At 34.8% G+C, this 113,792-nt stretch overlaps 10 protein-coding genes and 1 non-coding gene across 20 annotated transcripts; 4 read left to right on the forward strand and 7 right to left on the reverse strand.

Moving 5' to 3' along the window:
- The first annotated feature begins 11,477 nt into the window (after positions 1–11,477).
- Positions 11,478–16,677, forward strand: LOC102622350 (quinolinate phosphoribosyltransferase [decarboxylating] 1a). 5 transcript variants are annotated; one of them, XM_006494978.4, is made up of 11 exons: positions 11,478–11,628; positions 12,349–12,485; positions 12,570–12,706; positions 12,857–12,990; positions 13,077–13,140; positions 13,220–13,302; positions 13,844–13,927; positions 14,030–14,182; positions 14,453–14,629; positions 15,214–15,281; positions 16,265–16,677. In XM_006494978.4, exons 2-11 carry the CDS (start codon positions 12,427–12,429, stop codon positions 16,359–16,361), a joined length of 1,056 nt encoding a protein of 351 aa, XP_006495041.1. In that variant the 5' UTR covers positions 11,478–11,628; positions 12,349–12,426; the 3' UTR covers positions 16,362–16,677. The 5 variants fall into 5 exon arrangements, with proteins under 5 accessions (XP_006495041.1, XP_006495040.1, XP_006495042.1 ...); XM_006494977.4 differs by having other exon boundaries at positions 11,480–11,628; positions 12,354–12,485; XM_006494979.4 differs by having other exon boundaries at positions 11,507–11,628; positions 12,370–12,485.
- A 10,000-nt stretch (positions 16,678–26,677) lies between these two features.
- LOC102623423 (putative 1-phosphatidylinositol-3-phosphate 5-kinase FAB1C) lies at positions 26,678–34,576 on the forward strand. Of its 2 annotated transcripts, none has more exons than XM_006494981.4 (11): positions 26,678–28,189; positions 28,349–29,146; positions 29,258–29,411; positions 29,521–29,865; positions 30,159–30,911; positions 31,009–31,340; positions 31,431–31,557; positions 31,720–31,884; positions 32,054–33,544; positions 33,665–33,931; positions 34,039–34,576. In XM_006494981.4, exons 1-11 carry the CDS (start codon positions 27,657–27,659, stop codon positions 34,291–34,293), a joined length of 5,220 nt encoding a protein of 1,739 aa, XP_006495044.2. In that variant the 5' UTR covers positions 26,678–27,656; the 3' UTR covers positions 34,294–34,576. The 2 variants fall into 2 exon arrangements, with proteins under 2 accessions (XP_006495044.2, XP_052291544.1); XM_052435584.1 differs by lacking the exon at positions 26,678–28,189 and having other exon boundaries at positions 28,349–28,401; positions 28,551–29,146.
- Positions 34,577–40,586: 6,010 nt separating this feature from the next.
- On the reverse strand, positions 40,587–42,942 carry LOC102624974 (uncharacterized protein At1g66480-like). Its single transcript, XM_006494987.4, has 2 exons — positions 42,277–42,942; positions 40,587–40,900 (listed from the first exon to the last, which is right to left on the reverse strand). The coding sequence occupies exons 1-2, from the start codon at positions 42,853–42,855 to the stop codon at positions 40,841–40,843; spliced, it is 639 nt and encodes a 212-aa protein (XP_006495050.1). The 5' UTR covers positions 42,856–42,942; the 3' UTR covers positions 40,587–40,840.
- Positions 42,943–45,557: 2,615 nt separating this feature from the next.
- LOC102625259 (U-box domain-containing protein 11-like) lies at positions 45,558–48,964 on the reverse strand. Its single transcript, XM_006494988.4, has 4 exons — positions 48,354–48,964; positions 47,444–47,560; positions 46,973–47,365; positions 45,558–46,843 (listed from the first exon to the last, which is right to left on the reverse strand). The coding sequence occupies exons 1-4, from the start codon at positions 48,672–48,674 to the stop codon at positions 45,764–45,766; spliced, it is 1,911 nt and encodes a 636-aa protein (XP_006495051.3). The 5' UTR covers positions 48,675–48,964; the 3' UTR covers positions 45,558–45,763.
- A 10,662-nt stretch (positions 48,965–59,626) lies between these two features.
- On the reverse strand, positions 59,627–61,107 carry LOC102625526 (MYB-like transcription factor 4). Its single transcript, XM_006494989.4, has 3 exons — positions 60,953–61,107; positions 60,697–60,826; positions 59,627–60,464 (listed from the first exon to the last, which is right to left on the reverse strand). Exons 1-3 carry the CDS (start codon positions 61,080–61,082, stop codon positions 60,080–60,082), a joined length of 645 nt encoding a protein of 214 aa, XP_006495052.1. The 5' UTR covers positions 61,083–61,107; the 3' UTR covers positions 59,627–60,079.
- A 7,158-nt stretch (positions 61,108–68,265) lies between these two features.
- Positions 68,266–68,339, forward strand: TRNAN-GUU (transfer RNA asparagine (anticodon GUU)). Its single transcript has one exon. It is a non-coding gene; the product is annotated as a tRNA-Asn (tRNA).
- A 756-nt stretch (positions 68,340–69,095) lies between these two features.
- LOC102623723 (multicopper oxidase LPR1-like) lies at positions 69,096–72,652 on the reverse strand. The gene is made up of 3 exons (XM_006494982.4): positions 72,093–72,652; positions 69,594–71,051; positions 69,096–69,500 (listed from the first exon to the last, which is right to left on the reverse strand). The coding sequence occupies exons 1-3, from the start codon at positions 72,318–72,320 to the stop codon at positions 69,447–69,449; spliced, it is 1,740 nt and encodes a 579-aa protein (XP_006495045.1). The 5' UTR covers positions 72,321–72,652; the 3' UTR covers positions 69,096–69,446.
- A 2,298-nt stretch (positions 72,653–74,950) lies between these two features.
- Positions 74,951–80,744, forward strand: LOC102624015 (actin-interacting protein 1-1). 4 transcript variants are annotated; one of them, XR_003063441.2, is made up of 8 exons: positions 74,951–75,629; positions 76,044–76,205; positions 76,432–76,618; positions 76,808–77,233; positions 77,568–77,975; positions 78,170–78,463; positions 79,515–79,893; positions 80,380–80,744. XR_003063441.2 is itself a non-coding variant. In XM_006494983.4 (7 exons), the coding sequence occupies exons 1-6, from the start codon at positions 75,232–75,234 to the stop codon at positions 78,425–78,427; spliced, it is 1,839 nt and encodes a 612-aa protein (XP_006495046.1). In that variant the 5' UTR covers positions 74,951–75,231; the 3' UTR covers positions 78,428–78,463; positions 79,515–80,117. The 4 variants fall into 4 exon arrangements, 2 of the variants coding, with proteins under 2 accessions (XP_006495046.1, XP_052291267.1); XR_008052463.1 differs by lacking the exon at positions 80,380–80,744 and having other exon boundaries at positions 79,515–79,581; positions 79,648–80,117; XM_006494983.4 differs by lacking the exon at positions 80,380–80,744 and having other exon boundaries at positions 79,515–80,117.
- Positions 80,733–83,458, reverse strand: LOC102624490 (heavy metal-associated isoprenylated plant protein 37). Its single transcript, XM_006494986.4, has 4 exons — positions 83,110–83,458; positions 82,929–83,011; positions 82,692–82,767; positions 80,733–82,037 (listed from the first exon to the last, which is right to left on the reverse strand). The coding sequence occupies exons 2-4, from the start codon at positions 82,965–82,967 to the stop codon at positions 80,956–80,958; spliced, it is 1,197 nt and encodes a 398-aa protein (XP_006495049.1). The 5' UTR covers positions 82,968–83,011; positions 83,110–83,458; the 3' UTR covers positions 80,733–80,955.
- A 14,452-nt stretch (positions 83,459–97,910) lies between these two features.
- On the reverse strand, positions 97,911–99,983 carry LOC127900338 (uncharacterized). The gene is made up of 2 exons (XM_052434980.1): positions 99,308–99,983; positions 97,911–99,049 (listed from the first exon to the last, which is right to left on the reverse strand). Exons 1-2 carry the CDS (start codon positions 99,981–99,983, stop codon positions 97,911–97,913), a joined length of 1,815 nt encoding a protein of 604 aa, XP_052290940.1.
- An 8,292-nt stretch (positions 99,984–108,275) lies between these two features.
- Positions 108,276–109,701, reverse strand: LOC102630198 (heavy metal-associated isoprenylated plant protein 20). 2 transcript variants are annotated; one of them, XM_052435222.1, is made up of 3 exons: positions 109,524–109,701; positions 109,341–109,412; positions 108,276–108,786 (listed from the first exon to the last, which is right to left on the reverse strand). In XM_052435222.1, exons 1-3 carry the CDS (start codon positions 109,597–109,599, stop codon positions 108,494–108,496), a joined length of 441 nt encoding a protein of 146 aa, XP_052291182.1. In that variant the 5' UTR covers positions 109,600–109,701; the 3' UTR covers positions 108,276–108,493. The 2 variants fall into 2 exon arrangements, with proteins under 2 accessions (XP_052291182.1, XP_006468830.1); XM_006468767.4 differs by having other exon boundaries at positions 109,341–109,416; positions 109,528–109,699.
- Between the last annotated feature and the right edge of the window lie 4,091 nt (positions 109,702–113,792).

Genomic DNA, 113,792 nt, shown 5'->3' on the forward strand with positions numbered 1-113,792 from the left:
TTACTTTCACATTATATTATATACAGAACCCCCCCCCCCCCTTTTGTTTTATCTACTGTTACACAAACACAATATATGGAAGCTCTCGACCTCACGTGCATGATTCATACTTAAAATTTAAGTTATGCATTGAGGGTCACCTCTAACTTAAATTCTTTGTTCATGAACTATTCTTAACGGACGTGAGATATTTTCAACTTACACATAAATATGATTCAATCCTATATGGAAGAAGTTGTCCGAAATCGGAAGTTCCTAATTAATTAATTGAGGGTTAACTCAAACTTCTATTTTTTGTCTATAAATTATTTTTTATCTAGAATACTTTTCATATGACACATTGCCGCATGGGGATCAGGGTGCTCCTAACCAACCACAATCCTCTCCTGAATTTCCTCAAGATACACGCTTTTAAATACAATTTTAAACCAAAATTTTCAACCATTAGGTTAGATCGAAATGAAGAGTTAAGATTAGATGACATGAGTTATTAATCTCATTAATATTTTTCTCTTTACTCTCTTTAATGTTTAAAATTCTCTTTCTTTTTTATTTAAAATTTTCTCTTTTCTCTCTCCTATAAATTTATAAATGAAATAATTAAAACCATCAAAATTAGTTTATTTACATAATCTTTGGATGCAAAGAGAATGTGGTTGATGCATGTGAGTCGCCGTAGGATAATAATGAGTTTTGTTCACTTCTAGTTTTCAAGGACATGAATAAGTTTCATCAAACAAAAAATTATACGTTCAGGTGCCTGTGCATTTCTCTTACATAATGACGAAATGGAACCATTATTAAGCTTGCTTGAAAGAAGAAATTGGGTTTCTGAATAATGAGCAATCTTACTGAAAGTCTGAATGAATTAAACGAGTGTTTTGAGACTCTTTTATAACAAGTCTAAATATCATGAATTTATTAAAATAGACAAATCCAAAACATAATATGATAATCAAATTTTCCTAATCAAAATAAGAAAAGAAAAACAAACGGTACTCAAATCCGAATTAAAAAAAAAACACTAAAAGAGTCAGGAAAAATAGAAAAAAAAATCTTAAAACTAAGAAACAACCAGGAAAGAAGCAGAATTTCTGTCTCAACCATAGGACAGAACAACTTAAGTGGTTTTGAATTTTGTTCATCTCGTCGTGAGATTCGATACGATATATTTTATGCCAAAAACGGTCACTTGTAGCTCGAGTTATGGTAGGGATGTCAAATAAATCCAAATCTGGCCTGGATCCGCAAAGATCCAAATCCGGATGCAAGTGCATCCGGAAAACCGAATATCCGGATCCGGATAAATTTTATTTTAAATTATAAATTAAATTTAAAAAATTAATAAAAATAAATGTTATTTGTGGATTTATTATGTTGTTGTATATTATTCATGTTGAATTATTAATTGGTGGATTATGATTGAATTTTATTTGATATTATTAAGTAAATTATTGAATTTTATTTTAAATTAAAAATTAAATAAAAAATCAAAAATTAAATTTTATTTTTGGATTTATGATGTTGTTGTACCTTATTCATGTTGAATTATTAATTGTTGGATTGTGATTGAATTTTATTTGATATTATGAGGTAAATTATTGAATTTTATTTTAAATTAAAAATGAAATAAAAAAATGAAAATTAAATTTTATTTGTAGATTTATGAGATTATTTGTATGTTATTTATGTTGAATTATTTATTGTTAAATTATGATTGGACTTTATTTGATATTATTAAGTAAATTATTGAATTTTTAAATTATAAATTATAAATTTAATGTTTAATTTTTAATTTTTGAGGATCCAGATATCGGGAATATCCGCCCGCATCTGGATCCGCATCTTTTTTTACGGATCCGGATGCGGATTTGGATGTAAAATTATTAATCCTGATACTGATCCGGATGCATCTACGTTCGGATCCGGATCCGGATTTTGCCAACTCTAAGTTATGGCCTCCGAAAGGTACCTTACTCGCGACACACATACCTTACACCACATAAACATGATAATTTCAACTTTTTATCTGAATAAATACCAACATTTAAATTGATAAATAGAGGTTGAAATTCATCGTAAATGTATAACAATAATATACGTAATTTTAGATTTTTACCTGAACAAATACTGGCAACACAAAATTTGTTAATTATTTAATTTTGATGGTTTTCATTTCACTAATATATAGGAGAGAGAAAATTATAAGAAAATTTTAAATAAAAAAGGAGAATTAAATATAAAAAAGAGAAGAAAGAAAAATGTTAATGAAATTAATAAGTCATGTCATCTAATATTGACCTTTATTTCAATTTAATCTAGTGGTTGAAAAATTATATTTAAACTTATGTTCAAAAGTATATGTATGCATATGTGTGTGTATTGATTTAAATTATTTTTATATTCTCTACTCCTTTTTTTTTTCCCGGTCAAGGTCATACCACCTACAGTACCAACAACAGCAAACTATATGACAAGTATAGAGATCTCACTATTGCGACCAGTGGCTATCCGAGGCACATACAAGTAGAAATTGCTCGTTGGCTATTTGTTTCCATCTTTAATATTTTAATTTATAAATTCTTATAAATCTATGTGAATATCACGTAGAGCTCATGAGTCCTTTTTAATATGTCAAATCACAGGAACAAAATGTTAATTTACTATGGCTCCTAATTGTTAATAATTTTGAGACAAACTAAAATACACAATGCGACAAGACAACGGCAAAAACGATCGATCGATTGTGCATTATGCTAAAGACAAACAACAAGCGTCCAAGTGTGATGTGAATTCTGCCTTTAGCTTGACATGTGTTGTCTATCAACCTTAGGATTAAAATATGTGGTTTCCATGCCGTGATATCTTGATTATCAAATATCAACCTCCTATTACATGTGTTTCTATTCAATGGTCTGGAATATGATTTTCATGTTGGACCTTTAATTAGTTAAATTAATTAATTGATGTTACCATTGCTACTTAAAGACTCCTAGTCTTACATTAATTTCTAATTCAAGAAAAAGGACAAATAGTGCGTGCAATAATTAATAATCACATGAAAAAGCATAAATATAAAAGTCTTCTTTAGTTGCGGTTCTAGACCTCCGTGTAACAAATGGATAGGAATTTTTCTTCTTTATTGGAAATTATATGAGTAAATAAAATCCCACAGATAAGAGCAGATTTTTCTGAGCCGCAAAACTGCAAAAGCAAACAAGAAGGAGATGCTAATTAATTCTCAGCATCGACTCGACATTCGTGGAAACATAAGTTGTCGTTTTTAGTTGGAGATGACGGGTTGTGGATTGAAGACGTGCACCAACCTCGGCTGATAATCTCAACTACCACACCCCCATTATATTATATTTTTTCGCTAACCACTTTTGATGTATTGTACTTTATTCTGCCGACTCTGTAATCTTTTGATTGGATTAATCGGTACCTTTCTTTTTTTTTTTCCCCCTTAATTTTAAAAAAATGGAGATGTCTAGTCTTCCAAATAATTGTGGAATTAATTTCTTATTGTAGGCTTAATTCAGTGGGCCTCATTTATATACTTTCAATTTGAGCTTTGTTGGCATATTTATACTGCTTTGAAATTGGTTGCTACTATATATAATATTAAAAAAAAAATTAATCCTCAGAAAACTAATCATGATTATTCAATATGCAGGCAAAAATTTCCTAAGTTTTAGAAGTTGTTTATAGTAAACAAGACGTTCGTGTGGTCTTTTTTTAAATATATTTTTAATTTGATACTAAGTTTTCAAGAACGTTTCTTGCATTTTCCGTACCTGGTTTATTGGAATAGTACGAACATCCTAAAAATAGTATTTTGAAATTTATGTTATGTATTATATATATGATGCAATATTCATTAAGTGAATAGTATGATAATATAGTATAACTTTGTTAAATTAGTACTTTATGAGAGACCAAAGTCTAGTTCCAGTAGTTAGAGTGGTTTTCTTAAGACTCAAGTACAAGGTTCAAACTTCACTAATGTGCGTGTGTGAATTAAAAGTTTAATACTTGATAAAGCAATAATCTCTATTAAATAATTGTTTTTGTTGGTCTCCGCTTGAGACCAACATAGTAAATTAATAATTTGATAAATTTATTAGATAATAAAATTTTAAAAAATCTTATTTTTGCATAGAACCAATTAATACATAAATTAATAACTGACTAATTTGAAACTAAATACATAAGATACGTTTATGATTTTCTTTGTTGCATTGTCATAATGTTTTACGCATTTCATCGATTACTGTTGCTTTCTTTATACTTTCAAATAAAAAGCCATTGTTATATTTTATGTGTTATTTAAGAGAAATAGAGCTAGATCGGCTTAATATATTGCATCCAAAAAGTCTTCTCTAATAAGTTATCATGTGCTAGATTGAGGTGCTTCCTGCAATCTCCTATCAGGTCACCAATGGTTGAATTTTGCTACCTTCAGCATGTTTAACTATAGAGTATTGAAGTAAAGCTTCGATATTCATCTAAAAACCAATTGGTGGTTGATGCTTAGAGAATGACATTAAAATCATTTAATCACATCCCTCTATAGTCTTAAGCTTTCAACTCATCATATGGCTATGCTTATGCGCGAGAACTTGTGTACATACAATCATGAAAGAGCATTTCGAGATGGAAGCAAATACTTACAATGAAATCACAGACTCAGTAACCGGGGAAGCTCTCAAGGCAAGGTAGAAGGTAGCCCAACTTCTTTCGCACTGCTTTCACAGCCCAAGAGAGAGCTCAGCGAGGCGTATCATCTAAAGTAGGACTTTCATGCTAATTTGAATATTCCGTGGACAAGGCCTCTGTCTAAGCAGGAAAATCTATAGCCCTTTGTTTGCTTCTTGGCTTGCTCTGCTCTTCGAGCTCTTCCTTCGAGCCGTGTTCTCCCCTCAGCGATACCCTAGGACTTAATTTATACTGCACCCATGTTTGGATAGAGCTACTACTTGATACAATGCTGCCAACTCTACTAATTGACTTGCCTGCACATAAGTCTCTACCACTTTGACTTGACCACACCTAGCCCCCGCCATCCGCGATGCTAGCATAGTATTGACTGGTTAATATGGTGCTAGCCCACTGATCATTGAATTTCTCTATTTTCAACACACTTAAATACGGAGTTTCGAAGTAAAGGTTACCATATTCCTTAGCAAAATAATTGAAGCTTAGAGAATGGACATTAATTCATTTGACTTTACCCCTCCATAGTCCTAAGGATGGTTGTTGGCCACTCATAAGGCTAATACTATCTAATTGTGATCCAACCAAATGATTATCAAGTAATTGATTCGCTTAATCGAAATCAAATTAGAATTGGATCATACAACTTAATGAAATCACTACATTCTCTAATTATATTACCTTTGCACTTTATAGAATTTCTATTATGACCGTGATATTATATTTATAAAATAATAAATTATCAAATTTTGATATACAATAAAGCTCTTTATGGTCATAATGTTGGCATTATACTAATTTTATTATTATGAAGAAGTTATAACTTTATAGAGGTGTGTAAAGTTAAAGTATATACTATATGAATAATTAATTAATGGAGCATATCATATCAATTTTTTTTTAAAAAATGACAAAGAGATAGACATGGTTTCAAAAAGCTAGTATATATATCTTAGTATATGTATCTTAAAAATCTAAATATTTGCATCCTCTTTAATATTTTTTTCTCAATATAAACTATAAATATTGTATAATGATTGGTAAAAACGCTAAAGAATAGATCATAGTCATAAGCAATTTTAAAAAATATGTTAATGATATAGAGAGATTTTAAAACTCTAGTATAACATATATAGCATATATTTTGCAATTTACAAATAATTATTACTAAGTAGAGACAAGTTCCTTAAGATGGGATATAGAAAAATTATAACTTATTACAATGTGGAGTTCATTTTTATTTATAATTGACTCAAATTTTTATGACTAAATAGATGTTATTCCTAAATAAAGTATCACAGTAGAGAGATTTTATTGCATGAACAGTCACTAAATTAATAGAATTTTCATGATCTCAAGGCTATTAATTTAGTGAGGTTCTACTATAGAATTAATTCAATTTAAAATTATGAAAATACGTCAATCATTTGATAGATAACGTATCACATATCACATCATTTGAAATAATTTTTTTTATATCTTTTCTTTTATCATTATGTAAAATATCAAACTTGATTTTTTTTTTGTATTTTTTTGAGTTTTTTTTAATGTTATAGTACAAAGACATATGCATGACTCATAACTCACTAGTAAAGACTAATATAGAAATCTATTAAAAGTTCGATCCCATGAATTTATAATTTAACATACATCCCATACCATATGAGAAGACTGAAATAGTTGAAAATTAATAAATTAAGGAGTTAAAATTCACCACTTAACTTAAGACAATTAACTTTTGAAATTGATATCAAATATAATTTCAATGTCATTCGCTATCTTTTGTAACCGTCCATAAGTTTTTTTTAAATATATATTACAACAAAGAAAATATTCTCACAATCATTAAAGGAGAGGAAGAGGAGGTTCCGACCAACCCAATCAAAATTATTGACAACCGTCTATAAAGTTAGGTGCTAAAAATGTAATTTCTCCAACTTTTTCAACATAATGCACAACTACCTACCCCATCAATATACGTCGCACCCAAATTGCATTAACTATTCTCTCAATTTCAAGAGTTCTAGCCTTCTAGGGTACTAGAAGGGTATCAATAATAGTAGAAGTGGTAATAGTCCTCGTGTATATATATTAATCCTTTGTCAAATTGCACTCAGAGAGTAAATATAAAGTGAAATTGTGATTTCTGAACATTCTTCTTTAAGATATAATGCAAGAGTATCGAATATCGATCGAGTTTGTCACATGATCATATATGCTATTCTGGAATCACATAAATTAATTAAAGATTATAACAATGATAAATATCAAGAAGTTAATTTATGTTTTTAAAAATTAACCTCCACGAAATAAGGAAGTTTATTAGAACGAAAAGTGAATAACGCCCTGGTCAAAAGGAGAGACAAAGAGTCCTACTCATTACCAACAAACTTAATGTTTATTACAACAGGAATGTGAATACTCTGAATGCCAAATTAAAAACAAATCTACAACTATGGATTGCGTGGACATCATTGGAAAGGTCGTTTGTAGTTGGAGGAGGCCAGTCCCCCAAGTAAAGTAGGTGGCACAACGGACACCCTAGATTGGATAACAAGTCAGGAACTCATTATTTTTATCTATATGTGGGGTTGAATTTGAAACTCATGGAATCCAGCAAATGACAATAATTTAATCAAACGATTCTAAAGAGACAAAGGAGGTCTAAGAGAGGGGTTTGAAAGGAGATGAACAACAGGCATAGAATCACTATCAAGTATCCAATCACCGATTAATTAAAATAAACAAGACAAGTGAACTTGGTTTCTAGGAGTTGTACAATATATAAACATCTTTTTGTTCAGTTTCGTCGATGACTGAATAATGGAAGAAGAAAAGAGAACGTGCGTATGGTCATCAAAAAAACAAGCAGACAGTATATGTTTTCTCTATTCAGGATTACATCAACATCCACAGATCTCTTCACAAAATAAAAGAATATATATATTAATGCCCTAAAAAATAAATAAATGAAAAGTAATTAAAACAACAAAATTTTTGAACTTTGAATTCTGAGTTTCTCCTGTGTGACATATAAAGAAACTAAACTTAAGCTACTCGTGATGAGATGGAACAAATGAAATACAACATGTTAATCAAGGGCAACCAATATAATCATCAACTTTGCTGGCAGTGGAAGAGAACTTATCGGCCGTTTGATAGTAAGGACTAAGGGCGTTGTGGCACTGAGAGGGCCCTGAAGGCGGCACTGGTTCTTTTGGTAGCCTGTTTTCAAAACCATTGAACAGCTGCCTCATTGGCCGGCCGCTGCATCCACCAATATTCGAAGCCGTACCCACAATAATTAACAAGAAAATAACGACAATAGAAACCCTAATAAAACACATCATCAAAGATGACACAGTTTAATTATTTCTTCTTTCTTCTGTTATTCGTTAATAACCGATCAATTTGTTACTACATTGAGAAAGCGTGAAATATATATATAGCTGCAGAATCAATGATACATAAAGAGGTAGCGTTTTCCTTTGGGTGCCGAATGTTTTGGACTAATGAATTAAAGCTAGTTTGAATTGATGGTTTTTCCTTTTAGTGTGATAAATTAATTTTAGTGCCCAGAATTCCGGGTGGATTTACTTGACAGTGGGCTATCATTTATCTTTTTGAATTTCTGTATGTGTTCTGAATGTCTTGCGTGGAAAATTGCAGTAGCAGCCCATCTAGAAAAACACAATGGTAACATCGGGCTGCTATCTTTCGTATCAACGGCGGACCCTACTTTTTTATAACCGGGCTAATTTATTAATTTATAAATTTATGAGAAATATTTTTGTGAATATCGCCCACATGAAAAGAAGCAAGTAACACCATATCAAAACTCTTAGTATGTGTGTGTATATATATATATATTAACTCATAATTTAAATTATTAAAATTGTATATTAAAATGTTATTAAATGAAAAGAAAGACAGATGTGACTGTTAAGAAAATAAACCATGAAATTATAAAAATGTTGTTAATTATTATCATATTATTGTTAGGTTATTGCTAGGGATATCAATATTTGAGTTCCAATTTGAGTCTCAACTATTATCGATTTATCAATTGAATGGTAGACTAGAATAATAAGTAATTTTATATTTATCATCTAATAGATGAATGATACACAGTAGTTATTACTTTAATTAAAGTAAGAGATTCTCTTATTATAAAATTACTCCTAGTGGTAATGTGTGTGCGGTTGTGTATGTGTATTACCAAACAGGCCAAACCATAACATACGTCATATGTTATAGTAAATTAAAGTAGTACTATATTTTAGCCTCCAAATGATTTTAATTTATTCTATAAATATATAATTGAATCATTTTATAAAATAAGTCTTCTAACTCTAATTGAAAAAAAAAATTATCGAATTGGGACATATTTAAAAATAAAATAAAAATTATAAAAAAAATTAAGGGGTATAAGTGAAACTTTCTCCACAAACTAATATTCTTTAATTGAGATAGAGCGTGACATTTTTCTTTTAGAATTAATAAACGTTTTTTCATAGTTACAACAAAGAGAGATGCAATGATTCTCGCACGTCCCTAAAAAAAACGTGTCATAGTTCAAAAAATAAGAACGGAATGTTTTGCAACAAATTATAAAGTACAAAAAAATGCATGAATTCAACATTTAACCATTAATCAATCCCAAAAATGTGACAGGTAATTTCACTAATTATCGTTTCTTTAATTTATCTAAGTTAGTGGCGTAACTTGCTCTCCATGAGCCATGTAAAATTAACATGAGCTGTCCATTTTCCCATCCTCTCAAAGCAGGTTTAAATTTATTTACTTTCTGTATAAATTCATGTTCTCCATGTTTGTACCTCTTAAGTTCATCAAGTGCTATCTCATATGTGTTAGAAACTAGAAAGCAAAAGTAATTGAGTGCTAAACTTGTATCATGACAAATGTACACATGCAACACGAAATTATTTTTAAAAGCTCAGCACAAGCTGCCCCACCCTCATATCTATGATCCATATTCTCTTGTTGAGTCTCCATCAAAATGTTTTAGGTGCACGTTAATTTATGGCTGTGCATGATTGTACCCCACTTAAAGTCAAGCTTTCCCTTGCGTAACGATTAGTCTTCCAATTTTTTCCACAAGCATGCTCATAAAGTTTTGTTAAGTTTTATTATTTGATCATCATATAGTTAGAAGACTGTGATTGAATATTTGAATTACCGTGTTATTGACTAACATTATCTTTTAACTGTAAAAAGTAAATGCCCTCATAATTCACACTGTTTGAGTCAATTATCCAATTAATTAATGTGAATACTCCAATCTCCTGAGCTTCTTTTCGATCAGAATCGAACTACGTGTGTAAGTTCCGATAAGTACAATTGTGGGCCTCCCAATTTTGTACCAAGGCTACACCGAATATTCTTAATGCAGCCTCTATCGCGCAATTACTCTTCTTGTCCCTTGAACTTTTGTAGCATTTATATTTTTTGAACTTTGGTGTTGGTTGTGTTTTTTTTTTTTGAATTTTATGAGATTATTACTTGGATTATAACTCATATTTCATAAGATTAATACATTAATATTTATAATTAGATAATTATTAGAACTAATTTATAAATCTTATATTCGAGGGACTATCTTTACTCAAGTTGAGGAAGGAAATTGAATCTCTACAATGCGTTGTGGGGGACTCAAACCCATGACCTCATAATAGTGATAAATGGGTTCTGACCACTAGGCTTTAGCCTAGTGGCTGTCTGGTCATGTATTCGGATTTTAAGAAAAGATTTTCACTTAATTTAATTTGATAACTTGAGCTGTCATATGGTATAAATATTCCACGTGGAATGAGTTAAGTTTATGGGTTTTTAGACGGAAAAATATTATCTAAAATTAATTTTCACCATTACCCAAAATTCTTCCAAATAACTTTTTTTTTTCATTTATCTTCTTCTGAAAAAGGAAAACATAACAAAATAAAGACTTAGTTTTAGATCACTCCCACTTAAATTGACTATATTCAAGTAATCATCTCACTTTTTAAAATCTCAATTTATTATGTTTTTGTTAAGAAGACAAAAAAAAAATTATCTCTACAACACATTTATTTTGTTATATGTACATTTAACCACCACAAAACTTCGACATACTTTTTACACCATCTTTATTTATAAACTTGTATCAATCAGCCACTTTGAACTAAAAATAACCATTTCATCCCTAAACGAATTAAAAGCCTATTTTATTCTATAAAATTTTAGAAAAATTATAATTACAAGAATATCCCTAAATTTAATAAAACAAACAAATCTCAAAATCTAAGATGATAATTTTTTAATGAAATTATAATTATAAAAAAAATAACACCTTTTAATTATAATTTCATTTAATTTTTATAATTAAATTAAATATAAGGAAGTTTGTAAAAATTAACATGAAGAGAAAAACCCTATAAGGCCTAGGAAAGCCTGAACTTTTTAATTTATAAATAAAAAATAAAATAAATTTAAATAAAAAAGAAAAAGAAAAACTGAAAATAGTATATTAGTATTTATATTTATTATGTTGTGTTACTAATATTTTGTGTATAAAACTATTATTATATTATGTATTGGAGAATTATCTTTAATGTAAAAAAAAAATTATTAAAAATTTATTTCATATTAACAAAAAAAAGTTCAGACCCGGCCCAAGTTCGGCCCGTTCAAACTTTAAAAGGACCTAAGCTAGTAATCAATAGTATAGGCTTGAGCTGGGCTCGAAAACCCGCCCACCAATCCTATTCTTTAACAATGAATTACGATGCTTCAGTAATGTTACCAGCCCCGTTTGTTTTGTTTTGTTTTGTTTGCTAATGCTGGATTTCTAAGAAACCACCCCCGCTCAGTCCTCTACAAAAAAAATTCTCAACTTCCCGATTAAATTCTCTGGTGAGGCAAATTATTCACCTCTACTCTTCTTTGCTATTGTTTGTATCTAAAATGATGACCCTTTTGTGCTTTAACCATTTCGTTTTATCTTATGCATTTGAGCATAATTTTTTCGGCAGCAGAATTTCTCCTATACATAATTAGTTCTACTCGTTTAAAGAATAAATCTTTGGGGCTTCTTTTGCTTTCTCGCGAATAAGATGTTCTCGGGGGGGCAAAGTCAGATTGCTAGATTAATTTACTTGTGGATTCTGTTGTCAGTGTACTGAGTTCTGCTTTTAGTAGCTATGTGTTATTAAACTTTTATGCTGCTGATAGAATGTATAATTATGAGCGTTTAACTGCGGTCTGGTTTCAAAGACTGGACACCTAGAAGTATACTACTGGATAGAATGTATAATTATGTACTATCCATATGTAATATGTTTTGGAATAATTAAAATGATGTAGAATTTAGCTGTTTATGATGTAATGTACACTGAGGCTAGCTACTACTTGTTGATGCCAAGTTTAAAACTCTATTCCTCTATGTTTCATTTTGGACAGTCGCTACTATTTGGTTGTTGATCTAATTTCATGGAATGTAAACATTTGCTGTATATTTGTCCAATATATATGTATTAAATTCTATCTGTCAAGGCATGAATGATTTTACTTTTATTGCTTTGGTTAAAGGTAACATTTTTTTTCCCTTTATTTCCTGGTTTATTGATTTGGCAGAGCAGTCATTCCTGTGGACAGGTTATAATTGAAGCTCTGTTGTCTGCACACTTGATAGGAGCTTCAGAGAGAGCATTAATGCCAGGCATTCTTTCTATTTCTACATTGGTTTGGCCTCACCTTTGTACTAATTCAAGGTTTGTTTGAGATTTTTGCTTCCAAAAACCACTTTTGACTAGTTTGTTGATTGATCCTAATTTGAATTGTTTCGATGTTTGCAGGCAGGTTGTTAAAATGTCGGCTACTGGAATCAGAAAACCTGGATTTGAGTCCCCGGCAATAAAGCTTCCTTCACATCCTACCTATGATTTAAAGGGTGTTGTCAAACTAGCCCTTGCAGAAGATGCTGGGGATCGAGGTTCAATTCAATCATTTTCATGTTTCTAAGTTCAAACTTATATTTATTTTATGATCTATATGCTTTCCATGTAAATATAAAGGTATAAAGTCTTCTATAGTGAGGCATTGTTATTCTGTCATATTAGCAAGATGTGTGGTACTAGTGCAGGGGATGTAACTTGTATGGCTACCATTCCACTTGACATGGAAGTGGAAGCCCATTTCCTGGCAAAGGAAGATGGTATCATTGCTGGGATTGCACTGGCAGAGATGATATTTCACGAGGTTGATCCTTCTCTGAAGGTATTAATACGCATGATTTTTGTGGCCAGTTTATTTGTGTGATACCCATTTTCTATCATTCTTAATGTACTACATTTTCTTATCAGGTGGAATGGTCTCTAAAGGATGGAGATCATGTTCATAAGGGATTGCAGTTTGGCAAAGTTTCAGGTAAACCAAGAAAAATAAATTCATTTTGGTAGGTTTCATTGATAAGTTATGATTGACTATCTCTCTTCCCTCTATGCAGGGCGGGCACACAGCATTGTTATTGCTGAAAGAGTAGTGCTAAACTTTATGCAGCGGATGAGTGGAATAGCAACTCTAACTAGGGTCTTCGTTTTCCCTTGAACTTTTCAATAAAATCAAGAAAATGTTGCAGATGACAATATTTGGCTGTTAGAATGAATACTCATTTCTTTTTATCTGGATTGTTGCTGTTCAGATATGGAAGAGGACAAAGTTGTTTAAGTCTATGTTTTGAAGTGGTGTGCATGAATTTTTTTTTTTTTTTTGTTTTGGGGGGGGGGGTTGGTTTGCTATTAAAAACCCCGAAAACCCAAAAGTAGGGTAGTCGAATTCTAGCATTTTTGCTATCACTCCTTTATATCTCAGTCTCATTTGTGTTATGAATTGGCATTAAGACAATTTTAGCCCTATGCACCTCAATTTAAGATTTAACACACTATGGATGACATAGGATGAGGAACTAACACTAAAAAAGATTCTCAGACTGAATTTCATTATTAGACATGCAAATTAGATTTTGGTGATGTAGTATACTGAATGAAGGCATGGACCTGGTAGATGTTGATTGTTATGTTATCCTTGTTGGATAGATGAGATATAATAAACAATGTGCTGCTTCCTGCAGGCAATGGCAGATCTTGCACATCCAGCAACCATTTTAGAGACGAGAAAGACTGCTCCAACTTTGCGTTTGGTGGATAAATGGGCGGTGTAGATCATAAACCGTTGCTTTCTTACCAATGTTTTGAGTTTATTAATTTAGTTTGGATATAAGTTTTTTGGTTTACCTGGCAGATTTTTCTCATTATAGGTACTAATTGGTGGGGGGAAGAATCACAGAATGGGTTTATTTGATATGGTTATGATAAAAGATAATCATATATCAGCAGCTGGAGGTATCATAAATGCCATTAGATCTGTTGATGAGTATCTAGGGCAAAAGAATCTTCAAATGGAGGTTGAGGTAATTTTGAAATATTTTATAGTCTTCTGTAGATTATAAAGCCTCTATAGAGTAGAATTATAAGCAAAAGTTTAAATTAAATTAATCTGAAAAACTTGATATGGTTCATGGTCTACCTTTTTCCTTTTTCTTTTTTTCTTTTTTTTTCCCAGTTTTCCCTCAGAATTCCATTATCTACCTTTCTTTTTGAATTTTGGTTTTGAAATAGGCACTTATGAGATATTCATATTGTTATCGGAGTTGTGTTTCTTTTTTCTGTTAATTATTCAGGTTGAGACCAGGACACTTGAGGAAGTAAACGAAGTATTACAGTATGCATCTCAAATGAAGACTTCCTTGACCAGGATAATGCTGGATAATATGGTTGTCCCACTACCAAATGGGGATGTTGATGTATCAATGCTTAAAGAAGCTGTTCAATTGATTAATGGGAGATTTGAGACTGAGGTACTTCTTAGTTTAGTTAAAGCTTTTATTTTCTTATTAACTTTTTGGTGTATTTAGGTTTTTGCCTATCAATATATGTCAGCGTATGTGCACTCTGCTGTGCTGTTTCTTGTTACATTATACCTCCGTTAGCTAAATCTATCTGCTTATGGTTGATTGATCGTGCCATCTTTTAGGGAGAGGTGATTAGTTTGCTCGGTTTGCTGATCTTTTAAATAGTGGAACACTTTAAGTGGTAGATTAGTAGCATCTTGATCAAAACTTGAATTTCATTTAGTATTGGCTCATACATGTTCTGCAAGGTTCTTTATTATTAGCATAAAGCATGTATAAAGATGTATTGTGAGAAAGGTTGTTGTTCATCTGATAGCTGCTTCACTTTTCTGAAAATTCTTGTACAAGCCTTTTTCAATTTAAGCTTGTTACATTTGCAGCTCTATTCTTCTTTTCTGAAGTGTCTCTTCAGATTTTATGTGCTTACCAGATATCATGAATGTCAAATTGGTAGACAACTGCTACTTGCAATGAGTCTAGCTTGCAATATTTTGACGACGAATAATGATTAATCTGTTCCATGGTAGCAGGCATCAGGAAATGTTACTATTGAAACTGTCCACAAAATTGGACAAACTGGGGTGACCTACATTTCCAGGTAAATTAGTTCAACTCTTCTTTTGGTGTTTTGATGTGAATGCTGTTCAACATATCTGGTTTACACTTTTCTAGTGATATTTTATACCAGTTCATTGTATTTAATCTTGCATTATGAGAAATGGTATTTGCTATCTGTACGAGAATAGCTGTATCTTTACTTTCCATGTTTACATGAAACAATTGTGATGAGAATATGGCAAAAATATTTTATGCGTTTACATTACGCTCGATATTTGAAAAACTATGTTTCTAATTGATAGGACTATGTACCCGATTCAGCATTTTCTTTCTTGGAGTGAAAGGAAAGAGCTCTAGGAAGACCTTTCATCTACTAAAACAGTTTCTCTCTTCTCTCTCTGTTGTAATATAATAAATATATAAATAACACGCACCGTATAAATTTAGTCAATGAGTTCTTGATAAGAATTTTTCTAATAATTGATTGAAAATTAGTTGAAATCACCATTTCCCTCCTGATGCTGTTTATAGAATTGTGGGGAGCATATTTATGATGGGAGTGTCATGTATATACACCTTTGAAACGGTAACTTTAGTTTAGGATAACTGTTATAGGGATGTGTGCCCCATGTGATTGGAATATAAAACTCAAAAATGGAATCAAACTGGTCAGCTGCTTCACTCTGTCCCTAATTGGATTACGGAGGTTGAATTCAAGGCTCTTCAATGATCTATAAATCACGTGTCAAGGAATTTAGAATATATTCCCAACACTATTATCAAATGGTACAAATGAGAAAAAATTGAATCCAAAGCTGAAAGACCGAGACAAAGACACAAAGCACACACAAATAAATGAATAATTGGCATTTAGTGACTGTGATTGCTTCTACTTGTTATTCACAAGTCTTGCATCTTCCGTAGTTAAAAATTTATAACTTGTATGCTGGCCTTAATTATTGACCAAATAGTTACTGTAATTTTTTTAATGCTTTACATTTTATGTCGCATTGATGTTTGCAGTGGTGCACTGACTCATTCTGTTAAAGCGCTTGATATCTCCCTCAAAATCGATATGGAGTTGGCTCTTCAAGTTGGAAGGCGCACAAAACGGGCATGATTGTTCTGTATTACAATTTTGTGTTGCATAAATCAGTTAGTTCACTCAAGTGAAGTGAATCCTCAATTTGTCTGAAATAAAGGGAGAGAAAGCAAAAATCACTATGGGATTCTTTATTAATCGATTTCTATTTCCTTTTTTTTTCATTCTGCCTGATGGATTGGAAATGTTGTACCCATCGGGGACCTTTTTGCATTGCATGTGGACACAATTGTGATGAATTATGTGACTCAATAATCACAATTATTGTATACAGAACAGCCTAGATGCTGAAAGCAAATTTCTGCCGAAATCCAGTGTGAAAGATGATGTACAACTTGCTTGTCTTGTTGGTTGAATGTGTTTCCTTTGATCTGAGACATGCCACTTGGATTGACTTTTAAACTCAAGTTAGCTTTTAGGAAATGTATTTTGGCACCTACTTTTTCGCAGAAACTCAAATAACTTGTGATTTGTTGTTAGATTTAGCTTTCACTGTGGTTAGATTTAGTTTAAAAGTTTGACCTGAAGACAAATCTAATGTTGAAAAGGTTGTACAATACGAACACTTTCTTCGTAGGATTTGCTTGTTTCCAAAGCTAGGCCTCATGTTGGTGATGACTACACGAGCGCTTTCTTTGAGGCCTTTTTGAAACCCAAACGCAACTTCAAGAATGCTTCTTCTTCCCAATTCCCAAGTGCGCGTGTAAAATTAACATTGAGATTGCGTACGAAGCTCACCAAAGCTAAAAGATTTACTAGTCAAACACTTTGGGGGTGAAATTCATTTTCTAAGGAAGACATATCTAACTTTTGTTCTTTTTAGCTTTGTTTTCCACCAATTTGAAATGGGTTTTTCTTTCCTTTCCAATTAGTGCAGCTGAAAATGTCAATTCTCATAACTTTCTATACGTTTCAACAATTCATAATTTGATTTTGTCAAGTGGGGTAATGCTTCAGATTAGGCATGTTTCTTCAGTGAGAGGATTAGTCCATTTAAGATCAATATTGGGCAAAATCTCTGTCATCTCAAAAAGTGATGATACACACGCCCATTAGAACATTCGAGTGAAAAGGATTTCATTAACATGGAGTTGAAATATTATATATATATATATACACACACGCACACTCAAACTCAAAAATCTTCTATTAATCTCATCGAATCCGCATTCTACATAAGGGTTTTATTTTCATGGTCCATGCCTTGTGTACAAATTGTTGCAATGTACTGTACATTATAAATTATACTATTTGTGGGAATATCCTAAAGGATGGTACAAGACGTTTGAAAATTTGAATGCGTTCACATAGATCTATGAGGAAATCAGGTTGTCATCATATAATACTTCTTAAAAAATAAATTAAATTAGAAAACAATTATGAAATTTAATAAGCAAAACTTCCAAAATGATTTCTTTTTTTCTTTTTCTAAAAAAGAAGTAATTTTATAAAGTGAGAAGTTGATATTATGGACAAATACGAGAAATTTAAAAAATTTTGAACTTAAAAGATTAAAAATGATGATGTGGAGATTCGTCATTGTGATTTGTTTAAATGTCATGTTGGCAATAAAATAGAACATTCAAAGGGAAATGTGAGCTTTAATTCAATTTAATTTAATTATAAGATAAGCTTTCGGTTGGGCGCATAGAGAGAGAATCAAAACTAAGCGATAGTAGAAAATAACCACATAGTGGGGCTTGAATAAGACATTGAAACCGTCATATATAATCCATAAAGCAATTAGATTACACGATACAAACTGCACGCACGCACGCACTTAGCTTTAATATATATTTTGTCACACTTCTTTTTATTTTTATATGCCAGATAATCTCTTACCAAATTAATTAAAAATAGTTTTAGCATGCTATCTTTTAACATTTTTATATTTATTTTATCCATTGTAGATTCCGGCGCCCATACTTCTACATGATTCCACGGCTAGTCCAAGAAATATATATATGCGACATATACATTAATTCAAAGATTTCTATGCAGCATGCTCTTTGATATTTTTTTCAAAAGTGTAGATATACATACATACATACACTTTTTTCATTCTTCTTCAATAGACAAGTCAATAAATTATTTTATACCATGGTCCAGATGTTTCTTTAAATCTGCCCATTTTGAAAATAGGTAACGATGATAATAATAGTAATTAGATGATGTTTAATTTCGATATATTACTCCAAAACTAAATACAATTTGAAAGCAAAAGTTTATCTTAGATAATGAAGCTTGCATTCATAAGTATCCAGGAGTTTATAAATAACCGTTAATTATTTATGTTTATGGAAAAGAATAGTACTAGATTCTTCAATTATAATTTAACTAGCTTATTGTAACAAAACGGAGTACAAGAAGCAAAACAATGTACATAGAAGCCGACGGCTTGGCCTGCCTTTAATTCTAAGTTAAGGAAGGCCAAAGGAGGGCAGTAAAGGTGTAATAGTAGTGCAATCTGACTTGGTCTTTTAAAAATGAGGCTACTTTGTCGACTTTATATATGGTAAAGAAATGAGTAAAAGTAGTGCAATATTCTTTACCATTTGTTGCAAAATCTTTTTGCACAGAAAAAAATGATACGGAATTGGGGCTCACAGTTTAGGATCAAGATATTCTCATGATCTGAGTACTAATGAGTTTTTAAGAATTTTTTGTCATGCGTCTTTTAATGGTAGTGTATGGGTAAGATTGAAATTTTTTTTTTATTTTGTTATTTATTGACAACTAATCAATAATTGAGTTATTTGCTCAAAACATGTTCAGATCATGCGAGAATTTTGATTCCACAGTTTAACCTAGGATCGGAGTTCATAGACGACCAACTTTGGGGAATTTACTCATAGTAGACTGCTAGAAAGTGATTCTTATTATGTTAAACTCATGGTTATTTTAGTGGGGTTAAGGTTACAAGGACACATGCGAAATGTGCATTGACAAGAGCTGACCTAACTTCAATATATTGTACAGGGAAGGTGTCCCAATCACTTGGGGCAATCCATCTAAATCAAGGGCACTAAAAGGATCAAAATCAGAAGTTGATGGGCAGAATTTAGTGTGTTTATTTATAAAAGTTGAAATTTCATTTTCAGTCCTAAACTAATTTGTTCACAGCTCGGAAGTGTTTCTGCTAAGCATTTGTTGTGACAACATATGATGCTAGCTCCAGTTTTAAATTTTTAACCAAAATTATGCTTGCTAAATAAATGGTGCCAGAGTACTATGCTACATGTATATGTATATTAATTAGTACCTGTGCTAACCTATCTAATTTTTGAAAGATTTTCAAGAACATATAAATGTCTATAGGTCACGATTATGAACAAAATTATTATAAAATATTGATATCCACGAGGTTACTAATCTCACCCTCCCTTCATTTCGAAAGAAATCTCGAAAAAATATTTAGAATGCGGAAGAATTGAATCATAAATTGTGATAAAAATACAAGCATGATAAAATGAATAGCAAAGATCAAACCCTTTTGAGAAATCTTCCCTTTAAGGTCAAATTGGTAATGTTGTAGTTTTTAAAATAATTCTTTTTAATTGTACAATAAAAATAATTAGTTATGAAAATAATCAGTTAAACGTTTGATAAAATTTATTTTTAAAAGTACTATACCTTTTAAAAGCAGTTGTATGTGTTTAGTAAATCTTACTATTAAATTTTTATAAGAATATAAATGACTGAATTAAACATAATATTGAATAAAATTTATCTACACATTTATAAATATGTATATAAAATATTTTTATCGTGTATATATAACACAATAAATTTTTTATATTATCAATTTCATTTTTTATTTTGTTATCTAAATATAATTGGCAATAGTTAATAATCTCTTTAAAATTAATGATTTTTATTTCCTAATTAATAGGGATAATTTTAAATTTTTATAATATACACATATATGAAGCAATATATGAAATTGTGTTAAGTATAAAACTGATTTTCAAAATTAAATTTTAAAAATAGGGTGATTTAGCTAAAAGTAACTTCTAAAAAAAATTATCAAGTATCAAAATTAACTTTTTAACTTTTAAAACTCACTTTTAAACTTCTTAAAAGAGATTCCAAGACGACCCTTAATCTAATTATTCAACACATAAAGTGATTTAACATCCTGCAAACTGACGAGGACAAACAAAAATGTTAATATGTGCTTGAAAGAAATCTATCATCTTATAAGTAATTATTGTAATAAAAAAAATCGTGAAAAAGAGTATTCTTTAAATGAGGCAAACTTTCTCTTCTTCTTTCCCTGCTTTTTCAAACTTGTCTTAAACGGGTAATTTGAATTTGCCGACCACATCAATCAAATTTCATACTGTCGAATTAGGGTTAATTTGAATTAAGTTAAAAAAAAAACTTTTTTCAATTAAATATTACTTATGTATTCCCGAAAAACAGTAAAAAGATTAATAAACAATAGGGCAAAGCTATGATACCACAATTGTATGGTACCACAGATGGATCCAACCATTGGATCTAGCCCACAGTTGTCATCAGAATTGGATCCAAAGGCTGGATCCAGCTGTGGTACCATATAACTGTGGCACCATAGTTGGACCTTAAACAATAATAGCACAAAAACTTTTGGTGGGTGGTAGTTGATTAAGATGAAACTCTTTGAAAATCCAGTTTAATAATCAAACCTTAACATCACTTAATCCAATACAAGAAGTCTAAACATCGCCATTAGGACCAACAGAATTGTCATTAATCATTATTATTAGCGGACAAGTGAATATCAACCGATGAATGAAATGGGCAGTATCCTTATCAGAATTAAAGTGCACGCCCTCATTGGCTTGGCCTATAGCTTTTTACCCCCACTTTGAAATTAATCACCAGGATTATGATATTTACCGATTAATTAGTGCTAAAAAATTGAAATCTTGATTAGACATCATATCTTAGTGGGATTTCACGTTCCATCCCTCCTCTTTTTCATTGACTGGATAGTTTAGTTTGATTATTGTAGAAATGCACCAATGATTCTGCGAAAAGAATAATGAAATGAAGTCACAGATTCGTTTCGTAATTCGATGATATTATATAAAATGACTTTTAGAAGTATTTCAAAGCAGCTTTTGAAGAGTGAAAGCAATGAAATTACATTAGATACAAATATACTGCACACAAGTATTATTGTCTTAAATATCTATAATTAACTTGTTTTAAAAAATAATATCCAAAAGATAACTCATTAGGGAGAATTATTATTTTTTTAAAATCTAATTAAAAGGTATGTGATGACAACATGGCATCATACATGAGTGTTCTTACACTTCAAACATGCCTAAAGAGAAATGGATTTCATTGGTCCGATCAAGAGTTAATTGTTTTTGGTTGCCTTCAAGTGGGATTTTCTAATTCATGGATTAACCTAATGACATATTGACCACGACTACTAGTTAGGGGGCAATATTTGAGAATTTTTCTAAAACTTTTTAGTGGCGATTGCACCTCAACTACTTAAATGCTCAGTTTAATTATGTAACATAAATGCAAACTTAATTTTATTCCAATCCCGATATGAATGACCAGGGTTTGAAGCTTTATTATATGGGAAATACTAATGACCATAAACAAACTATTTATTTCTAAAGATAATTCATTCACTTTTGTGAAACCTCATCCACAAGTGAAAATAATTGAATACTTTTTAGAGACGTTCAAGATAATTTTGAGGATTTTGAAAATTTTAGCCAAATTTTAAGATTAATAATTCTCCTTTTTTTTTTCTTTTTTTAAAGTTTGATGTATCCAGGATAAGAGAAAAGAGAGGTGGGGCGGCGGGGCGCCTTGCAATGTGGTTGTCTACAATAGGACAATTTCAGTGAACTTTTTTAATTGAAGGGCAAGAGAAATGCAAAGTGGGGTCATTCGTGTTGTGCCCATAATTTGACAAGGCTACGCATTATTATACTGAAGTGGCGTTGTATGGAGACTGTAGATGATTCTCCATGCACCAACCAAAAGAGAAAGTTGATAAAAATTGAAGAAAAATAAAATAAAACAAAATCCCACATGGAAATGAGTCATGGACGACGACGACGATGATGATGAAGAAGAAGAAAGTTTTGTCTAGGGGCGGTTCCCTCTACTCTATACTCTCGTATCGTTTCTGGTTACTATACTCGTAAAACAATGACGTAACCTTACACAAAATTAGTTGGGTGCATCACACGACAAGAATTCAATTTAGTTTGATCACATTGGAGAAGAATTGCAACGAAGCATGCATCGAAAATGCCAAGAAGAAAAAGTATGTATAGAAAGTTTTTTAAAAAAAAAAAACATAAAAAAAAAATGAAATAAAAGCTTGCATGCATCTTTCGGCACATCCTTGGCAGCGCACAAAAAATTTGCAGATGTTGTCTTCTTACCAAACCAAAATGCCAAACTAGTGCCACCAAACAATTTGTTACCTGTAAAATCTGTATGAGACATGCCATCTTACTCCACTTTTCTTTTATTCTTCTTCTTCTTCTTGTGCTGTTTTTCTTTTTTCTTTTTTAATAACAAATATATATATATATATATATAATTCGGCTGGATGGCTTGGAACCTAATTAGATCCGAAAACAAAATTAAAAAGAAGAAAAATCAGATACTTATTAAAATCGAGTTTTGCTACATTAATTCATAGATCAAGATAGTAGTCCTTCATAATCAGTTGTGATTAAAGTTTGCCATCTTAAACTTACGAGATTGACTGCCTTCGGTTTAAAATCTATTTTGATTATAGCTAATTTAAATATGAACTTGATTTAATGTTGACAAAGTTTACTGAATTTTGTACATATTGAACAATTGTTTTGATTATTCTTAGTGAAAATATGGTTAAGAACAATAATTTGTGTAGTTATATAGACAAGTGTTACCAAACACCTTAGTAGCTGGACTTTGGCAGCCCAGCTACCTCACCACACTCTCAAACGGGCTCTAAAAAAACTACTTAAAAACTAACTCGACAAAAGCCTCCAAGCACTCATTAGGTCTAATTAATTTAAGCTTAAGAATTATAAAATTAAGTTATTAGTAATTTTTATATGATTTATACGTGCTTTGGCAGCACTGCTTTTGTCTCAAATTCTAAATCAGTCACATGCTAAGCATACAAGTAAAAAAATATGGAGGTTTATTTAATAGCAAAACTAAGGTAGCTTTTGATTCCTTCTAAGGGACAATATTATTTTTTTATCCACAATTTATTTATTTTCTAAAAATCACTTGGATTAGCACCTGACTGGCTAACCCGTCACTCACGGGGCCCGGAGGCAGGAGATTTCACACCCGTATTTGCTTTTTCGTCAACCCGATTGACCCGTTAACCTTACGCACGGCACCAACCCAGATTCTGGACACCGCCAGTGGAGCGTGTGTTCCACGCCCGTCAGAGGTTGCGTGTTAATTAGTTTTTGCTAATTAAAGTCAAATTATCTCAAATAATATATCCTTTCACAAAAAATAACAAACCAAAATAATCTAATATTTCAGTTGATTGCATATTTTGAGAAATTTTTATTTATTTTTTTCCAGAAAAACATAAAATAATTAAAACAATTAATTACTTGAAACATAAACTCATAACTATTAATTGTACACCTTTTTCTATTCTCTTTTAAATACTGCATAAATAATCTACAAACTAAATTTCTTTTCAAGTTTGACACCACCGTAATTTCACACGATCTCATTAATTAAAAACTATTTGTATTTGCTGGAGTGATGGGCCTTTAATGCAAAAGATGAAGGTTCGAGACTTCGAGTCCACTTGTGGGGCCCTATAAATTTCCTCCCCAATTGTAATAGATGATGATAGATAATTTTTATTAGTATAATAAATATTCATATATTTTTAGTGAGGGTAAAATTTTGAATTCCGTTATAATAGATTTGATCTATGTAATCTCATAAATTTTAATTGAAATTCTTAATAAGAATTCCTAATTTTTTTTATTTCATAATATTCTACTGGTGTTCTTTTTTTTTTTAACAATTATATTCCCTATTATTCACATGAATCATATCTCTTGACTTCTTCTTTCATATACTATCAATTAATAAGCCAATATTATAAAATAAGAAACCCAAATAATCATTAGATTTACAATTAAACTGTATTTTTTTATTTCACAACATTTATTAACGAAGAATTATATAAAAAGCTTTATGAAAGAATATCTTTCAACAATTATTATTTTATTAAGAAATATCATTTATTAGGATAATATTATCGAATAAGAAAAATAAAAAAAGGCTAATTGACACCATCTTATCCTTGAAACAAAATCCATGAGCTGAAAAATAATGTCTTACAATCAAGAAGGGGGGGGGGGGGGGGGGGGGGGGACATCTACACCTCAAGAGTTGGAGAAATGTTCACAACATCTCAAGTTTTCAAAAAGGTACACTAAGACCCCATTTTGGTTATTATACTCTTTACCTCCATTATCCTAAAAAAATTAACTTAATTTTTTTAATAAACATAGATATTTTATAAATAAGGTAATCTATGCAGTAGATTAATAGTATTAAAATATTTTAATAAATTTAAATATGTAAATTATTATATTTATTTTAATATTATATTTTTTTATCATATATATTTTAAATAAATATTTGCATTAAATACATTTTACAATTAAAAAAAATCTCACATACTAATAATGTTAAAATTATTATTTTACGTAATATTCAAAATCATTTAAATTTTAGTACATTCATTTTAATATTATGATTCTATTTATTATAAAATTTACTTTATATAATAAAATATATCTAATAAATTGTAAAATATTAAAATATTTTAAATATTTCAATTATTTTAGAGTATATATATTATTACATTTATTTTAATATTATATTTATATTTATTATAGAATATTAGAGTTAATATTTACTAAGATAATAGAGATAAAAGATATTATGTTCAAAAGGGGTGCTAGTGATCATTTCCCTAAATTTTGGATGTATATTTTTTTTCCAGAAAAAAACAAAAAATAATGTAGCTGACTTAACAGCCACTAATTAAAAGAAAATAAGTAATAATATCAACAAAACTAAAATTATGCTGACACACTGATGCTGATCACACCATTAAACACCATTGCTTACAAAAATTCACATTAAATCCAAAACATTAAATAGTAAATAAATAAAGACATAAGCCCTAAACAAGCATCAACCAATCAGGATAAGAGAGAGCCACACTTGCAACTAAAATAATAACTAGCCTAGAAACCTTTAGTTAATTTGTCGGGCTTTAAGAATACGATATTTTTACCATTTAAACAGGGCTAGTAATTAATTAGAAAAAGTAAGTTACTATTTAAATTCACATATATACCAAAAATTCACATATTTATATATTTATAAGAATCATTGTTACTGCTGAAAGTTAAATTCAAATTGATAAAAAAAATTAATTAAAAGTAAGTTTACTATTTAAATAAGGATGATTTTAGTATTTTACTTTCACCCTCGTTAAAATGGTCAAATTACTCATATAATTGTCATTTTTTGAATGAGTGACGCTATTGGCACCCTTCATTATCCTATAAAACCCCACTTCAAATAAAAATAAATTTAAGAACAAATAAGAATTAAGTACATAATTTTTTTCCAACAAATTACTTTGTTTCGTAACCATCCCTTTTTTTTAAAAAAATAATTCTACCTGTTACTTCCTATTTATCTAAAATAAACCGTACAAATTTGAAATAATCTATTATTCCTTTCATATTTCTTATTGATTAAATATTTTTGTACTTAAGATTATTTTAAATTATGTGCAATTTAAGGCAATGATTAACATTTGAAAATTCATCACCCAAAAAACTCTTTAATTTGTGGGTATGGTAATAATAAGATTGCAAAAAAAATGAAAAATAGTAAAATACTACTTTGAGTTTTATCAATAACAAGATGTAGTTAAAAAATAAAAAGGATATTTTCTGATATAAAATAATTATAACTGAAGAAGAAGTTTCATGAGGAAATTAGAGAGGTGCCAAATTGCTAATAGTCCAACCATTTTTGCATTCAATAATATTTTAAAATTCCCTTGACCATCAAATATGGACCTCCTTAATACAGAGAGAGAAATTGTATTAAAAAATTAAAAGTTAGGGACCCGTTTGTTATTAATCTTTTTAAAGGTCACGAGTAACAGTATCCCATAAGCAAAACCCTAAACCGTAATCAATAAACAGTTAAAAGAAAGATACGTATGCTGCTACTGTACGAGTAGAAAAAGAATCTTAATTTATCATGCAATCAAAAGAAAGGAAAAGTAAGAGAGAGAGAGGAGAGAAATAAATAAAGAAAGAGAAAGTGTGCTTTTCTTGAAAATGATTTTTTTTTTTTTGTATTTAAATAAACAAAGGTGGTGAAGAACAAGAAAGGGAAATAAATGAAAGCATTAACAGCAGCAATAACAAGAAGAAGAAGAAGAAGACTGGGGGAATAAGAAGAGCTAATAAATATTAAGAGGGATTAATAAAAAAAATAGTATGTTGGTTTTGTTCGAGATGCGAGCTGATTCTTCCGCTAGAAAGGGAACCTTCTCCGTACTTCTTCTTTTTCTTCTTTTAATTCTCATTTTGCCTCGCATTTAATAATTTACTCTTCTTTATATAGTTTTTTTCTTTTTGTAATTATTGACACTTTTAACTTTCTTGTTTTCTTGATTTTGTCAACTGGGTTTATTTATAAGGGAAGAAAGATTTAAGTTTTAGGGTTTTACTGGATCTTGGTGTTGCCTTTGTGATGATAGAATCGATTTTTGGATGCATTATTGATGAATCTGGAATCGGTTGAGGATTTTATAACTGGGTCATTTAGGGTTAATCTTTATAATCATTTAATTGCTGTTGTTTGAAAAATCCTGTTGTTGTGAGGTTTAGTGTAAATAATATCTGATTTGTGAATCTTTGTTTAATTTATAGCGTTGTTGATTTCTTCCTCCTTTGATTAATTTTGGTAATCCTCGGAGGATTTTTATTTCCTTTTTACAGAAATTTTAGTTTGAAAAAAAGGGAAACTGAAAAAAAAAGTCAAAATCGATAGTAACCCCATGGAAACGTACCCAAATCACCCACTGTTTTAGTTGTGGGATTTGTTAAGTTTTAATTTGTTTGACTTTTATATCAAATTCGAGCCTGAAAAGGGTAGATTTTTTGTTTTGCCTTTTGAAAGTAAAAAAAAAAAAGTGAAATACTCTATATAGAAAGAGGAGGAGGAGCAGAAGAGCTGGTTATACAAATTTTGTTGGGTTTTTTTTGTTCTATGGGAATACCTGATAGTTCACTATTAGATCTGATAGAAAAGGTTAGGTCTTGGATTTCTTGGGGAGCAAGTGATTTATCGTGTGTGCCTGGGGAATTTGAGATGCCTGAGAACAGTTGCAAAATGTGTTGTGAGTGTGAGGCAAAGTTCAGTCAATCTTGTAATGGTTACTGTTGCCAAGGTTGTGGCCGTTGGTTGTGTGGGAAGTGCAATCACAGCAATGTGGAGTCTAAGGAGAATTTCAAGGCTTGCAAGTTTTGTAATGGGATTATTGTGAGGCAAGGATGCGGGAGGAAGTATAGTGAGAAAGTGCACCCTTCTGTTTCTCCCCAAGAAGGCCCTGAGCCACCATCTCCGAGTTTTAGTACTGAGAAAACTGACTGTTCTCAGAGAAGTGAATTGGTTCAGAGTGATCGTCTTGCTCACTATCTTGAATCTCGATACTCTCCCGATGCCCTGACCAGCCAGAGCCAGAGTATGACATCATTCAGTGCTCACCCGCCTCCAGTATCTGTTCGTCGCTCTCCCAGCAGGTAAACTTCTATTTGGATGGTGGTAGCAATGCATTTGTATGGCCAACCAATAAGTTTTAATGCATAATAATGGAAGACAGCCTCTAGTATTTTTGAATTTTCATTTATTTTCATTTTTTGCTGATGAATGTTTTATCATGTATTTATTTATTAATGCAGGAGTGATGAAGAAGAGGCAGAGGATTCTGGGAAGCACTTCTTAAGTCCATCCAGTGAGTATTATCATGATATGTCAGATATAGATTCAAGTAGTATTAGTGCTAGACATGAGTTTTACGCTTTTAAGTCAGTGGAATCAAGTCCCTCTGACAGCCTCTGTAGGAATAATTTTACTTCTTATAGAGCTGGACATGATGTACAGCGTGGGCAAGGGGGTAGCCCATTGTCTCAGAATGACTGTCCCTTCGATCGCGGAAGCATGGCTGTTTTAAAAGGGCCTGTGATGGGGACTGAGGATACAGAGAATACTGATGATTTCTCTGATGACCAATCAGTTGTTCAGAAACAAGATGATCAGTCACAAAAGCCATTAGATTTTGAAAATAATGGTCTGATCTGGTATCCTCCACCACCTGATGATGAAAATGATGAGGCGGAAAGTAACTTTTTCTCATATGATGACGAAGATGATGATGTTGGGGACTCAAGTGCCATGTTCTCTTCCAGTAGTAGTCTCTCGAGTATGTTTCCAGCAAGGGAGAAGCAGAATGAGGGTAATAAGGAGCCTCTTAGAGCTGTGGTACAGGGGCATTTTAGGGCACTTGTCTCAGAGCTGTTACGAGCTGAGGGTATCAAACTGGGGAAAGAGGACGGTGAGGAGGATTGGCTTGGCATAATTACAACTATAGCATGGCAGGCTGCAAATTTTGTGAAACCAGATACTAGCAGAGGAGGCAGTATGGATCCCGGTGATTATGTAAAGGTTAAATGTATAGCAAAAGGAAGTCCAAACGAGAGGTATAATATGTTTTGTTTCTTTCAGATATTTCTTTTCCTGGTTCTGCGGATCCTCTGCTTATATGAGTTCATGCCACCTCTGAATTGCTTTTCCAATTTTTTCATTTGCAGCACGTTCATTAAGGGAGTAGTTTGTACAAAAAATATAAAGCACAAGCGCATGACGTCACAGTACAGAAATCCTAGATTACTTATTTTAGGAGGAGCGCTCGAATATCAGAGAGTTCCAAATCAGTTGGCATCTTTTAATACATTACTGCAGCAGGTTTTTTCCTGAGCTTATGTTAGTTTTGCAAATAGACAAAATTTATCCAGTAAAGTTTTGAACTTATTTTTTAATAATTTTAAGCTTATTTTTTCCTTTCCTGGGGCAGGAGAATGATCATCTCAAGATGGTAATTTCAAAGATAGAGGCCCTTCGCCCAAATGTTCTGCTGGTGGAAAAAAGTGTTTCATCATATGCCCAGGATTTACTTCTAGCAAAGGAGATTTCATTAGTGCTCAATGTGAAAAGGCCATTACTGGAGCGGATAGCCCGTTGCACGGGTGCTCTTATTACTCCATCGATTGATAATATTTCAACAACACGACTGGGACACTGTGAACTGTTCAAGTTAGAAAAAGTTTCTGAAGAACATGAGACATCTAACCAGTTTAACAAGAAGCCATCAAAAACATTGATGTATTTTGAAGGGTGTCCAAGGCGTTTAGGTTGCATGGTAGTGTTTCTATTCAAATTTACCCTCATTTTTTTGGTTTTGGATTTTGGAGGTGGTACAGTATTGCATCCTCTTTTAAAACATTTATCATCACTGACAAATATTCATCTTCTTTGCTGCTTTAAGATTGAGCTTTATTCCCTCCTTGTCCAATACAAGTGTAGCATGTGTTAGCCTTTTATTTAATGCAAAGTGTTTTGATTCTTGTGTGAGCATAAGATTTTTTTGGTTCAATGTAGAATGAATTTTCAGAATTTGGTTGTCATATGAGATTGTTGTGGTTCTCTTTGTAGGTCCTTCTGAGGGGTAAATGTCGGGAAGAATTGAAGAAAGTTAAACATGTTGTTCAATATGCTGTATTTGCAGCCTATCACTTATCTCTTGAGACCTCTTTCCTTGCTGATGAGGGTGCTACTCTGCCTAAAATGAGGTTAAAGCATTCAATTTCTAAACCAGAGAGGATGATGGCTGATAATGCCATTTCTGCTATCCCCAGTTCCAAGGTTGCCGCCAATTACCAAGAGGTAGCTGATGACTCTACCCGAGATGATAGATCTGTGAGTCTCAGACTGGAGCACGGAGGATTGGAATCATTGTCTGAGCAACTTAATCATAGTTCTGTCTCTTCTGTTCCTCTTTTCTTGGATCGTAGGTATGGAGATGGACCCACTGATGCCTGCAACGATAATTTAGAACATGATGTGGGTTTGGATTTTCGTTCTTTTAACGAATGTAAGGACTTAAAGGTGCCAATTGTCAATTCTTTTGATGCTTTGCAACAAGAATTGCAAGAAATCATGGGTCAAGAGGAGAGGCAACTTGCGGAGAGTCATGAGTTGATGAAATTTGAAGGGGTTAACGAAGATGAAGTATCTGGTGAATACTTTTCAGCTGCTGACACTAACCAGAGCATATTGGTGTCATTTTCAAGCCGTTGTGTGCTCAAAGGAACTGTATGCGAACGTTCTCGGCTCCTGCGCATAAAGTTCTATGGTTCATTTGATAAGCCACTTGGAAGGTACCTGCATGGCGACCTGTTTAATCAGGTAACCTATTTTAGGCTCTCTTTTTATCTTCTGATTTATTTCCTTATTTATTGCGGGATCTTAATGAACTGATAGGATTTTTTTGTTTGTTTTCCAGACATCTTGTTGTCGATCTTGTAATGAGTCAGCTGAAGCTCATGTCCTGTGTTATACCCATCAGCAGGGGAATCTGACAATCAGCGTTAAATGTCTTTCCTCTGTAAGGCTACCTGGGGAACGAGATGGCAAGATATGGATGTGGCACCGATGCCTAAGGTGTGCTCATGCAGATGGAGTCCCTCCAGCAACCCGTAGAGTGGTCATGTCAGATGCTGCCTGGGGACTTTCTTTTGGAAAGTTCTTGGAACTTAGCTTTTCAAACCATGCAACTGCCAACCGCATTGCTAGCTGTGGTCATTCCTTGCAGAGGGACTGCCTACGTTACTATGGGTAAATGCCGCTAAGCTAAAAGATTTTTTTTTTTTTTTGGCCAATTATTTAGTAACATGTTGGTGGTTACTGAAATATTTTAATTGACAGGTTTGGGAGCATGATTGCAATCTTTCGCTACTCCCCTATAGATATTCTCTCTGTCCATTTACCCCCATCAGTACTCGAATTCAATGGCCTTCTGCAACAGGAGTGGATAAGAAAAGAGGCAGAAGAAGTAATTGTCTGAATTTGGGATTGTCTTTTCATAACTACATTAGACTGATGCTAGATGTTGGACTAAATGCTAAATACAGAAAATAACTATTAATTAATTAATTTTAGCATGCTTTATAGTGTTTGGCTTGTTAGTTAATTAACATCCTTTCATTTTCAACAGCTTAAGGTTAAGATGGAAACCTTTTATGCGGAGATATCTAATGTACTTGAAGTCATGGAACAGAGAAGTAATTCCATTGGATGTGAAATGTCAGATTCAACTGATTTGAAGAGCCATATCTTGGAACTGAAAGTTCAGCTAGAAAGCGAGAGGAATGATTACATAGTAAGTATACTCCCTGCATTAGTCCTGCTATCAAAATATAATTGCTGTTCCAAACTTCCATACCAGAGAACCTTGGAAAGTGTATGCAGAAAATCAAAATTTAATTAATATTTTTACACAATTAACTAATGAGTTTGTCTATTTCTAATTACTCTCCTTGCAAACATAGGGTTTGCTTCAACCGGTAGTCATGGAAACTTCAGAACCGTGTCAGACAGCTGTGGACATTCTAGAGCTTAACCGTTTGAGGCGTGCCCTTCTCATTGGTTCACATGCCTGGGATCGCCAGCTTTATTCATTGAACTCTCTTCTGAAAAAGGGTTCTATTGCCAAAGCAAAACAGGGAAATGCATCTTATGCCCAACTGAAAGAGTTGAGAACTGATTTGTTTTGTAAGGACAGTAAGCTTGACCATGATAATGAGGAAAATGTGTCTGGATCCTTAGATTCACTGGAGTCTCCTGCAAATGATTTACACTTGCAGCAGAAAGAGGAGCTTAATTTACCTACCTTGGAACCTTTTGGTTCGGAGAACTCCAAGTTAACCTCATTCCTTCATAACAGAGAGGAGGATGTGCATTCTGATGGGGAAATTACATCAACTCTGTCTGAGAAAATAGATTCTGCATGGACAGGTACTGATCAAGTAGTTCCACTTGCGTCTCAAACAGATCGCCCTCAAGCAGGTTTTGTTGGGCAGATAAGTAAAATCGATAATTCTCCATTTAAAAGGCTGGCTTCACCGGTGAGAGTTCATTCTTTTGATTCCGCATTAAGATTCCAGGAAAGAATTGCGAGGGGGTTGCCCCACTCTTTGTTGCATTTGTCATCGATTAGATCGTTTCATGCTTCTGGAGATTACAGGAGTATGGTAAGAGATCCTGTTTCCAATGTTATGAGGACTTACTCCCAAATATTGCCATTGGAGGCACAGAAGCTAAATTTGATTTTAAGCTCCACACCCTCATTTATTTCCTCTGCTTCTCGTATGGTTGAAGGGGCTCGGTTGTTACTCCCTCAAAGGGGTGATAATGATGTAGTTATAGCCGTTTTTGATGATGATCCTACCAGCATAATATCTTATGCTCTTAGTTCTAAGGAGTATGAGGACTGGGTTGCTGATAGGTTGTACGATAATGATGGAAGCTGGAGTGCCGGTGAAATTCACAAAGAAGGGTCTGCAGTTTCCACCTTTTCAGCCTGGCAGTCATTTGGCTCTCTGGACTTGGATTATATCCACTATGGTAGTTATGGGTCTGAAGATGCTTCATCATCTGTGGGTACCTTGTTTACAGACCCCAAAAAGTCACCGCATCTAACAATTTCTTTTGGCGATGAGTCTTCAAGTGCTGGTGGCAAAGTGAAGTTTTCAGTCACCTCTTATTTTGCGAAGCAGTTTGACTCCCTTAGAAAGAAATGCTGCCCTAGCGGAGTAGATTTTGTGCGTTCCTTGAGCCGCAGTCGGAAGTGGAGTGCACAAGGAGGGAAAAGCAATGTCTTTTTTGCCAAGTCATTGGATGAGAGATTTATTATAAAACAAGTTAAAAAGACTGAGTTGGAGTCCTTTGAGGAATTTGCACCAGAATACTTCAAATATTTGACCGATTCCCTTAATTCCCGCAGTCCAACTTGCCTTGCTAAAATTCTTGGTATTTATCAGGTTAGGTCTCTTCTTCACTTTTGTCTATTATGTCCATGCACGCACAATATGTGGTGGTGGGTGCTGGGGTGAAATATATAAGATCTTACATATTATGACTCTTACTTAATTTGATGGCAGGTCTCTGTAAAACACTTGAAAGGTGGCAAGGAAACAAAAATAGACTTAATGGTAATGGAGAACCTCTTTTTCAGGAGAAGCATCTCAAGGGTCTATGATCTTAAGGGCTCCGCAAGGTCCCGGTACAATACAGATACCACAGGAACGAACAAGGTACTGCTTGATATGAATCTTTTAGAAAATTTACGTACAGAACCCTTATTTCTTGGAAGCAAGGCAAAGAGAAGCCTAGAGAGAGCTATTTGGAATGACACATCGTTTTTGGCGGTAAGTTTTCCTTTTAGCATCTCATCAATTGAATCCATGCATATGGTTCCATAATTCAGCCTGAAGTTCACTTTGTTTTTTGTTTCTCTGTCTCCTATGCCCTGCAGTCTGTTGATGTGATGGACTACTCACTGCTTGTTGGAGTGGATGAGGAGCGGAAGGAGCTGGTATTAGGGATCATTGATTTCATGAGACAATACACATGGGACAAGCATTTGGAGACATGGGTGAAGGCAAGTGGTATCCTTGGTGGTCCGAAGAATGCTTCCCCAACAATCATTTCCCCCAAACAATACAAGAAAAGATTCCGGAAAGCAATGACTAGCTATTTTCTTACAGTACCAGATCAATGGTCTTCATGAACTGCAGCAATGCATTCTTTTTCAATTACAAAGCATTAATTCATCAATAACGGCTTACCCATTATAATTGCAGATAATTGAAGAGGAGAGAGAGCTCCCTGCTTACCCCTTTCTTACATTTTTTTTTCTGTTATTTTTTTTTTCATTGTAGAATGAAATACATAGATTTTGTGTATAAGTAGCCCAAAGAAAAGGGCTAATATCTTGAGGGAATAGAAATTTCTTGTGAAGAGCTCTTTGTACATCTTTTTATCTAATGTGCAAAAGTCACGTCTTTTTGTAACTTGAGTTTCCTCCACATGAACTGGGTGTGGACAATACGATTCCCTTTTATAACACTTGAATGAAGGTCAGGTTTCCAGTGAGGTCGCATCAGAAAGCAAACATCTCTGCATTAACTTGGATCTGAATGTCATTTTTCCGATCAATTTACATCATATTCTGAATAGAATTATCTTATTCATTAGCAGATCGGTACAAAATTTAAAGTTATCACTTAGTGTTCATGAACAAGTCATTATTTAGTAAGGATTCTTTTATTTTGCTTATCAACTTGCTGCATTTCGAGTTATGAAATGGTTTTGATTCATGAGTAGCGTAAAAAGGAGAAGTCGAAGTTTTCTTTTGATATAGTAAGGGATAAGTTAAATAAATAAATAAATAAACACAAATTTTAACGTCTTAGGGTGCGTTTGACACATTGTATTGTATTAATTTTAATGTTGATGTATTTTATTATGTTGTATTACATTAGCACTGTATTATAACAATGTTATACAATGTTTGGTGTTACATTGTACTGTATTATATTTTAATTATATTATATTTAGTGTTGCACTGTATTGTACTAATTTTTTTGTGATTAATTTAAATTACATATTTAGAAAATAATATTTATTAGTACTTAAAAAAAATACTAAATATAGAAGTACTAAATTTTAGAAATTTAACAAAATTTTTTAGTGTAAATGTTTAAAAATATCATAATTCTTCATAAAAATTGAAACTTACAGCTTTAAATTTTCAGAAGCATAGCATTTATTTTTCAATATCTTCTAAATATATAATTTGCGAAATAAAGATCGAAGCGAATAATTTAATCAAATAATTTTTAAATAATATAATAACATAAATAAATAGTTAAAACCTACAAGATTAGTTAAAAATTTATCTTAGAATGATAGAATAAAAGTTTATACATACCAAAAGATAATCACAAAATAATAAAGTAATACAATTGTTATAACATAAGCACTATCAAAATAAATTGTACTAAATAATTCAAGTAAAAGTTTTGTAGTATATGTAATAATATTATTAATATTATTTTTTAAATTAATATTATTCATATTTAAATATGTATTATTAGTTTATTAAATTATTTAAAAATATTTAATTTATATATATATTAATTATTGTAACTTAATTAAATAATGTAATGTTGAATTATATTTTTATATTCATTATTAATTATATTCAATTATAAATTCATTAATAAATTATGATGTAAAATAAAAAAAATAAAAACTAATATTATATAATATTATATTAAATTAAAGTTGTATTTATTTATTACTATTATTATAAAGTTAAAAAAAAAGGGCAAGCTACTGACTTTTGTGTTTCAAAAGTCAATAATGGGGCCCGAGTTTTGATAATGCGGCAAAAGCTGCATATGCAATCCATTTGATCACCATAGATATATTTTAATTAATGCTGGGCCCATAAGATAATACCATGCAATACCACATGTTAAACATACCATTAGGGCACGTTTGGTATGTCGGATTGGATTGGATTGAATTAGATTGAATTGGATAAAATTGGATTGGATTAGATTGGATAATATTGGATTATATATAATATTATGTTGTGTTTGGTGTAATATTGGATTGGACTATAAATAATCATGTTTTATATTATAATATTATAATATTACAATTTACAAGTTATTATTATTATTAATATTATTATAAACTAAAATTTTATATTATTAATTATACAAATCAACCTCAATGACATTAATTAATATAAATCATAATTTAAATAATTTTTATTTTGTTAAATATATATATATATGATATTTTTATTATTTTTATTCAATAATCTATTATTTTATAAAAAATTATCTTTTGAATATTAATTTAATAATTAATTTATAATGTAAATTTGAAATAATAAAAATATTTAATAATTAAATAAATTAAAATCGAATTTTAATTTAATGTGAAATTAATAATGATTTTTAGTATAATTTATTATTTACATTATTAAAATCAATAATTTTTATTACATTTATCACATATTACTATAATTTAATATTTATACATTATTATATTTAATTGAGTTATCAATATAATCCAATACCAACTAATCCCATAATCCCCCTTGGGATAATTTCCTTTACAAAATTGAGATTAGCTTGTGGGCCAAGATTACTAAATTCCAATACCATTGACAACACCAAACATGAGACAAGGATAAAATTTTAAAAAATAGTCCAATCCCCACTTTTAATCCTCCAACCAAACACACCCTTATAGAATAAATGTAAGAAAAATGATGTTTGCCCCGGGTCAAACCCCGAAACGACTCAAAACGACGTCGTTTCAGCGTTTTTATTTTTTGTCCTGATTTTCTGTGAAACGATGTCGTTTTGGCTTGCATAAAATTTTTTTTTTTTTTAAAAAAAGAACCCTGCTTCTTCCTTCCTCTTCGTTCGCTTTGCTGTAGAACCCTTAATCGTGCAAACATCAGCGGCTTCAACTTGGACGAGTAATCAATAAATTAGTTAAACTTTGCTAATAATAGCCATTAATTTCCTCAAATTCAATATTTAACAAATCAGGAATCATCTAATTAACTTGTATATGTACATAGTAAGAGAGGACAGAAGATCAAACTCTGTGCAACAACAATATTCTCTTAAAGCAAAATTTCTCAAGATTCTTTGCTGACAGTTGTAATAATTGACACAAACCACCCTTTTGGAAGGGAAAAAAAATGGGTGGCATCGTGGAGCCAAAAAAAAAAAAAATGCCTGGCAGTTTTCAACGCTGATAGTGGGTCAGATTCCAAGGCATGGTAATAATGCACAGGCTGCTGCAACATTGTTAACACTAATTAAAGTGAAATCTTCAATTTTTCTATACAAATAAAAGAAACCAAACCAAATTAAATCATCAAAAGAAAAAATAGAAAATTAAAAAATAAGCTTATAAGTGATAATTACCTCGAGGGCGCCGATGATTGACGGCGTTGAAGTCGAGTGAGAATTGAGAAGAGAGCTAAGCAGCCTTTGAGACTTGCTCCAATCGAGAAACCTTTAGTTGAAGCAGTGATTACTCTTCGAAGCTTCTCAGAGTCCTTAAAAGGAGCAAGGTCTAGCCAGAGCGATGAGCAGGAATAACACGAAGATGAAGAAGAAGGATCAGATCTTTTGCAATGCATGCAACCTCGATTGTCGAATCCATTGATATAGTCATCGTAAGAACTGCCATTCTCGATGGAGAAGCAGGAGCAGAAGCCGATAGATCTAGCAGTCGCGTCTCCAGTAGGAAGACAATCTGCAGTTGGGTTGTGGTTGTGTAGTTGAGTTGCGGTTGTCGGGTGAAAGGTGGTTGTCTCATGAAATGAGGAGAACGAAGACAAGGAAGCAACTAAGTTATGTTGATGCTTTTGCAATTTATCCAAACCAAACGTCGTCATTCATAGCAAATGAAAACAAAAACAAAAATTAATAGACAAAACGGCGTCGTTTCAGCCAGTTTCGGGGTTTGACCCAGGGCAAATATCAGCACTGTAAATATAATGCATTAGAATGTACGTTTTTCTTATCTTTTAACTTATTTCTTATTTTAAAGTAAAAGATTTTTTTATTGAAAAAGTACTCATTCATGAATGTGATAGAAACCGATAAAATATTTTTAAAGGGGAAAACAAGACCCTGCACTCACAACTGTGAGGGCAGTGGTTTGAGCCCCGCGACGCATGTAGAGCTTATTTCTTTTCTTAATTATAGTATATAATTAAGTGAATGCATTTTTCTTCCTTTCGAAATATGAGTAGAGTAGACACTTCTCGAATATTTGAGAGGGTTCGAAACGTGAGTGGAGTATATACCCCTCGAATATTTGAGAGGGTAAAATTTAGACATTGCTATATACGAATTAATGTAAACTAGTTTCAGTAATTGTATGATTGTAAATATCAGTTGTAAATTAGGGATGACAACTTGTGGGCTTTGGATCGGGCTTTTCGAAGCCCAGACCCAAGCCCACATCATTCAAACAAAGTCCAGGCCCTTCAAAAGCCCATCCAATTTTAGAAGGGCCGGGCTCAGGCCGGGCCTAGACGGGGCCTGAGCTTTTTTTAATTAATTATAAAATATTTTTTAATTAAGAAAAAATATTTAAATTAAAGATAATCATCTAATATATAATAGAATAATAGTCTAATACATAAAACATTAGTAATATAACCTAATAAAATAACAAATATTAATAAAAAAAATTAAACTACATTAATATTTTGAGTTTTTTCTTTTTCATTTAAATTAAATTTATTTTTTATTCATAAATTAAAAAAGGTCCGGGTTTTTTTGCTAAGCTCTTGTCCAGGCTTAACATATGTGGCTTTGCAATTTTTAGGCTCATATATAGGCCAACCCCTTGCGAGCCGAACTTGGGCCGGCCTGGGTTTTTTTGCCGCCCCTGTTGTAAATCTCATATAATATGAGTTGTAATCTGAGTATTAATCTCATATAATTAAAAAATGGGGAAAAAAGTGGTACCAAAAAATTCATAAGTTGTTTCAGCTGTTGAATATAATTTTTGTACTGTGCAGCCATGCCCAGGAGAAAACAGTAGCTTTTCCACTGGCATAATCAATAGCAATCATGTTGTCAGGAATTAGGTTTTTTTTTTTTTTTTTGGGTAATCAAAGGTTTGTTATTTGAAAAATTATTAGATGCTCCTCGAGTACAGTCCCTTTTTCATTTACTTCTTGATTATGTGTATGCTGTAACTGATCATAGAAATGTTTATACACGTCGCAGATACTTCTCTTGGTATTTATACTCTTTGCTAATTATTCCACAAATTTAAGGCTATGTTTCCGAGACGTATGGGGAAAAATTAAGAGTAATCATAATGATAAGAGAAAAAGAAAAGAAGAGAATGATTTAAGCCAGCATATTTGGTTCATTCATTTCACTGTAGCATGTTATTGCATCAATCGTTTAACATGGCAACAACTTTGATTAAACTCAGGCACAAGCATCATTCATATTTTTTAGTTGATTTCGAACCCTGTTAAGTCCGGAGGAAATTTACTTCAAAGTTAAAGAAATAAATCCACCTAGCATTAGCTATTGAAGTTTCTTTTTCTTTTTTCTTTTTTCTTTTTTCCTTCCAGAAGAACAGCTCTCTTCAAAGAGAGAATAGTTTATTCTCCTCGTTCAAGAGAAACTTCTTTGTAAACCAAGATCACTAAATCCATTCCATTTTAAATACATACCAAGCATTTCTTTTCAAAGAAAGCATTTACAAGGGCAGAATCCCAGTTGTTATTGCAAATGGGAATAATCCCATTTACATAACAAAGCATTTTTCCCCTTTTAAAGACAGATTAATTTCTCTTCATGAAATTCAATTTAGGCTTATGCATAGTTCTGCTTTTGTCATGCAAATTCAGTTTTGATTCCAATTTTAAGACACATTGATCTGCTGAAATTGAATGACAAGACAAATATATATGTACATATAGTAGTTATCTGGTAAAAGATTTTAAAGTATGAGAAAGTACATAAAAGATTTAAAATCGTGTGATTTTAAAGTATTATGAAATTAACATTATAAAACTGTAGGGTAGTAAAATTTTACCGCACTTTCAAATCTTGAATTGGAAAATTTACACACACACACATATGTATGTACGTGTGTGTGTGTATAAGTCATTCTCTTATAACACTCTCATTTTTTTTTTCATGCAAGCATACTTTTAAACTGTAGCGTTTAAGAGAGTTAATTTTTTACTCTCTTAAACCGCACCTCTTAAACCACACAATTTAAGCGTGTGTCCGTATTAAAAAATAAGCGGACGTCCGCACCTGAGAGCGATTAAGCAAATGATTATTACAAAAGTTATTGCATAAAATCTCTGTAGCTATGGGAATGATTATTACAAAAGTTATTGCATAAAATCTCTGTAGCAATGGGAATGATTATTACAAAAGTCTGCTGCATAAAATCTCAGAAGCTATAACAAGGTTACATATATATCTCTAGCAAACATGACCACAAGTCGCTGCATAAAATCTCTAGCAGGGAGATATAAATATATATATCTCTCTAGCTAACTCTCAGCTCTTAAAAAATTTCTTTGATCAAACATCACATTGCTTTCTCAATATTTGTTCTATGTACATGAACATGAACACATACAACAAAATCAGAAATCTGCAGGCTGGAGTGCATATAGACTAGAGGCTAGAGATGTGACCACAACAAATCATCTTCCTTCTTCTTTGTTTTATTTATTAGAAAAGCTACGAAGCAACTGTTATTTGGTTTCCTCCTTCACTGATGGGCATGAAACTCACACGCTTCTGCAATCATTTCACGAACAGAAACAAGATAAAATATTGATCAGATTTTTTTTTTCCCCCAGACTAATAAGGATAAATTATGAGTACTGGAAACAACAACAATAGTACAATTAATTATTACTGTCTCTATAATTAATTTTTCTTCCTCTGATGACTTTGTGTTTACAACAATTAATTAATGGTTTTGGAACTGGTGATATACGACACAGACACTACACCTAACTTTGACATTTGTTTTTGTTAGCAACAATAATATGTAGTCAAAAATATTCGTGCATGTTTGAAAGAAGACAACAATTTCGTAGAAAAAGGAGAATTGCATATACCTCAATACAACAAATAGTTAAAAGAAAAGGCATTAATGTATGATGTAACGTAAAAAAAATAAAATAAAACTCTTATGTAATTCATTGCTTGCCCAAATATAAACTCTATTAAAGACTCTGTTCATCTTTAATCTGTCTCTCAACTTCTCTGTCTCCTTAACGTAATTCTAAACTGACTTTCTTCCTATTGCATGTGATCAGAGGCACCTGGGAAGAAATCTTAACAAGCTGCGGTAGTTGAGATTGGACTTTTAGAATAAGCCACATGGTAGTTTAGATTTATCCATGCAGAATAACCCATCAGAGCCATAAATCAGCTTTATTCCTTCTTTTATTTTTTTTTTTGAAATCGTGAATCAGCTTTGATTAGAAGTAATAATACGTGGAGTTTGAAAGGTAGCGAATGGGAAACTTAATAAAAGAAAGTAGCTTAAGTTCGATTGCTGAGACACGAATTACTTTAGCAGATGACTCAGCTTATTTGCTTGGACATACTGCAGATGAGAGATTAAATGCAATTAATACTCAAGCCAATAATTTATTAAATTTTGGATTTGAAGTTCAATGTCATTAGAAAGAGCTCGATTGAAATTCGAGAACAATTAATGCGTTTGACTTAATACAAGAGGAAATTAATCGAAGAATCTTTACTGATTAATTAATCGATGTTTGATTAGGTCCTCAACTTAAAACCGATCTTCCCCAACTACATGTTGTCACATAATTTAAGTCAATACTGTTGGTCTTCCGATCCTTGAGTGTTAGGTCCACCTACCTAGCAAAGATGTCTCCTAATCTCTAGTAAACTAATTCAATTTCCCATATCCGAAAACTAACACACTTTAATAAACAAACAAACAAAGAGTTAATTATAAATTAATCAAAATGTCAACCCCAAATGTACGTTCTTGAGGAATATAACCTTCGCTCGTTATTACCCTCAAAAAGTGAACCAAAAACAAATAAATAAATAGATAATACCGAAAATTAAGAACATGCATATGGCATGAAAATAGGATCAGTGTCTAAGGAAAGGAAAATTAAACATACCTCACGTGCCTTGAATCCTTGATTTCCACCACCATTATTATTATTATTATTATTGTTCCAATGAATTTGTTTGGCCATGCAAAGCTCCCTAATCTTCTCAGCAATCTCAGCATCATTGTTACTCTCTCTCATCAACTTTTCAACTTCTGCTTTGGGAAGCTTCAGCTTCAACCTCATTGCTCCGTCCTCGGGCAAGCTGCTGCTGCTGCTGCTTACGGGTTTCAGGATGGAAAGATCAGACACCGATCTCCGAGACAGCTTGAGGCTCTCGAGCCTGTCTTTGGCACTCATGTTAATCCCCGACCGAACCCTCCTCGGAACTATCTCTTTTCTCGCAACATCAGGCAACTCTACCAAGAAGTAAAGCCTCTTTGCCTCCAAGTTTTGCTCCGCCCCCAATGGCTTTGCCCGTACCCCATAGTGCTTCACTGATTCTGATTCTAGCAACACGTGCCCTGGATAATCTTTCACTACTTCCCCAGCTTTCACCGGCGTCTTTATCTTGAATGTCTCCCCCGTTATCTTCATAACCTTTGTGGTCTTTCTGTTTTTGCCGCCCAGCCCCATGCTGTTACCCATTTTAACTTCTGGCTTCTGCAATAAGCGCTTTTAGGGTAGGGTAGGGTATCTTATCTCGTTCTGGCTGGGGCTTACAGAAACAAATTAATTACAAAGTGAAGGTCGTTATATATAGTTGATGTGAAGGGGGTCATTGGTCAACAAAGAAGGCAAATTTTGAAATTGGCATATGTTTGACAAAGTGCTACAAATAATAGTAATAAAAGTACGTACGCTTTCGCTATCAATCTAATTAATAACTAAAATTGTTATTTTACTTCGTTTTTTAATGTGAAAATTGCTGTCAGCTTGCTTTAGAATTATGCAACTTAACAATCGCGTTCACATTCTGAATATATTGCGTCATTTGCAATTCTAAGCATTACAACTCCGTAGTGAGGAGGGGAATTAAGGAATTCGTAATGATTAGATTACATAATCATTTTAATTTTTTAATTAATGCTCACTGATATTGTTTATAGAATTACCTTCAAATATGTTCTTTTTCTGGTGTGAGCATTCGGTTTGTCCATAATTCGATGAAAAATTAATTATATAAGCACGTCCTAACTTTGAGATTTATCATACGTGAAAAGTAAAACTTATAACCTTAAGCAGCAAATTGTGACAATGTTAATTAGATGTGAAAGTACGGACAAATTAATTTCTATATTGTGACTACATTTTTTGTGGCGAAGGAGCTGATATTTGACTAGTAGTATATTCCCAATTAATTAAATGCACCGTTCACGCCGATTAACCACTGTGTATTTGATATTCAACAGGAAGGACAAATTTCTTAATCTTAATTACTTACCCCGTAACATCTGGAGGAAGCTGGTTGCATATATAATTAAATTTTATTATCTTATTAATTTAACAAAGGGTAACGGTAATCACGGGGACTCCTGTTGAGATTCTATTGAAATTTTGACAAAGCTAGGCTGTGAAATTTGACTTGAGTGTTGCATTCTGGAATTATTTTCGAAGCACCAAGTCATCAACCCCCTTTTTTTTGTTTTTCATATTCTTTCACAATTCCTGTAACAATATAATAACATACGAGCTTCCTAAAATTCTCCATGTTCAAATTTGATGGCACAACTGATTTTTTTTTAAGATTTTTTTTTACGTACCTTTGAATTTGAAATTGAATGGTAAGATTAGTCCAAATTGATAGTCTGCTCAATAATCGACTTGTAAGGGTTGATTTTTCTATAGTTCTGGCCTCGAGACTCAAATCCACGTATTAATTAACCAGCTTAAATTATTGTTTTAAAAAATGTATTTTAGGTGAACAGAACCTTCGGTAGGTTCCAATATTATCTTGTGAAATTATAAAAACAGAAATTATAAAAACAGTTTATTGCTAGTTATTTTATTTTATTTCTTATTTTAATAAAAACTTTGCTAACGGTTCTATTTTCAATTCCTAGACTCCAAATTCACTATAATCATTATTTTATTTTAAAGTTAAGAGTATTTCTCCTCTATAATCATTTCGTCTTATCGTCATGTTTTATCCATGTCAAGTTTTATTAGTTTCCATATATACCAAGCTACAAATTCAACAAATTAGGCAAAAGAGATAATGTGTCCGGAAAAGAAATTGAATCAAACGTTTTTTTTTTTTTAATTTTCAGTATGATCACTAATTTCCCTGAGTAGTAGCGGCATGGCAAATGTGAGAAAACTGTGAAAACATATTTCAAGATTCAAGAGTCCAAATAACAAATTAAAAGGTCGTTTTCCAAAAGGAGAATGACAAAGAATTGCTTACAACACGTGGACAATACAAATCAAACTAAGTACCTTCAAAATTCAAAAGCTTACTATATCACCGTAATGCAAAATAATTATACGTACGTACTTGAATCCACCTCGTCCTCATCAAATTTGACGGTCTTATTTTCTCTATTCAACCATATAAAAATTATGAAAATTTGACTGGAAAACCAATTGATTACAATTCTATTTACTACTAGATAGAGTATACTTTCGTCTTTTAACTTTTAATGGAACCTCAATTGTTGATATTCTGTTTTAATTTTGTTCAATGTTCACATATAATCATGCCAAAGCAGTATGGAGAAAAGACGGCATATATATCTATACAAATAAAAGGATTCCTATCCTACTACTTTTTCAGCTCACTTTGTGCCAATGTAAAGGCTTAAGTTCGTACTTTATCTGAAAAGAGAACCTTCCCATTTATATAGAACAAGTCAATGAAACAATGCTTGAACAAAGCTTCAAGATCGGCTAAGAACAAACAAATGAACAAAACATATAGGGCTTCATTTGCGTTTTCAGCCCGCCAATCGTTTCACAAACATTCACTATTTTATGACATCATCACTTGGAATAATTAACAAGAGCGGGGAAAAAAGAAAATATCCACCTTGAATCCCGGATGCATTTTGTTTTTTTTTCTATTTCTAAGTGTAGTTTGTTCGCACATGCCGAAATAAACAAATCAATTCCATGAATAAATTTTCTTTCATTCTCATTTCATATACTAATTCGCAGAATTGTGCCGCCCTTCTAGTAGCTGAGCATTATGCTTTTGCGAATCAGCAGTCTGCAGCGATGATATGAACAAGTACTCTCTCGCTTGTAGAAATTTTATATTTTAAGTCTCGCTACTAATATCTATTATTTGCAGTTTAATCTAAACTGATGCATAGCAAATGCTTTCCAATCAAACCAAAAGATCATAAGGGTGAAAAACAATGTTAAAGTTGAATTTTATAACAACCATGTCAAATGAACTTTTTACACACTCATTAGATGATGGAAATAAATACAAAAGAGCAATGAGAATGGTTTTTTTAGCTCATGCCCATTTCATCAGTTTTCGTGAACAAATAATTGGAATTAAAAAAAAAAAAAAAAGAGGAATGAGGAATAAATTTTTCTGGTACAACTACTACACCTGTTGAAGCTGCGGCAATTTGCGAAGATGCTCCAACAGTGAGGTAGCCTTCCGCTTGGCCCTCTCTGTCCCACTCTTAGTAAGTTCTGTCAAGGGTATTACAGCACCAAGCCTGCTTATACAGGCAAGATTCTCAGTGTCCCTCTTGCACAAGGAAAGTAAAATGGCAGCCGCATTCTCTTTGTTACGTGGCAGACCTGTTCTCAGAAGATCTATTAGAACAGGTATCGTGCTGGCTTTGACTATAGCGATCTTAGCCTCTGGGTTACTAGCTAGAACTGACAGTATGGTCAGAGCCTCGTCAACCATACAATTCCTTGAATCTGTAAGCATCTTCAATAATGCTGAGATAATCCCGGCTCTTACAGCCCTGCCCTTGTTTCCCATATAAATGCACAAATTGAACAATGCTGTTGCTGCGTCTTTCCTTCCTCTGGTGCTTCCATTTTGGAGTAAATCTACCAAAGCCGGTATTGCACCAGATGCACCAATTATTATTTTGTTCTCATCCAGAAGTGACAAGCTAAAGAGTGTTGCTGCTGCATTCTCTCTAGCTTCCATGCTTCCAGCTCTAAGGATTTGAACTATAGAAGGAATGGCTCCTGCAAGCATTATGAGTCCCTTGTTATTTTCATATATAGAGAGGTTAAGAATGGCTGTCACTGCATGTTCTTGGGTCATCACGTCATCTGTTGTTAAAAGGTTAACCAGAACAGGTATTGCTCCTGCTTCCGCAATTATAATTCTGTTATCAGTACTTCTTTTGGAAAGGGATCTAATTTCAGCCACAGCAGCTCTACGCTCCTCAACGGAACGGCTTGAGAGTTTGCGAACCAGTGCCTCAATGGCTACCACATCCCCGCTAACATCACGGAAAGAACCGTCGCTCTTCTTTATCTTCCCATTTGCTAGTCCTATAGGCTGCTCAATGTTGTGCATGGTACACCATTGAGAAATTAGACTTCTCAAAACATAATTTGGGGTGAGAGTCAGGTGTTCAAGCTTCTGCTGAGTTTTTGGACATGTTACATTGCCACAATCTATCCATCTCTGTATGTAAGATCTCTCATACGTCTGCAGTTTCATTATTAAAATAAATCAGAAGTCCAGCATAATACGTGTGGTTGAGTGTTGATAATCTTGGATAAAACTTTATGTTAAAACATGTAAATGTAAAATGACATTTGAGATTATGATGCATACCTGTCCTGTGGCCACAATAACAGGGTCCCTCATTAGTTCTAATGATATAGGGCATAGAAAATCAGCAGGAATTATGAGTGCATCAGGCTTCTTAATTTCAGCCATACTCTTAATGGCTGAATTCTCCTGTCCTTCGGCAACAACATCGTCTGATGGACAGACCTCAGACGATACAGAAGAGAACCTCCTTTCCAATTTATTCATCATTTGATCTGCATCATGGCATTCCGAATCAATAGTATCTGGGACATGATTGGCCTTTGCTTTAACTTCATGATTTGTGATACTAACTTCTTTCTCCAGTGGCTGGGATAAGGCATGAAAAAAATTTCTTGAATTCATAGACCCATATCTCTCCGTGGCTCTTTTTAACTGGGACCTCGCCAGCACAACCTAGTAAAAGAATCTGATTAAGGCCACATTCAATCAAGATTAAAAGCGACATTACTTTTATCAATTGATTTGTCATACCTGTTCTTGAACTTCCTCGGAGATGTCAAAACGATCATATGGTATGTTCCCCAAAGCTTTCTCCAGCTTCCACATCACACATTGAAATTGAAAGGAGATTTTCTCGGCAGCTTCATCCTTAAATCAAGATACAGCAAATGTCAGAGATGCACCTATGAAGTTATAAATGAAAGTGCACAATCACAAGAAACTATCAGCAAGAGTCGGCCTCCAATTCCTAATATTTAGAATGATATTGACAATCGTGACAATTAAATGAGTGGTCACCATCTCTAACAATCCCCAGCATTTTAATATTGCTGTTATCCATGATCACTTTTCTTTTGCAACGTTAAAATTCCTGGAAAGTTCTCATCTAGTAAACATTGTAATGATATGATTTAAAAATCAAGTGACAAAAAACAGGCTTGAAATCATCAAATGGCACCAAACAGCAATAAGTTGATAGATGAAAATTCATGCAAATCTATCGGGGAATTTTGCTTCAAGATCCGGATAAAATCTTACAAAACTAAGTTATAACTTAAAAAGAGTTTCAAGGACCAATATGGAGATAACTTAAGGACTCTTTCCTGCTTCCAGATTCAAATCGTGTTAAGAGATTAACATCCGCATGCTACCCATTTTCAAGATTTTCAGTACCATTTGTTTTGATAATCAAGGATTTGTATCCAAATTACACATAAAACACATGCGCTCAGTATTTCGATTTATGTCACAATCTCCCAGTGTCAAGTAGCTAGCTACCGTTCACGTTCCACAGATTATTTTTCACATTTAATTAATTCAATTAAGTGGATGATCATATAAATGATACCACGATACCACATTGTTGAATTGAAACTTCAAAAAGATTCAAAATTTCATCATAGACAAGATAAAATAAAAACAAATAAAAAAAAATGCTTACGGATGAGTCACCAGAACTGTAGCAGCAAGCAACAGCTAGAAGTCTCTTAGAAGCCTGAAGAGCCACAACAAGATCATTCCACCAAAGCAGCGACGTCGTAGATGAAGAAGACTCGGAAGGCAACACGTCCAACGGCCCAGAATCTCTGATCTCCTCCAACAAATGCTTCAACAAAGCAATCCTCCTCACAAGATCCACGCACTCTTTCTTAAACACCCCACGCCCATTTCCACAGCTCATCCCAGTAATCTCCCCGACCACCTCAATCACCGAGTCCGCCGTTCTTTCGCCGGCACCGGCGAGGGTGAAACCGCCGACCATCGCCGCGTGTAAGGAGAGGAAATGATGGTGGGTGGGTGGGTGGGGGGATTAAGGGGTACCCGGACGGTGGAAAGGGAGAAAGAGCGTTTGGGATCGAAGGGGTTTAGTTATTTAAGAAATATGAGAGTGAGTGAAGGAGAAAGAGAGCGAGATTCGCGGGAGGAGAGAACAAGAGGATACAGTTGGACTTGGAATATTATGAAGTGTCTTTCCAACAACTGCTACTCCTTCCCAAACTCTTTCTTACAACACCCGCTCCAGCCTCTAGCACTTGCTTTCTCTGGTCTTTTTTTTTCTTTCATTTCTTGGTAATAACATATAGGCGCCTAAAATGTTAGCGTAATTAACAATTAAGGTCGATGGTAAGCTTTGAAACAAATAGGTCCATCGATGAGCTAATTTTGATTTTTGAGTACAAATATCATATCGTATATGTCGGCACAACTAGAAAAATGACGCTCGTAAGTTGTGCTTTGTGTGCCAGTTATATTTAATTTTGTACATTTATGTGGATCCATATGTTGGTTTATTGATGTTTTGTGCCTCTACGTACACACACACACACACAGCTGGGGGCATAGTGGTTTATTTTGGATAATTTTTAAAAACCTCCCTTGAGGTTTGAGCTTGTTGCAAGTAGATGGCGAGAATTGATTTATTTGTAAAAAACCTCCTACCGTCAGTTAAGTTTAACATTGACCGTTAGTTGACCGTGCAAAGACAATATTACCCTTAAGAATAGTTTATAAACAAAAATAACTAAAAAAAAAACCAAAATTATTAGCTATTTTATCTTTTTTAAATTATTAATATTTTCTTAAAGTTCCTATAAAAAAGTTAAAATTAAAAAATTAAAAAATCCTCTTTAAATTATTGATATTTCCTTAAAATTCCTACAAGAAAGATAAAATTAAAAATTTAAAAATGAAATAGTCATAATCTTTACCTATGATATTGTAAATTTTTAGAATTTACAAGGATAAAATTGTCAAAAAATAGGGTTTGTGCTTTTTGCACCAATAATTTTGGTTTTTTTTTTAGTTATTTTCGTTTACAAACTATTGTTAAGGATAATATTGTCTTTGCATGGTCAACTAACGGTCAATGTTAAAATTAACTGACGGTAGGGGATTTTTTACAAATAAATCAATTCTCGCCATCTACTTGCAACAAACCCAAACCTCAGGGGAGGTTTTTAAAAATTACCCGGTTTATTTTCGGACACTCTTTGCGTTGGGGGCCTGTAATTTCATCTGTAGTGCAGTATGGACCCAAAGGAGAACATTTGTAAATTATATCCTCATTTGTGATTACACTTAGGGATTTGGGTATGATCGTGAAAGCACCTGAACCTTAAATTGGTGACAGGCTGTAAAAGGCCGTTATTATTGTTATTTTTTTCCCATAATTTATATATTTTTTATTCATTTCCGGATGACGCTAGAAGGAGAACATCCAACTGGTTTTATTTTCTTTTTCTATTAAGGAAGACAGAGGGAAAAAAACAAAAGAAAAGAAAATTTCTTTTGAGTTTGGTCATAGGGCCGTGTTAAAGTACCGAGCCAGCATTTGGCAAGAGGGGTGGCTAGTGGCTACCCTTGCATAATTGGAGAACGCCTTTAAATTGAATCTATTATTTAAGCCTCATCACCCGGGAACTCTATTAAAATGTCTTATTAATCGAAAATTTTAATTTCTTGCTCCTGTAAACTTGATGAGTTGAAGTTATAATTCTTATATTAAATTCATCGTTAAATTGCTCCCCGTGAGTTAAATTTCTGACTGTCCCCAGCCACATTAGCTGAAAATGATTTCTTAGGTTAAAAGTGACGATGAATTGGCAAAAGGAGTTAAAGTAGCAAGAACGTAAAGCGAAGTTGTTTAAGGTCAATCATGGAGAAGTTTTTTGTGCTGTCAAACACCTCCCCGTAAAGTAAGCTCAGCTTAATTTACTCGGATTAATTCATGGATTATAGTTGGCACTTTGACAAACCTTACTCTTTCCAAATAAAGAAACCAAAACATCAGAGAAACTCCTCACCGTTTTCTTTTTGACAAAATTAAAGGTTCAAAATTTTTTCTTTGACAAAAAAAAAAAAGACATTTGAGTCAGTACTTAGGATAATCTAAGGCAAAGTCTGTTGGTCAATTCTTGCTTCTACTAAATTAAAAGAAGAATTTGAGTTTTTTAAAGAAATGTTAACATTTACCGAGACCCTTTTTTATTAGGTGTTGTGTGTAATCATGTACGATATTACTACTTAATTATATATAAAATAATGAAATTGAAGATGATATGTGAGTTTTCCCTAACAATTTATGCTTGGATTTTCTTGTCAAAACAAGTTTTTATTTAATAATTTGAGAGCTCCGATTGTTGCGGCAAAATGAGAGATCCATAGATGGAAATAATAAAAGCCGGAGGTGATGTATGAATATTACAAAGAGCAGTTAGTGATGGACACAGACAACGTTTTCTTTCTCACGGCAACAACGAATTTAATTCCTATAATTTATTGGTTGGTGGGGTATATTTTGTAGGATCTTCTCCTTAATTTCCAAGACTCTTCTTCTTCTTAACTCTTATTTTAAAAACTTTTTTTTTTGGTATTTAAATATCTTGAATATATTGGTTTCATCTACCAAATCATATATTTGTGTGTTTGTTTGTTATTTGTTTATATAGACGTCGGCCATTTCGGCCGTAAATTAATTACCCATTCAATTTGAATGTCTATCTCAATCCGTGCCACCACGTCGCATATAATTCTATGGAAATTCAGAGTTGGATTTTTTTTTTATTTTTTGTGGAAGTGATTTTGTGTTAAAACTATCGAAACATAAACGGTCTCTTGTTTAGAAAGAGTCTGCATTCGATTTTCTTGGTTTTAGTCTTGCGGAAAGTGATGTTAATTTGTAATTTATTTGATGAAATCTTGGTTGGTTTTGCGTGTACAAATCAATTGTACGTGTTACCTGTTCAAGACTTGGACAGCTGAAATTACACGGTTTCTATTGACTGGATCATCTAATTTGCATATGAACTTTTAGTCATCGGGTGATTTGGCCCCTTGTTAGCTTTGGATGCCTTTCATTTTCAGAATTATGATACGTGGAAGCCGGAACATTAGGAGATACGGTAGCTCTACATTTGTATTGTTCGTATATATCCAAACTTACGTGGTGATCAATGCTATAATTAACACTATTTCAAAGTGTTGTTAAGCAATGATCATAGTCACCGAAAATAAATATGTGGACTCTATAATGATTTTATGCAATCAAATTTTTTATGTCGCCTTAGTTTATACACATTTATTTAATCCAATGTGAGATACCATGACACTAACAATTAATACCTTTGCTTAAGAAAATTAACATTGTGAAATGGCATCTTAATAAATTGAATTTCTTATTGTGTTTATACTAATATAAATATAATTACTCCATCATTGGATTCTCAATCAGATGTTTATCTTGACCGAGTTTTTTCATTGGTCGGTCCAAAAGTCAACAAGTCTTGATTGAATTTGCAGTGCAGGCCATTCATTCGTTGGCAGAGAACTTGCAAATTAATTTCGACTTGTTACAAGTCAAGTCACAAGGATAATTAATGGGGTCCGGCTATGCAGCAAACGGTTAGTGGCTGTAAGATTTCATGGAACCCCTATGCTCTTTCTTATTTGTACAATATATAAAAGTATTATGATACTTTCTGCTTATCTACACTACCAAAATTCAATTTATTACCTTACACTCTTTTTCTATTCACTTTTTTTTTTAAGTATTAAAGGATTTTTTCTTTACACCCACAACACATTAATCATCATAACATACTAATATCAATATAATATATATATATATATATATATATATATATATATATATATATATATGAAATTAGTACTTAAAAAGTTCTTTCCTCCCTTGAGGAATCACCATATCTCATCTTCCATCACTCTTCATCAACAAAATTCTCAAGAATATGACCAATAATTTTTTTTTATACAATATCATCTCATAATGATTAATATTTTCATGATAAAAGAATTACCAAGATAAAAAATAAATTCCCTTTCAGTACATCCCTCTCCTCTATCAATTTCTCTTCATTATCATTTCTTACTGATGGCTAACAATCAAGGATATCATCAATCTAAACTTCACTGATTGGTTCATTGTCACCCTAACCCGTATCCGCCACCATATAATTTGTTTGTTTTTTTCAAATGGATAGCCACAATTTTCCTTTATCATCAACAAAACACATTTTCTTTTCTCCAGATCATGTGGCAATAATAGAAATTCAAGCTTTAAACTATTGTTGTGGTCATTATAATACTTTTTTGTATATTGTTAATAGATAGAAAGCAATCTAAATGGAACTAAAGATATAAAAAGAAATTATCCACAATTGTGGAAAAAAACCTAAAAATCATAAATTTACAAATTCAAAACCCTAGCCACTTGCTACGAAATCCGCACACAAAGCAATTTAACTAGCCACTACCAGTACCAACATTTTTAGTCTTTACAGACTAAAATGCCTGCACCCATTGTCCTTATCTACCACAAAAACCACCACGCAAACAACCAAACCTACAAGTAATTATCCTTAAATCGATAGCCAGTCAACAACCTTTATAAATGATTGAACCCACCAAAAGACTCATAACAGAGAGAGAGAGAGAGAGAAGAGAGAGAGAGAGAGAGAGAGTAAGGAGAAAAGGGGAAAAAAATATATGAAGCATTTAGAATTTTACTATTTTTAACAAATTTAGGGTAATTTTATCTTTTTAATACTTATGCATAGAGTGTAAATAAAATAGAGTGTAAGGTTCTCAACGAAATTTTGTAGTAACTAAGTCACAAAAGCCAAAATTGCGGTAACGTAAAACGGTTGCAACATCACCGAACCCTAAATAATGATAATAAAGAAGGAGATTTTACAAGGTCATTTCAATAAATTATTCAACAATGGTGTCTCGTCATAATTTTGAGGTTTTCAAATTTCACTTAATTTGTTTGATTAATTTTACAGTTCATAATATGGCCAAGGTTCTATATAGCATTGAAGTGCGGTAACTTTTAAATTACAATTGTCATAAAAAAAACTATAACTATATAAAATAAAAGTTAATAATAGTAAATATAATTTTTAAGTAATAGTTTTAACAAAATTAATAAAAATATAATAAAATTTTCATTATACAAGTTTAAAATCAAATCAATTTAATTTCAAGCTACAGTAAGTAGTATTTATTAACTGATTGCTTTTTGATAATTTGTTTGTTCTTGTATAAAAACTATTTGATATACATCAAAATTTGCTTAACATGCAATATTATCAAGGTGCGATCCAACCCAAACTCATATTACTCGAACTTAAAATCGAAATTTTGATAAGACTGCTTGGAACTAACCTTGGTTTTTTATTAGGCTAGAGTTAAATAATTCAGTGTAAACTTAATAATTTTGATTTATATTCTTAATTCTCGAACTTACACGAAGAGGAATTTAAAAGGTTGTTTAGTTGGAATAGTCCGAACATAAGAGGCCGTAGTAGGATGATATAGGAGCCCCTAGGATATCTCTTCAATCCCATTTTAAAAAAAAAATCTAAAATTATCCTTATTAAAATTAAATAGAAGTTATTTATTTTTAACTTTCGAAAGCTAAAGCAAACAACTAGCTAACATCATTTTTTTTTGGGTCCAATATTAGTACATAAATTGGGCCACCAAATTTCACTCTTTCCTGCCGCTAACAGTATGCCTTTTTCAAATTCTAATACTACCAAAATCTTGGTGTAAGTCATTGCCATTCAAGTTATAGTTTATAATTAATTCGTTCATGAAGATAGGCATCATCCATCATTGTCGCTCTTAATCTTAACCTAGACCCAGCCACAACAGCATCCAATGACCTTCGAACTAACCACTCCAGTCACTAACATTTGCTGTCGCTGCTGTTGCTGATTCTCCTCGCCATCTTCCATTCGTGAAAGTTGAGTCAAAAGCTTTTTTCATGAGCGAAAATGCCAGTTTCTGCATCAGAAGCCAATCATTTTTAAACAAAATGATGTCAAAATTGACCTCATCAAGTCTGAATTGCCTTCTTCACCATCTCCCCCGCCCCCTCCCAAAAAAAAAGGATAGACCTATGCAACAAAATGATAATGGTGGATTGTTAATGTCTAGAGAGAAGAAAAATAAATAAATAGTTTTTTTCTAATTTTAATAAGGATAATTTTAGAATTTTATAAAAAAATGGGTGTTGAGAAATATCTTGAGAGGATCAAATATCATTACTCATAATAATATTAGGAATGGGCCGAGCTATAGTCCAAACATTAAAGATGTTAGAGTAAAGACTTTCAAAATGTTAGAGTCAAACATGTTTCTAGAAATTATAATGCTTATGCCCATTCTTTAGCAGAATTTATTTTAGAAAACAATCCATTTGTTGTCTGGGTAAACTCTATACCAATAGAGGTCCAAATTGTATTTGAAGTGTCGTTATGAATGAAAGGTTTACTTTCTTCTAAAAAAAAAAAAAAGATGAACTTGAATTTGGAATTGGGTCCAAAATACACACACACGCGCGTGTGTGTGTGTGTCTGTATTTCAAATTCTATTTCATGCATGCCTCTTTTCTTCTAGAACATATTTTAGGTTTTCACTATACATATATAGTTGAAGTCGTCAAGGTGTTCATTAAAGAATATATAATATATATTTACCATTTGTATTCATTTTAATTGAAAAGCCAGAACATGAAGGAACCAAAATATATGTGCAAAATTTTGGTAGGAAGGAAACAAAATGAGGGTCAATGGTGGGATCGACAACTAAGGACCCACACAAGTGTTTCTCCTCTGATATGCACACAATTTGAAGGAGATATATATCGTAAATATATATACAATTGTTCTCTAGTGAGGGTTTTCGTATTTCATTAAAGTGCGAAAATACGCTATATGAGGTATTAGTGTAAGAGATTCTTTAAAAGACAAAAAATACATACTTTGATGTATTGTGTTTTGCCATATAATATATTATTAAAATTTTTGTTTTTTTTAAAACTTATTTCTTACTTTATAAGGGAACCTTACTAGATAATGACTCTCTCTCCCTTTCCCTTTACAAACACACACATAAAAAAACACAAAAGGAGGGGTTATTTTAACTTATATCAAATTTTGAGTTAGTAACTCGTGTAATCTAATAGTAGATATTGAAAGTAAAGATATCATTTAAGAATGTTAATTCATCCACCGTTGAATTGTATGAGATTAACAACTTAAATTTTATATCAAAAATTTAAATTGAAATATCTCCATTCACATATATAGATTATATATGTGAAATATCCCCTTTCACATATATGGACTGTAGTCATGCTGAAAAGGGGGGGGGGGTTTGAATACCAAATTTTGAGACAGAGACAAAGGCCTCAAAATTATTAAACATTTGGTATTTAAGATTGAAATATTGAATAGACGCGAGTTTTGAATACCAAATTTTGGCTCTAATTGAATAATCTAATTGAGTGATTTCGAAATACTTTTTTTTTTTCTTTAGGAAAATCAATAAAAAAAAGGTTGCACAAGTTAAAACCTGAATTGGGCAATCACACAATTTGATATCATAATCCATGCATCTGATCACAGCTCACAGGGGCCTTGTCAATTCATTGCTTCGTACCTGCAGAAACTGTTCCATCACCGACTTTTTCATTTTACATTTAATTTATGGTTTTTTTTTTTTATTTCTCTTTTTACTCAATTCAGAAATTTCCGTATAACACGGGTTGCTATTTAGTTGGATATGACATTCGCAACTTGAGGCCTACATACATCAACAGCTGTCATTAATAGCATTCGTACCACACCATGCGTGTGCATGTCCGCCGGGGATCCAATTTGATTTCTTGATCATCCAAAGCTTTTCGCTGGTCATAACGTGTGCCTTCCAATTTTACTACCGTCTACCGATATCTGTTAATGTGTTTAAGGGAGATGATCAGTTTCCTCTCTACTTAAATTAATATATACCATTAATTTTTTACTATTTTCATAATAGTTAATAACTTCTTTTTTAGCATAATTTTGTAGTACTATTTGTATTTTCAAACACACTTTTATTCATATTTATTATAAATTAAATAAAGCATATAAATAGAAATTACAATAAAATTTTAAGAATTAAAAATAAAAAATATATTTTTGGTGTGAATAAAAAACTAAAAATAAGATATTCTTTTTAATACTTTTGCTATTTTTTATGATAGTTTTCTTATCATAAATATTTATTTTATATTGTCAAAATCAATTACCAAGTAAATGATTCATTTAGCCCCATTTTCCATTAAATTTTTTATGTCAGAAAATTTTTAAACATTATAAAAAAAATAAAAAAATAAGTGATATATATTAATTTTAATAAAAGAGAAATTGACATCTCCTAATATTTTAATCATGGCTTATTACTGGAAAATTCAGATTGCCTGCTCGGAGATATACCTTCCTGAGTTGTGATGTTCATGATCGCGTACAATTTTATCCAGTAATCAATTGTCTTGTCGCAGCAAGCTTTCTGTTTTCCATTTTGCATTCAACCCACCTGTCACCTGATCACGTTCTAGCTCTTTAATTAAATTATTTCATGAGTTTTGTCAAACTAATTAAATTCATTGATGGAGCAAAACCATGAAGGTTATTTTTCAAACCTGAAGAAAATAAACTTTTAGCAACCAATCAGGGGCATGAAAACGGTTGACATAAATCTTTGCTGACAATTCCTCTTTGAAATTAACCGTCTGTAATATTATCTTTTGAAATATAATCTATCTGATCACATGGATTAATTTGGAGGATTCATAATGTCAATGAAAGATTATTAATAGTCTGTTTGGAAGTGTGGTGAGATAGTTGGACTGTGAAATCTCAGCTATTAAGGTGTTTGGTAATACTTGTAGTTGAGCTTTGATAGCTTAGTAAATTTTTTTTCCAACTTCTATTCTATAACAGTAATTTTTACTCCACAGCAGCAATAGCTTAAAAGTTACAACAATTCACTACCAAACACACCCTAATTGAGGGCAGTTTGTATTTGAGCATCGTTCAAATCAGTAAATTGCTAAAATTACAAAATTCACTTCCATCCAACAATTAATGACATGGGTAAGCACGCCCGCGCACACACACAACTCACATTAGTTGGTGCCTTGATGCACATGCATGCAGCTACTGTCGTTAATTGAATGAATACTCCTGCGTTGGTGGCTAGCTTCATCTTCCAGTAGGTTTTCAAGCACATTTCTGCTTTGAATGTTTGGTGCTTTATGGCTTAAGCTTGTAGTTTTATCTCCATCGTATAAATAAAAATTCGACATTTTTTGTTTAAACCTTGCCGAAGCTAGGAAATTTAGACATAAAGTTAAAAACATTTATATCAATTCAAATAGATGTTCAATCTCCCGAAGTTGCAAGTTGTACATATTTGATCATATTGTCGTACTAAAGCCTTGTTTGATATTGAAGTTGGACATCTGAAATTTAAAAATTACAGCACAAAAGTGTTTGGTAAATACTAACTATTATTATTTGAATGCTAAATTAATTTGATCTTACACTTTATGATGAAAATTTTATAATATCTTTATTATTTATGTCAAAATTATTATTTAATAATTATATTCACTATATGTATCGACTTTTATTTCATAATTATTGTAAGTGCAAAAAAATACAAACACTTATACTGCACCGCGCGAGTGTTCACTAAAAACCATTAATTCAAATCATGGATATATTTTGCATGGGTCTCGGATTAAAGATCAATGCAAGTACGGTTTATATTGATCCTACATTTAAAAATCAATATAAGATATAACTATGTTAACGGTGGATTGAAAATCAACATCCATCAATTGATTCATATCTGCAAAAAAAAGTAGGAATAACTAGACCTGAAAATATTGACAAATGGCAGTGCGTGATTACTAACGGAATCACGTGCAAGTAATTTAGATACAGAAAAAAAGGGTTACCAAATCTAACAGTGTAAAATAAATGGAAGAAATGGATGATGGGAATTTAGATTTGAGGTAAAGTTTCCCACCAGTCCCGCATTTCTCGGTCTATAAATAAATAGAGACCAAAAGAATTGAGAAATGATCTTTTAGCTATTTAAGAAATCCAGATCTAAATAATTCCTAATCCATAAACACTAATTTGAGTATTAAAGTACCTTTTGCTGGTATATGCTTAATTTCACCGAAACCTTCAAAAGAAGATTGTTTCTAAAGTTTCCAAGGCAATCAGGTATGATTAATCACTCAGATTCGGACTAACGAAGGTTGTAAGAACTTTCACTTATATTATTTTTTCCTTAGTAGTTGTGGCTTAGAAGTTAAAACATTTCAATACTGAACATGGCTTAAAGCTTTTAGAAATTGTTCTTCTTTTTTTCTCAAAATAAAATCGTTGGATCTTGATGGAATTTGTACATTTCTTTTCATATGGTTTACTCTATTTTTCATGTATTATATTCCATGGTACAGTGTGCTCATATAATCCTGAAGCGCTATATATATTAAATTATTAATCATCGGCCTCGCGCAACAGCTTAATATCTAAATCTAAAGATGTATGAAAATTTTCAATTCATGCATGCTATAAATCTATTTCTCAGATCATGATTCTTTCTTGATCTTGGGCAGCTTACCGGTTTCTGATTTTTGGTTAACTGGTTATTAAATAAAAATGTAAAAGTAGTTACGTCTTATACAATTTCAGATACACTTGTGAAGTTCACATAAAAAAGGATCCTAACGCCTACCTAAGTCCCCTCTCTCATGATTTCAGTTCTTTCTAATTTTGGTTAATCAGCAAAATCTGTGGTCAACGACTTAAAATCAATTACATATGCATACACAGAATTTGGAAATGACTATATATGAGCTAAATGGCGGTAAATCGACATTCACATTATATATGTATAGGTATGTATTCTAATCATGCCAATCCATTTCCTTTACACTTTCCAGTTATGTCAATAAATTAATGGATTTCTTCTTTCCAGCTCAAGACTTAAGAGTGACTAAAAGCTATACATTGTCTGTACATGTGTGTGTGTGTGTGGCCTAGGCTACTTTCAGCTGCATGTTTGAGAGCCGAGCGTCTTCCCTTTATAATGCACCGCAACAATGATTGGGATGCTTAATTATTTTATGTCATCCTTAATTGTAATTGTGGAAAAAATAATCAACACGTACAAAATCAGATCCTAATCCAGTCATCACTTATTGTACGTACTGCATGCCATACTCAGACAAATTTTGTGAAATTGATTATTGAAAGAGAACAAGTGTTGCAGAAGAGGCCGAGAGAGACCTTGGTTTCAATTCGGCAGCTCACTATCATTCTTCTTCTCTGTATTTGCTTTATTAGCAAGTGATGGTGATGAAGAAGAAGAAGGAATGCTCATTGTGAGATCAAGATTCAAATCAGGCAATAATCTACATGGCTCATCCTCCCAGCAACTCCCAGCATCAGATGCTTGATAAATATCGTCACCGCGGGGTTTGACTGCTGGTTCATTCATATCAACTAATTGCTGCCCCAAAGATGTTGCACCAGTAGAATTGTGAGGAAGGCTGTGGTGCAACCGATGATTTTTCGGATCAATTCCCATATTTATAAGCTTTCTCCTTAAATGAGAGTTCCAATAATTCTTCACTTCATTAGCGGTACGGCCAGGCAATCTTCCAGCAATCAATGACCACCTAAAAATATTATAAGCACCATTGTCAAAATTTTAGCATCCCCAGACTTGTTGCAATGATTTGATGATGTACATAGTACTTGTGTACAATGTTTTTCCTGTAATTGAGCTGAAAAGATGAATTTTTTTTTTTCATATTTTTGCTTAAGAGAAAGAAAGATGACGGTAAATTAAAGAGGGAATCTGATCAATAGGGGCGTATCATGCATATATATTTATAATTATACTGTAACCTATTGCCTAGAAGTGCGTGAAGCTTGATGATGAGATCTTCTTCATCTTCAGCAAAGTTGCCTCTTTTAAGGTCAGGCCTCAGATAGTTTATCCATCTCAGCCTACAACTTTTACCGCAGCGAGCCAGGCCTGATCAATAAAGCAAATAAAAAAGGATAAAGGAACAAACAAAATAAACCCATTCTTTTGCCTCGTTCTACATATGCTTTCTTAATTTCCACTATTATTATTTTGTAATATTATGAGATAAATTACCTGCAGCCTGAGGGAGGGTACGCCAGCAGCCTTCGCCATGTTTACGAATATAATCAATGAGCTTCTGGTCTTCTTGCTTGGACCAAGCTCCTTTGTTTGTGTCTTGCTTATCACAGCAAGGCTTCCGCATTGTGTAAGTTAAGATCACAACCTTAAATTATTATTCTTGAGAAACCTAGCTGATGGATAATGCTGTGATCGAATGAAGAAATGGAGAGAATTAAGCTGAAGAAGATTTGGAGCTAAAGAAAAGAGCAATGTGGGTGGGTGGGTGGTGGGGGTACGTGTGTATATATATATATAACTGCTAGGGTAGTTTGGATATGAAGACGAAGAGAGCAAAATTAAGTTGACTTGGACCGGTGGTTTAGCCATGCTTGGGAAAGTGAGACTGTGAGAGGTTTCAAAGAGGATGAGCAGGTACACGCTGTTTGACAAATTTTGATTGTGAGTTAGTTGCCGTTAAGTAGAAGTCCTTGTCTTTCACCCATAACCACAGTTACGTTATAAATGATACCAGCATACATATCTCAATACCTCATTATGTTTTCGTGGTTTTTTTTTTTTTTTGGTTATAAATTAATTAACAATATTTTATGGGTTATTTACATTATTATTGTTTTTGTTTGTTTGACAAAAGAGCTTCTGTTCATGACACAAACAAAGTAATTAATATTACATTTCCAAAAGTATTATTCCAATATTTGCTTTGTTAAATAACTGGGCAATAATTGACACATTCATTTATTGGATACTCAATTTTATAATTTATGAAATTACTTATCAATTCATCTGAAAATGAATATCAGTTTGGTTGACAAGATGTAGTAAAAAGTATTATTTAACATTATATATTATAAGATCTTTAAAGGGTCCAAATGATCATATTTCATAACTAAAAAGAGATACCTTCTCTATATATAAATTACCATTTGAATAAATAAAAAAATAAATTCTTTGAAATAAAGAAATCTGAATCCTCCTAGTCAGATATATCCCTACTTGATTGGGTATAACGTTTCCGTTACACTAAAAATTACAAAATAAATGAATGAATAAATAAAAAGAGAAGAAGAATAAGAGCATCTCCAAAAAGGTCTTTAAATTTTACTCTTCAAATTTCAATTTGCTTACTGATGTGGCAAATAAGTGTATAAAAAAATATAATCCCCTCCAAAAGAGTCACCAAATAAGAATAAATTAATATTATTTTAATCAAATCTTTCCCACTATCAAATTGAATTGTTATTATATTTTTTAAAAGAAACATAAATAATAATTATTGTAGTCTTATCTTTTCAATAAATAATAATAAATATTAATAGAAGAGGGAGAAACTCACTCGGCAATATTAAAGAGTTAAAAACAAATCTTATTTGAAGAATCTAAATTAAAGTATCTTTTGGAGTGTTTAATATTGATATGGCTCTTCAAATAAGAAGTAGAATCTTATTTGAAGAGTCTTTTGGAGATGCTCTAAGCAAAACAGATTGAAAACCTAAAGGAAGTTGGCAATGTCACGTTTTTATTACTTTGACTGATGGTTTTCGATATTTATCATGTAACAGAACAAACAGTCCTATCATTGGCTTCCCCTACTTCCCTTTATTTCAATCTCATTCATATATTTAGGAATTTTAAAGTGTAGGAAAGTCCAGAAAAGTATATAAACAGTGGGGTTTATGTACTCTAAATTTTAAGTCTCTTAAACTCCACGGTTTTAAAGTTTTTTCGGACTTTTCCTACACTTTAAAATCCTGGACCAGCCTAACTCACTTGTGATCATCGAAATTAATAAATTTTTAGTTAAAAATATTTCATGCCATGGAGAGCTAATTAGAAGAAAATAATATCATTTTTTTAATGCACAAAACTCAAACATTGAATTTTTTCCGTGTGAGTTTTTTTAACTCTATCTATTTTTTATTAACAAAATAAAGTTGGTGGGTTTAACTCATATTTAAAATCTAGTTAATGAGTTATATTTTTCATTTTCAATAGTCCATTTAGCTTAATTGTTTATAGGTGTAGATTTTAGGCTACAACTTTAAAGTATTTTGGTAAATATTTACAACTATAACTTGAAAGTTAGAGTGATTTTACCCCAACCTTTTTCTATGAATAATTTGTATTATCTTTAATTTTTCAGAGTTATATTTACGAAATATTATTAACTTTTATTTTACACATATATATTTAATAACCCATATATGTTTTACATATATAATATTTTACCACATATTTTATATTATGTATGTATGTGCGTACATATGTATTTATATATAATTTTGTAGTGAGGGCCATTAACTGACCAAAAAAAAAGTCTCCAATGTATTGAAATATGTGGTTTTTTTTTAATATATTTTACGAACATTCTCATTAGATAAGAATTATACATATGTATGTATATATATCGGAGATTATTCTAAACTAATTATAGGGATTTAAGATAGCTAAATTTTAGATATAAATTAACCCACCGACTTATTTAATGGATTGAATCTTACAGATGTACTACGAAGCTCAACTAACTAAGAGAAAGTGACCCAATCCAAAAGAAACCAATATGTGAGAAGCTTATTCATCAAATTATGTATTATCAATTGGAGAAGTACCTACCGTTTCAAGGTTCATGACCGGCATGCATTAGTACTTGCAAACATTTATGACTAGACACAATTCAGCGAGAGCAATTTATACTATGTTTGGACTTCTTGTTTAGCACATGTTTCTCGCGCTCCATGTACTGTTCAAAAGCAAGAAAGATCGGTGGGACTTTTGATGAGAATGAGAGATTGAGAGGTAAACAAAGGAGATGCCAAGTTCTTATCTATAATTAAGATGTATACATATACATTTTATTGTTTCTTGGAATATATAGCAACAGGTCAAGCAAAGATTAACTATCAATCTAACCCAAATTCATTTAACTGCAAGAGGTAGGTAGCTGTGGAATTGGACCATTAATGGATTGAATCAATAGATGCAGCTAAATTTTAGAATTCGATCACTTACAGTGTCTGGATATGATTTCGCATTTTGTTTAAGAATCCGATCAGTAGATTCCATGCATGCTTGCTTCAAGCATAGATTTTTAAGACATTTCTATAAATAAATATTCAACTTCAAGCGGAGATCAACGCAAATCAAGAAAACCTAATTTCGAATGTGCCTGCGTGCTTTGCTAGCTAGCCTGTTTCCAAGAAAATGGAGGCAATTAGAAAAGTAGAATCTTTTCTTCTAATGTTTTCGCATCCGTAGACTGCGTCACAGCCTCAAGGACATGCAAATGTATAAATAATATTCAAAATAAATAAATAAATAAAACCTAGCTCCCTGCCTCACAATTCACATACCTACCGTCTTTGCAACCAGAAGTCATCTTACTATCCTTGATTTTTTTTTTTTTTTTTGGGCTATAGCAGAACATTTATTGAGCTGAATTAGATTTAATTAATTAATTGGCTACCGACTGGAATAGATTTAATTAACTGAATTGATATGAGCACAAATTTAGAAAGCCTTGTTATCCAATAGTAATGCTTGAGCTATACAACAACATTGGAATTGATAGTTCAAACAACGACGTGTCGCTTCATGTGGATTGGAAAATTGACGATAAAAACTTTTACATGAATAAAAATTGATGTATGATTGAGTTAGCGCAGTTCTTCTGCTGGTTCGCGCTTGAATAGACTGGCAGGTGATGACTTTTTCTTTCCAATATATTTTTTTAAAAGTCATCACCTGCCACTGATGACTTGTATATAGGGATGGCAAAATCTGGATCTGGGTTCGGGTTTAGTCTTTTCGGATTCGGACCCGGATATTATTTTCTTTTTCCAGACCCGGATTTTAACCCGGATTTTTTTACCCGGATCCGGGTCCGGGTTCAACCAGGAAAAATTCGGGTTTTCGGATTCTGGGTTTTGAACCCGGATCAATGAATCAATATTAATTTCTAAAATTCTAAAAATAAAAAATTAATACATTTCTAAACAATAACATATTTAGATTAATCAATAAAATTAATTAAAAAATAATATAAAAATTAAATATCCGGGTCCGGGTTTCGGATGTCCGGGTTAACCTAAACCCGGACCTGGACCCGGATATATCTGGGTTATTAAAATTTATTCCGGACCTGAATTTTTTTATATTCCGGTGCGAGTTCAACCCGGCCCAGATTATCCGGGTCCGGGCCGGGTCCGGGTTATTTTGCCATCCCTACTTGTATATATATAAAAAAATTGACCTGTTAATTAAAAAGAAAAAAAAATTGATGCAATTTGTCCACTTCAAATTATGCGATTAGTCAATTACTCTTTCATTTCTAATGGTAGTTTAGAAAATTCAATGAAATAAAAATAGAATGGAAACCTCTTTTCAGGACATTTATAAAAAGGATTAGAATTCTGTCATGATCTAATCTTATACTGAGAAAAAATTCAAGTGCTGATTAGTAGTTCCTAAATTAAAAGAATAAAAAAGTTAAATCTTACCCGTACATCGAAGGTAATACAACCTATTGTATAATTGAATTTAATATAATTGCTACTATATACTATAATGTTTTTTTAAAATAAATGCACACATGGTCATAGTATCATTTACTTAGTATATAATTGACATGATATCTTTGAAATATTCTAAAATTTATCCACTAAAAAAATATGACATAAGATTTTAAAAACTTAAAAGAGATTAGAAGAGGTATCCAATCCATGTCATTGAAATTTGATTATAATGTTATGGACAATTAATTTACATGCATGCATAGGAGGACATTGTAATTTATATTTATATATTATTACTACCTAAAAAGTGGATGTTAGGCCCAAAGGCCTAGTCTAACCACAAGGTACGCGTCTCATGGACGCCCAAGCCCTTGTACTATAGGTTATGGTTTGGAAGGTACAGATATACGAAAGTAAGAGTTAATTCACATTAAATATTTAGCTAAGCCCACTTCGAGGACTTTTTAGCCTATATAAGAGAATGCCTTATAAAACGAGCTAGTAAAGAACCAATTATTCTATAAAAAAAAGTTAAAAATATGTCTAGTTTAAACACCAAATCCTAAATCACATACATAAATTGTTGATTTACATGCATCAACAATTGTTTTGCTTTTAGATTAATAGTCAAGGAGTTAGTAGATAATTAGTGGCTAAAGAGGCTCATTTTGGTAAGAATGCATCGCAATTGAACTAAATGCATGACTGAAGCTTGCATAAGATAAAATGCAGCCTAACAAGTTTGTATGAGGTAGATCCTCGTATAGCCTACTGTAAATTTAAGCATCATAATAATGTGAAAATGGAAAGGATGGCATGGAGAATTGATTGGTTCTCAATCAAAACTCCAAGTAGAATTATTAACAATGAGGGCAGTCATTTCGTTTTGAGTTAAGTGATTTAAGAGAAAATTAAAGTGACTTAAGGGCATGTTTGGTTGCTGTATTATAACTTCTCATTGCATTAGCTTTATACAAGCCCATGTTTGGTAAGTTAAAAGCTACAAAAACACTGCATAATGGGCCAATCTAATGCGGCAAACTGCCGCTTGCTCTTTCCTTTTCGTTTCCAACTTTCCAGCTTTTGCTAACTTTTGCTTTTACTTTAATTTTATTATAATAATAATAATAAATATTATTTTTTAATTTAATATTATATTATTTAATATTTGTTTCCTTTTCATTTGCTCTTTCCTTTTTTTTTTTGTTTCCTTTTCGTTTCCAACTTTCCAGCTTTTGCTAACTTTTGCTTTTACTTTAATTTTATTATTATTATAATAATAATAATAATAATAATAATAATAATAATAATAATAATAATAATAAATATTTTTTTAATTTAATATTATATTATTTAATATTTTTATTTTTACATTATAATTATTAATATAAATAAATGATTTATTGTTCAATAATATTATATTCTATTTTTTATTTTTACATTTTAATTTATTAATAAATTTATAATTTATTATGACTAATAATAAATATTTAAATATGAATAATATTAATTTAAAATTAATAATAATATAAATATAAATATAAAATATTAATACAATTTAAATATATTAATATAATATAATATTTAATTTAAATTAATCAAAAAAATTATTACAGTACAGTGTAATACCAAATATTGTACAGTATTATTATAATACAATGCTAATGCAATACAGCATAATACAATACACAAGCATTAAAATAATGCAATACAGCATAATACAATACGTGTACCAAACGCACCCTAAGAGCATTTTCAAAACTCATTTTCTCTAAATAAAAAAATCATATTTTAGATTCAGTTTGTAAATGTTTTTCAAAAACTATTTATGAGAAAACGTGCTTAAAATTCTTACAAAAAACATTTTTCGAGAAACCATTTTGCAGATTCATTTCAAGAAACATTTCCTAAGATAGTTTCCAAACACATTTTCATATTCATTTTTTTAAATATTCAATTTTATCACATTTTTCCTAATTACACTTTGTAGGCTATTAAAATCGTAACACATTAATATTAAATCATTGGTTCTCCATTATTCATTAGTGTATTTCGCTCCCACACTACAGTTCACACCAAGTATCATTATTGTTTTTAAGCCCAAAACCCGCCACTCAACAAAACAACAACCATAACCAAAGTTGCAATATGAGCTTATTTAGGTCATGTTAATGCCTAAATATATGAATTTTCAATTAGCCCCAATTTGAATTTTCAATCGCATACCACTAAATTTGAATTTTCAATTAGCCCCAATTTTATTTCAATCAAGAAGGAGTCAACTCTTGTGACACATGATCGGGTGAATTTCTATAAAAAAAAAAAACACATGTTACAACTTAAAATTTGGCATGCTATAATTGCTTGCTTGGTATGAATCAAATTCGAATGGGCTTTTTTCTCCACGCACAAACCTCCCCGGCTCCCCCCCCCCCCCGCGGGGGGCGGGGGCCCCTTCTCTTGTCAGCTGTAACTTGAAGGATTCCATTTTGGACCATCCTTCTCCCCTTCCCTTCTACATATGTAGCAAATTAAGTATAATAATGGAAATAACAAACGATAGAGTTGCTTGTGGGGAACTGTCATTGTGGACAAGAATTGCTTTACTGACTTGGCTCAATCTTTATATAGGTTCTTAAAAAATTGTACATTCAATCATTTTTCTCTTGGCATTTAGCATTTATAATTGTACATCATGTGCCGTACGCTACCGAATGCAATTTATGATTGGTGAAAAGTTACAGTAAAATTATTCAATTAATTTTTATTCTATTATTACTTCCCCATAAGTCACAAGCTGGAATAGCTCAGTTGGTTAGAGCGTGTGGCTGTTAACCACAAGGTCGGAGGTTCAAGCCCTCCTTCTAGCGGCATTTTTGAAATGTTTCGCCCTTTTTTTTTTTTTTCTGGGATAGATTTCACTTATTGTTTCTTCATCTACAGTTCTACATTTACAAATTATCGCAATTTAGGTAGTTAGTCTTTTTGTCATTGAAAATTAGTGTTACTATCGATTCACTGCTATTAAGTTTACAAATCAAATTGAAACTCCGAATGAAAATCTCTAAAATTGAACACCTAATGAACAAAAAATGGTTGGCTATAAACCCAATTAAAGTGAAAAGAGACGTAAAAGTTGAAACAATATTAATTATCGTTCATTTTATTTGGTGGAAGTCATGACATTAAAAATTGGGACCTTTATGTAGAGCTGTAATATTAGTACTTAGAAAATGAAAATGCTTTATTCTAAGTGACATTGACAAACATATTGTTCGAACCTATGTGTTTATTTAACTTATGCTTTCATTGAAACAATATGATAAAAGTAAAAAGGATCTATAACTTATATCTACTCTTTTGAATATTTTAACATATGCATTAATATTATTGACTAGCTGTTTTCTGTTTCCGTCAAAATGTATCACACAGTGTTAATGAACCAAAAGAAAGTGTTTTCAACTACCAACTAGTTTTACACTTAATATGAATTAGTCTAATTTTCAATACGCTATCATTATTAGATCAAATACTTGTGGGCTTCAAAAGGCTTTTAGACAATGGGCCGTCTTTCGGGAAGGCCCACAATGCTCCCCAAATGTTGTCTCAAAATTTGCTAGCGAATCTCCTTCAAACTTCCAAATTAACATTATTCAAAAATAAAAACAAAATCCATAATAATATCATCGCTCTAAAGTTGACCGGAATCCTTTCTTAGAGTTTCATAAAATTGTTAGAAATTTCATTGTAATGGCTTTCATTTTCTTTGATATTATGAGCATTATATATAATTATCCTCAAGTATGGACGTCCATTTTTTTTTAATGCAGACATATTTTTAAATTATTCAACTTAAAAAAATTAAAAATCAATTCTCTTAAATTTCATATTTTAAAAATATATCCGCATAAAAATTAAATAAAGACGTCCTATCAATAAAAAGTTTTTGAGAGCATAAAGAGATCTATTTAAACTTCTCACTTGATTAACTTCAGAGGCCTCATCATCACATTGTCCTCGTGATCCAAAACCTGCATGCGTTAGAGGTTAATTTAATAACGTAAAATCATAAAACTTTGCCATTGAATGATGAAAAGTAAACAAGAAATTAAGAATTTACTTACATGGCAATGATACACGTAACCAGGCTCGGCGGTCGGATCAAACGGATACGATGCATTAGAATGTATGTAAGAAAACCTCACCAATATTTTTGTCACGTATCCTGGCGTCATCTTGTACACGTTCTTCCACCCCTTCTCATGTTCCGACACCTCTAGTTTCTTGCCACGTGCATACTTGCTTATGTGGCACTTGCTAGCGTCGTTGTATTTTGTCATACAAGCTTTAAACTCTTCCAGTTTCACCAACTCCCTCTGATCCAACACCACAAACAGTCCCAGATGAATGTGTAATGGATGATTGTCCTCCGTTAGATTGATCACATTCCACACTTCACTGGTCCCAGCCTCGGGTGTTTCAGTCACGGGTTCCTCGTATGATTTTCCATTGATGAACAGATGTGTGGGCTCATCAATGTCGCTTGTGTACTCGTACATAGCAATGTAACGTGTCCTCGATGCACTCGATGGATTAGGAGATGGGTATTTTATCAACTTCTCTGGTACGCGCCACGTGTCAAGCTCGTGATTTTTCTTTATGATAAATTTCATCACCTTACCATTGGCATCATTGACCGGGTCACCTGATGGGTAAGGATACGGTGCGTCGTTTGCTAGGATAGCAACGTCAGACTTTGATTCCGAAAAGTCAATGACCACGTCAGCAATTTCCGATGGGGCCAGAAGGGTCTCATTGGTCACTACTGGTCTTCCAAGGTATGCTGAATCAGCTGCCACGTGGATGAATCTCAGACCGTTGGTGAAGAAAAATCTATAGAATCTGGCATTGCTGGCATTGATGATGCGGAATCTATATTTTCGACGTCGTACCGTCATACGCGGCCATGCTTTCCCGTTAACAATAATCGCGTCACCGAAATACTCAGGTTGCCACTGTGGGTGTATAGAGGGGTTATTTCCTGTAGAGTTCATGTATATCGAACCATCGGTGCGAAAGCTACGATCAAAGACGACCAACGGTCGATCGAACTCATCACCGCTGGGGAGTCTAAGTGGGGTCTCAACATCGTGATGGCGAATAATGTAGGCCCCAACTAAGCCAGCCAAAAGGTTGATCCTAGTCAAGCCCATGGCATGATCATGGTACCACAAATTCCCCGGCTGTTGCATGTTGTGATAGTGGTAAGTTTTCTTAGTCCAAGTGGGTCCCTTTTCTTTAAATCCAGCGGTGAACCATGAATTTGCGTTTCCATCACTCTCGGGTTCATCAATGCCTCCATGGAGGTGCACTACAGTAGGAATTCCCTTCTTCTTGCGTGGAATGGCAGTTGGAATTGTGGGGTCCCATGGAAGTATGTGTTTTGAAGGGAGATGATTTTGCCACGTCACGTAGGTGTCAATCCCATGGAGGGCCTCGATGGTTGGACCAGGGACTGTAGCTGTGTGCTTCGATGTACCGTAGGCATACACTGGGGTTGGAGGTAGGTCTCTGTGGAATTTCTGCAATAGAAAGAAAAAAGATGAGCCAGAAATCGTTGATTAAGAATAGTATAATAATGAAGTCGGGGTCCCCCGCATTGACTAAACAAAATCAATGTACAGAGAAAACCAAGGCAAAAAAATTAAGGACATGTGTCACGTGGGCTTGTGGCCTAAATAAAATGCTTGTAGATAAAGTACCCCCTTTTTTTTTTTTATTAAGGTGATTTTTCTCATCAACACGAATGCATCCTAATTCTTAAGTCACAATTGATGTCAACAAAAGAGTAAGAGAAGTTAATTAAAAATAATTTTACATACGAAATTTGAAGAAAGAGAATCTTTCCAAATCCTTCATGTGCTTTAAGCACATGTTTGGTTGCGAGTTTCAATTGGTACTAATACTTAATGGTTTCTACTTTCTACTTTCTGTAGGTTTTTTAATCTTTTAATTTTGATTTAATTTTTTGCATCATTCGAGGATTAATGAGTTATTATTTATTGAAAAAAAAAATGAACTTAGGTTAAGTCTTGGAGAGAGAACTACACATTGTGACAGAAAATTCTGAAATTTTTATGGAAATTAAATTAAGGAAATGCGTAAATATATATAGAAGCTTGACTGTTAGAATGTGAAGAGAAATAACTATTACTTAAATACTATTAGATGCGGTCTTGAAGAAGAGTCACTCGGCAACTGCCTAATTGAATATATACCCAATGAACCGGCCGAATGGAGAAAAGATAGATAACACTGCAATCATATGTTCATATTTTATAGCAAGAGATCGCCAATAAGCAATACTTAGGCCTCAATGAATTGATTGAATATTACAAGCTTCTGAAATTAGGATTCAGGTGCAGAGATATGTTGAAAATTCATGCACGTATAAGAGTAATCAATAAACACATAGTATGTGTCGAAATTCTATGATGGAAAAAATGGCCGGCTATATCTTAATTCAATTACTTGGTGCCCAAAAGACTGGCCCAGAAAAGCAGTGAATCGAAAAAGCACTTTTGAGTAGAAAGAAAGAAAGAAATGATTTAAATTACGCTTACCCATTTCTTTTTGAACATGCCAATCTTGAGTTTCTTTGGTTTTGGAGCACCATTTGCAGCGTCTTCAAAGCATTTTATTTTAGGCATATCTGGAAGCTCATCAACAAACATCTCCAATTGTGATGGATTTATTAGCCTTTCTTCTGTCCGTGCAGCTGAGCTTATCATCACTCTCGCCGCGGCCAAAAACATCAAATAAAGAAACAAAACTCTCTCCACGATAGCCATTAGTCTCTTGGTTGCATGCAGAGAGAGTAAGAAGAGAAGAAAATAGAAATTAAAGCGAAATTGTGAATGTGTATGTTCAATAGTTGTCGATGAGAATTATTGAACGAGGAGGCCTAAATTTTTCTCTTGGTGGTGGGGTTCGATGTTTCTGAAAAAGAAAGCTAGCCTTGTGAAAGGAGCTGCCCAATTCCAGAGCGTGCATGACTTTTCGATATGGAAGTTTTATGACATCTTTTGTCTACTTCCCTTTCTAATATGTGGGCAACAATTTTTTTGCCTTGCACGGATTCTTGAAATTAACAAAAGCTTAATAAATTGTTTTGCTTCTGTGGTTTGTTGGTGCTCTCATACTCTCGTACATTCTTATGATATAAGGTTGTGAAAAAGATAAGCACTCAACTCTGTCGAGTTAGCACCTACATAAAATTTGGTTTTATTTGGAGTTGAATTAACAGCTACAGATTAATTGACAATCGGCAAATAGGGATACTCATAATTTATAATTATTTATCAATAATCTTTGACATAAATGAGTTGTATCGAACGAATATCTTACTGAGCATATATTCTATTCTCATTGTCTCTACTTTATAAAAAGATTATTCTTTGTCCTTTCTCATATACTTTGATATTGAGTATTGACATTATTCTCCAAGTAAATAATTCTAGTTTTAAAATCCACTTTTCTCAATGGCTTTCCCTAGAAAGTACATAAATTAAAGTAAGTTAAAGCAAATGATTCTCGACCTATTTGGTGGCCATTTTTTTGCTGGATGTATTATAATTGTATATATTAAGTTCAAGAGCACTATGTTAGTGAGATTACAGGTTGGCCCATAAAAACAAGGATTAAAATTTAAAAAAAAAGGTGAAGGATAAAAAAAAACAAATCAAGAAAATGATATGGTAATTCTATCATTAAGTTCAATAATTAATGCATACCCAGGTAGAAAATATAATTGGTAAAATGTTAATGCTAGAAGGGCAGTTATGGCTGTTATAGTTACCACAACCAACTGACTCCGAATCCACACTGTCCAAAAAATGTTGATAATTTATGTTGAAAATATGTATGGATTAATCGTTTCTTGAAGTCAAACGTAGTAAACTTAATATGGAAATTACAAAATTGATTGAATATTAGTTGTTTTATAATAATTAGTTGTCAGTGGGCGGAACCCGTGGAAGCATGGAAGCAAGCAAGCAATTAAAATTTTGTTTGTTATTGCATTTTATCTTTTTTTTTTTTTTTTCTCCCCGTTGTTGTGAACAAAATGGACCATATACTTCAAATCCTAAACATAAAATTTAGTTAATAATAATAATTTAAAAAAAGAACGAAGAGCATTTGATAGAATATATTCATGTCTAGCTTCTGGCTTCTGCCCGAAAACATCGACATGATCAGTGAAGAGAGTCCACATGTTTGATCAAATAAAATTCCAAAAAAGGGACCATCTTTTGGCCCCAGGTTTTGCATGGAATCAACTCTTCACAGAAGCACTTTTGTTTCTTCCGTCTGTCCTTGTTTTCATTTTTTGGACCAATTTTGGTTCGTTTAAATTTTTAATTTAATTTAATTTTTGGCAAGAATTGGATTCGACACGACAACATTAGTACTCCACCTTCATATTTGCAATTTTGCAGAATGCATTTCAAACACCAAGCAGCAATTTCTTTTTTTCTTTTTCTTTTTTTTTTTTTAATTCGGTTCACCATAATGAAAATTTAATGCGGTAATTCTTTGCTTTTCTTGTCCGAATTCCATAGATGGAGAATGACTAAGGGATTAAAAAAAAAAAAGAAAAAAGAAAAAAAAATCCATCCGTCAAATCCAGTTATTATCAGTCATCATTGCAAAGTGTAATTTTCCAGTTCTGCTTGTTGGTGCTGTCTCTGTTTAGAGGTCATGAACTATGATTGATGCCATCTTTTCAGGTGATCAGCGAAGAAGCACTTTCAAATCTTGTCCCGGATTATATATTTATTTGCTTCTTGCGCTGCCTTTGTGGATCTCCCAAGTGTAAAGCACCTTCATATATATATATATATATATATATATTGGTTTAGGCATTACCTACTTTGTTGAATGGGGCAATTAATGACTAATTGAAAAATCTGTAGTGATAATATAGAAACTTAATTAGTCTAAGTGGCCCATGAGTGAAAATTTGATATCACGTTCGGCACTTGATTGCCCATGAACTTTTCAAGTCCGCGGTAAACACCATTAGCAACCCTTGGTTATCAACGAGTAAGTTTTTTATTTATTTATTTATTTTTTTTTAACTTTTGATTGCCCATTAGTTCAATACATTTGATAACCTTGACAATTAATGTTCTGTGTAATAATATAATTATGAATTCTAAATTTTTAAATAATTTAATTATGGTGCTACAAGATTTCTTGTACCTCAGTTGAGTGAGGTGTCGGCTCCTCCCCTTGTTTGTAATTAGGAGGTGAGATGAATTGTATTGTGAACAAGAACAACAGTCAAATTAATCTCATAAAATGAAAGATTAAATAAGTAAGAACGATTTATTTGTATTGGCGGGTGTGAAAATTATAACAAAAAGGGCAAAATGGAAATAGAGTGGGTGTATTGAGAACTTAAAATCAAGAAATTAAATGATGGTTACTTTAGAAATGGGGTATATTGAGATAAAAGCGTGGGTCTACTTGTGATAAACTTTAGGCATATAGCATTCGCTGGGACCCGACAACAAAAAGGGCACCTAATTGTCGAACCCATTATTAATCCAGCTCGACCCGAGCCCATTTCGGTCGCCCGCCAACTCGTTCAAAAATCCTCCCTCAATTCCCGGCCAATTCAGAGCTTCATCCTTCTTCTTAACATATCTAACCAAAGCTAACTCAAAATCCAAAACCCAAGATCAACAAATTTCAACAATGGCCGAAGTACATCTCTCAGAAACCTACGCATGCGCGCCATCCACCGAGCGCGGCCGCGGAATTCTGATCTCCGGCAATCCGAAAACAGACACCATTCTCTACTGCAACGGGCGGTCCGTTTTGATCCGCTACTTGGACAAGCCGCTCCACGTGGAGTTCTACGGGGAGCACGGGTACCCGGTCACCGTGGCCCGTTACTCGCCCAATGGCGAGTGGATCGCGTCTGCTGACGTGTCGGGGTCCGTTAGGATTTGGGGGACCCACAATGGATTCGTGCTTAAGAATGAGTTTAAGGTTTTGTCGGGTCGGATCGATGATTTACAGTGGTCACCTGATGGGCTGAGGATTGTTGCGTGTGGTGATGGCAAGGGAAAGTCGTTCGTTCGCGCCTTTATGTGAGTTTTGTTAATTATTGTTAATATTTCTAAGAAAAAAACACATGCACAGACACTTGAAAAAAAAAGAAAGAAAAAGGGGAAGCACTTTTTAACAAGTTAAGTTTGGGTAAGAAAAAACATTTGAATTGCTTTTTTAAATGTTTTAAGAGAAATTGCGGCTGCAATAGACAAAATCGCTTACGGGGAAAAAGAAAAAAAAAATTACAGAGCGACGGATTTCAGTTTCACACTTCGGAGTGAAATGATTTTGCCACCATCAACTACTAAAAATATTGACCCTATCGCTTTCTTGATATTAGTGAATTAGATGAAGTGATTCCTGAAAAAGCATCAACAGAAATATTCGGTGCAAATGCTTTTAGTGCTTGGAATTGTTATATATTAACGCAATATTTTCACGTGTTGATGTAGGTGGGATTCAGGCACTACGGTGGGGGATTTTGATGGCCACTCCAGGCGTGTCCTGAGCTGTGAATTTAAACCAACAAGGCCATTTCGTATCGCCACATGTGGGGAGGATTTCTTGGTGAATTTTTATGAAGGTCCACCATTTAAGTTCAAGCTGTCTCACAGGTTACTAACTTTTAAACTGGTGTTGTTCCTTTAATGCTTTCATGGTTTTACAAAATTCAAAAGAGATCCTGACATGGAACCTCAACTACGGTCCTAATTCTTTGTGAAGCTGTGAATGGGCTAAAATGAAAGACCTTATGAGTACATGTTACATAGTGAGAGAGTCACTTGTAGAGTTATTCTTTAATGTTTCTTACCATATAATGTTTCTGCGCTGGATCTGCAGGGAGCACTCAAACTTTGTCAACTGTATTAGATTCTCACCAGATGGAAGCAAATTAATTAGTGTAAGCTCAGATAGGAAGGGTTTAATATACGATGGGAAGAGTGGGGAAAAGATTGGAGAGTTGTCCTCAGAAGATGGTCACCATGGCAGTATATATGCAGTTAGTTGGAGTCCTGATGGTAAAAAGGTAAGCTTCGTGTTTTGTTTGATTCGGCTGCTTGAAAGTTCATGTCTTGTAAGGAGATTTGCATTTATTAATTTATCAGGACTGAGGTTTTTTGATAAATTTTCCCACACCACAGTGTTGTATGATTGCAAGGTTGTTTGCCTGCTACATGTTTGGGTACATTCTAATGTTTGTATTGAACAAACTCAGGTTCTCACTGTGTCTGCTGACAAGTCTGCCAAAGTTTGGGAGATTCTTGAAGATGGTAGTGGGGGAAGGGTAATTAAAACATTTGCCAGTTCCACATCCAATGCAGTGGAGGACATGCTTGTTGGATGCCTTTGGCAGAATGATCATCTCATCACTGTTTCCCTTGGTGGGATAATTAGCATTTTTTCCGCAAGCAATCTTGATAAAGCTCCTCTATCATTTTCTGGACACGTGAAGAATGTCAGTACATTAACTGCTCTTAAAAACAGCCAACAGACAATCCTGTCCAGCAGCTATGACGGTGTCATCATTAAATGGATCCGAGGTGTTGGGTACAGTAGTAAATTAGAGAAGAAATATGATGCTAAGATTAAATGTTTAGCAGCAGTTGAAGAAGTGATTTTTACAGCTGGGTTTGATAACAAGGTGCCTATAGGGGAGAACATATATTAATTATTAGTCTTGTTTATGTTGACATAAAAGGATAAAGGGGGTTCGTGTTTTTATCTTCTAAAAGAATTCATTGCAGTAAACCTCATAACAATCATTTATCTTTCATTGCATATTGGAGTCAATCATGTATTAACTCCTTGATTCAAAAAGTAAATCCTAGTTGAGAAGATAACATCATATGTATTCTGACTTGTGTGCTGTACACTTGTATTAAAATTTTCGAGTGCGTTTTGACTTAACTTGCATCATTAATAATTGATCATTACTTTTCTTAATTGACAGTGATTAACTTTTACCGAATTTTCAGGTATGGAGAGTTCCCCTGTGCGAAGGGGAATGTGGAGATGCAGAGCATATTGATGTTGGTAGTCAGCCTTTGGACCTGAGCCTTGCCCTTAGTTCCCCTGAACTGGCTTTGGTTTCAACTGAATCTGGAGTTATCCTGCTTGATAGTTTGAAAGTGATGTCAAAGATTGATCTTGGGTTTACTGTAACAGCATGTGCAATTGCACCTGATGGAAGTGAAGCCATTGTGGGTGGTCAGAATGGGAAGTTGCACATATATTCCATCTCAGGAAATACTCTTACAGAAGAAATGGTTCTTGAGAAGCATAGAGGTGCAATTACTGTGATACAATATTCACCAGATGTATCCATGTTTGCTTCAGCTGATGGCAATCGTGAAGCCATTGTTTGGGACCGTGTGTCCAAAGAGGTAAGTTAGTTGGCTCAAATGACAGGATTTCAATTCATGTGATGTAAAAGAAGGCTTTCTCATTGTTGGATTTATGCAGCTTGTTTGTTACTAAAAGTCTACCACCGTCTCTGATCAAGTCTAAGGCTCCCTCTTAAATGTCATGCATTCCTTTCTTAAGCTGTTAAATGTTTCTGATATTTATTTTCTTGCAGGTGAAGCTTAATAACATGTTGTTTCACACTGCTCGCATCAATTGCCTAGCTTGGTCTCCCAGTAGCACTATGGTGGCTACTGGTTCGATTGACACTTGTGTCATCATTTATGAAATTGGGAAACCTGCTTCGAGTCGCATAACGATAAAGAATGCTCATTTGGGTGGAGTCTATGGCGTGGCTTTTATGGATGACTTTAACGTGGTGAGTTCAGGAGAGGATGCTTGTATACGTGTGTGGAGATTAGCAACGGAATAAGAGGAAAGACTACTGCCTCCTACATGCCTAATGCAGGTTTGTGATAGGAAGGTTTTGTAAATGAAGTATTCATGAAATTGCTTCGGTGGCATTGCATAAAGGAAATGCCACAAAATATAAGGTGGCATTGCATAAAGGAAATAGTAGCACAAGAAGTAAGAAAATAAAACAAAACAAAAGGTCATGCTTGTTCGATATTGTAAGTTCATATCTAAAATTCTTGTATAATAGTCAATTTGATGCAGGAAAGGAAAGGAATTTGTGGATAGGATTTTGTTGTAAAGACTATGTGACTCTCAGTAAGCTAGGAATTTTATTTATTTATTGTTGTTTACCTATGACATTTAATATGTGCAAGTTTTACATGATTTTGCATACAAGTTGCATTAATAACGCAGCTCATGCATATTAGGGGCATTTAGGAATTTGGTCGGATATATTGTTGAGTTAGCAGGTAGTTACTGACTACTGAGAAAGAAACTTGGTAAATGAGCACTGCCCAATTTGTGCATGAACAAACTACAGAGTTCACTCAAAGGAAGAAAATTATCTATGTTCGTTTCTCTTGTCGTCATTGGTAAAAAATTCTGTTTTACATGATGCAGCAACTAGACTGAACTCTATTTGTTCCAAAGGAAATGTTTGAAATAATGGCTTTTCCAGTTATACTTGAGAAAAATTTTGTAATTGTAATTTCTTTCAGATAATGTAAGATGTTGGAAAATAAGGAGGTAAAGCACAAGACTAAAATTCATAGGTCGGCCAAATGCTCAAAGATAAATGTAAAATTGTAAAGGGTTACATCTTTTTCATTGACGTCAATGACTGGTCCATCAAATCGCCTATTGATACTGCATAAATGAATTCAATTAATGACTTGAATGTGTGGATTGTTAAAGGGGAGGTAGAAATGTCACAAAATCCAATATTTTATTCTATAGAAGATAGAAAATCTCATAGACCCTCAAATCCTGGTCAACTTTGCAACTTTAATTTCAGAAGTTTTTTTTTTTTGCATAAAGAAAAGCTTGTTTTTATGATACCTTTCAGTATATTAAAACGATCTATTATAATTCCCATGTTGCAGGTAGGAAGGTTGCATCTTAAATTATGCCATTGTCAAAACATATAGTTGTGGCATGTACTTGTGGAGGGTAATATTGCAGTTTTTAAATCCCAATCCATTATTGCCACAAACTTATAGTGCTTGCTTGCTGCAGCTTGGGACTTGATTTGTATAGCAGGCTTTGCAGCCAATGGATCTGGAGAGATTGATCCTAGTAATATTTGCTTTGCTCTTTATCAATTGTCACGTACATTTATCCAAATCCAATTAATTTGATATGAAAAGCAAACTGCAAGAGTGCACAGAGGATCACAGCCAGGGAAGCTATTGCGAGCACAAGCCTCTGCAGAGGAAGCTCTGGCAGACTAACAGAATAAAACGACACTTTAAGATGATAAAGGTGATTTTGTGTTTCCCTTCTCGTATAGCATGTCTACATTTTTTTGGTTCCTTGGACAAAGAAATTTGTTCAATGTTTGTGATAGTAGCACTTCCGTGTATCTGTTATACAAGGTTATTACTCTAGTCCTCTGAGTTTGTTTGTCAATTTCTTTTCAGTTACATGAGCTTTATGTGTTACATTAATCTTTGGGTAACAATTACAGATATGTTGTTTGCTTTGTATTTTATTCTCTTTGCAAAGTCACATGGCTTTCTAATCATATAAAACGGATTGATCTTAAGACTTATAAAGTGAGTAGTAGGCCTCATCTTTCTTAATTCCATGTTGGATTTTTCTAATCGCAATTCATTTTGCACCTAAGTTACTTTTTATTAGTAAATACTTTTGTGCATACCATCATGCCTGTATCACCACACCAGTGCTTGGCAATATTTTCATTTCCCATAGTTGAGCCACTCACAGTTTGTTTATTTTATTTTACAGTCCTCTTGTCGGTGACAGGCATCACTGTCAACTACACCAATAATGCACGGAAATAACACGAGCATATCCACCTAACGTGCACATAAATTCGATACATTGTCAACCCAGCTGTTCCTACCCTCTGCACAAAGTGTCATCATGTGTCTGCTCATACTACAGTGACCAAGGTCACCTTGTCTGCTCTTGGAATATAATAAAGGAGAGCCTTTAAATTGAGCAAGGAATGGTCCTCAAATTCAAAAACCGCACACCAAGATTAATATTCATGTAGTTATTAGATATCAATCTCCAATTCTGGTTGTTAATTATTAAGTCTTATTAGTTCATAATATTCCTTAGATCAAAACCAGTCCTCAAGCAAAGACAAACCAAAGCAGATAGAGCTGGAATTAGATAAAGAAGTAAGACATCATGATGTTAACAACTACACAAGCACACTGATAAGAGAATCACTAGGACATCAACACTAGTCCAAATACAGTCAAAAAGCAACTGCCACTTGCTTTACCGAGAGAGAATTTTCAAGTCAAACAAACAACATTCTCTCCCTTTTACATATATCTATTTTTCTATTCATTACATTATGGAGCAGCTGCTTGTGTTCTCGTCGCTGAACATATGGGTTGTTGCTGATGCTACAGAGTGGTCACCGCTATAATTAGGTTGCTCAGGATAGGAGTATGGAGCTGGGCTATAATTATAGTAGTATCCAGTGTTTGGAGGAACAAAAGGGGACCTATGATACATCATCTGGGGTTGTTGCATGGCATGCCTGTTTTGCATGTTCATGTTCATCATCATTTGTGATGGATGGTTCATTCCATTCATGTTCATGAGCATGGCTGATGGGGGGTATTGACCTGTACCATTTGGAAATCCTGCTGCTGCAGTGGAATTCTGAAAACCATTGTTGGGTTGAACCGCTTGAAACCCATTCAAGCCATTGGCACTGCCTCTTAAAGCAGTAGCAGCGGACGGAATATTAGCACCGTTTCCATGAAATCCAGCAAGATTCATCATAGCATTTATATCATTTCCCCTTTTGACATCCCCACCACCACCACCACCACCATTGATGTTTCCACCATTCAAAACATTGTTCATTTTCAGAGCTTCCATGGTTTTCTGATCAATCCCATTAGGATTAATGACCTTCATTCCCACATTCTGATTCGGGTTCCCTTTCTTTCCGGCATTTCCATTTCCCACATTGTTGTTCATTTTATTATTAGTGTTGGAGGCTGCAGCAGCAGCCATGGCCCCGACAGCTTTCTTTGCATTATTTGCATCCACAGCTTGCGGCCTGAGTAAACCAAGTTGACCCAGTTGGTTTGCTTTGAGAAACGACAGTTCATCTTCATAGTCTTCTTCATCATCATCAAAATAATCATCGTCGTCCTCAGAGATGAATGTGGGGAACTTCTGCTGGTTTTTGAGGGGCTCAAAGCCCTTCATCAAACCCTGCTTTTGGCCTTTGTTGTTGTTCTTGTCATCTTTGATGCAGTTGTTCTTTTGATTCTGGTTTTGGTTGGATTTCTGAGACCAAAGCTCAGCATGCTTCCCTGCTCTAACCAGTTTCTTGATCAATGTTGCAGAATCAACACTTCCTGAAACTGTCACTTTCTGCTGCTCTGCATCTATATTTACTTGGTAAACTCCTGTAACAAAGGAGACAAATACAAATGCAAATAAATTAGACATGCATAAAGACAAATTATTAAGACGTGTTTAGGACATTCCACAAACCTATGTCCTATTACCTCTAGTGACGAACAAGAAGCAGATCATTAATTTCTGGGTTATCACTTATCAAGACTTCCAAAGGTGCCAGTACTCGTTACGAATTAAGGTTGAAAAAATTGGTCAAACCAGACCATCAATGAATTTCATCATACTTCACATAAATAATTCACAAAGAGAAATCGTCTTTCTTATTATCTAAATCCTAGAGAGTGAGATGATTCAAGGCAATAGTGGCAGGAAATGATGGCAGAACCACACAACCAGTAGTAAGCCATGGCCATGAAAGTACAGCAACCAACTTGGGAAACACACTTCCCTAAGGTCAAGGTAAAAGTTTTAGGTTCAGTTAATAGGTATTTTTCTATCGTGCAGAACCATATTTCCTAGTAATTTTTCATACATTTTCTCAGTAACCAAACACCACTTCAGAAAAGTAATTATACTAAATACCAAAAAGCAGGCAAAACATTCCACAAATAGGTCTCCCACAAAGAACAAAAGTGCAACACTTGTTTAGAGGGGAAAAAAAAGAAAGAAAGAAAGAAAGAAAGTGATAAGAAAGCGAGCACCTTCAATTCTCTGAAGCAATTTCTTGACTTTCTGCTTACAGCCATCACAGTGGATGTTCACTTTGAGGACGCAGGTCTGCAGACAAAGCAAACAACAAAAAACATGAAGAAAGATTCTTGAGGAAAAGACGTTATCCACTTTGCTAGGACAAAAAGAATTACAATAAAGAAGAAGAGACTTTTAAAAAATAAATAAATAAACAAGATAAAAAGAGAATGTGGTTAGGAGAGAAAGACCTGGATCTTGAGAAGCTTAAAGTCTTCTTCTTTAGTCATTTCTTCACTTCAGGGTGCTACCTGTTTGTACCGTGAACGAAAGCCTACAAAGCAAAATAAGGAAAAGTTTAAAACACTCACCTAAAAGCTAGTGGGGTTTGTTAGCTCTAAAACAATAGAAAATAGATTCCACTTTCTTTACTTTGCTGTAATCTCTTCTTGTAGTTGTTGTTCAAAAAGCAAACAAAAGAAATGCACATGGGCTTTGGTGCTTCAGAGATAAAAATTATATTGACATTAGTAGCAGAAGCAAAGAGAGACAAAAGTCATGATAGAAATGAGAGTTGGAAGAAGGATATATAAGTAAACTGAAAAAAGAAAGAGAGAGAGAGAGAGAGGTAGAAATGGTGGTAGCTAGTGGCTAACTGAGTACTGAAATGATGTGATTTAACTTTAAAAAACTGAGCCGAAAAACGATAAAAGAAGAACAGCGACTTGACAGGCCGACTTCTATCCCTGTCCCTGCTGCTTTGCTTGTCACAGTTAAGTAAGTAAAAGCGTTTTTTATTTTTCTTTTTGAACTTCTTGAAATCGAGAAAAAGTTGATTAATGTGTTTGAGCTTTGTTTGCGAGCAGTGCATTGGTTGTTTCAAACTTCGAACTTATTTCTCTTATGGTAGTCAGTTCATTGATTCTTGAGCCCAACGGGCTTGTCTAACTAAGTCTTAATTCTCGCTCTAACATATTGTTTGATTGGGATCATAATATTTCACTTTCCTCTGCGCAGTTCGTTGGACACCAATCCATAATCCATAACGGGTTTAATTTTTTTTTTTTTTTTATCAAGTCAATTAGTTCAAATGGATAAAGATTCTCTTTTTATTTAAACTCTTACCAATCTTTAAAGATCTTATATCATATATTTTTAAATAATAATATATATATATAATTTAATTTTTTTATTTTTTTATTTATTAACTATCAATCATCTATGTGTATTTTTACTCAAAAAATAATCCTAACCCAGTTTAATTATTAACATCATAAAGCCACAAATGATTGTGCAAATAATGTTGCATAAATTGACATGAAAAATATAATAAAAATTAATCATTTGGGTTTTATCATATTTTTTTATTCAACCAATAATAATATGCCACATTTCTTTGTATAACATTTCTTGTACAAAATTATTTGTAGATGCATCATTAATATATTAAACATGGGAAGATGATTGGGTAATTTTTAAAAACCTCCCCTGAGGTTTGGACTTGTTGCAAGTAGATGGCGAGAATTGATTTATTTATAAAAAACCCCCTACCGTCAGTTAATTTTAACATTGACCGTTAGTTGACCGTGCAAAGACAATATTACCCTTAACAATAGTTTATAAACGAAAATAACTAAAAAAAAACCAAAATTATTAGCTATTTTACCATCTTTAAATTATTGATATTTTCTTAAAGTTCCTATAAAAAAGATAAAATTAAAAAATTAAAAAATCCTCTTTAAATTATTGATATTTTCTTAAAATTCCTACAAGAAAGATAAAATTAAAAATTTAAAAATGAAATAGTCATAATCTTTACTTATGATATTGTAAATTTTTGGAATTGACAAGGATAAAATTGTTAAAAAATAGGGTTTGTGCTTTTCGCGCCAATAATTTTGGTTTTTTTTAGTTATTTTCGTTTATAAACTATTGTTAAGGGTAATATTGTCTTTGCACGGTCAACTAACGGTCAATGTTAAAATTAACTGACGGTAGAGGGTTTTTTACAAATAAATTAATTCTCGTCATCTACTTGCAACAAACCCAAACCGTAGGAGAGGTTTTTAAAAATTACCCGAAGATGATTTGGTGAGTACTAGTTCCCACGCTTGCACACATCGTAAATTTTTGTGATATTTAGTGATTAGCACTGAAGTTATATATTAACTAAATAATATCATGAGAAGAACCACAATCCATTAAATCTTACTCATTGAATATGTTTAATTGATTAGAATATATTGGAAATGTTTGGTCAAATATTCAGATTTCCACGATCCTATGTCTATACGAAGTACTGATGAAGTCCAATTGATCACTTATAAGTAATCTAATTACAACCTACAAGTAACTTCAACATTTCTTGCGAGTGATTCAAACGTGACGATGACAAAAAAATTGTAAAAGTAATCAAATAATGACTTTTAAGTATTATAGGTTGACATAAATGTATCATAAAATTTCTCTCTCTATGGGATTAATCCAATATTTTCTGATCTTAAGAGAAAATCTTGATAATTACTTTGAAATCCGTTCAATGAAATCATGACATTTATAATGAATTTTTATCGTAAGGGTTTGGTTATGTTGGAGTTATTATACGATAAAACACCATTTCATAACCACACGATCAAAATTATAATGAATTTTTTACTATTTATCACTTTGCGTGTGTGGCTGAAATCGTATTTCACTATAGATCTGCTCCAACATAACTATAGTCTTATCATAAAATTCATTTCTTCTCACTTTACAATTGATTAATATTAAAAAATAAATGTAAAATAATATGATGATATAAGAATTAAAAAGAAGAAAGAAGATGATATAAAAAAAAATTGCACAATTCAAATTTGCGAAATCACGTCACAGCTTCGAAAATTAGTTTTAAATCACAAATTTTAAACGCATTGGATGGAGGCTGATCAAATAACCGGTCAATTAATACAATTAATCATGTGGGCCTGGCCCAGTTAAGACCATTTTGCTAAGTTGTGCTTCCCGTGATAAATTAATGGTCATGATAAATTGCTAATAACGTAACGTAACGTAACACGATATTATTATTATATCACGTATCTGACGATGTCCCCGTGACTCGTGGGTCCACTGGTGTGTGCACGACAATTCGGGTCTCAGTTACGAGGAAAAGTTTTTTCTTCGGTTGAAGTCATTTTTCATTTACACCCTTTGAATTAGTATTATTTCTTCATGCTCCCTCATTATTTCATTTTCTGCCCATTCATTGAATACCTTATCGGTTTATATCCCCGTGAGAGTACAAACATGCATCTAGGATTTTGATTTTGATTTTTTCAATTTGGAGTTTGGAGACCATGTTTGATGGTCCACTGAAAGCAAAATTAGAGTTAAAACTTTTTCATTCGCTTGTAATCATTATGTCATTTACACTCCTCACTTTACTAATTCTTATAATTAACTTTGCAAATTTATATATCTTCTAGGATCTGATCAAGTGGTATTTAATTAGTTTTATTAATTGACCAATTGAATTTGAATTTTTGAGAGAAGTAAGAGAATAAAAAATTAAAAATTTGACTTTATCCACCCCTCTACTTAAAAATATATATATATAAATCTACAAATTTTTAAATAGATTATGATATATTTTTTTAATATGAACTTTTTATCTTGTAGGTGACATCGCCAATAAATGTTTTAGAGTATAAAAATGAGTTAGGAAAAGCTAAAATTCAAATGTTTTGTATTTAGAAAATTAATGATCCATTCATAAGCGATTAGTTATTTAAGGATGTTTTAATAACATCTTAAATTATATAAACAAACTAAAAAAATGAACACGTAGTTCATTTATTGAAAATTCTAAAATCCTTACCAAAATAATCACTTATTTCCAATAAATGCTTCTTGCAAAAGCTGCTTTCTGCCAAGAATTTGGACATTTGATACTCTGCGCAATGTTTGCCTGTGTCTATTACATGCATGGCCCATACAAGATTCTTATTGGGTTCTGCACTTTACCCTCTTAACAACTCGGTATTGATGACGATGGAGACATGGAGTTCCACCGGCCAGAGTAAAAAATATCCTTCCGATAAAATTAAACCAAACTTAAAGGACTCAACCATGCAAAGGAGAGAAAATTCAACAACTTCTTAAACACAATTTCACCATTCTTGATGATTCTGAAAAGTCTGCAAGCTGAATGTGAGATTAAACTAGAAAAGACCAAAAGCAAAGGAGAAAAAGTCGACTTTTTAAACACTTTCTTTTGTTCACAATTCCCAAACAAAACTTGTATGGGGGATTGTTGTTTCTTGTTTCGTTGCTTGCTTGCTTTTTTGAGTTTTGGTCCTCGCGTATTTAGGCTTAGTCTTTGTTTATTACTTTTTCAGAAGCCAGGAGCCAGAGGCAGGCAAAAGCAAACATCACGCAATCACACAAATGCTCTAACCCAAAAAAACAAGAAAAAGAAAAGTTCCCTACTAGGGTTTTAATATATAGCCTGTGTTGGCTGTGTTAGGTTCCATCATTACTTGCTCCCTAACGCCTGCAACAATCTGCATTCTGTCCGAAGTAATATTACTGAAAAGGGTGCCTCTAAGTTACGTTAAGCGTAACTTACGTTTTTTGTCTTTTTTCTTCTGGCGAATTTCACACGAGTCCTTGTAGTCTTTATGTTTATGGATGTATTTGCCTTCTTTTATCAATTATACATCTATTTTTCATTCTTTCCAATGTTCTTATTATTTTTTTAAATAATAACATACGATTATCAAATGGCCAAACCTAGGTTACGTGTAACGGAACATACATTCAAGAAGTGAAATATCTATTGGCACCCTTGAATTTTATGGAAACTACATTAATTGAATTAAAATGGTAAATTAAAATATCAAATGGTATCTATTAATCAGAGTATATGTTGATAATGCCCTTTAATCAGAATTAATTCTTAGGAATGATTTTAACGGTAATTCTGAAAGCTATTGCATGTTAATTTTGAAGTCTGTCATGTATATTTTTTATATTTTTTATATAATTTCTCTTTAATTTAATTATATAATTAAATTACATGCAATAAACCTACAATTCAAGACTAGGATTAATAAATTTAGGACCAGAAGTTTATTCTGAATTTATAGATTTGTATGAATTTGATAATCATTTAATAATGTTTAAAGAAATAAATAAAACTTTAGAGAAAATAAAAAAATCGATAGGAGGGATGGAAGAAGACAAATACATCCACAGCTGTAAAAATTGAAAATAAAAAGAATTAGGAGGGCTCATATGATATTTGCCAAAAAGAAAAAGACAAAGAACGTAAGTTACATTGATTGTAACTTAGGCATTCCCTACTGAAAAAATAATAAAGAAAAGCCCTTTTAAATTCTCTTCTCTATCTTCTCTTTAAGTACTCCCCCTCACCTTTGCTTCTGAATCAAGTCTGTCTGATTTATTGGGCTCGCATTATTATTGCTTTAACTGCCACTTACCTTTTGAGAAACCCGTGTGATACCATCCTGAGGAGTGAGGAGGTGCGGTAGTTTGAAGTGTTTTATGTTGTGGAAAAAATATAGGTTTAAAAATTAAACTATTAATAAGTTAATATTAAAAAAACTAGTGGATTGCACAAGAATCCTCTATTCCGTTGCAGGGTAGTGTATTAATGAACTGTACAATAAAATCTTGTACTCTGTTACACGATAGAATATTAATGGCTGTCCGTGTTAAGGAGTTAGAAGTTAGATCAGTTTCTCACAAGTTTTCTTTATCTTTTGGGGTGTTCTTTCCGAAAGAGAGGTTCTTCTGAGGAAAACTAAAAGAGGGTATGATACAATCTTAATGTGAAATAGTAAGTAAGATCTTCATCAAGATGTGTCATGGGTTCCACATATTTTGGATCCCATGCGATGGAGTTATGATATATGATCTACACTCTTTTTATCTGGGTCCCATCTTTGATCTTCTTTGGATACTGATATCGTCACACAAAAACACAGTAGTTGCCTTATTGGTCTTTGGACTGTGATATGTAAGTAGTGTCATCAGAAGGCGTTCTGCTTACCACTTTTGTATACGAAATGTCAAAATGCTCAAGTTTAGTGTTTTATATAGGGTAAATGAATAAGGTAATAGGAAAAAATCATCACTCAGTCTAATTCCAGCAATTTATTCATTGCCCATTTACAATATAATCTGATATTAAAATAATAAGACAAACTAAAGTTAGAAAGTCCACAATAGATGATATATGTGGTACAAATATAATAACTTTCACATGTTATATGTCATTTTAATTAGGTGCTATAAAACGAGGAAACCCAATAGGCATAAAAGAGAGGGGACAGAAAAAATAGGGTGGCTTTTGAGTTTTGACCGAGCAGCATGAAGTTTTTAAGAAGCATGCTGTGAACAGCAACAGCTACTCCACTACGACTTGCATGGTCTTGGAAGAAAGTGCACTTTATAATTGCATGCCAAACTTTACCATCTTTGAGAATGTATATGACAATTTGATAGATGCCAAAGACATGGTCCACTCTGCCTTTGTAACGTTAATTCATTAATTATTTGATCCAAGCGTAGCCCCACTATGAACTATCTATTGATGTCCATTGATGGTCTCTGTTGGTAAGATTTTTGAAATTCTTACGAAACTGTAACTTTTGCTAGGTAGGGTGAAAAAATGTTAAAAAGTAAAAATTATATGGTTGGTTGAAGACTTGCAAAAAGTAAGAAAAATGTGTAGAAGAAATTATCCAACTCCCAACTCCCAGGTGAATAAATGTTCAGTATTTTGCGGGGTAGAAGTTGACGTGTATGAACTACTTTTTAACCCACTACAGCTTAAAGGCTACAGGTAGCAAATGAATGAAGCATAAAAGAAAGGGGCTTTAGTGACAGACTCGCAGTTTTGAAACTCACAAAGAATGGACACAGAAGTTGTAATTTTATATTGTCTTGAAAGACGAAAGAGACAATTGAAAATAGAATGTTGTTAGCTTACTTAATTACTTAAGGTATAATGGTATAAAACTCTTCCACAATCTTCTGATAAAAATCTAATAATTATAAAAATAACATAATTTTATTATTTAAATTTTCATAAAAATTTGTCGAAGAATTATGTAACTTACTTAATTATATAAAGTTGTTTGGGAGGGATACTGTTTGGGACAAATGCGTCGAAGGGACCAGGAATGACGAGCAGATATCTGATGGCGGAGTTCTGCGAACCGGTGTGTTCCGTTAAAGCCTGGCGCGTGGAAGAACAGGAGCAGGAACATCCTGCTCGTCCACGATGTTGTCGTCCGCGAGGCCAATTCCTATAAAAGGCATAAGGCCACTCCGGCTAGAGATCGAGAGGCGAGGAGACCCGGTCGACGGCAGTTGGCAAGACGTGCTCTCCGGCACGAGAATCTAGGCACAACAGCCACGCTTTCCCCAGAACCGCGACGTAACACGCAAGATCTCACAGAGCCATGACAGCCACACTTTCCCCAGAACCGTGGCGTAACACGCAAGGTCTCACAGAGCCATGGCAGCCACGCTTTCCCCTGAACCGTGGCGTAACACGCTAGATCCCATGTTTTGCCCATAACGCAGCAGTTGGAGTCCCATACCGTCTCGAAAAGAGCGGAAGACTGAGATTCAGAGGAAGCCTATAAAAAGGTAGCCAACGAAGGTAAAAGGGTTGGCATTCTTGAGAAAAGGGGAGAAAACCACAAGAAACGCCATAAGACCTGTGGCAAGCTTTTCCCGAACCTTCATATCTGACTTGAGCGTCGGAGGGTTTGCGCCGGGAAAACAACCGGCGTACTCTGACTTATCTGTGTACGCAGGGACCTCTGGAGAAGAAGCCTGGCGAGGAGACCTCCTGGTCGTGACGAAGTTGATCGAGCAGAGATCCTGATCGTAGAACGAGGAGAACCGGAATCTCGCATCAACATTTTGGCGCCGTCTGTGGGGATCCAGAGCAAAAAGCTTCTGTCGGTAGCAAGAAGAGGGGTGGAGTAAGCGAAAGGCAATGGAGATAGGAGGAAGTAGCGCACAAGGGGGTGACATAAGGCTTAACGATTCCGTGACGCTGAGGGAGGTAATCAGCGAAGCACGGGAAAAAGTCATGTTCGACCGGATGGAGCGAATGGAAAAGCAGATGGAAACCTTGACAACCATCCTGCATGAGCTGCGGAACGAGCGAAGGGTAACCCAAGAGGGAAGGGTGAGAGGCGGTGGAGCGGCACCAGGTACCGATAGTGCGGAGAGAAGTCAAACCGCTGGGAGATTTGGTGGTGAGAGAGGTAACGTACCTCTGCGGGGAGAATTTCATAGAGAAAGAGAGCAGTCCCCGGTAAGACAGACTTGTGACGGGGGCGACGGGGTGGTGGATGCGGAGGAAACAGAACTGAGGCAACACTTACATGATGTAGAGCGAGAGCGGGATCAAGCTGCAGCGCGCGACCCTGGTCGCGCAGGACAGCTGGAGGAGGAAGTGCGAAGGCTAGCGCAAATAATTGACGACATGCAAGGGAGGAACAGAGCCCCTGGTTGGAGGATAATGCTGGACGGGGAATCACCGCTCGCAGCAGAGAACATGAGGGCAGTTATTCCGAGAGATTTCCGCCTCCCCGACCTCAGATACTCGGGAAGAACTGACCCGCTGATGCACATAGAGCGCTTCAACGACATAACGGGGGTACAGGGATTATCTCCATCCCAAAGGTGCAGGGTGTTCCCACTATCCCTTGAGGGACGTGCACGAGAATGGTACAGGAAACTTCCTCGGGGCAGCATAAAAACCTTCGAGCAGATGTGCCAGGAATTCGCAGAGCAGTTTAGTGGGGCAATGTCACCGGAAGATGACATGATGGAGCTGAAGAGCATGAAACAGGGGGAGCAAGAAACCCTTCGGGAATTCATCAAGAGGTTTCATCGGGCTGTTCTCGACTTGGGAGCCTTCAACCACCCTCAGGCGTTAATGGGACTGAAAGAAGGGGTGAAGATAGGAAGGCTGTGGTACAATTTGAGAAGCCCAGCTATTCAAACGTATGCAGCCGCATACGAACAGGCTAAAAGAGACATCGAGATTGAGGAGGAGAAGGCTGCACGGATCAAGACAGACCAGTTGGAAGGGTTAGGGAGGAAAGAGAAGAAAGCATTACCAACTAATGGGCCGATCAGGAGGAGGGACCACCAGATCTCCGGTAGTGGAGCAGGAGGTAGGGTAATTGCTTACCAGCCTCATCAGAGGCCGCCACAGTATCAGCGCAGCAGGGCGCCACCTCCTCGTTCCCCAGCTAGGGAGCCTTGGAGAAGACATGATTCGGCATCCGGCGATCTTCATCAACATTCCCACGGTAGCAGGACGAGCAGACCAGAAGCACTCCCACCGCCCCCAACCCACAGTGGGGCAAACAGAGAAAGAGCCGTGCATCTGGTCGACCAGAACCAGGACTATGGGCGGTACACTCCCTTGAAGATGCCCCTGGATGAGGTGTACGAGGCCATAAAGGGTCGAGGGCTGCTGCACCTCCCTACACCAATAACAAAGCTACCCAACAGGAGGGATAGAGGACGTTATTGTAAGTTCCATGGCACCCATGGCCATACCACAGCAGAGTGTAGAGATCTCAAGACCCAGGTCGAAGATTTGGTGAGAAATCGGTACCTGGACGAGTTTATGGATGGGACTTTCCCGATGGTGGCCACAACGGATGAAGGGGAGCAGAGTGATGGAATCTTGAGACGCGAGCCGCCCGCAGCGAGGGTGATAGCTGGGGGCCCAACGTTGGCCGGAGATTCGAACAGATCGAGAAAAAATTATGCCAGATACGCCATGACCAGTAAAGAGATACTCTTCAACACCCCAGCAGCCAAACGAGCAAGGGTCAGGCAAGTGCCAATCATGTGGACGGATGAGGATGAGGAAGGGATTCTATACCCCCACGAGGACGCTTTAGTCATCAAGGCTACGATCGCTAGCAAGAAGTTTGACCGGATACTGGTTGATACGGGGAGCTCAGTTGATGTGCTATTTAAATCAACTTTGGAAGAGATGGGAATAGCCGACCGGAAGTTGGAATACACCAACACCTCCTTGAAGGGGTTCGGAGGAGGGAAGCTGGTCCCTCTGGGCGTGGTCGAACTGCCTATCACAATCGGGAGCCCCCCGACAGAAAGAACAATGATACTGGACTTCGTCGTAGTGGACGAGGAAGGTCCTTACCAGATGATCCTAGGTCGGCCATTTTTAAGGATGAGCAAAGCGGTGCTGTCCAACCATTATCTGGCTCTGAAGTACCGGGTGAATGGGGTAGTCGGAGTGGTACGAGGAGACCAGAGGATCGCAAGAGGCTGCTACTCCTCGGCAGCAAGGGAGGCGATGCAGATAACATCCCTCGATACCCGAGTGGAAAACAAGACTGGCAGACAAGAACCCGTAGAGGATCTGGAAACAGTAAGCATGGGACCAGAGAACCCGAGAAAGACGATCAGAATCGGGTCGAGACTTGAGGGAGAGCAAAAGCAGGAGTTGGTGAAATGCTTACAGGCTCATGCCGACGTGTTTGCCTGGACACATGAGGACATGCCAGGGATTGACCCAGAGGTAGCATGTCATAGGCTGACAATAAAGAAAGGTACTCGGGCAGTAAGGCAGAAGAGGAGGTGCTTCAACCAGGAGAGGTACGAGGCTGTAAATGATGAGGTGGAGAAGCTTCTGAGAGCAGGGTTCATTCGGGAAGTCAATTACCCAGAGTGGATATCAAATGTGGTGTTGGTAAAGAAGGCAAACGGCAAGTGGAGGATGTGTGTGGATTTCACAGACCTCAATAAGGCGTGCCCAAAAGACAGCTTCCCTTTACCAAAGATCGATCAGCTAGTAGATTCAACGGCTGGACATGGTCTGCTTAGCTTCATGGACGCATTCTCGGGATACAACCAGATCCCCATGTACGAGCCGGATGAGGAGAGCACGGCTTTCATCACTAACCAAGGTCTGTTCTGTTACAGGGTGATGCCATTCGGTCTCAAGAATGCTGGGGCCACCTATCAAAGGCTGGTGAATAAAGTCTTTAAGCCCTTGATCGGGAAAACCATGGAGGTGTACGTGGACGACATGATCACCAAGTTCAAAATCCCGAAGGAACATGTCAGACATCTCGAGGAGACGTTCGAGCTTTTGAGGAAGTATAAGATGAAGCTCAACCCGGAGAAGTGTGCTTTTGGGGTCGAGTCAGGGAAATTCCTGGGATTCATGGTGAGCCATAGGGGGATTGAAGCAAATCCCGAGAAGATCCAGGCGATTGTGCAAATGACGTCTCCTCGAAACCTGAAGGAGATGCAGAGCCTCACGGGGAGGTTGGCGGCGTTGAGCAGATTCATATCCAAGGCTACAGATAAGTGTCAGCCATTCTTTCAAGTGATAAGGAGGGGAAAGAAAACGGAATGGACCCCAGAATGCGAGGAAGCCTTCCGGAACTTGAAGCATTACTTGCAGCAAGCTCCGCTACTGTCCACACCGAGCGATGGGGACAAGTTGAATCTGTATTTGGCGGTATCTGATCGGGCCGCCAGTTCCGTTCTAGTGAGAGAGGAAGAAGGAATTCAGTATCCGATATACTACACCAGCAAGGCCCTGCTCGACGCTGAGACCAGATACCCAACGATGGAGAAATGGGCACTGGCCCTTGTGGTTGCTGCTCGGAAGTTGAGGCCGTACTTTCAAGCATTCCCGGTCTCGGTAATAACCAACCAGCCATTGCGTCAAATTCTGCACAAGCCAGATGCCTCTGGTCGGCTCGTCAAATGGACTGTAGAGCTGAGCGAATTCGACATAGACTATAAACCCCGCGCGGCGATAAAGGCCCAGGCAATGGCCGATTTCGTAGCTGAGTTCGCGGAGCCCGAAGTATGCTTGGATCAGCAAGATGCAGATATAGGCAACGACGAAACTCAAGTATGGCAGATATCTGTGGATGGGTCATCAGGAGAGCGGGGTTCAGGAGCAGGGATTGTCCTGGAAGGCCCAGAGGGGGAGGAGATCTCTTATGCTGTAAAGTTGGAATTTGCAGCCACAAATAACCAGGCAGAATATGAAGCCTTGATAGCAGGGCTGGAATTGGCTAGGGCCGTGAAAGCGGACAGAGTTAAGATCAGAACCGATTCCCAGCTGGTTGCGAATCATGTCAGTGAAAGATTCCAACCAAGAGAGGAGAAGATGGAACAGTACCTAAGGATAGTCAGGCAGATGATGGGGAAGTTCGAAGCAGTGGAGGTGATACAAATCCCCAGGGAGCAGAATAGTCGAGCAGACATTTTGGCTAGGATGGCAGCCGTAGCCGACCCAAAAATGCCAAAGTCGGTCCCCCTAGAAGTGAAGTCTCGCCCGAGTATCGAGCAAAATTTGGGGGTGTTGCGGATAGAACAAAAAAGCTCGTGGAGGGACCCGATAGTTTCATACCTTAGAGACGGGGTCTTACCACCAGATAAGCTACGGGCTCGGAAGATTAGAGCTCAGGCCTCGAGATACACGATGATCGATGGGGTATTGTATCGGCGAGGATATACATTACCGTTCCTTCGGTGTTTGGACGATGACGACGCGGATTACGTGCTGAGGGAAGTACATGAAGGAATTTGCGGAAATCATTCTGGCGGGAGGTCCCTGGCCCACAAGGTTCTAAGGCAGGGATATTTCTGGTCGACGATGCACCAGGATGCGCAAAGGAAGACCAGGAGCTGTGCAAGCTGCCAGAGTTTTGCAAATTTCTCTAACCAACCACCAGAGAAGCTCACCTCCATGGCCTCCCCTTGGCCATTCGCTCAATGGGGAATTGATCTGATCGGCCCATTGCCAAAGGGACGAGGAGCAGCAACACATGCAATAGTCGCTATAGATTACTTCACGAAGTGGATAGAGGTAGAAGCCCTTAGCAGGATCACAGAGAAGAAAACAACAGACTTCGTGTGGAGAAACCTGGTCTGTCGATACGGGATCCCATATGCCTTGGTAACGGATAATGGCAGGCAGTTCGATAATCACAGCTTCAGGGATTTCTGCCAGAACCTCGGGATAGAGCTGAAGTATTGCTCGCCTGCTCACCCTCAATCGAATGGACAAGTAGAAGCAGCCAACAAGACAGTCAAGAGGCTTCTGAAAACCAGGCTCGGAGCAAAAAAGGGTGCGTGGGTTGACGAGCTGTCAGGTGTGCTATGGGCATACAGAACAACCCACAAAACCGCAACGGGGGAGACACCGTTCGCTTTGGCTTTCGGACATGAAGCGGTCGTGCCGGCTGAGGTAGGAACGACCACACACCGGACAGATCATTTCAATGAACAGGAGAACGACGAGCAGATATGTTTGAATCTTGATCTGCTAATGGAGAGGAGGGAACAAGCAGCCGAGCGATCAGTCACTTACCAACAGAGGGTTGCTCGGTATTATAACCAGAAGGTGAACATACGGCAATTCAGGGTCGGAGACTGGGTACTGAGAAGAGTGAATCAGAGCACCAAAGATTCGACTCAAGGAGTGCTGGGACCGAATTGGGAAGGGCCGTATAGAGTCAAGCAGATAGCGGGGCCCGGAGCTTACAAGCTGGTTCGCGCGGACGGCCACGAAGTGAAACGCCCATGGAACGCAGCACACCTCCGAAAATACTTCCAGTAAGACTTGCTCACATTTTAAAGCAATTTCTGCTCATGCTGTTTATCTTTTATTTTTATGTTTTATGTCCGAACAATTTCATGTAAGTCAAATCCTGCCATTAATGTAACGTCGACGAATTTCATTCGCTTGAAACCGAAAAAAAATCCTAAGGCATGCAAAGGCTCGCCAAGTCTCAGAGCCTGTCTTATGGCGAGACAGAAGCCAAGCATGCCAGGATCTGCTCGGCCACGAAAAGGCAGCAGAATCCAAATCGTTTGAAGAAGATTCCCAAGGCATGCAAAGGCTCGTCAAGTCTCAGAGCCTGTCTTATGGCGAGACAGAAGCCAAGCATGCCAGGATCTGCTCGGCCACGAGAAGGCAGCAGAATCCAAATCGTTTGAAGAAAATCCTAAGGCATGCAAAGGCTCGCCAAGTCTCAGAGCCTGTCTTATGGCGAGACAGAAGCCAAGCATGCCAGGATCTGCTCGGCCACGAGAAGGCAGCAGAATCCAAGTCGTTTGAAGAAAATCCTAAGGCATGCAAAGGCTCGTCAAGTCTCAGAGCCTGTCTTATGGCGAGACAGAAGCCAAGCATGCCAGGATCTGCTCGGCCACGAGAAGGCAGCAGAATCCAAATCGTTTGAAGAAAATCCTAAGGCATGCAAAGGCTCGCCAAGTCTCAGAGTCTGTCTTATGGCGAGACAAGAGCCTGTCTTATGGCGAGACAGAAGCCAAGCATGCCAGGATCTGCTCGGCCACGAGAAGGCAGCAGAATCCGAATCGTTTGAAGAAAATCCTAAGGCATGCAAAGGCTCGCCAAGTCTCGGAGCCTGTCTTATGGCGAGACAGAAGCCAAGCATGCCAGGATCTGCTCGGCCACGAGAAGGCAGCAGAATCCAAATCGTTTGAAGAAAATCCTAAGGCATGCAAAGGCTCGTCAAGTCTCAGAGCCTGTCTTATGGCGAGACAGAAGCCAAGCATGCCAGGATCTGCTCGGCCACGAGAAGGCAGCAGAATCCAAATCGTTTGAAGAAAATCCTAAGGCATGCAAAGACTCGCCAAGTCTCAGAGCCTGTCTTATGGCGAGACAGAAGCCAAGCATGCCAGGATCTGCTCGGCCACGAGAAGGCAGCAGAATCCGAATCGTTTGAAGAAAATCCTAAGGCATGCAAAGGCTCGCCAAGTCTCAGAGCCTGTCTTATGGCGAGACAGAAGCCAAGCATGCCAGGATCTGCTCGGCCACGAGAAGGCAGCAGAATCCAAATCGTTTGAAGAAGATTCCCAAGGCATGCAAAGGCTCGACAAAGTCTCAAAGCCTGTCTTAGGGCCAGACAAAAGCCCAGCATGCCAGGATCTGCTCGTTCGCGAGAAGGCGAGCAGACTCCAAGGCATTCGGAAAGTTTTCTACGGCACGCAAAGGCCTCACCAAGTCTCAAAGCCTGTCTTACGGCGAGACAGAAGCGATCAGCGTTTCAGACGAAAATTAATTCATAAGCACGACACGAGATAGTAATCAACAACATTTTTATTAATGGCTAACAGAGGGGATAAATTTCATAAACGTTGTTCATTACAATACAAGAAGAAATATATCAAAAAGATGGTGGATCAGTGAGCCGAGCAGCATCGGTCGGCTGGACCTCCTCGGGTGCAGGGGGGGTATCACCAGTTGCGTCCGGGGGGGTGCTCGCCTCGCCAACATCAGCAGGGACTGCACGAGGAGGAGAGTTACCCTCCTCAATCACGATCGGCTCTAACCCCTCGGCATCTTCCTTGGCCGCCTCCTCGTCCATATGCTGAGCCACACCAGCTGCAAGGTCATCCATCTTCAGATCAGGGTGTCGCTTCCCGAGGACAGCCATGATGCAACGGTAGGAATGCCGAAGTCCCTGGTCGTACTGGTTGTCGACTTCTCTCTCTAAGTTCTCGACTTCCCTCTCCAAGTTCTCGACCTGGGCTCGGTGGGAGTCGCGGAGAGATTCGAGCTGAGCCGCGTACATAGCCATCTGCCTTTGCAGATCCTCCTTGACCTTGGTAAGCTCCTCCTCGAGGGTAATGGCTTTTGCTTGAGCAAGTGATTCTTGCTCTATCAGCTTCAGGTTCTCGAGGTTCAGCTCCCCTGCTTTCTTCTCGGCAACGTCAGCTCTGGTCGTCGCCGATTGAATATCTTCCTTCATCTTCCGGTCGTAGCGGCCCACCTTAGCCTTGTAATAGGTGGTCATGCAGCTGAGGTGGAAGGCGCTATGCTGCATGGCCCCCACCAGCTCACCCAAGGTGCGGCCGTCAAAATCCTCCAGCTCCTTCTTGCTCACGAGTTTGGTTAACTCATTGAGGTAAGGGACCAGATGTTCTGCTCGGCTGTCGGGTAAGCGAGATCGAGGCCCGACAGGAAGAGAAGAGGTAGCAGGACCTGTGGCTGCTCCACTGGCTTCCCCAACTTTTTCAGGGGCTGGAGGTAAAATCTTCAAGGGTGGGGCCTGCTGCACGACGTTGGCCCGCTTTGCAGTAGGGGCATCCTTACTCTGGTCCCCCTTCGTGGTTGGAGGTCGAGAACGTTTTCGGGTCAGGGCCCCAATCACAGCGTCCTCCATCCTATGGCCAGGAAGTATCAAGCGAGACTCGAGCAAGTTGTATGTGCTTAACAGTTCTCGGCTCGAGCAAGAATTGGCCCATACCGCCTCGACCCGTTTGAGCTGGTCAGGTTTGAGCGGGAAGTGGACACCCCAAGAAACTACAACACAAACAGACACTTGGTTAGAGACAAGCCAATAAAATAAGGACAATTATGGATACAAGACATCTGAAGCGAGCAGGCAACCTGGGACCGTGAAACGGGGCGGGACCCGGTAATCCTTCCCATCCATTTGTGCGACCTGACCCCAAGGACCCCCAGCAAAAAAGAATTTTCTCTTCCAATTCCCACCACCACCAGTAGGGAGGTCGGTTATGGGTTTCCTGGTCTTGGTGCTAGATTGGAAGTAGTACCAACCGGCATCTTTGGGGCTGCTCTTTAGCTGGTACAGGTGCTTCACCTCATCAATTGTGGGCTCGCTTTGACAACATCTGTCCCACAATATGAACAGACCAGAGAGCACTCTCCAACCATTTGGGTTCAGCTGACCAGGAGATAGATTTAGCCCGCTAAGTACCCGGGCAAAGTAAGGTTGCAAGGGACATCTCAGCCCGTACTTAAAGCTATCCAGGTACAGGGTAACATATCCCCTAGGAGGCCGGCTAGGAGCATCCTTCTTTCCTGGGACCTTGAGAAGTATTTCACCAGGAATGCTATACCTCAGCCGGAGGTCCTCGAGCTCATCAAACATGGTCGTGCACGTCATGTAATCAATAGCGTAGTCCCGCGATAGGGCTCTACCTCCTATTCTACTCCTCCCTTCTGGTCGCGGCGCTCCTGATGGGGACGCCTCACCAGAATCATCCCCTTGACCCTCACTCAAGGTGTTCTCCGATCCAGAAGATCCTTCTTCATCGCTACTGTCGCTCGAGGAGGTTGTTTGGGGAGACATCCTCCTAGCGCTAGTACCAACACTAGACCTAATGGGCTCTAAGGGGATCCCGGGATCAAAAGCGGGATCAGCGAGCAGACTAGGTGGGAAGTCCAACTCGTCGTCGTCAACCTCAATGACCTTCTCTTTGCCCTTCGACATTCCCTAAACTCTACCACAACGCCACCAACTACTACCCAAACGAAAGAAAAAAGAAGTTATCTATAAACTATCCGAGACCGAGGAGAGAGAAGTAATACCTGAAGTACTGCTCCAATCGGAGAAAGGCAAGGATGGGGGCTTCGTGCCGGAACTTCTTTGCCGGAGAAACAGAGACGTAGACGGAGACAGAGTGAATGGTGAATATGCCGTTCGAGAGGATTTGGCTTTCCAAATGAGGACGGACTCTTGGGTTGCCAGCATATAACTGCGCCGAATCCCGAGGATCTCGTAACCGTCGGTTTGAAATTCAAATGGAGGGGGGGATTTCTGCCACGTCACCTCGTCCGCAATTAAATGCGACATGACTCATGGCAGCCTTTTCCAAACCCACGCGAGCGAGTACTATCGAGTTTCTACTGCTGGTCTACTACATTACCCAACACCAGAAACTGGGGGACCGGTGTTTGGGAGGGATACTGTTTGGGACAAATGCGTCGAAGGGACCAGGAATGACGAGCAGATATCTGATGGCGGAGTTCTGCGAACCGGTGTGTTCTGTTAAAGCCTGGCGCGTGGAAGAACAGGAGCAGGAACATCCTGCTCGTCCACGATGTTGTCGTCCGCGAGGCCAATTCCTATAAAAGGCATAAGGCCACTCCGGCTAGAGATCGAGAGGCGAGGAGACCCGGTCGACGGCAGTTGGCAAGACGTGCTCTCCGGCACGAGAATCTAGGCACAACAGCCACGCTTTCCCCAGAACCGCGACGTAACACGCAAGATCTCACAGAGTCATGATAGCCACACTTTCCCCAGAACCGTGGCGTAACACGCAAGGTCTCACAGAGCCATGGCAGCCACGCTTTCCCCTGAACCGTGGCGTAACACGCTAGATCCCATGTTTTGCCCATAACGCAGCAGTTGGAGTCCCATACCGTCTCGAAAAGAGCGGAAGACTGAGATTCAGAGGAAGCCTATAAAAAGGTAGCCAACGAAGGTAAAAGGGTTGGCATTCTTGAGAAAAGGGGAGAAAACCACAAGAAACGCCATAAGACCTGTGGCAAGCTTTTCCCGAACCTTCATATCTGACTTGAGCGTCGGAGGGTTTGCGCCGGGAAAACAACCGGCGTACTCTGACTTATCTGTGTACGCAGGGACCTCTGGAGAAGAAGCCTGGCGAGGAGACCTCCTGGTCGTGACGAAGTTGATCGAGCAGAGATCCTGATCGTAGAACGAGGAGAACTGGAATCTCGCATCAACAAAAGTAATTAAACCCTTGAAAATAAACAAGAGTCAACAGAGACTTTGTTCTTCGTTTCAGGTTCACCATAAGAAATTGAGAATAAGAATACCATCAACCAGACAACCAGTTAAGAGAGAGGGGGGTGTGGGTCTGGGGCTAGGGCTGTGCATCAGAGCTTGTAGGCATATAAGTCGTAAGGAAAATGCGATTCTTACAACAGTTAGTACCACAGTTAGCACAAAACGGTGCGCTTTGTGCTAACTATAAAAAAGGTTACTGTGGCTTGCACGCGCGCACACAGCTCCCACACTCTCCCTGATTCTTGGCCTCTCTTCCCCACAGCAAACGAGAAAAACTCACACGACAGTCACACCAAAACGCAGCCGTTTCTCACGCATCCTCACTCTGCTCTTTGCTCTCTCTGTCAACTTTCTCCCTCTCTCTCGCCTTGGGTGTGTTCACACCTGCTCGTTGGATCTGTCTCTCTGTCTCTACCCATCGATTGCATCCATCACGGCTTCATCTCGTCGATTGCAGTTGTAGCCTGACCAAAAGGAAAATGAATATTTGGGCCAATCCCACATGGAAAATGAATATTTGGGCCAGTCCCACATGAGCTGAAGACGAAATCTTAGTTTGGTGTCCTTGCTTTTGCAGAGCATTCTGCCTGATTTTCATGATGGATTTTGATCTCTAAGCTTTTGGTTCTTATTATTGTGTTGATTGATACACACAAAATTTCACAAAATTTACAACTAAATCATTTGGTTTCTTGAGGCAAATAAAAGCCATCATCTTCACTCTTGAAAACAAAGCTTTTCCTTATATTTTCTTTGTTACAGTATGATTCTTGACGTATTGCTCTGTGCAATTATCTTATCAACCACCATTGCAATTAGTAATAGCTTTAGGTTATTGATGGAATGTTTACGAACCCTTAATCTTCTTTGAGCAAAGTAATGCCTGAGCTACAACAAAGTACTGATGAAAGTATGACCATTAATATTTTTATATAAAAAAGTGTTCATCTCAGCCAAAATCACAATAACAAAATAACTCCAGGAGACGAGTATGGCATTACAGAAGAAAGATCGGAAGAACAAATCTGTAATTCTTTGTTCCTGAAAGTCTTTAATATTATTTTATTAGGTTTTTCCCAAGTAGAGATTACATCACTAAAGAACTCCACTGAACAATTTCCAAGTTTGGCATTTCTGCTTATAAAACTTATGAAAAAAAAAATCACGCAGATTGGCTCTTGTCTGGTAGGATTTGGGGGGTAGAGAGAGAGTCAAGCCACAAGTCAATTTCTAAGAGAGACTAGAGAGTAAGGTGTCGTAAAGGAGTGAGACGCATTCGAGGAGGAAGAGAGAGAGCCAACACGACGACTCTACAAAGGCAGCTATGGAGAGACCCACGGCGGCTGTGGATTTTGGGGAAGAGAGAGTGAAGTCGCAAGTCAATAAAGAAAGAGAGAGAGAGAGACCCGACGGTGAGAATGGAGAGTGGTGAGGGAGAATCAGCTGGTGGTGAGATTTGTGGTGCTGTGAGTGAGGTGAGATTTGGAATGTGGGCTTACAGAGCGTGTGTTGTGGGAGATGCGTGTGTGTTGTGTGGGATGCTCACCACCGTGAGAATTTATAATGAGCACAAAACGCACCGTTTTGTGCTAACTGTGGTGCTATCTATTGTAAGAATATCGGTACTGAAGTCGTAAATGATTCTAAGTACACCACAACTAGTTGGTGGCAAATTGTCAGAGATCTTTTTAACAAGGCTAGGGTCATTTGGAGCGTTATATTAATTCTCCATCGGCTCAGATCCAAGGCAATTTTTGAGATATCTCGCGGGTTTACGATGAATGATTGTGGGCCGAGCCTAAATTTGGAGATGATTCAACAGGGAGCATTAAAATGAGTTGGGCAAGTTGGAGACTTTAGCGCAAAGCTGATAGCGTAAGATCTTTTCATACGTGCTTAACTATTTTAATTCAGGGGGCAAAAAAAGGCGAAAAGAGAGAGAGAGTGTGTGTAATTTGGGTGTTTTCTGAAAAGTGGATGTTTAAATCGAAGGCTAAAAAGCGTCATTAGAGACCTTGTAAATGCTCTGAAAGCTGGTGTTGCTCATTAGAATCAACCAATTACTCAAGGTCTTTGATGCTCTTATCTCGCTTTTCAAAAGATGGTACAACTTATCAAGTTGATGAACAATGTCTTTTGTGCTGTAGTGAAGCCACATTATCAAAAGATTCCTAGCTTCACCGAAAAACAATTAATTTTTTGTAATTATTAAGATATGAAATTACACAAGTTTAGCCTTTCTTAATTGTGATCGAACGGATTACAACTTTTTCTTCTTTTTTTTTACCTAAGTACATTAATATCAACATGCAGATAGTAATTTAAATAAAATGTAAATGAATATATATATATATATATATATATATATATCTTAACAAACATGTTGTCTATAGATGCTAAAATACATGGCATGCCAAGAAATCATTCAATGATTAATTTTACGTAACTTGTTATTAGAAAGGAATTTTAACTCCTACGACTTGATAGTTACCAATATAGGAAGAACAAGATTGTTAAAAATGGCATTATCTTCGGTGTATGTACGATTATCATTGTGGTCTATATATTTACAACACAAATGGAACATTTTACGTGAATTTGATAGTTTCTTTCGACAATCTATGAATGCACTCCTGATTATCTATCAAGCTAACAAGCTTATGCTATTACCTTTCCTTAATGTTGGATTAGCATGCCCTTAACTAATGCACATTAATTGACAAGACTTTAAGACAAAAGCATTGACAAATGAAACCACTTCTTGGTTAACTTGAGCTTCACTTTGAGGAGAATATATTTGTCTTCCTCTTCCAACGGGAATAATGAGAGCATCTTTGGCCTTTGTTCCTTTGCCCCTTTTTATTAGAATTTCCTAAAAGCCGACCAATTAGTGAAAACTTAACGAGTCTTTGGCTCTTTGCTGGAATCTCTCTAAAAAATTTTAAGCTTTAATTCTTTATTTTCTCCATAATTCCCTTGTACATATTCTGATTTTTCTTTCCATAGAAGATTAAATGCGTTCCAAAGTTTCCCTTTAATCTCCACTTTTTTTTTATAATTTTGTTATACACAAGATTGCTACTGATATTTCATTAAATAAATTAATTTTTACAATTAGATTAACATTGTCCACGTTCTTTACACCCCCTCTCGAATATTTAAGGGAGCACATTTCACATTTCGTAAGGGAGAGATTGTCTGTACTCAATTATAAATAATTAAGGAAAAATCAAAACTAACCCCTAAAAGTTTTTTATGGATGATTGAATCTTTACTTTTATCATTGTAATTGCAAGTGCTCTCTCACCGGACCAAATATCCTCTAATCTCCACTTTGTTCACCGCAAACACATATCTTGTAAGCACTTTATGAGAGCCTTAGTAAAAGCACTTTTCCCAGCTGGACTATGTTTAAATTTTTGAGTCAAAGGGAATCTATGGACTTAGAACCATACTTCTTCTATTTTACTCTTCTTCCGAGCTTATAATGGAAGCGAACGGTGGGGGTGATGTAATAAAAAATAGTTAAGCTTAGGAGATACGAGGATTTATAGTATTTTCTTGAAGAATGACCTATCACATACTATATTATTTAAAAAAAATTAATTAAATTTAAGTTGAGTAGTATTATTGAGATATTTGAAGGTGCATCTATAGAAAATTGGTATCTCAAAAGGTCAGCTACCAAAGCAACAGTGGTCTTCATTGATTTTTATATATGTATATTTATTTAATCCAACTCTCTTTCAGGAGACGACACGAGAGACGACGACCATTAAATTAGCTTCAAGGGTTTCATAATTCCAAGCATTTCCATCATCGTTGTGTTAATTAACAAAACCTTTTCTACATATATATCTTGTGGACACATGTCCATATAGCTAGACAGAGATTAATTGAAGACAGAAACATAACCACGTGTCAGAAGTGCATGCCTACTGCCTAGCCCCGGGGCCTTCCTATAGTAACAATCAAATGATCTCTTAAGATTAACAAGGTGTTGCGGCATTATCAAACAGAAACATTGCCTGATCGTCGTCCCTTTAATGATAACTCTAAGGAAAATTTTAATAAAGGCTCGCTATCTGGAAATCAACGTGAGGTTTGTTTCTGCAAAGAGATGAGGTTCCGAGCTTGATTGTTCTGAAACTTTGATTGTTTTGAAATAATAATTAATTACAAGTTCCGATAACAACACTATTCATTTCTGCTATTGTGGCTGCTTCTTTTGCCACTAGTATTGGTTTAGCAAATCATACATTAAAGTTGCTAATATTTCAATTTTCTTTTTCTTTTCTTTTTTAGTACCAGGAAGTTTATCGATCATTATGTTCATAATCCCATTATTCTAAGTTGGGTTTCAAAGCCATGCTTATTAGATTTTAAGTTTGTGTTGGATGTTTTAAGTTTTGCTGTTGTGAAGAGTTCTAGGATTTCAAAAATTTGTGTTGACTTTTCAAGTTTTCTGCCTTTTTTTTTTTTTTTTTGAATTCAAGTTTTCTGCTGTTGTGTATAATCTTTAAAAATATGTTGAATAGACACATACGTACAATTAGTAGTACTGGGTTTATATGACTTCAGGCATATAGTTTTTTAAACTATGCTCCATACATTTTGGAGCAGCTGCTAGTTTATAATTTATAAGGATGGAATTTTTTGAACTTAAATTTTTTACTTAAAACTATGACCTAACTTTTCATTTATTAGATTTATTCAATTCAATTTAATAATAAGTGAGTGGTAATTTAATTATTAAAAAAACAAAAATATGTGGGATATTAAAATTCCAGGCAGGTGGCCACTGGCCCACTGGCCACCAATATATGTTTAATGCGGATTTATCAAATTTGACATTCATCTTTTTATTCAACTATCGACATCATGGGGAAATCATATATGCGCCAAACTTCATCATCTGCAAAGAGGGTGAGAGATGTATGATCCGCTAAAGGTAGAATAATTAAAATATGATTGTAATATAAAAAGAGAAAATGTAAAGAATCAATTACCAATCTTGTTTATTTTTACTTATTGGCTTTATTAATAAGGAATATAAAATTTTATGATAAGTTTCTTAGTTCTTACCAATGTGTTCTCCTTATGGCAGGTACTGGTGCCCACATATAACCTCATCCTCATGACTCGATAATAAAATACAAATAAAAGATCACACCTAACCAGATTGACATGAACTCACATTATTTGCTTCTAAATATTGGTAGCCTATATATGAATAAATTCTTTATTTACAAATAAAGTTCCTGATAAATTTTCTATATTATACTAGATTCTAAGTTATGGTTTCATTTCAAATCAGTGCACTACATATATATTTCCTGAAAACAAAAAAGAAAAATATATATCCCTTATCTGCTACTAGCATATATTACATGGCGTGCTGCAGTTAACCTTGGATCAAAATATAATAATTAGAAGACTCAAATAAACCGATCACAAGTAGATGAAGCTTATCTCCACGTTCAAAGCTGATCTAATTGGTTTTTGTTTTGTTTTTGTTTTTTTGGAGTGAAAATTACATGAAAATTATCTTCAAAGTTCAAAATTGGTGCTTTTTGACTTTTAGAGTTACCCTAGCAGCTAGCAGTTGTGTATTTTAGGACACGTGTTGAATAATAAAGTTGGAGTCAATTAATCACTGCCACCAAGTAAAACCGTTGTATGTATAAATTTGGTTTGCAGAGGCAGAAAAATCTAAATTGTGAATCAGTGCTATTGCGGACAGCTGGTGAAGCAATTGCAGTTGAGTGGCTGTCACTTTCTTATATTTTTGGTTTCGGCAAGGCAAATGTACGCAACAAGGATTAAAAGATAATGATTGTCTATTCATACGACACCGCATAATTAGCAATTAATTTTATTGGCTTGGTTAATTGCTCTGTTGGGTCACATTACAAACCATATTTGCTTTTTATTTTTATTTTGATTCAACATTGCAAGATAAAAAGAAATTTACATTTGGCTATTTACAAAATGGTTTTAGAAATTAGAAGTGTCATAAACTCTAAGGTCTCTTTTTTTTTTTATCAAATATACTCTAAGGTCTTAATCGATCTTAAAGTTTAAAGACTATTTTTTAAATTAAGGGCACGAGAAAGTGCATGCTTTTGAAAGAAGCTTCTGTTTGCTAAGAGCCCATCTCCTACCAACAATTATTCTTTCACTTTTATGAGACATAGACTACACCAATGCTTTTTCTATAATTACTATTTTATTTTATTTTACTTTTATTGTCTCCTTAATAGTGATTATTAAAATAATCTCAGCATGAAGTGACAAAAAACATATCTTGGTTAGCTTAATCTTTTTATCTTCGTGCCTTTGATTATCACTGTACTTTATCGGCCTTGCAGAAATCAAGGTCCAATAATTTATTATTATAAGTTAATACTTAATACCCCTTCTTTTTGTATCTTTCCAAATTATCCCTAAATTGCAGGGATACCTTGTAAGATACGGTGACATCATTTGGTTACCAAATCAGAAAAACTTGACTCTACATAGGTGTTCCATGAATTCTTTATGCAAGTAAAATGACTTCGTAATTATCTTTGTACTCAGATACGTTGGTTTTTATCAATTCATAGTTAAATACTGAAATAATAAAACTATCTTTGAAATTCAACACTTTACAAAACAATATTGAAAGGAAATCGGATTTTATTCTAGTTCAAGATCCTCTATATAATTCGATTAAAAACTCCAATTAACTTGTATGAGTCTAAACTGGGGTTGCGTTTGCCTTCAAAATGAAATTTAAATCAACAAAAGATCAAACATATCTAAATGTATCGTCTAAAAAAATACTTGGTTGAAAAAAATCTTGTGTGGGAGCCATTAATTGATTTTTCTTTGTGTACATATGTTATAAAAAGTAGAAAAATGAGTTCTTTTGGAAATAAAGAAAAAAAAAATACCATGGGTAACGTGTACAAGAAACAGTAAGTATAATAATTGCAGGGATGACTAATTAAAGACCACTGTATTAATTTCACAAGAAGATAACCTACATAAATAATTGATCGAAAAGCATGTATATCTCAAATTATGGAGTATAACTAACCGAACAATCTTACCCTACATGAAACCATAAAAGCCAAAAGGGTCGTAATTAATTATTAATAACAACACAATATTTATGACTAGAGAAATCTAAAGTATGCATATACAATTTACATAATGGAACATGCATTTGGATTTTCATCGCTGAAGAGGGAAACGAGCTTCTCGTCGGCTGCATTAGGACTGGGAAGTGCTTGAGCCACGTTCCTAACATAACCAGATGGTGCTTTCTTGTCGTAAGCCTGAGCCACATATGGATACGCCACCAAATTGTATGGCACATAAGGCCAAAACTCAGCTCTCTTGCCTGTACTTCTCACTTTCTTTAAGACCTTGTTTGGGTCAACATGGCCTGTCACTGTTACCCGGCTTTGCTTCCTGTTCACTTCCACTGATTTTGCACCTGCTCATATTGTATGATTTTGAGTTAATTAAAGCATCTAAGAAATTTAAGCTTTTGAGTTAACGCCCTGTTTGGTTTGCTTTTGTGGGATGTGGTCTAGCCGGGGCTGAGGGAGTAGTAATGAATGCCTTCATAGAAACTTGGCTATTGGTCCAGTGTGATAAATGAGAAACTAACGTAACACCCAGGACAGCCAAATATTTGGATGAAAATAGTAAAAAGAGTATCTGAAAAAATAGCTTTTTGCGTGTAATATGTACCATAATTCTACTTGAAAGCTTAGACAAATTAATTGCTTAAAAGATTTGTTGAGATTTGCAAAAGAATATTGGAGTGGAGTTAAACCAAGGCCTCCATCATGTTCAATATCGAGATTCATGCACAAGAAAAGAAAATCAAATCGGAACAAAAGCATTTGGCTTTTGTTTGCCTTGTACCTTACATGAAACACAAAAGAGCTTTGTAAAGGAAAGAAACAAGATCAGAGGGAGAGAGTGAGTATGGCGTAATTTATAGTCAGCTTAAGTTACTTGTATGTATGTATATATACGCACCTTTCATGGAGGAAACGGCATGTCTAACTCTTCTTTCACAGCCATCACAGTCCATTTTCACCTTGATTTCAACTGTCTATAAAAAAGAATTAATAAAGTCACCAACGCTCAGTTTTTATAACATGAAAATTAAAGAACAAAGAGAGAGAGAGAGAGTTTTAAAGAGTTTTAGTGCATGACTACATGCCTGCCACGGCTTTCGTCTCTTCCTTCTTGGTGTTATTTCAAACAAATCAAAAAGATGATCAAGTACTCCCATTTCACTTCTCTTTAATTTGCTAAAGGCAAAACCGAAGGAATGAGTTTAAAATTAGAGAGAGAGAGAGAGAGAGAGAGGGTTTTTGGAGGTGCAAATGTTTGTAGCTTGCTTGGTTATTTATAAGGAGAGAATTAATTGCGGTTAAGAGGGTAAAACAATTGGGCATATATAGATAAGATTGATTATGGGGCAAGTTAATGATTATATATAATAAGTTAAAATGATAATTAAATTTTACTTGTGTCCCTAAATCATGCAGACCATTTCTCAAAAAAATATCATGGCTGAAAACTTGTCATTTGGGATAAATCTGATTGGTCCTATTAATTAATTAAAAATTTTAATTTTGGTCTTAGTGGTTTGCTTGTATGACAGCTTAACTTATGCATGAAAGTTGTTGTTGCTAATTGACATTGTCTGCTGATTCCTTCGGTGGCCAAAATACTGTTGTAAACTGCTGCGGTGTTTCCTCTTATTTCCTTTACGAAAATACAACCCCAGTGAATCAGTGATGGTAAGCCGAAAGGCCCCAGCCCCAGGCTTTTGTTTCATTTCAAATCAATCAAATTAATATCCTTTCGTTGTTTTAAAATTTTGTGTTCCAATTAACTAATAACAAAATTCATACGTCGTTATTAATAATTTTCTAGTACTTGTGAAAAAAATGATATACATGCACTAGACTATTACAAAATATTTGACGCGTGTCACATATGTATTTTAATTATACGTTATCTTTTATCTTTCAAATCGAGTTAATAACTTTTTTCTTTTTTTAAAATTGTGTACCTATTAACTGATAACGAAATTCATCTATCGTTATTAATTACTTTCTAATACTTGCAAATATATATATGATGCGTGTCACATTTATATCTCTCTGTGTGTGTAATTATACGTTACGTTTTGTCTTTCAAATCAAGTTAATATCTTTTCCTTATTTTAAATTTTGTGTACCTATTAACTGATAACAAAATTCATCTGTCCTTATTAATTACTTTCTAGTACCTATGAAAAGAATTATACATATGCACTAGATTAACATAACATGTTTGATGTGTTACGCACACGTGCACACATTGTATTTTGTCTTTTAAATTACGATAATATCTTTTCATTATTTCAAATTTTGTGTACCTATTTACTAATAACAAAATACACCTGTTATTATTAATTGTTTTCTAGTAGCTGCGGAAAGAATGATACACATGTAATAAATTATCATAACATGTTTGATGTGTCATTTTATAATTTAAATGGATGGTCCAGACTGGATACATAGTTTAATCGAAGCCACGCTGAATTTATTTATGATTACTCCGCGCATGAGTATTGTACGTAACAGCTCAAGTCCAACCACGTACGAGCTTTGATAGTGATAGATGTAACACAAGACACTTTTATGAAGATAAAACTTTTAGTATGCCCTGATTTTGTTTTTAAAATTTTCAGATTCAATGCCGTTGACTTCAAAATCGCTCAAGTGTTTGGAAAGGACCCGGCCCATCTTTAGAGTGTAGATTACCCAATTACGTCACAAGCTTGATTCAATCGTAATTTAAGGTTCTCTCATCAATGCCCAAAGTCAAAAACCTTCATTTGTATATAGCTAGAAAATTTACACTTCTTTTTTTTAAGTTCTATGAAGACAGATAAAAGAATTTCTTTTATAAATGTCCATGCCTATCTTAATATATAATTAGGGTGGAATCACCACCTTATTAAAGTTTGTTATCCTATAACTAAGATGTTCATAATGGATTGAAAATTATCATCCTCGATCCCACCACAAAAATAAATTTAGTCCTATTTGATATTCAGGTTAGCCAACTTATTTTAAAGGTTATAATAAAAAAGTGTTTGATAAACATTAGGGTGACTGCAGTTTAAAGATATAATAATAAAGTATTTGGTAAACACTAGTTGTTAAGTCTTATAAGTTAAGTTGATTTGATCTCACTTTTGTATGATGAAAATTTTATAATTTCTTTACTATTTTTAACAAATTTATATTTCATAGTTGCAATTTGTTTTTCACATCAATGGTGATTTTAAAAGTTATGGCATCTTAGCACTAAACAGGGCCTAAGAAAGGTGAAAAGCTTGCAAACACAATCTGATTGATTTATGGTAGATTAAACCTTTCGACACCCCTCAAAATTTCTTATAAAATCCTTTCTAAATGAAATTAATAAAATAACCAAAGACCATTTAATTCATTTTTTCAATAAAAATTCATTTAACACTTAAACAAGTTAATCTTTTAACAAAATTTTTACATCCACGTCATTCATTATTTATATTTATATTTTTAAATTGAAAAAATTATGAGAGTTTATAGTTATGAAGATAAAAAATATATATAACACAAAAAAAAAATTTAGCATTTTGAATTTCTAAGCATTTTATAAATAAAAGCTTTACAAGTTTTGAATAAGGTGAAATTTTATTGGGTGATGATTAATTTTAATGTATGGGACGTTGTGTTTATAAGTAAAAACAGGGTATTTTAAGAAATAAAATTCAAAAAGAGTGTAATAAAGATTTTAGGGAGCTGTTAAAAGCTCCACTGTTTTTGGTGGCACAAACGGGCTCAAATGTTGTGGATCCTAAATTCATGAAGAATTTTGCAATCCCTTCTTAATTGTTAACTTCAATATCAATTCAAAACTAATTTATTCAAAGTTTCAAGAAAATTGTAGAGGGGGGAAAAATTGGACCATGAAAATGAATTTCTCAAAACTCGATTTTTGAGAAATTGAAAATATAGAAACATTAAATTTGAGTTTAAATACTATAAATCAGAGAAGAAAACTTCTGCAATCAAGCTTTTGGTTTTGGAAGGAGCTTCTCTAGTCTCTACCAAGAAGTAGCCCTTATCCTACCAACGATTACTGTTTCGCCTATGTCTTTATGAACGGGAATGTGGTAATTTAATTATCTCTTCGGCTAACTAATTAATCATTAATTTCATCCTTTTGGCTTTGATAACCGAAACATTAACTAATGACTTGGTTATTTATTTGGTCATGGCCGAAATCGACCGCTGATAATGCAATATTAATAAATCGTATTAAAGAATCTTTTATTCATTGTCTCTTTCCGAGGGACCTAATTATTTCTGCAATTGCTGAGATACATTGTGAGATGTGGCGACATTGATTGATTATTTGTATTTAACCATCATATGCGAAAACTTCTTTACATTTATTATGTCACCAAATTATTTATAATTTAAACGGTGAAATGTCTTACCATTTTCATATTTTCTGTACATGCAAGTATTGTTTTTATCTACTTGTGATATCATACATGTTGAAATATTGAATGAAGCTGAACCTGATTCTAGTCATGTGGGAGTATTGACTGAAGCATACTTGCTGAGCAAGGATGTTACACACACGAGAGATAGATTGAAGATCACACGTGCAAGCTAGAAGATTCCAGCTGGCAAAATAGCTATACAGAGATTCCTCTGACTTTACATAATTGGATGAGTTAGTTAGAAATGTACGGTTATGATTAAATTCTTAATATGCATTTCGTGTGTTTGCAAATGTGATGTATAAGCTGGATGCAGCTAAGTAGCTATATAAACCATCTCTCTGTATTTCACATTTAAAGCTTAATAAAATAGTAATATTCAGCTTCTCTCAACTCTCTTCGATCTTAAGAATTCTTTCATGGTATCAGAGCTAGACGAGAAGCAATAATGGCGAACAATGAGAATCAAACTAGTAATGGAGCTTCAAGCTCAACTACAAACTCAAATCAAGTTTCGAACATCAGTACCTCTGTTCTCAGCTCGCTTGTGTTCAATACTCCTATCAAGCTCACTAATAACAACTACCTGCTATGGCGTTCTCAAGTTGTAGCAACTATCAACGCAAATGATCTAGAAGATCTGATTGACAGCTCAAAGACTCCACCAAATCGCATGATGATCAACATTGACAGTGATCAGACTGTGATTACTTCACCAAATCCACAGTTCCAGATCTGGAGGAGGAATGATCAACAGCTCATGAGCTGGTTACTTTCAACCTTGAGTGAAGAAGTTTTGAGTGCTGTTGTTGGAGCAAGATCTTCACTGGATGTATGGCAGATCCTTGCTACTCAGTTTGGAGCAAGATCCAGATCCAGAGTCCTGCATTTAAGAACTCAGATTCAGACCACAAGGAAGGGATCAATGA

The sequence above is a fragment of the Citrus sinensis genome, chromosome 2, assembly GCF_022201045.2.
Source record: "Citrus sinensis cultivar Valencia sweet orange chromosome 2, DVS_A1.0, whole genome shotgun sequence".
Taxonomy (NCBI): domain Eukaryota; kingdom Viridiplantae; phylum Streptophyta; class Magnoliopsida; order Sapindales; family Rutaceae; genus Citrus; species Citrus sinensis.

Coding starts and splice junctions, on each gene's coding strand:
- LOC102622350 (XM_006494976.4), top strand. CDS start 11,829: ATGTTCTCGGGGGGGCAAAGTCAGATTGCTAGATTAATTTACTTGTGG. Junction 12,486..12,569: donor CACCTTTGTACTAATTCAAG/GTTTGTTTGAGA, acceptor CGATGTTTGCAG/GCAGGTTGTTAAAATGTCGG. Junction 12,991..13,076: donor AGGTTGATCCTTCTCTGAAG/GTATTAATACGC, acceptor TTTTCTTATCAG/GTGGAATGGTCTCTAAAGGA.
- LOC102623423 (XM_006494981.4), top strand. CDS start 27,657: ATGGGAATACCTGATAGTTCACTATTAGATCTGATAGAAAAGGTTAGG. Junction 28,190..28,348: donor GTTCGTCGCTCTCCCAGCAG/GTAAACTTCTAT, acceptor TTATTAATGCAG/GAGTGATGAAGAAGAGGCAG. Junction 29,866..30,158: donor CAAGGCGTTTAGGTTGCATG/GTAGTGTTTCTA, acceptor TTCTCTTTGTAG/GTCCTTCTGAGGGGTAAATG.
- LOC102624974 (XM_006494987.4), bottom strand. CDS start 42,855: ATGGGTAACAGCATGGGGCTGGGCGGCAAAAACAGAAAGACCACAAAG. Junction 40,901..42,276: donor AAGGATTCAAGGCACGTGAG/GTATGTTTAATT, acceptor AAATGATTGCAG/AAGCGTGTGAGTTTCATGCC.
- LOC102625259 (XM_006494988.4), bottom strand. CDS start 48,674: ATGGTCGGCGGTTTCACCCTCGCCGGTGCCGGCGAAAGAACGGCGGAC. Junction 47,366..47,443: donor CCGAGGAAGTTCAAGAACAG/GTATGACAAATC, acceptor TTCTTTTACTAG/GTTGTGCTGGCGAGGTCCCA. Junction 46,844..46,972: donor TTATTGTGGCCACAGGACAG/GTATGCATCATA, acceptor ATGAAACTGCAG/ACGTATGAGAGATCTTACAT.
- LOC102625526 (XM_006494989.4), bottom strand. CDS start 61,082: ATGCGGAAGCCTTGCTGTGATAAGCAAGACACAAACAAAGGAGCTTGG. Junction 60,827..60,952: donor TACCCTCCCTCAGGCTGCAG/GTAATTTATCTC, acceptor TTTATTGATCAG/GCCTGGCTCGCTGCGGTAAA. Junction 60,465..60,696: donor CACGCACTTCTAGGCAATAG/GTTACAGTATAA, acceptor TAATATTTTTAG/GTGGTCATTGATTGCTGGAA.
- LOC102623723 (XM_006494982.4), bottom strand. CDS start 72,320: ATGGCTATCGTGGAGAGAGTTTTGTTTCTTTATTTGATGTTTTTGGCC. Junction 71,052..72,092: donor GCATGTTCAAAAAGAAATGG/GTAAGCGTAATT, acceptor TTTCTATTGCAG/AAATTCCACAGAGACCTACC. Junction 69,501..69,593: donor GTTACGTGTATCATTGCCAT/GTAAGTAAATTC, acceptor TAACGCATGCAG/GTTTTGGATCACGAGGACAA.
- LOC102624015 (XM_006494983.4), top strand. CDS start 75,232: ATGGCCGAAGTACATCTCTCAGAAACCTACGCATGCGCGCCATCCACC. Junction 75,630..76,043: donor TCGTTCGTTCGCGCCTTTAT/GTGAGTTTTGTT, acceptor GTGTTGATGTAG/GTGGGATTCAGGCACTACGG. Junction 76,206..76,431: donor AAGTTCAAGCTGTCTCACAG/GTTACTAACTTT, acceptor CTGGATCTGCAG/GGAGCACTCAAACTTTGTCA.
- LOC102624490 (XM_006494986.4), bottom strand. CDS start 82,967: ATGACTAAAGAAGAAGACTTTAAGCTTCTCAAGATCCAG. Junction 82,768..82,928: donor TTAAGCTTCTCAAGATCCAG/GTCTTTCTCTCC, acceptor CTTTGTCTGCAG/ACCTGCGTCCTCAAAGTGAA. Junction 82,038..82,691: donor ATTGCTTCAGAGAATTGAAG/GTGCTCGCTTTC, acceptor CCTTTGTTACAG/GAGTTTACCAAGTAAATATA.
- LOC127900338 (XM_052434980.1), bottom strand. CDS start 99,983: ATGTCGAAGGGCAAAGAGAAGGTCATTGAGGTTGACGACGACGAGTTG. Junction 99,050..99,307: donor GAGCAGCCCCAAAGATGCCG/GTTGGTACTACT, acceptor TTTGTGTTGTAG/TTTCTTGGGGTGTCCACTTC.
- LOC102630198 (XM_052435222.1), bottom strand. CDS start 109,599: ATGGGAGTACTTGATCATCTTTTTGATTTGTTTGAAATAACACCAAGA. Junction 109,413..109,523: donor ACGAAAGCCGTGGCAGGCAT/GTAGTCATGCAC, acceptor TTTTATAGACAG/TTGAAATCAAGGTGAAAATG. Junction 108,787..109,340: donor TGCCGTTTCCTCCATGAAAG/GTGCGTATATAT, acceptor CAATATGAGCAG/GTGCAAAATCAGTGGAAGTG.